General features: G+C 34.1%; 12 protein-coding genes across 12 annotated transcripts; all 12 read left to right on the top strand.

The window, feature by feature from the left end:
- Positions 1 to 2,867: 2,867 nt before the first annotated feature.
- LOC144376740 (olfactory receptor 8K3-like) lies at positions 2,868 to 3,803 on the top strand. The gene has a single exon (XM_078045016.1). It carries the CDS (start codon positions 2,868 to 2,870, stop codon positions 3,801 to 3,803), a length of 936 nt encoding a protein of 311 aa, XP_077901142.1.
- Positions 3,804 to 18,213: 14,410 nt separating this feature from the next.
- LOC144376632 (olfactory receptor 5T7-like) lies at positions 18,214 to 19,254 on the top strand. Its single transcript, XM_078044884.1, has one exon. The coding sequence runs from the start codon at positions 18,304 to 18,306 to the stop codon at positions 19,252 to 19,254; it is 951 nt and encodes a 316-aa protein (XP_077901010.1). The 5' UTR covers positions 18,214 to 18,303.
- A 9,464-nt stretch (positions 19,255 to 28,718) lies between these two features.
- Positions 28,719 to 29,681, top strand: LOC106144647 (olfactory receptor 5T7). The gene has a single exon (XM_013366238.2). It carries the CDS (start codon positions 28,734 to 28,736, stop codon positions 29,679 to 29,681), a length of 948 nt encoding a protein of 315 aa, XP_013221692.2. The 5' UTR covers positions 28,719 to 28,733.
- Positions 29,682 to 38,662: 8,981 nt separating this feature from the next.
- Positions 38,663 to 39,634, top strand: LOC101978570 (olfactory receptor 5T7). Its single transcript, XM_013366239.2, has one exon. It carries the CDS (start codon positions 38,687 to 38,689, stop codon positions 39,632 to 39,634), a length of 948 nt encoding a protein of 315 aa, XP_013221693.2. The 5' UTR covers positions 38,663 to 38,686.
- Positions 39,635 to 48,342: 8,708 nt separating this feature from the next.
- Positions 48,343 to 49,308, top strand: LOC144376631 (olfactory receptor 5T7-like). The gene has a single exon (XM_078044883.1). The coding sequence runs from the start codon at positions 48,358 to 48,360 to the stop codon at positions 49,306 to 49,308; it is 951 nt and encodes a 316-aa protein (XP_077901009.1). The 5' UTR covers positions 48,343 to 48,357.
- Positions 49,309 to 56,982: 7,674 nt separating this feature from the next.
- Positions 56,983 to 57,924, top strand: LOC101976032 (olfactory receptor 8K3). Its single transcript, XM_013366241.2, has one exon. The coding sequence runs from the start codon at positions 56,983 to 56,985 to the stop codon at positions 57,922 to 57,924; it is 942 nt and encodes a 313-aa protein (XP_013221695.2).
- An 8,265-nt stretch (positions 57,925 to 66,189) lies between these two features.
- Positions 66,190 to 67,131, top strand: LOC101976321 (olfactory receptor 8K3). The gene has a single exon (XM_005342387.2). The coding sequence runs from the start codon at positions 66,190 to 66,192 to the stop codon at positions 67,129 to 67,131; it is 942 nt and encodes a 313-aa protein (XP_005342444.2).
- A 10,199-nt stretch (positions 67,132 to 77,330) lies between these two features.
- LOC101954431 (olfactory receptor 8K3) lies at positions 77,331 to 78,272 on the top strand. Its single transcript, XM_013366240.2, has one exon. The coding sequence runs from the start codon at positions 77,331 to 77,333 to the stop codon at positions 78,270 to 78,272; it is 942 nt and encodes a 313-aa protein (XP_013221694.1).
- Positions 78,273 to 89,215: 10,943 nt separating this feature from the next.
- On the top strand, positions 89,216 to 90,145 carry LOC101954715 (olfactory receptor 5T7). The gene has a single exon (XM_013366243.2). The coding sequence runs from the start codon at positions 89,216 to 89,218 to the stop codon at positions 90,143 to 90,145; it is 930 nt and encodes a 309-aa protein (XP_013221697.2).
- An 11,251-nt stretch (positions 90,146 to 101,396) lies between these two features.
- Positions 101,397 to 116,316, top strand: LOC144377030 (glycine N-phenylacetyltransferase-like). Its single transcript, XM_078046005.1, has 6 exons — positions 101,397 to 101,718; positions 103,521 to 103,622; positions 108,050 to 108,157; positions 111,719 to 111,845; positions 112,661 to 112,832; positions 114,442 to 116,316. The coding sequence occupies exons 2-6, from the start codon at positions 103,539 to 103,541 to the stop codon at positions 114,842 to 114,844; spliced, it is 894 nt and encodes a 297-aa protein (XP_077902131.1). The 5' UTR covers positions 101,397 to 101,718; positions 103,521 to 103,538; the 3' UTR covers positions 114,845 to 116,316.
- Positions 116,317 to 119,733: 3,417 nt separating this feature from the next.
- LOC101961075 (olfactory receptor 8K3) lies at positions 119,734 to 124,168 on the top strand. The gene is given in 2 exon segments (XM_078046004.1): positions 119,734 to 121,556; positions 121,558 to 124,168. Coding segments are annotated over 2 exon segments (987 nt in total). The 5' UTR covers positions 119,734 to 121,376; the 3' UTR covers positions 122,365 to 124,168.
- Positions 124,169 to 131,535: 7,367 nt separating this feature from the next.
- LOC101978699 (olfactory receptor 8J3) lies at positions 131,536 to 136,118 on the top strand. The gene is made up of 2 exons (XM_078044881.1): positions 131,536 to 132,443; positions 135,968 to 136,118. The coding sequence occupies exons 1-2, from the start codon at positions 131,536 to 131,538 to the stop codon at positions 136,116 to 136,118; spliced, it is 1,059 nt and encodes a 352-aa protein (XP_077901007.1).
- The last annotated feature ends 1,313 nt before the right edge of the window (positions 136,119 to 137,431 follow it).

The following is a 137,431-nucleotide window of genomic DNA, read 5'->3' as shown; positions in this document are numbered from 1 at the left end:
GCATTTCATTAGGGTTTCAAGTTCTTTAGGGATAATCACAAATTGCATCTCCTAAGAGAGAATCTCTGCACTAAAAAGAAATTAGTAAATTTTCCATAAAAATGCCATATTAAGGAATACACAGGAGAATCTAGAGAGGGGTTTCATTATAGGTACCAAAGGTAGTTTAATGAAGTGTTTATTTCACCTGTCTCCACATAAATGAGTACATTTTTATGATAGCTGTTGCCTTTAATATAAGTGAACGTTTCTGATTTGCTTTCTGCACTTTCTTCTACTCCATAATGTCTTAATAGCCATGGGATCTTTCTCCCTTTTTTTCCATACTAATTATGAAATATGTTCACCCAACTTGAATGGGTAAATGCTCATAAGCATCCTTGAAGCATGCACATTGTGTGTGCCTACATAGCATTGAATTTTGTGGGCATAGATTCTTATGCCCACATGAGATGAAAAAACTGAGAGCAAATGAAGCATATAAAAGGAGACCCATTTTGAAAACAAAACTGGAAATAGCAAGGATTCACTCTTTCATCCTAATGTCCTTCTGAATATGTAGGTATTTAGTGCCTCTAGACTCATTTTGGGATCCTCTTTACATAATTAGCATTTAAAGTTATGTATACAATTGTATGAATGTCCAATATTTTGATAAGGAAGAGTTTCCCTTCACATAGAGATATAAAAAATACTTTCTTTGGCTATCAGGAGACTTTTATGTATCCAATTTGATAGTCATATAAAATGATTTTTTTGCATGGAAATTTGACTAAAGGTTTTTTCAGAGTTTAACTTTAAGTACAAAGTATGAGTATGAACATAGATTAGTAAATTATGAGGAAACAATTGAGTTCTTTCTGTTGAACTCCAAAACAAAGGGGAAGAAACATCTCTGAATTTTTTTTTACATTGCAGCAATATGGATAGTTACTTAACATCTGCACAAATCTTTGTAGTACTTCATGATTTCACACCAAATCACAATAAAACAATAAAAATGAGATTGAAATATTATTATTGCATTTATTGAATGGACTTCTTTAGTGTGATAATCTGATGTGTATTTTGTTATATTTAATGAGAAAGGGTTCTAGAAGGAGTGTGGTAGGATAACAGGAAGCCACAACCATATAAATAATAACTAATGTAATTTAAGACCAAATTGTATGTAAATATAAGCTGGCTTTATATATAATTTTGCAAAATTGTTTGATTTTTTTGTTTGCTTGTAGCTTGCACACAGACAGCTGTCACTACTATTTTTACTCTAGAATGTCATTCATTTTATTTTTTCTTATTTAGAGAATATTAGTTATCAATTTTTTAAAGAAATATTAATTATCTTACCTTAAATATGCTATTCATATGTCACTATACTGTATTTTTAAATCTCTGGACTATCATAGATATTCAGATAAACTTTGTTTTGTTATGCAGATGTTTATTTGGATAATGTGCTGTCGTATTCAAAAAAAGTTCTCATGAAGATATTGCAAATAAGATTATAAAACATAAGGATGGATCCATGTATATGTCATCTTCAGTTTGTTTAAATATGTTTCTGTGGTATTATACACAATAATAAATGTTTGATATTATATATAACTTTTAAGAATACATTTTTAAAATTCTGAGCTTTTTTTTCTCTGAGATATAGTTTCCTTTATCAGAAGAGATTTTTATGACTCTCCTATGTATAGAATGGAAAAATTTGCATGTATTGTATTCTATTTGACTTATTCTCACCTATTCTTCATTTTAGCTTTTGAAAAGAAGTGAAACTCCTGTAGAGAAGACTGTACATAAAAATGTATATAGAAAACCTCTCATAGTTAGGTTACTGTTACCACTTAAAAATAAAAGCAAAATGATATTTGATAAGTATTTTGAAATAGCATGGACATATTAAACCACTTAATCATAGTTCCAAATACACTGCAAGATCATGTTTGTTTTATATGTGATAATAATTTTAGACAGTTTATTGTCCCAAATTAGGCTCTGTATACACTGAGTTAATACATTATGTGAACTATATCTACATACATAGAACTCCTCTTTTGTTTCTTCATGTCAATACATTTTCAGTGTAATCTATTATAGACTTTTTATTCATGCATCTGGCCAATATCTATCAAGGAAGTTATCAGTTCCACCTCTACCTCCTTGAAGTATTAGGATGTATGGGGCTAGGTTTTGAATTAGGAAATCATTTGAAATGTTGGAATTTGTCATTAAAAAGCACATTATTAGAATATGTATTAAGTAATATTTTTGAATGTACTTCAAATATCACCATATAAATATAATGATACAAATGAAAAACAGAAGACTTAATAGTGTAATAATCATCAATTTATCTAACACCAAATATCATAATAACGTTTAAACTTAATTCATTTCTACTTTATAAACAATACCTATTTATCTGAATCTGTATCCCTAACTTTTTATTCCCTAGGTATTCATTTATTAATTTTTCTCAATTTGCAACAAATTTATTAACATGGATATTACTTGGGGCTGGATACTTGATATAGCATATTGAACAGCTTAAACAACCACTAACCATCAGAGGTCAGTAGCAGTTCATCCCCCAGTTGGGACAATCAAAATATGCAACAATTGAAAATGTTCTTTTATTAGTAAATTTATCCTACATGAGAACCACTGCTCCACCTCTGTGTCAATCTCTGTGTATTTATATGTGTAAATATTGATTTGTTTTCAACAATTCTAAATTAGAAAATTCGGATATATCTTATTTACACTAGATTTGCATAATTAGTCTTCATAGGATGATTGTTAAAACATGATGACTCTCCTACTGTGTCTATCAAATGTAGGCTTTCTAACACACCTGGATGGAGAAACACAATCTCACAGTGGTGCATGAGTTCATTCTGAAGGGCATCACAGATCGCCCTGAGCTGCAGGCTCCACTGTTTGGGATGTTCCTCCTTATCTATGTGATCTCCGTGCTGGGCAACTTGGGCATGATCATCCTCACCAAGGTGGACCACCGCCTACAAACACCCATGTATTTTTTTCTGAGACACCTGAGTATTACAGATCTTGGTTATTCTACAGTTGTAGGCCCCAAAATGATGGTAAGTTTTGTGGTGAATCGAAATGTAATCTCATATTATTTATGTGCTACACAACTAGCATTCTTTATTTTCTTCATTACTAGTGAGCTTTTTATTCTGTCTGCGATGGCCTATGATCGTTATGTGGCTATCTACAACCCTCTCCTTTACACAGTCATTATGTCACGGAGGGTATGTTGTATACTGGTAGCATTCCCCTATCTCTACGGCACATTTGTGTCCCTGCTAGTCTCCATAAAGATATTTACATTATCATTCTGTGGCTACAATGTCATCAGTCATTTCTACTGTGATGGTCTTCCTTTATTATCTTTGCTCTGCTCAAACACACATGAAATTAAATTAATAATTTTAATCTTAGCAGCTTTTGATTTTATTTCCTCTCTTCTTATTGTCCTTGTGTCCTACCTGCTTATCCTAATAGCCATTCTCAGGATGAAGTCTGCTGAGGGCAGGCGCAAGGCTTTCTCCACCTGTGGATCCCACCTGACAGTGGTCATGGTGTTCTATGGGACTTTGATATTTATGTATATGCAGCCCAAGTCCAGGCACTCATTCATCTCCATTAAAATGGCTTCCATATTTTACACCCTAGTTATCCCCATGTTAAATCCCTTGATCTATAGCTTGAGAAATAAAGATGTGAAATATGCTCTGCAAGGAATATGGAAAAAGATATGTCACATTTAAAAAATTTTGCATAAAATGTAAATCCTAAGAATGGGTTTGGAATGTGAATGTGCCTTATCTTCTTCCAGAATATATTATAAATACAAAAAGGCCCAACATATATTTAAGAATTGGCCTTCTCAATTCCCGTCAAATTTCTAAAAGCTAAAACATACTAGTAAAAAACGCAGTGAAATCTTTGTTTTCCTTGAAGAGGAAAGATACATTGTAGACACAATAATTGAGTAATTATATAGTAAAGTATAATAGGGTTTAGCATCTGTAGACTATAAGATCAGGTAGCAGATTCTCATCCTGCATGACCCTGAGGAAGAAGAGTGTTTGGGGAATAAAAGTGTGTATAGAAGAGGACTTGAAATGTTTCTTATTGCAATCTCAAATACTATAGTAAACTTTCCCATGTCCATGTGTATGCTTATATATTGTGTGTGTATGTGTGTGTGTGTGTGTGTGTGTGTGTGTGTGTGTGTGTGTGTTTAAGCATAACCTTTCAATTTTAAACTTCATCCACTTCTGAGTGTTTTGTCGGGCTTCATTGTGATATTAGGAGGCTCAGTGTAGTGTGCACTTTGAAGGAACAGTGAGACAAATGTGTTCAGATACCCTTATTCCATGTGGGAATCTTAGACTCTTTATTTTTTTTCTCTCTCTCATCCAGGCCCTTACTTTCATGTATGAGCTTCAAAGAGTTTATTAAAAATTTTGGTCATTTAGTAACCCTTAGCTTCAATGCTACATCGAATTTTGTCTAAATCAGTGCAGGTGTATATATGAGTGAATATACCAATTAAAATGAATTTCCTATGTTCTTTCAAAGAAGTCTCTAGGTTTTTTGTTTTTCCTCTTTTCTTCCTTACTGGAATGATCTTTATTCTTTATCATCTGTTTTTATTTAATGGATAACTATCTTATTATTCTTTCTTACCTCTCCAAACAAAAGTAATAGTACTTTTTAAAAAGTGAAAGTCTATTTATGATTTTATTCTTTCTTCTCAATATGAAGTGGGCTATGATCCTCTTTCTTGGGGCCATCATTCTTCACAGTAGACAAGTGAGCATGCTGTCTTTTGGTTGTATGTGTTCTTTGACTTCATTGATTGTTTAACCCATCTTGGAGGAAGCAAATAGACATAACCCCACAAGGTGGGCTTTCCTATATCTCTGGTCTGAAGCAGAATATGGGTACTGAGCCGAACACTTTTCATGTCTTCTGTACATAGTCATCCACACCCTCTCTGCAGTCCTCCGTGTTTTCATCATTTTTATTGTTTAGCATTCATGACATTATTTACACAATGAAAGGGTTGGTTTTTATTATAAGCTCATGGAATAACATTACGTGTTTATATTTGTTCATATATGAATAAAAATAATTCATTGAATGATAAAAGCATGTATTAATTGTCTGTGTATGGAAAATATTATTGTTTATTAATTGTGACTAAATTATATATATTTAATGGGTAGATGTTTACTTATGAATTTAAATTCATAAGTATTTATAAAGAGAGTATAATTTTCTAGAAAGGAGTGTTGAGTAGAAGTGAAATAAAATGTTCATATTGGTCTTTGTTGGCAGAGGACAATACAAACTTGAATATTAATCTATTTGTAAATTATTTCATATGGTTCACCAAACTGACATTGGAGAAACAGTACCACTTTTATAATAGAGAAAGATATATATTTTTAAGTTCTAAATTAAAAGTGTTCAGGGAAATCCAAGTAACAAATCTCTGGAAATATTAAGAGATTTTACAACCTTTTGTGGATCACTCCTGAGATATCAAAGGCAGTCAAAAACATCGCATATATAAAAATTCTAAATAGAATACTTGCTGGTGACTCCAGCACTATGTTCAAACAGCAATACACCCAGTTAGATTTAAGCAAGAAGTTTAATCTTTGTTTTATCATTCATAATTTTACTTTCCTGTGCCATATGAAGAAATTGAAAATGAAAACGTTTTTAAAGTGTTTAAGTTCCCATATGCATTGATAGGAATAATTATGCTAACATTAAAATAAAAATTTCTTAGATTGGGTATGACCTTTTCTTTATTTTCTCTATCATTCCTATTTATATTTTTTATTGTATTGCAGTAGTAAGTTTATTCTTCCAGAGGAGAAATCATTCTTTAATTCCAAAAGAAAATTTCCCTGAGAACTCTGAATTCAATTGAAGGACGCATTTGTAAATTAAGGTTATTAAATGTAAATAAGACCTCAAAGTTATTCATGTAGAGCAATTCTTCCCATTATATATTCCTATGAGAATGTCTTGCTTTGTTTGTGTTTGTTTTTGAGGGCGCCCTTCACTACTATTCACAGTTTCTTCCTTACTTAAGTCATGGACACATACACTTTATCTATGCATTTACTAGACTCACAGATAAAAATTTCTCTTGTGTGTGTATGTGTTTTGTATTTTTGTGTCTATAGATGTATATGATTCTGCATGGAAAATATCATTAAACACTACTGAAAAATCACAAAAATTGATTTGTGAAATTTTAAAGTTTGCACAAAGAAAATAATAACAAGTATCATAATAGAAACAAGCAACCAATTAGGGAAACAAGATACATGGGTGGAATTGATATGAACTAAGCCAAAATCCATAGAAAATGAACTTAGTGTATAATTAGAGAATATAAATTTTAATTTATTTAATACCATTTGTATTAATAATGTGAAAATATAAATAAAATCTGTATACAAACCACTTAGAAATTCATGAATTTGATAAAACTGCAGTGCTAAGTATTGGTGAGGGGGTAAAGGAAACATTCTAATTCTACTATGGTAAGTATAAAATTTATAACACCTTTGGGAAACAATTTTCAAATTTCTTATATACCCTGCCAAATTAGTGCCAATGTCTGGGCTTGGCACTGAATCACGAGCCACTCACAGCTTTGTAGGTTCAAACAGCAATTCTTTATTCCTGACCTCACACCGGCCTCCACACACGTTCACTGGAAATCCAAAATCTGCCCGCCCCATTCACCTACTCCTGGAGGCTTTTTTCCAAATCCCATTTGAATCTCAGGAGAACTCAAAGGGAACAAGCAGCAGGAACACCCTACTCCCAGCAGCAATAATCTTCAACCTCCAACTTCCCTAAAACCCCTATTGTCTTAAACCGGGAACACCCTAAACTTGTCTTAAACCCAGAATGCCTTAAACTCAAGGAGCGGGAAACTTCCTCAAACCTGATCAGCTCTAAACCCAGATCCGCCCTGGTCCTTGAGCAAGGTCACCTTACATGCAATGTCAACAGCGAAATTCCAAGGCAATCCATTTAACATGGGGTACGCTGGCAAGGAGATTTCGATGCGTCATTCCTACTTGGCAATGGCCCTCAGCAAATCAGGAAACATATTTTCTATAAATTAATTAGCATGAATAGGTCAAAAACCATATCAGAATAAAAAAGTATATTTTCAGGATAAAACCTACAACAACTTCAATATTAATTCAAATGCTTGCACACAATATTAAAGATTGTGATGAGGGCATGAAGATATGTCACCAATGGCCACATCCATATAAATGACAATTGTAAATAGGGTTTGCCTCTAGTAAAATAGATAACTTGTTAGGATCAATGACAGGATTAAACAGAAGACAAAAGAGTACATGAAGTTTTTATTTTATGAAATATACATTTTAATGATTGAAACAAGCCAGACACTTCCTGAAGTGAATATATAAAGTCAATGTTATCCCTGTGTCTTACAGAGAAGATTCATTTGCAGAACCTCAGTGAGACAGCTTCAGAATTCCCTGAGAAGGATTCTTGTGTTCTTCCTTGAGAAAACTCTGGGCAAAGACATGAGACTTAGTGAAAGGATAACAAAGTTTATTAGAAGGGATAGGAAAGGGGGACACTCTTAGGGAGACAGTGGGTCCTCTTTGAGAAGATAAAGAACATGTCTCCTCCCCTCCAGTTTTGTTGCAAGCCCCAGGGATGGTTCCCGAGAGTCCCAACAAGGTCTATCTCTTGATGTTTGTTGGACATCAGGATGGCATTAGATTTTCAAGTACATACTGTGCATGGTAAATATTCAAGGCAACTAAGTCACTTTGGCCCATGCTGACCATGCTTAGTTGAAACTTGCTCTTAAAAATTTTGTGGTTAGGGGAAATTATCCTTATTTCTCTGAGTTCGGGAACTTGGTCTGTATGAGGGTCTCAGAAGTCCCCTCTTCATGATACCTTGTATTCTTCTCTCTTAGCATCATTTTAGACCTACATTTCTCCTTCAGATAAGTTTGTTTGCTGAGAAATGTAGCATGACCTATTGACTTAAACTAGGCAGGGCTGCAGTTGAATTGCTTTTTAGATGAAAGCTTGTGGAGATCAGCACACCAGAACAGTTTACTGATGAATCCCATTAACCTCATGTTCCCACTATTAACATGTTTGTTACCTGTCATTATATAATATTCATGAAATATTGGTAGAATTTAACATATATTGTTAATAATTTCCAGAGCATTTAAGGTTAGTAGAATTCCCTTAGTTAATGAAAATACATAGTAAGAGTTAAGGATGTAGACAAAGATGACAGATGAAGAAGATCTTCCTCTGATTGTTCTCCCACAGTCAAACCATTGTGGCATTTACTGAAGCATCAAATTATTTCACAATAGCTAAGATGTCAAGGGAGAGACCATAGAACCTGGCTTTATTTAGTATAGTAAAAACAACATTGAAGAAAGCAAGAAGGAAATAGCAGCCTGCATCAGCCTTCCCAAATATAACCAGTACAATATAGATATTCATCCTTCTGGGGAGAGAAAGAGAAAATTGAACCAAGGGTATAGACTTGAAACCCAGCATCAAGTCAACCATGTTAAATCTGAGTGCTCACTAGAGGCCAACAACTATAGACTGGAAGCCAATATCTGAGACTGAGCCATTAGAATGGTACAATGCAGGCTGCCAAGAAACTGCTTCTACCACCCCCTTAACCCACACAAGCAGAGCAGGAAGCAGGTCTCTACACCCTCGGAAACAGGGTGTGAAAGACAGCACAGGAGTTGGTGTTAGAGCTCAGTGCTAGGAACACTGCAAAAATGAGAACCAATGTAAGGCTAAAACAAAAGGCCCAGATAGAGCCCACCAATGAGTTCTCTAGGTTAGCCCCAAGATTAGGTGGATATCTACCTCCTCAAGTCTGGTCAGTCTCTAAAAGCCTTAGGGTGGTTATGAAGAACATCCTTTCCATGCAAGACAACCTGTGCTGGGAGAATCAGATGTGATTAAGCTTAGCATCCGACGTGGTGGGCAAGAAACCATCTCCACCACATGTTCTCTAACCTTGGACACCACTGCTAGACTAGTGTTCCATTCATAGAGGGAGGTTTCACACCTGATCCAACACCCAGCAGAGATATGTTTCTCAGTTTCTCATGAGCTGGGACATGAGCCTTTGTATACTCCCGAGACTGTGCAGGTCCTTGTGGCTGTGGGATTCAGGCAGGGACCTTCTTGACATTAGCATCAATGGAGTTGTTAAGTCTTTACAAATACTTTACAAATCTGTATGGACTTCACAAATATTATGCCAACATTGGACAGAATAGCATGGTGCAAGACTGGATTTGCTGTGGGTAGGTTGGGGTAGTCTATGGTGGGCTTTCCCTTGGAACTCTGAACTGGGCTCATGAAACCAAACACGGGACTGATGTTAACAGCCCACATCACTCTTACAGGAGATTTTTATGACCTTAGCTCTTGTGCTTTTGCATGAGAAAATTTCAGGCAAGACAGAAGACATAGTAAAAGTATAGCAAACATTAATAGAAGGGAAAAGAGAAGACTCTTGATAGAGAGAGTAGATTCTTTCTGTGAGCAGAGTGACAATGTGCCCTTTTTTACACAATTTAATTGAGATATCTTAGGGGAAGTTTTAAGGAGGTCTTCTCAGATGCCATCTCTTAATTTCTGTCTGACAGTAGGATTGTTTTAGGTTTTTAAGTCTTTATTTTAATTTGTTTTGTGACCTTTGTTTTTAATTAGCCCATTTCCCTGAGTCCTATTAATCTTTGATCTATATAAAAGTCATAAAAGTCTTCAGAGTAACTTTTTTTTTTCTTTTTATCAGCAGTGAGGCCCTGAAAATACCTCTGCAGATAACAGGTTTTTGAATGAGTTAAGCCAGGGGAAGGGCAGTGTAGCCTGAGGTAAATTGCTTTCTTTGTGGGGAGACATCACAATAATGGGCTGCTTATCATCACAGTATCCACTTGTAGGTTCCTACCACTTATGCCTATTTGCTACTTTTCTCTCCCTGGCCATGTCTATCTGTGGATACTCTGAAACATCCCTGCCAAGACACAGAGCTCCAGATTATTGGACTCCTACTGTTATGGTTTAGATAGTAGGTATCCCCCGAAAGCTCATGTTTGAGACAATGTAAGAAGGTTTAGAGGTGGGATGACTGGGTTATGAGTCTTAACTGAAGCAGTGTGTTAATCTCCGTGATAGAGTTAACTGAGTTGGGACTATAGGGCAATAGATGCTGGAAGAGGTGGGTCATTGGAGCTGGACCATTGGAGGTATGCCATTGGGATATATATTTTGGGAACTTAGTTTAGACTCTGTTTGCCAGTGTCATGTTCTCAGCTGCCTTCTCAGCTGCCACACCCTCCGCCATGATGTTCTGCCTCACCTCGACCTCCAAGGAATGAAGGCTCTCTGTGGACTGAGACCTCTGAAACCATAGCCCCCAAGTAAACTTTTCCTCCTAAAATGTATCTTATCAGGTTTTTGGTCATGGCAGCAAAAACATCTAACTAAAACATCTAACTAAAACATCAACTCAGGCTGACATTACCTGTGACTAATTGAGTTGATCTTAGGAAAGATAAACACCTTCAGCAACAAATACCCCACAGCAGTGTAGGATTGGATCCTCCCAAAATGTTGTTGGTGGTCTTTGAGTTAAGCATGTGACAAAGCTTCGTTTTATAGGTGGGCGCAGGCATAGCAGAAGAGCCTTCTTCCTGTCAAATCTCAAAGGAGATTTGACCCACACCAAGGAAGACCCCTGCAATTCCTGACAATAAGGTACTGACTCTTATGTATGGTTTGGGCCTATCCCAACCATAGGAAGAAGTTTTTCTGTTTGTACTACCCTTTATAGGTATATCCTAGGTTTAAGTTGAAAAACAACCTAAATGTAGAATTAAAAAACAAAACAACAACAAAAAAAACTTAGACTTGTGCCATCTTCTGGTGCTAAAACAATGACAAGATTCCAAAAGCTGACTTTAGGAAATTGACTGAGATTTCCATCTACTGTTAGGGCTTTAGAAGTAACAACGAACTCTGAAAATGAGCAGACTGTTTGGAATTTCTGGAAAGATAAGCACAAATGAATCTAAATTGCAAAGACTAGAATAAGTACTTAGTATCTATAAAAATGACAAGACATGCCAACACACATCAGGACATTTCAGAAAATGATGAACTCACTAAATGGTCAAAATAATGCGTGAGAAGTTGACATGATGGTTATCAATAAAAGATAATTTTCATGTGGATATTTTAAAACAGCTTTTCAAGTTAACTTAATAAGAAAAAAAGAAAGAAAGAATTAAATATTCTAACAAGGAACTTACAGCAGAATGAAAGTAGTTTTAAAAATTCTAGGAGAAATTCTTAATCTGAGAAATACTAAGCAAAACTTAAAATGTGCTTGAAGATATAAAAGACAGGATACATCATATGGAACCCCAAATTTAGGAGCTTGAAGAAAAATACTTGAGAATATACAGTTCAAGGAGAAAAAGGAATGAAGAGGTATAAAAAGACTTGCAGAGAATTTGGGATACCATTAAGAGAGAAAATATGCTATCAATGTTTATATTGAACTTAAAAAGGGTTAGATTACATATTCAAAGTTATCATACAACAAAATCCCCCAAACCTAGAGAAAGAAAGAAATATCAATGTAAGTAATAAATTGAAGATGATCAAAGTTTTCAAGTCAGTGTAAATAGGTAAAAGTCAGTGAAGTCTGAACTAAAAATATAATCCAGCTCTCCAAGTTGAAAGATAATGAAATGATTCTTAATGCAGTATGAAAAAAAAGAAAAAAAGAAAAACTAAGTAACACATACAGATGCCTCACTTTACTTAGTAGATAACATTAGCCAAAAACTTTACAGTCCATGAGTGTGTTATGAGAGATTCACTGTAAGGAAAGAAAACAAACGAATTGATGATAATGACAGCAACAACAAAACTGCCAACCAAGGATGTCGTACCTGGTACCTGGATCAAGAGATCCCAGATGGACAAAAATTGGGAAATATATTTCTGCCATTGTTTTTCACTGGGTGAGGGAAGGGTAGAATAGAAACTGGAGTAAGTTGTATATATTCATCCTGTTTGATCCGACCCTCACTCATTCATCATTTTAGCCCTGACATGGAGGTGAAGTCCTTGTGCACAAATATATATATATTTACACACACACACACACACACACACACACACACATATGTCTATATATATATATATATAGAGAGAGAGAGAGAGAGAGAGAGAACCTCTTTCAGGTAGGTTGCTGTCACCACTGAAAAATGTAGGAATAAAACACATATATATATATATATATATATAATCTATTTCCAAATAGCATGTATACATTGACACTTGATTCATTAAATCATTCTTTATACTTCTTAACAAAACCCAGTTATTTTATTTTTTTGTATATGATAATGGCGAGTTTTCATCAAATTGTTTTCCCAAAGTACCCTATGTTTACACCATAAGTTACCACATAATCTATATTTACATGTGTGCATATTAATATCAGTTTATTTTTTTAATATGAATACAATATTCAACATGATTTATTATAGTTTCTATTCATATCTCTACAGGTCTGTTAACAGATTTGGTAGTAGCATTTGTAAGTATAAGAATTTTATAGGAATATATGTTGAGAATTTTTATGCTTGATTGGAGTTTCTTTGGAAAATTTTATTATGTAATTGGCATATGAACTGTGTTATTTTCTGAAACAATAAATATTATTAGGTGCTCATAAATATTTATATGATAGATAAAAGTAAAATAATTATTCATTTATATAACACCCAATATTTTTACAATTTTAAAACTTATCATTTTTGCTATATATAACATTATACTTACATCTGTAAATTATATGCATGTTTAATAAGTTATTATTATCAGGGTTTGTTTACCAAATATAATACAGTTATTGATATGCTTATTATTTTGCACTAAATATTAGGTATAGGAGTATGTTTGTTATCTAATTGACCTCTAACCATCAGGTACTCATGGCAGTCCACCTCCCAATAGTTACATGACAATGTCTATATATTTTCAAAAATATTCTCTGCATTCATATATATATATATATATATATATATATATATATATATGAATATGTGCATGTATATATGTATATATATGTATATGTATATATTTGTAAAACTGTGTTTATTTTTAAAATTTATAAATTTTGAAAATATCTTCTTTACACTGGATTGACATAATTAACCTCCATGTGGCATTTTTTGAAATATACCAATTTTACTATGGGTCTATCAAGCAGAGGTTTTCCAATCAAACTGATAAAGAGCAGACCATAAATATATGAAACTGAGAATAAAACAAATGCAAATGATCAATAAAATGAAGATCTGTTGCTTCAAAGAGATCAGAAAAAAAATGACCCACATATAGAATAAAACAAGGGAGAACAGACTAGATTACATTAATAAAATGGATGAACATGGAGTGGGGATATAGCTCAGTGATTAAACACTAGCCTAACATGCACAAAGCCCTAGGTTCAGACCCTAGCACTGAAGAATAAATTTTCTTAAAATGCCCATGTTCTCCCAAATGATCCACACATTTAAGGACATCCCTATGAAAATATCAAAAAGCTAATACACAGAAGTAGAGAAAAAAAAATCTCTAAAATCTATATGGAAACACACACACACACACACACCCCAAGTGGCAAAGGCATCTTGACCAATAAGAACACAGTGGGAGTCAGTACACTGCCATATTGCAAAATATCCTACAAAGCTACAGTAATCAGATGGACTGTATTTGGCCTAAAAACAGACCCTTAGATCAATGAGAGAGGATAGATAGACTAGAAATGAGCCCAAAGCCAGCTGAGGTTCAAGAGAATTGCTAAGAACACACATCAGCGGAAAAGACAGTATTTTAAAAAATAGTGCTTGGACAATTGGATATCTGTGTTTAGAAGAGCAACACTAGACCCCTATCTCTGACTAGTTACTAAAATCAACTCGAAATAGATTAAAGACATAAATGAAAAATCTGAAAACTGGAAACTACTGGAAGATTATGTAGGGGAATTACTTCAGAACATTGAAATGGGAAGGATTTCATAGGGATACCTCAAAAGCACAAAAGAAATTTATAAGCAGTCAAATAGAATTACATCAAATTATAAAACTTTTAAGCAGTAAAAAAAAAAACCACTTAAATCAGAGTGAAGAGGCCACCTACAGAATGGCAGAATATGTGTTCAGACTATGTAAACAATCTAAAAAATCATTAGCTAATTAATCAAATAACCCAAATTAGAAATGCACAAAGATCTAAATAGATATTTGTGGAAAGATGACATATAAATATAGAACAGAATAACAACAACAACAACAACAAAAGTTCAGCATCACCAATCACCTGGGAGATTCAAATCAAAAACATAATGAAATGTCATCTCAAAAGAGTAAAAGTGACTATTACCCAAAACAACACAACAATTAAAATAATAATAAAAAACAGAATTTTAACAAATTCAGGTAAAGATATAAATGAAAGATATGAATAAAAAGGGAAAACTTTTACACTATGGTAGGAATATAAGTCAGAATATGCAGTATGGTAACTATATGGAGGATCACAGAAAATGAAAAATATATCTGCAATGTTATTTAGTCATACCCTGCTGAACACATATGCAAAGAAATGGAATCAGCATGTTGAAGAGATGTCTACACTCACTGTTCTTTGCACAACTCTTCACAATAGCCACAAGCTAGAAGCACCCCAAGTGCTCACCAACTGATACAGGTATACAGAAACCTCATGCACATAGATAATGGAATATTATCTTACCCCATAAAGGAAGGGAATCCTGTTACTTGAAACTACATGGATGGAACAGGAGATCATTGTATTATTGAAAATAAACATATAAATGATGGTAAGTACCACATTTTCTCACTTAAATGTAGCAAATTAAACTAGTTAATCTCAAGAAGATGAAAGGAGAATATTGTTTACCAGGGGGCAGGGCAGTAGGATGAGGGGAGGATGAAGACATGTTGCTCAATGTGTCATTATAGAAAGACAAAAAATAGTAGATTCTGTAGTGCTATAGCATAGTTGGTTATAGTCAATACCAAAGACAGCCAAAAACTATAAGTATTTTGTATGTTTCACTTTAAAGAAATGATAAGTGAGGAGATCAATATTTTTTACTGATACAAGTATTATACTAGGACTCATAAAACATTAAATGGTACCCCATTAATATGTCTAATTTTGTTTTATGTTCTAAGAATTTATGAACACAACCAAAAGAAGTTTTTAAAATAAGACACTACCATGAAAAACAAATTTTGAGCAAGGAACACAATTGTCTACTAGAAACAAAACCACACTTGTTATTTCCACTGATGCTCAACAATGATGTGAGGTCTACATATGAGGAAAGAACAGTGTCACTATCAAAAGGTTTGGATAAAACTAAATAGGCACATGCTAAAGAATGCAATCAGATCTTCCAACTACATCGTGTAGTTGTATCAATTTAATCTGGACAGAAGTTTAAACATAAGTCCTAAAAGAACAATGCATAAGATAAAAGCTGCAGGATCATGGGGCTGGCCATAATTTTGGGGGGACCACACCAAATCCAAGTATCAAAATCAAAATTAGGCAAGCGAGCCTACATCCAACTAAAAATCTTCAGCCAAGCAAAGAAGCAATCAGCAGAAAAAAGACAAGTGATAAAAAGGGATGAAATATTTGCAAGTCAAAATCTGATACAAAATGAGTATGAAAAACACAAGGATTTTCTAAAACATAATAACAAACATATTTTATTTCCAAATACTCACAGTTATTGAATGTACTTTATGCAAAGAATAAAATGTCAAAGGTTGTGTGAAAAAGATGTTCAACATCACTAATTATGGAAATGCAAATCTGAAACAATCAAATCACAGGACAGAGAACACTATTCACTCAATAAACAGCCTAAGATTGGTTCTTAGCCAGAATGATTTACTTTTTTTGTTATGAAACAAATTATTAAATTCCTCTGTGGAAACAAGTGATAATTGGGGCATATTCCCTGTGTGGCATAGGCTGTAGGCTTCATCAACAGTGTCTTCATTGGGCATAAATGGTTTAAATATGCCTCAGTCGCATTGCCCTCAAGCTTGTATTTGATGATCCTTTGGTAAGAAAATTTCGGAAATTCTGAAGGGTATTTTGGGAACTAGAACCTAGGATTTCAAGGACATGTCTATTATTCAGTACTAGACATTTTAGTACTAATGATAGCAATAACATTTCAGTTCTTGCATATCGCCTGTGTATATCACTTATACTCATAAAGATATGATTTATTAAGTGTTTTGCCTAGAAATTTAAACCCTAACTTCTAGGGGAAAAAGATGAATTAAAAATATTAAATGTACATTATTACAGAAATGAGTGTGCTTTTTAATGTGTGTGTGCTTTCATGCTGATGATGGATGCAGAGAATTCAAAGTAAGAACAATCAAGACTCTCAACACAGGGTAAGAAGGCACTGGTGTTTACTTCAATTCTGTGGTGCCTTCTGTTTTTTTCCACAGGAAACAAATTTTGTAATAATCTTTGCATGTAATATGGTAGTCTCCACAGATCACTAGTTATTTTATAAAAATATTAAATTAAATTTACTAGTTTTGATGACTTTAAAAAATCCTAAAACTTCAAATTGAGACTTACTTTAATTTCCCAGATCAGGATGTTGTTGCTTGGGGCAGAGTCCAGTGGCACAAAGAAGTCAAGATATTAAAGGAAGCAGAAAAATAGTCTGCCAAGTGCATCCACTCTGGAGGGAGATCTGGCACTGAATCTGATCTCAAGCAATTATTATCTGTCAAAGTCACAAAAGGTGAAATAGCATAAAAACAAAGGAACTTTTCTGCACCAAGAGCTCAGTAAGTGAGTATTATCATTTGTTTCCTCTTTTGCAGATACAGTGTTTGCTCATGAAGCCCAAGCTAATCAATGTTTTCTATGCTTTCTACCTTCAACTGGGATTGGATTTGTAAAAGTGGATTTAGATTAGATTTATACCTTGATCTTATACTTCAAAAATCATAGTTATTCTCTCTTTGATTGCATTGAATATATGCTGATATTGACTTACTTGTAAAGATTATAATATTTCTTTTGTTATTTAGGATAAATGTCAGTCTTTAGAAGATTATAGTTGAAATATAATTTATAAATCAAAAGAAAATAGGATTTGTGGTAATTTTCAAATATATTTTATTTTATCACTCATTTCAAAAAGTGGTTTATTCTCTAAAGAATAATAGAGGAGCCAGGTGCAGAGGGATTCAAATGTAATCTCAGAAACTCAAGAGAATGAGGCAGGAGAATCTTAACTCCACAGACAGCCTCAACAAATTAGTCAAGCCCTAAGCAATTTAGAAATATCCTATATCAAATAAAAAACAAAAAGGGCTGGGATGTGGCTCAGTGGTTAAATAACCCTGTATTCAATCCCTAGTTAAAAACAAAGAATTTAGGAGTATAAAGTGTGGGCACAGAAAAAGTATCAAAATCCTAAGTATGATTTAATAATAATTAGCCGCAGGTAATACTCTCTCAAAACTACCTACTTAAGCACCTCCTCAATAGTTATTCATCCCTAAATATTTCTGCAAACCTTTAAAAGTAATTAGTGTTCTGATAATATAGATGAGGAATTTATATGAAATAATTTTATTCAATTGTTGAAAGGCTATAGAATTCTGATTCTGTACAAGGATTTGTGCTGACATATCTCCAGTATGTAGATATCAAATATATGGGGTTTTTTTAGCTATTCAGTTCTTGCACTAATGTGCTTTAAAAAAAAGGCCTACTGCAACTCAGTTGTATATTAACCAGTTGATATGATTACTTTTTAAAATGACATAATATCCTTCTTGTATGAACACCAATAAATTTCCCATGCTTCTGCAGTGACTGGCATGAACAATTGATTTACATTGTCTTCTACTCTGCTGCTTGGAAATTATACATTGTTCACCCACACACACAAAAAAATTGTACATAATTGATCATGGTTCATGTTCATTCTAGTCACAGTGCTGTTCATTCTTTCCTAGTAATCACCTGTCATTTTTTGGTCATCTTCAAGTGTGTTCCATGAGACTTCAGCATGAAGAATGTCACTGAAGTAGCTGTATTTGTGTTGAAGGGCTTCACTGACAATCCTGAGCTGCAGATCTTCTTCTTCTTCCTGTTTCTAGCAATTTACATTTTTACTCTCATGGGAAATTTAGGACTAATTTTATTGGTCATTGGGGATTCCCGGCTGCACAACCCAATGTACTATTTTCTGAGTGTACTGTCTTCCATAGATGCCTTCTATGCCTCTGTTATCACTCCAAATATGTTGGTAGACTTTTTGTCAAGGGAGAAAACCATTTCATTTGGTGCCTGTGCAGCCCAGATGTTTTTTGCTGTAACCTGTGGAACCACAGAGTGCTTTCTCTTGGCTGCCATGGCTTATGATCGCTATGTGGCCATCTACAACCCACTTCTATATACAGTAAGCATGTCACCCAGGGTCTATGTGCCACTCATTGTGGCTTCATTTGTTAGTGGAATTCTGCATGCTATAACACACACCACAGCCACTTTCAGCCTGTCTTTCTGTGGATCCAACATAATCAACCACATCTTCTGTGACATCCCTCCTCTCCTTGCAATTTCCTGTTCTGACACTCGCCCCAACCAGCTTCTGCTCTTCTATTTTGCTGGCTCTATTGAGATATGTACTATACTAATTGTCCTGATCTCTTATGGTTTCATTCTGTTGGCTATTCTGAGAATACACTCTAATGAAGGAAAGAGGAAAGTCTTTTCTACATGTGGCTCTCACTTAACTGTCGTGTGCATTTTTCATGGCACTGCTGTATTCATTTATGTAAGACCAACATCCAACTATGCTTTGGAGCATGACATGGTAGTTTCAATATTTTACACCACTTTTATTTCCATGTTGAATCCCCTTATCTACAGTTTGAGGAACAAAGATGTAAAAGCAGGAATGCAGAAAGTGTTTGGGAATATTTGGCCTATCAATAAACTCTATTTTTCTCAATAGGCATTCATTAAACAAATTGGGAATGACACGTTTGACAATACCACAGATTTCCTGAAAATATTTGTTTCCTTGTATTGATGTGATTCTACTATGTGTGGACATTTGAAATAGTAATAATGGTCATTTGTGTTTTGTGTTGTTCTAAGTGTAGAATCATCTATTTCCTTTTTGCTATGTTCATACTTAAATTTGTATACACATATGTATATACATCATGCTGATACTAAGTGAAATGTCCAAAACTTCAAAGCAAACTTGAATTTATTTATGTAGTTTTCAATATTCCGTATAATGTTTTCTGCCTAAATTATAAAGTATGGACTATATTGTTTGTGTTGATGAATAATTTTATCATGTCAATCAACTTGGTCAAGAACTATGTTAATCCAAAGGGAAAAAAAAGTCACTATTGCCATAAGCCCAGGCCATCTTCCATGGAATCTTAGGTACCTGGATGCAATCAAAGCAATCTGCTGAATCCTTATTTCTATCCAACAATCTATTCAGCCTTGTGGTTCAAACTCCAAAGATAACATGCTCACATTCTAGAATCACACATCCCTGGCATGATTGATGAAGTGAATTTCTTCTTCTTTTATTGTGTCTTCCTTAATATGGAGATGAAGCCTTTCTTTAATTCCTTTCAGACAATTGAAATAGATGTTAGCAGTTTTCAAGTTTATACTTAAACATGAGAATAACAAAAGAAAAGCACAGTTCAGAGAAAAATGTACAACTGGATGATAGATTGTGTTCTTCCCAGAACTCAGCTCACATCTCTCATGATGATATTCCCTACATACAGCCTTGGCCCCTACTCAGCTTTGGCTCTGTTCTCCTTGATTCTACTATTCTGAGAAGCTCTTGCAGACGGCATGGCTTCTTGTCACCCATCTACAATAATGAAAGTTCTGTGATCTCTAATGTGTTCATCTTTATACCTGCTTCCAATACTCTGAGCACAGTTATGTCTCCATTAAAATTGTTTCAGTGATTTTTTTTCTTTTCTTCCATCTTCTTTTATTACTTTTAAACTATTTTTAACTCCATATCCTCTCTCAAGTGTTTCTTATTTTATTCATTGCAGTAGGACAATACATTCATTATATAGAGTACAACCAAAAGATATTTTTCTGAAATGGGATTGATAAATTTAAATAACACTGTAATGGACAGTACTGAATATCCTACTTATTGCACATAAGTAAGGGTATCTCAATTATAATTATAATCCCCCAGATGAAGGTAAATTATTATTAAATTATACATAAATTTATATCAAGTAATTTACATGAAAATTTCTCTTAAACACCTATGAAAATAGAAAATAAGAAAAGCAAAACAACAGAAAATTGCCCATTTTCCCCCCACTGGATGTGTGAGGGGGAGGACAGAGATTGGGGTAAGTTGCCTTTATTTATCCTGCTTGATCTGATTTCTGCCTATTCATCATTTTAGCTATAACAAGGAGGCAAAGTTACTGTAATAAGTATCAGAAATGTAGATGGATTAAATTTTCCAATTAAAAGATATAGAGTGAATGAAGGCATTACAAAACAAGAATCTACTATATGTTTCTTTCAAGAGGTCAACTTTATATCTAAGTAATTGCTTGGGGTGGTATTTAAGAATAAATGAAGACATCCCTGGCAGTTGTAATCCACAAGAGAAAGAAGTAAGGATATTTGCAACAGATAAAATGTACTTAAAATAAGAAGCAATGAGAATACATAAGTACAATTATTGTAAAATGATAAAAGGGTCATTTCAACTAGTGGCAATAGAATTCTAAATATTTATGTATCCAAAATCAAAGAACCCAAGTAAATATAAATATTTAAGAGAGATTATAGTGTCTTTTTCCTTAAAAATAATAATACTGTCTTTTTCCTTAAAGATAATAATAACATAATCCTAGGAAAATTTAATGCTCCATTTTTCAACAATGGATATACAATTTAGGAATAAAATTAATGGAGAAGCAAAAGTCAAATGCTTCTTGAACAAAGCAGACCCAACATCTACAGATAATTCTATGCAACACTTGAAGACTACACATCCATCTCATCAGCACATTGCATGTTCTGCAGAACACATTACATGATCAACTACAGAAAAGTATGAACAAATGTTGTAATCAAAATCATATTTTTTTCCAATCAAAATACAAAAAATATAGATAGTATTGAAAAGATATACTTTGGACAATATAAAATTACATAAAACTGAAATCACTTTGAATAAACTAATTGATCAAGGGAGAACTCATGAAAAATATTTAAATGTTCTACGAAATAAATTAAGATACAGATGGAACACAGAAAAACAAATCTTGGGATATGGAAAATCAGTGTGAAGTGCTGAGTTTATACCAAGCAATGCTTACATCAAAAATTAGAAAAAACACAAACACCCTATCAGTACATCACAAGGAAGAGGAATAAAAAGAAGAAAAAGAGGATGTTAGAAGGAAAATAAATGATAAAGAGTAGAACCTAAATAAATGGTACTGAGACCAACACGATTGCAAATTATCAACAAAAGAAGAACCATTTCTTCAAAACGATCAGAAATATTGACCCACCCATACTTAGACTAAGAAAAGCGACAAAATATTTAACTAAATAAAATAATGGATAAATAGGGAAAAGGGATATAGCTCAGTGGTTGAACATCAGCCTAGCATGCTCAGGCTCTGGGTTCAAACCATTGTGGGGGAAAAAAAAGTGGGAGGTAATTCCACATGACACCTCAGAAATGCAAAGGGACACCAGAGATTTTATGATCAAATCTACATTTGAAAAAATAGTGAAAATATTTTATCAAAGAAAATCTCAGGAGAAAATATTTACCTTCTGGTTTATAAGAGTTAAAGGATAACTAACACTAACTCTTCTTAATTTGTTCCAAAAAATAAAAGCGGGAGGAATTTTTTTTCTAACACATTCTATGAAATAAGCAATACCCTGACATCAAAACATTACAAGGACTTGACATAAAAAGTTTCGGCTAATATCCTTGATCAAAAAAGATACAATAATGCTCAACAAATTACAAGTCAAAAGCAGCAGCATGTTAAATGGCTTTTTCAGTATTATCATGTGAGATTATTCTCAGGGATTCAAGCATGTGTCAATATATGAAACTCTATGAATGTGCTACACATTAGCACCAGAATGAACATCAAAAACCCTCTGTATGATTATCTCCACATGTACAGAAAATGTGTTTCAAAAAGTAAAAATACTGGTCATGCAGAAATTGAAGAGAATAGACCTCAATATCATGAAGACCATATGCAACTAGCCAGTTGCTAATGTGATACTGAAAGACGAAAAGCTGAATGTCCCTTTCCATGATCTGAAACAAGAGTGCCCACCTCTTCCATTTTTTTTTCACCAGCCAGAATGACCAGGCAAGAAAAAAACACAAAAGACACCTGAATGGGAAAAGAAGAACTCAAACTGCAACTGCTTTTAGCAACACGATCTGATACATAGAAAATGTAAAGGATTGCAGCAAAATACTCTTAGAACTAATAAAAGTGCACCAGTGTTGCAGAATACAAAATCTAGGGGCTTTGCTTGATAACAAAATCATCTGAAATGGAAATGGGAAGAGAAGTGGTATTCACAAAGGCTTCAAATATAAATAAACATTTAGGAAAAATATTAACGAACAAAGTAAAAAACCCTTAAAGTGAACACTATGGAATATTAATGTAATAAATTAAAAGTCACAGTAAAATGGAAAAAAATATCCTATGTTCCTATGCTGGAAGAATACATAACCTTAAAATACCCATGATATCCCAAAAGATTCATAGATTTAAGGCAATTCTTATGAAGATACTCAAGTAGGACAAAATAGATTGGACACCTGAGAAAACTTAAGGAAGCAGGATAATTGACTGCAGGATTCAGAGGTGGCTCTTGCCTAAGGATTCTTCCTCTCAACAAAGCTTTTGGGAATTCTTTGAACTTCATACCGAGTGGGATGGATCCTTGGGGGTTCACATAACAAGTTTTTTCTCTTCCATTCTCTAGATCAGACACAGGTTTTGCAAATTTTTAACAAGAAAACAGAGATAATATCTTTTTTTTGTACAAAAAGCTTGCAGACTCTGTCACACCTTTTGTGTGCAAACCTGGCATTTACAAGAAAGAGGAAACTGCCAACCACAATAAGCTTGGCAGACATCCTGCTGATCTGACAAGAGGAAAAGCTTAATTATGGCATGGATCTTTTGGATGGGAGTGTCTGGCCAGCTACAATACCATTGTACTAATTCACAGGACTAGAAAAAGTTGCCCAAGATTTATATAGAAAGACACACACACACACACACACACACACACACACACACACACACACACAAACATGCACACCCCAATAGCAAAAGCCATCATGACCAATAAGACTAAAGTGAGAGTCATTACACTACCTTATTTTAAAAGATACTGCAAAGCTACAGCAATTAGATGTTCTATATTCAGCCTAAAAACAGAACTTCAGCATACAGGGACAGATTAGAGAGACTAAATAAGCCCATGCATCTCATGCTACCAGAGGTTCAAAAGAAGAGCTAAGAAGACATTGGGGAAAAAGACAGTATTTTCAAGAAAAACTGCTTGTAGAAGAGGGTATGTTCATTCAGAAGAATAAAACTGGACGTGTATCTCTCTTTTTACTAAAATCAACTTGTAATGGATTAAAGACTTAAATGGAAGACCTGGAAAGAAGAAACTACCAGAAGATTATGTAGGGGAGATACTTCAGAACATTGAAATGGGAAAGGATTTCCTAGGAAGACCTCAAAAGATCAAAAGAAAATTATAAGTAGACAGTTTTATTTCAAACCATAATGATTCTGTGAAGTAAAGGAAATGCTCATAAGAGTGAACAGACAATCTGTGGAGTAGATACAAGCAATCTATCTATCTATCTATCTATCTATCTATCTATCTATCTATATCTATCTATCTATCTATACATATATATATGTGTGTGTGTGTATATATCTGACATGGGGTAAAAGTTCAGACTCCATAAACAATGTAAAAATCAATAGCTAAAGGTCCCAAATAATCCATATTAGAAATAAATGATAGATTTATTTTTATATTTCTGAAAAGAGGATATACAAATGGAGAACAGAAAAATGAAAAAAAATGTTCAGCATCACTCATCACCTGGGAGGTTCAAATCTAAGCCATAAAGAAGTGTCATCTCAAAAGAGTAAAAGGGACTAATACCAAATACAGTAACAAACAAATAAAAAAATACAAATGATAACAAACTCATGTAAATACATGAACAATATGGAAGGCTTGTATTCTGTTGATGGAATGTTGTCAGAACACGTTGTCAGAACATGCATTATAGCAAAATAAAATATCATTCTGCAATGATCTCCAGTCATCCCTCTGCTTTGCACATATAAAGGCAATGGAATCAGCATATTAAGAGACTTCTACACTCCAGTGTTATTGGCACCATTGTTCACAATAGCCACAGCTGGAAGCAAGTAAGTGCTCACCAACAGATGCAGGTATATAGAGTATGTTATACACATACACAATGGAATGTGATTTGCACAGAGGAAGCAATGATATGATTTAATTTGGGACAATATGGGTGGACTGGGAGATCATTGTGTTATTCAAAACAACATATAAATATATATCTATAAATGTCTAATCAGCTTTAAATATTACATCATGAATATAGACATAGAAGCATTACATGTTAACCAATTAATATGTATAAGTTTATGTTTTCATGTGTCAGATGAAAATGAATTTATTAACATGTGGGAGGCCGTCCTCACCCATGATTTGAGTTACCTCCCTGGCTGGGTGAGAGGCACTTAGACACAGCTGTGTTAAAGCCTTCCCCACCCTTTCCCAGGTCGGAGGGCTTCTCCGTGCAGAGGCATGCCTGGCCACTGACCTGAAGACCCAATCGTCGCCCCTGACCTTGGGATGCTGCCCCCCTTAATCTTCATTGAATGAGATTTTCCCTGGAATTTTTTGTTCCCCAATAAAAGCTCACTCCCTGACATGTTCTCCCTTTCTCGATAGCCTCTTCAGTAAACCTCGCTACTGCATTAGGTGGCTGGAGGCGGGAGCTAGCAGAAGTTGTCTCCAGCTGGTATTAAAGGTAATGAGAGTCTGTCTCTTTAATTTAAAATTCCCTACTAATTTCTTATGAACCGAACCTTCTTTCATGAAGCCAGCGCTGGTCGCATGGCAGATTAACTAACTAAAAGACGTTTTTAAAATAAAGTACTGCCATGAAAAATAAATTCTGGGCAATGGAACACAATCAGCAAACTAGAAACAAAGCCATGCATATAGGGCCACTGATATTCAACAATGATTTCAAGAATACACATTTGGCAAAAGATAGTATCCTCAACGAACTGTTTTAGTACATCCAAATATCCACATACAAAAGAATGTAGTCAGAATTCCCAGCTATGCCATGTAGGTATATCAACTTAATATGAATTAAATATTTAATCTTAAGACCTAAAAATGATACTCATAACAGATAATGGCCGTAATTTCTTCATGACCATATGAAAGCTAAGCAGGGAGAAAAAATGGTGAGTGAATCTATTGGAACTAAAAATATTCTTCCAAGCAAAGACTCAATTAGCACAGTGAAAAGGCAGGTGATAAATGGGATGAAATATTTACAAAGTGCAATCTAAGATGAAATGAATGTAACAAACATATAAGGAAGTACTGGGATGAGGCTCAGTGGTAGAACACTAGGCCAGAATACATAAGGCCCTGGGTTCCATCCACAGCATCACAAAAGTGAATAAATAAGCAAGTTAATTTATTAATAAGTAATAGTAATCTATAAAATATTACACAATCAGTAATTTAAAAATAATCACAGGAACTGACTATACTTTATGTAAAGAAGAAAATGGCCAAAAGTGTGTGGACAAGATGTTCAACATCACCAATAGTTAGGGAAAAGCAGACATGAAATATTTAAAACACAGGACAAAGAACACTATTCACTCAATGAAGAGCATCAGCTTGGACCTCAACCAGAATTATTTACTTTTTGTTATGAAGCAAATCATTAAACTGCTCTGTGGAAACAGAAGGTAATTTGGGTTTATTCCCTTTGGAATATCTGCTGTGGGCTTCCTCAACAGTTCCTTCAGGGGATATAAGCAGTTTAAATTTTCCACATTTACAGTTCACCCAAGCTTCTATTTGCTGATCCTCTGGTAAGAGAAAATTTCAAATATTTTGAAGGGTATTTTGGCACTAGAATGTAGGCTAGAAAGTATAGGTCTATTATTTGGTACCAATCATTTAAGCTACCAAAGAAGAAGCAAAAAGTAGCTCTTTGTTTTGCATGTGTGGATGCCTTATATTTATTAAGATCTAATTTATTAAGAGTTCTGACTAGGAATTTAAACCCCAACTACCTGGAAAAAAAAGAAAAGTGGAAAATATTAAATCTATGTTTACTACACTACAAGTGAGCTTCTTATTGTGTATGTGATTTCATGCAGATGATGAAGGCAGATAGTTGACAGCAAGACAATCATGAATCTAACAGAGGATAAGAAAACAGGACATTTTCCACTCTGTGGGGTCCTCTATGTTGTTATAGTTGTAAAAGGACAGTATTGGTAAAAGTCACATACCTACTACATAATCTCATAGTCTCTTCAGAACTCTACATATTTTATAGCATTTCTGTTAGGTTTAATGGCTTTAAAAACCCAAAAACATAAAATTGAGACTTGCTTTAATTTCCTGGGGAAGGGTGTTGCTTATGGCATAGTCCAGTGGCACAGTGAAAGTAAGGTATTAAAAGGAGACAGGAAAAGAGTTTTGTGAAGTGCATCCACTCTGGAGGGAAATCTGGCACTGAATGTTGAGTCTAGTGAGAATTTATACCCTATTTGAATCAAATGTACGATATGATATGTCAAGATCATTGTATTGTCTTGAGCAACTAATAAAAAAACATTCATATCTGCTTTCAGAGATACAAATAATAAAACTGATACTATTTCTCTCAAAAAAAAGTCACAAAAGGTAAAAGAGCATAACATGCACACAGGAACATTTCTGTACCAAGAGACAAATGAGTATTATCAATTTTCTCCTCTTTTGCAGACTCAGTATTTGCTGATGAAGCCCAATATAATTGGTGTTTTCTATTATTAATTGAGTTGGATGTGTTGAAGTAGAGTTAGATTAGATTTATAACTTGATTTTGTATCATCTTTAAGAATCACAGTTAGGCTCCCCAAGTAACTGATTCCTTTGAGCATGTGCTAATATTGATGTATCAAATAATATTACTGTCTTAGCATATAGAAGACATGCTTCTTTCAAGAAGAATTTAGCTGAAAACATATAATTTCTTTAGAGTGAAATTAAGCCCCCTGTAACATAGAAAATGGAATAGTAATTTTCACGAGTGTATGAGGGTTTTTTTTTGTTTGTTTGTTTTTTTGTTTTTTATCCTGCACAAATAACACAACGCACGAGGCTTTTTATTCTCTGAAGAAAAATTCAGGGATATAAAGTGTAGGTACAGGAAAAATATGACAGCCTTGTGTAATTGAATGCAATTAATCCCCAGAGAATACTGTGTAAACACACACTTTTTGAAACAAAGTTGTTTGTCCCTTAATATTCCCTGCAATCTTGTAAAATATATGTTAGGGTGCAGATTCTTCCCATGAATGTTTTATGGAAAATCATTGAATGCAATTGTTGAAAGATGTAGAATTCTGATTTTACTCCACGATTTGCCTCTGACATAACATCTCAAGTACATATATATCTATACATACATAGTATATCTATTAAATATATATTTATGAAGTATATACACTTTTCAAATAAGTATTTATGAACACTCAAATATATTTAAAGTACAAACTTAAAAATATATTAATTAAATATATACCAAAAATACAGATGTCTATTTATATTTAGATATGTATTTATCAAGTATATTTCTGTATATTTATATATGTATCAAATATATTCATATATTTATCAAATACATATATTTTATATTTGCATACTTGAGAAGGTATGTCAGAGCAAAACAATGGAAAAAAATTAGAATTCTACATATTGCAACAAACACACACACACACACACATTTTAGCTACGCTCTTCTTGCTTTAGTGTGATTTTATATGGAAAGAGTTAATGAAACTCAATGGTACAATAACCACTGGACCTGATCATTTAAGGAATATGGCACAATGTGTAACTATGTTAAAACCTATAATTCCAAGTCAGTTGATTCACATTTCTTCTGATATGGTGTTTGGAAATTATACACTGTCAAAATACAATCATACACATTTAGAGGCATAGTTCATGTTTCTTACAGTCACAGTGTTGTTCATACTTCCTAGTATCATCAGCTGTCAATTTATGATCATCTTCAAGTGTCTTCCATGAGACCTCATCATGAAGAATGTCACTGAAGTAGCTGTATTTGTGTTGAGGGGCTTCACTGACAATCCTGAACTGCAGATCTTCTTCTTCCTCCTGTTTCTAGCAGTTTACCTTTTTACTCTCATGGGAAATTTAGGACTGATTGTACTGGTCATTGGGGATTCCCGGCTGCACAACCCAATGTACTATTTTCTGAGTGTACTGTCTTCCATAGATGCCTGCTATTCGTCTGTTATCACTCCAAATATGTTGGTAGACTTTTTGTCAAGGGAGAAAACCATTTCATTTGGTGCCTGTGCAGCCCAGATGTTTTTTGCTGTAACCTGTGGAACCACAGAGTGCTTTCTCTTGGCTGCCATGGCTTATGATCGCTATGTGGCCATCTACAACCCACTTCTGTATTCAGTGAGCATGTCACCCAGGGTCTATGTGCCACTCATCTTGGCTTCCTGTGTTGGTGGAATTCTGCATGCTACAACACACACCACAGCCACTTTCAGCCTGTCCTTCTGTGGATCCAACATAATCAACCACATCTTCTGTGACATCCCTCCTCTCCTTGCAATTTCCTGTTCTGACACCCGCCCCAATCAGCTTCTGCTCTTCTACTTTGCTGGCTCTATTCAGTTATGTACTATATTAGTCATCCTGATCTCCTATGGTTTTATTCTGTTGGCTATTCTGAGAATACGCTCTGCTGAAAAAAAACAGAAAGTCTTTTCTACCTGTGGTTCTCACTTAACTATAGTGTCCATTTTTTATGGTACTGCTGTATTCATGTATGTGAGACCAACAAACAATTCTGCTTTGGAGCATGACATGGTAGTTTCAATATTTTACACCACTTTTATTTCCATGCTGAATCCTCTCATCTACAGTTTGAGGAACAAAGATATTAAACAAGCAATGAGGAAAGTGTTTGGGAATAATCAACTTATCAATAAAGTCTGTTTTTCATAGTAGAAATTCATTGAACAAATTGAGAATGATTCATTTGACAGTATCATTGAGTTCCTGAAAATATTTGTCTCCTTGTGTTGATGTAATTCTACTATCTGTGGATATTTGAAATACTAATTATGTGTGTGTTGTAAATGTGGAATCATCCATTTCCTTTTTGCTATGTTCATGCTTATATATGTACACACATATGTATGTACATCAAACTGATACTTAAGGGTATTCTGACAGTGGAAAAATACAGGGAAACATTCCTCTGGTGAGCAAACTCAAGGGGTGGGAGGTCACAGGTACTCTGTTTCCTATACTTAGAATGCTCAGCAGTTTCTCCTTGAAGCTAGTAAGATAACTATAAAGGTGTAGTATATAGTTACTATGATAATATCCTTGGAGAAAAGGGCTTTGTGTCTTAATTAGCCTGGACTTTGATCTCAGTTATCTAGCATGTGGGATTAAAGGAATACTAGACAAAAATGTAGTCATGGTACTAACAACCTAATGTAACTTTTGATATAAATAAAGATGGCTGTTTGGAGGGGCAGCTGCTCATTCTTTCCCTTTCCTGGCTCTGCATCTTGTATTTGTGTCTCCTTTTATTTTTCTCACAGTTACTGAGTGAAATGTCCAAAACTCCAATCAAAAACTTGCATTCACTTATGTGATTTTTAAATATTCTTTTTATTTTTTCTTTCTAAATTATAATGTATGGACTATATTATTTATATTTATGAATAATTTCATCATATCAACTACCTTAATCAAGTACTATGTTAAACCACAGGAAAAAGTCACCATTTCCATAAACCTAGGACATTTTCCATGGGATTATAGATAACTGAATGCAGTTCAACACAGTCTCCTCTATCCTTATTTCTATGCAACAATCTATTCAATCTGTTGTTCAGATACCAAAGATAGCATACTCCCATTCCAGAGTCACATCCTTGGTATGACTGATGAGGGTGAATTTCCTCTTTTATTGTGTCTTCCATAGCATAGACATAAAGCCATTCTTTAATTCCTCACAGACAATTGAAGTAGACAATAGCAGTTTCAAGATTATACTTAACTTATAAGAACAACAAAATAAAAGCACAATTCAGCGAATAAGGTACAACTGGATGATAGATTTTGTCCTTGCAAGAATTGAGCACGCATCTGTCATGATGAAATTCACTACAGCCGTGGCCTGTTCAGCTTTGGCTCTGTTCTCCTTGATTCCACCACTCTGAAAAATCTCTTGCAGATGGCATGGCTCCTTGTTACCCAGGCACAAGAATGAACATTCTGGGATCCCGTACCATGCTCATCTTTAACCTGCTTCCAATACACCCAGTTAAATTTGTTTTAGTAATACTTTTTCTTTTCTTCCTTCATCTGTCTTTATTTTTCTTAAATTATTTTGTAACCATATTTCCTCTCTCAAGGGTTTCCTTTTTCATTAATTGCAGTAGGACAATACACTTATTACGCAGAGTACAACCAAACAATATTTTTCTAAAATGGAATTAAAAAATTTAAATAGACAATATAAAATATCCTACTTATTACACATAAGTAAGTGTATTTCAATTATAATGATGAAGATGAAGATGAGTATTTTACATGAATTTATATTAAAGGAGTTTGCATTAAAATATCCCTTAATCATCTATAAAATAGAGAATAAGGAATATAAAACAAATGAAAATTGGCCCAGTGTTTTACACTGGATGTCTGAGGGGAGGAAAGAGATTGTGGTAAGTTGCCTGTATTCATTCTGCTTGACCTGATCCCTGAGTATCCATCATTTCATTCATGGCATGGATGACAAGACCTGTTCATAATTATCATAGATGTAAATGGATTAAATATTACAATTATAAGTTGTAGAGTGTATAAAGGCATTAAAAAGGCAAGAAACTACTATATGTTCTCTACAAGGGATTGAGTTTATATCTAAGTAAAGTTGGGTGGATATTGAAGAATAAAATCAGATATCCCATGCAGATAGAATCCAAAGCAAAAAGAAATAGCCATATTTACACCAGAAAAAAATGAATTTAAAATAAGAAGCAACAAAATGCAAAAGGATAATTATAAAAGGATAATGGAGTCAAATAAACCAGAGGTAATAAAAATTCGAATTTTTTTTCTATTTTTTGGGGGGATATTTCTTTGGATTTATTTGCAAACAATTGCATCACCTTGGAGTTTTCTTTATTTTATTGATTTTAAAAAATCAATGACAGTTGAATGCATTACAATTCTTATTACACACATACAGCACAATTTTTTATACCTCTGGTTGTATATAAAGTTATGTTGACACCAATTTGTGTCTTCATGCATGTACTGTGGATAATGATGTCTATCACATTCTACCATCCTTGCTAATTCCTTACTCCCTCCTTTTTCTTCCCACCTCTATGCCCTATCTAGAATTCATCTATTCCTCCCATGCTCCCCCTCCCTAACCCACTAATCAGAGTATCCAAATATATAAATAATATAGAAAGATTACAGTGTCTCTTTTTTTCTTTGGATATAATAATGATACAGTAATAAAATAATACTAGGAGAATTTATTTCTCCACTTTCAGCTATGGATATATTAAGCAGACTGAAAATTTGTGAAGAAACAAGAGTTAAAGTGCTCTTTAGACAAAGCAGTCCCAATAGACATCTACTGAAGATTCCATCAAACACTGAGACTGCACAATCATGTCATCATCACATGGAATGCTCTGCAAAATGCATCATATGACCAACTACAGCCAAGTATAACAAATGTTTTAATTTAAATCATATTATCTTTTTCAACCTAAATACAAACAATAACAAAAACAAAAAAAAACCTAGAAATCATAAAAAGAGATACTTTGGACACTGTAAAGTTAATAACCTACCTTGGAAAAACTAAAGGATCAAGGGAGAACTCATGAAGAAAATCTAAATGTTTCATAAAATAAATTCAGATGCAACATACAAAAAACAACAAAAAAAATATGGGATACAGATAACCAGAATGAAGCAGTGAGGTTATACCAAGCAATCCTACATAAAGAAAAAAGAACTCAAGCACTCTATCAGTACATCTCAAGAAACAGCAATAAGAAGGAAAACAAAAGGAACTGGACAAAAGTTTTAAAGGGAAAAATGATAAAGAGTATAATGTAAATAAGTGAAATTGAGACTAACACAAAGCAAACAATAAATAAAATTAAGAGCCTTTTCTTCAAAAAGATAAGAAAAATTGACCCACCTGGATTTAGACTAAAAACAGGCATAAAAAGACTTACCTAAATGAAAAAAATGGATGAATATTAATGGTTGAACATTGCCTAGCATACACAAGATATTGGGTTCAAACCCAGTACTGAAGAAGAAAAAAAATAATTAATGAGAGTTAATCCCACATGACACCTCAAAACTACAAAAAGTCATCAGAGATTTTTTATGAGCAATTCTCTGTCAGCAAGATTGATAATTTAGAAGAAATGGACAAATTCCTGGATGCACATAATTGATCAAGAACCAACAGTGAATCAGGAAGAAATAGAAAATTTGAGTAAACTAGTAAGAGGCAACAAGTTTGAATAAGTAATGAAAATCTCTCATCAATGAAAAGCTCAGGAGAAAACATTTCCCTTTGAGTTCTAAAGAGATAAAAGATAAATAACTCTTCTTAATTTGTTCCTAGAAATAAAAAAGGGAGAAATTCTTTCTAACACATTCTGTGAAGTCAAAAACACCCTGACACTAAAACCACACAAGGACAGTATTGGCTGATATCCATAATCCTCAACAAAACTCCAGCAAATCAAATGCAAAGCATGTTCAATAACTTTTTCAATATTATCATGTGTGATTATTATCAGGGAATCAAGAATGTGTTAATTTATGAACTATAAATTGACACATTCTTGAATCTCTGAGAATAATCACACATGAATATATATATATATATATATATATATATATATATATATAGAGAGAGAGAGAGAGAGAGAGAAGTATATGATTATCTCCATGTATGCATTTCATAAAATAAAAACACTGAACATGTAGGAATGGAAGGGAAAGCACCTCAGTATCTTGAAGACCACCTGGAACTAGCCAGTTGCTGACATTATACTAAAGGATGAAAACAGAAATCTTCCTCTCCATGATGTGGAACAAGGATACACACTTCCTCCATTTTTATTCACCAGTCAGAGCAACCAGGAAAGAATAAGCAAAAAGGACACCTGAACTGGAAAATAAGAAGGGAAACTGTCACTGTTTGTAGATACCATGATATTTTACATAGAAAATCTAACAGGTTTCATCCAAATACTCTTAGAATTAATGACAATGCAGCAATGTTATGGAACACAAAATCAAAATAAAGAACAAGGAGCTTTTCTTTATGACCAAATGAAATCATCTGCAATGCAGATAGAGATAGAAGTATCATGCACAAAACCAACAAATATAAATAAAAAATCTTGAAAAAAAAATTAAAAGCAAATTGAAAAATATCCCTAAAATGAATACTATGAAATATTAATGAAATAAATTGAGGTCACAATAAAATGTTTTAAAAATCCCATATTCCTAGGCTGGAGAATAAATAATCTTAAAATGTCCATGTATTCCAAATGATTCCTAGTTTGAAGGCAATTCCTGTGAAGATACCACCACATTGATTCACAGAACTAGAAAATGTTGCTCAAGATTTATACAGAAACACACACACACACACACACACACATTCACACACAATAGCCAAAGCCAACATGACCAAGAAGAGCAAAGAGGAAGTCAATAGGCTCCTTGATTCAAAATACATTACAAAGCTACAGTAATCAGATGAGCTATATCAGCCTAAAAACAGATCCTCAGTCCAATGGGACAGGACAGGGAGACAAGAGATGAGCTCCTATGTCTCAAGCCACATGAGGTTCAAGAGAAGTGCTAGGGACACACATTAGGGAAAAAGTCTTTTTGACAAAAAATGCTAGGAGAAGTGGATGTCTGCATTCCAAAAGACAATACTGGTCCTCTCTCTCTCTCTCTCCTTAGTTACTAAAATCAACTTGAAATGGATTATTAAAGACTTTTATTGGGAGATTTGAAAATAGGAAACTACCAGAAAAATACGTAGGAGAAATACTTCAGAACATTGAAATGGGAAAAGATTTCATAAGGAGACCTCAGTGGCATAAAAGAAAATTATAAGTAGATAAATAAAATGATTTCAAACCATAGGTTTCTACAGAGTAAAGGAAATGCTCATCAGAGTGAAGAGACAACCTGTTCAGTGGAAGAAAATATATGGAACCTGTGCCTCTGACAGAGGGTGAGTGTTCAGATTCTATAAAAATGTCAAAAATCAATAGCTAAAAGTCCTAAATAACCCATACTAGAAATACATGGTAGATCTACTTTGACATTTCTGGAAAAAGTCATAAAAGGAGAACAGAAAAATTAAAAAGTATTCAAATCACTCATCACCTTGGACAGATATTCAAATCAAAACCATAATCAAATATCATCTCAAAGGACTAAAAGGGACGGTTACCAAAAACAACAACAAACCAAAGAAAAACAAATACAAATGAAAACAAGCTCAGGTAAAGACATAAACAAAAGGGAAGAATTGCACTCTGTTGGTGCAATGTTGTCAGAACATGCATTATGGCAAAATAAAATATAGATCTGTAATGATCTCTAGTCATCCCTCTGCCTTGTACCTACTCAAAGGGGATGGAATCAGAAGAGATTGAAGAGACTTCTACACTCCAGTGTTATTGGCACCACTGTTCACAACAGCCATAGCTGGAAGAAACTTAAGGGCTCACCAACGGGTGCAGGTATACAGAGTATGCTATATACGTACATAATGGAATGTGATTTGCACAGAGGAAGCAATGAAATGCTTTAATTTGGGGCAACATGGGTGGAACAAGAGATCATTGTGTTATTTGAAACAAACATATAAATATATATCTATAAATGTCTAACCAGCTTTAAATATTATATCATGAGCAGTACATACCAATTAATAAGTTTATGTTTTCATGTGTCAGATGAAAATGAATTTATTAACAAAAACAAAGAAGTTTTAAAATAAAGTACTGCCATGAAAAATAGATTTGGGGCAACAGACACCATCAGCATAACTAGAAACAGTCATGCACATATGGCCACTGATATTCAACAATCGTTTCAAGAATACAAGTTTGGCAAAAGATAGTATCCTTAACAAATGGTTTTAGTGTATCTAAATATCCACATGCAAAATAATGTAGTCAGACTTTCTAATGATACCATATAGGTATATCAACTTAAAATGAATTAAATATTTAAACTAAGTCCTAAAAAATACAAAAACAAACAAACAAAAAAACCCCTCAAAAACAAAATGGCCATAATTTCTTGCTGGCCATATCAGAGTCTAGCAAAAAAAAAAATAAAAGTTGAGTGAGACTATATGAAACTAAAAATCTTCTACAAGGCAAAGAAGCAATCAGCGCAGTGAAAAGGCAAGTGACAAAATGGTATGAAATGAAATATTTACAAAGTGCAATCTATTGTGAACAATATTTCAAACATACAAGGAAGGACTGTGATGACACTCAGTGGTAGAACACTAGCCCAGAATACATAAGGCCCTGGGTTAAATCCCCAGCACCACAAAAATAAATACATAAGTAAATAAATAATTAATAAACAAACGTCACACCTCGATTGTTACAAAATCAGTTATTTATAAATTATCAAAGGAACTGACTATACTTCATGCAAAGAAGAAAATGGCCAAAAAGTATGTGGAGAAGATGTTCAACGTTCCCTAATATTTAGGGAAATACAAACATAAAATATTTAAAACACAGGACGGTGACCACTATTCACTGAATAAACAGCATCAGCGTGGCCCTCGGCTAGAATGATTTCCTCTTTGTTATGAGTGAATCATTAAACTTCTCAGTGAAAACAGAAGATAATTTGGGCATATTCCCTTTGGGACATCTGCTGTGGGGTTCCTCAACAGTTCCTTCAGGGGATGTAAACAGTTTAAATTTGCCACATTTACAGATCACCCAAGCTTATGTTTGCTGATATTTTGGTAAGAGAAAATTTCAGAAATTATGAAGGGTATTTTGGGCATTGGAACCTAGGCTACCAAAGGAAAGTCTGTTACCTGGTACGAGACCTTTAAGTTACCAAAGGAGAAGTAATAAGCAGTTCTTTACTATCACATGGAGAGATCTCTTATATTCATTAATGTCTAAAGAAGTAAGAGCTCTTCCAAGAAATTTAAATCCAAACTACTCGGAAAAGAAGAAAAGTGGAAAATATTGAATCTATGTTTACAATAAGTGTGCTCCTTACTGCCTGTGTGCTTTCATGCTGATGATGGAGGAAGATAGTTGAAAATAAAGATAATCATGAATCAACGCAGGGTAAGAAAATAGGACATTTCCCACCCTATGGTGTCTTCTTTGTTTATATAGTTGTAGAGGGACAGTAAAAGTCACATTCCTGCTACACAGTATTGTAGTCTTTTCAGGTGGCTTACTCATTTCATAGCATTTATTTTAGGTTTAATGGCTGAAGAAATCCTAAAACATAAATTTGAGACTTGATTTAATTTCCTGGGGAAGGGTGTTGCTTGGGGTAGAGTCCAATGACACAGTGAAGTTAAAATATTACAGGAAAACAGTGTGGCCAATTGAATCCACTCTGGAGGGAGATCAGGCACTGAATGTTTCTTCTGTTGATCATTATGTGGGAAATTCCAAAAGGTGAAATAACATACACAAAAAAGTTTCTGTACTAAGGGTTTAATGAATGGGTATTATCATTTCTCTCTTCGTTTTCAGATTCAGAATTTGCTGATGAAGCCCAAGATAATTTGCCGTTTCTATCATCAATTGAGTTTGGATTTGTAGAGGTAGATCTGAAATAAATTTATAACTGATTTTATACTATTTTCAAGAATCATAGTTGTTTCCTCTTGGTAACTGATTTCTTTGAACATGTGTTAATGTTGAAATAATATAACATTTTTGTAGCATATAGATGACATCCCTGTCTCAAGAAGAACTTAGCTGAAGACAATTTCCTCAAAGCAAAATCCCCCTGGAACAGAAAATGGAAATGTAATTTTTGATAGTGTATAAATTTTTTTCTTTTTCACAAATAACTAAATTCACCAGGCTTTTTTACTCTAAAGAGTAATTCAGGACTATAAAGTGTTGGTACCGGAAAAAAAATATAATAATCCTGTGTGATTAAATGCATATTATCCCCAAAGAATACTCTGTAAAACAAACTAATTCACCATATTTTAACACAAAGCTGTTTGTTTTTATTTTATTATTGTAAAATAAATACTAGCATACAGATTGTTCACATGAGTATTTTTTTGTCAAATCATTGAATGCAATTGTTGAAAGATGAAGAATTCTGAATCTATTCCAAAATTTGTCTCTGACATACATCTCAAGTATGTAGATATCGAATATATATGTATATAAAATATGTATATTTATCAAATATATTAAATTATCAAATACACACTTATGAATATATGAAATTCAAAATACACTTATCAAATATATATATTTATCAAATATATTTTTTTAATATATATAATATATAATATTGGAAAAGGATCAGAATTCTGCATCTTTCAACAAACATACACATTTTTGCTTTAATGTTATTTTATAGGGAAAGAGCTAAGGGAACTAAGTAGTACAATAACAATGAGTCCTGATCATTTAAAGAAACTGGCAAAAGTTTGTTTACTTTGTTAACACTCATAACTTCCAAATGATTCCTCAGTGATTGAAATGATAAGTTGATTCACATTGTCTTTTGCTGCTGAGAAATTTTACATTGTAAAGAATATATTCATGCACATCTATAGGAACAGTTCTTGTTCCTTCCAGTCATGATGCTGTTCATTCTTTCTTACTAAGGTCTGCTATCACTCTATGATCATCTTCAAGTGTGTTCCATGAGATTTCAGCATGAAGAATGTCACTGAAGTAGCTGTATTTGTGTTGAGGGGCTTCACTGACAATCCTGAACTGCAGATCTTCTTCTTCCTCCTGTTTCTAGCAGTTTACCTTTTTACTCTCATGGGAAATTTAGGACTGATTGTACTGGTCATTGGGGATTCCCGGCTGCACAACCCAATGTACTATTTTCTGAGTGTACTGTCTTCCATAGATGCTTGCTATTCGTCTGTTATCACTCCAAATATGTTGGTAGACTTTTTGTCAAGGGAGAAAACCATTTCATTTGGTGCCTGTGCAACCCAGATGTTTTTTGCTGTAACCTGTGGAACCACAGAGTGCTTTCTCTTGGCTGCCATGGCTTATGATCGCTATGTGGCCATCTACAACCCACTTCTGTATTCAGTGAGCATGTCACCCAGGGTCTATGTGCCACTCATCTTGGCTTCCTGTGTTGGTGGAATTCTGCATGCTATAACACACACCACAGCCACTTTCAGCCTGTCCTTCTGTGGATCCAACATAATCAACCACATCTTCTGTGACATCCCTCCTCTCCTTGCAATTTCCTGTTCTGACACTCGCCCCAACCAGCTTCTGCTCTTTTATTTTGCTGGCTCTATTGAGATATGTACTATACTAACCATCCTGATCTCCTATGGTTTTATTCTGTTGGCTATTCTGAGAATACGCTCTGCTGAAGGAAAGAGGAAAGTCTTTTCCACCTGTGGCTCTCACCTAACTGCAGTGTCCATTTTTTATAGTACTGGTTTATTCATGTATGTGAGACCAACATCCAACTATGCTTTGGAGCATGATATGATAGTATCGATATTTTACACCATTTTTATTTCCATGCTGAATCCCGTCATCTACAGTTTAAGGAACAAAGATATAAAAGCAGCAATGAAGAAAGTGTTTGGGAGTAATAAACTTATCATTAAAGTCTGTTTTGCATAGTAGAAATTAATAGAATAAATTGCGACTTATATATTTGTATCATAAGAGTTCCTCAAAGTGTTTGTTTCCTGGTATTTTTATAATTTTCCTATTTGTGGATGTTTGAAATACAAAACATGGTCATTCTTTTCTTGTGTTGTTGTAAATATGGAATCATTCATTTGATTTTTCCTATATTCATGCTTAAATATGTATACACATAAGTATGTACATCCTACTGATACTAAGTGAAATGTCCAAAATTACAATACAAACTTGAATTTATTTATGTAATTTTTAATATTATTTATATTGTGTTCTGTCTAAATTCTAATGTATCAACTATATTAGATACATTAATAAATAATTTTATCATGTCAACCAACTTGATCAATTACTATGTTAAACCAAAGAAAAAGTGACCATTTCCATAAGCCTAGGACCTTTTCCATGGAATAAGAGGTACCTGAATGCAGTTCAAAGCAATCTCCTCTACCCTTATCTCTATGCAACAATCTATTCAGCCTGTGGTTTACATACCAAAGATAACATGCGCACATTCCAGATGCACACCAATGGAATGATTGGTGAAGGTAAATTTTTTTTCTTTTGGGGGAAGTTGGGACAGTACTGGGGATTGACCTCAGGGACACTTGACCACTGACCCACATCCCAAGCCTTAATTTGTATTTTATTTAGAGACAGATCTCACTGAGTTGCTTAGTGCCTTGCTTTCATTGAGGCTGGATTTGAAGTGGTGATCCTCATGCCTCAGCTTCCAGAGAGCTGCTGAGATTACAAGGGTGAGCTAGGGCACCCTGCTGAATTTCTTATTTTTTTTTTAATGTTTGTCTTCCATAGCATAGACATGAAGCCATTCTTTAATGCCTCACAGACTATTGATGTAGGCATTAGCAGTTTTCAAAATTATACTTGAATAAAAGAATAATAAAAGAAAAGCACAATTCAGAGAGTAAGGTAGAAAGTACGAAATATTTTGTTTGGGGCAGAACTGAGCATACATCTATCAAGAGGATTCCTACAGATCTGGCCCTGTTCAGCTTCAGCTCTTTTCTCCTTGATTCCACTACTCTGAGAAGCTTTTGAAGATGCTGTGCCTCCTTTGTGCCCAGGTACAATAAAGAACATTCTAAGATCTATACTGTGCTCATCTTTAACCCTGCTTCCAACACATCAAGTTTTCATTACACAGATATGTCTCCATTAAATCTGTTTCAGTGATATTTTTTTCCTTTATCTCTTCATCTTCCTTTATGGTTCATAAACTATTTTGTAACCCCATTTCCTCTCTCTAGGCTTCCCTTTTTCATTAAATTCAGTAGGACATTACGCTTATTACAGAGAGTACAACTAAAATATATTTTCTTAAATGGGATTAATACATTTAAATAACACTGTATCAGACAATACGGGATATCTTACTTTTTACACCTAAGTAAGTGTATCTCAATTATAATGATAATCCCCCAGATGAAGATGAACATTTTATATATATTGAATATTTATAAATTTATATCAGAGTAATTTACATGAAAATATATTTAAACACCTATGAAAATAGAAAATAAGAAAACCAAAACAACAGAAAGTTGCCCAATGTTTTTCACTGGATGTATGTATGAAGGGAGGATAGAGACTGGGGTAAGTTGCCTGTGTTCATCCTGCTTGATCTGATTCTTGCCCATCTATTACTTATATGCGACAAGGAGGTGAAGTCCCTATGTTAATTATAATAGATGTAAATGGATTAAATTTTCCAATTAAAAGATGTGGAGTGTATAAGTTCATTTAAAAAAAAAACAAGAAACTACTATGTGTTTCTTTCAAGGGGTTGATTTTATATCTAAGTAAAGTTGCATGGATATTGAAGAATAAAGTAAGATATCCCATGCAGATTAAGTCCACAAGAGAAAAAAAAGTAGCCATATTTATATCAGATAAAATGAAGTTAAAATAAGAAGCAACAAAAACACAAAAGGATAATTATAAAATGATAGATTGGTCAATTTAGCTAAAGGTAATAAAAATTGCAAATATTTGTATGCAAAATCAAAGCACCCAAATACATAAATAAGAAGATTACAGTGTCTCTTTTTTCCTTGGAGATAAAGCAATACTATGAGAATTTATTATTCCACTTTCAGCTATAGATATATTAAACTGAGTGAAAATTAGTGAAGAAACAAGTTTTAAATTTCTCCTTACACAAAACAGACCCAATAGACATCTACAGAAAATTCCATCCAACCCTTAGATACTGCATATCTATGTCTTCAGCACATGGCATACTCTGCAGAAGCATTATGTGACCAACCACAGACAAGTATGAACAAATGTTTTAATTTAAATCATATAATCTTTTTCAGCCTAATACAAGAAAACCAGAAATCACTATGAAGAGATACTTTGGGCACTGTAAAATTACTTGAAAGTGGAATAATCTATCTTGGAAAAACTAATGAGTCAAAACTTTCAATGTTTCATGAAATAAATTCAGAGGCAGACACAACATACAAAATACAAACAATGAGATATGGAAAATCAATGTGAAAGGGTGAGTTTATGCCAAGCAATACCTACAACAACAACAACAACAACAACAACAACAAAATAGAACTCAAAAACCCTACCAGTACATCTCAAGAAATAAGAATAAGAGAGCCAAACCAAACAAAACCAAAACAAACAAACAAAGATTTTACAAGGAAAAAATGACAAAGAAGAGACCATAAATAAGTGGAACTGACACTAACACAAATGTAAACAATCAATAAAATGAAGAGTCATTTATTTAAAAAGATCAGGAAAATTGATTCACTCATATTTAGACATGAAAAATGGAAAAAGACTTACTTAAATAAAAAGTGGTTAACTAGGGAGGAAGGATATTTGAACATTTGCCTAGCAGGTGCAAGGTACTGGGTTCAAACCCAGTACTGAAGAAGAAAACTAATGAGAATTAATCTCACATGATACTTCAGAAATACAAAGGCTCATTGGATATTTTTATGAACAACTCTATATCAGCAAGGTTGGTGATTTAGAAGAAATGGACAAATTCCTGGATGCACATACCTGATCAAGGACCAACAATGAATCAGGAAGAAATAGAAAACTTAAGTAAATGAGTAATAAGCAATAAGTTTGAGTAAGTAATGAAAAACTCTCATCAAAGAGAAAACATTTCCCTTCTGGAATTTAAAGAGATAAAGGACATATAACACTAACTTTTCTTAATTTGTTCCAAGAAATAAAAGAGAAAGGAGTTTTTCCTATTGTTGGCCACATTCTATGAGGCCAACAATACCCTGACACCAAAACCTCAAAAAGACATGGCATAAAAAGTATTGGCCAATATCCTAGATCAAAAAAGGTAAAACAATCCTCGAAAAATTTCAGCCAATCAAATCCAACAGCATGTTATAAAGCTTTTTCAGTATTATCATATGAGATAATTCCCATGGATTCAAACATGTGTCAATATGTGGAACTCCATAACAATTATAAACATTATCACCAGAATGAACATCAAAGACTCTCTCTCTCTCCCTCTCTCTCTCTCAATATATATATATATATATATATATATATATATATATATATATATATATATAATCTCTATGTATGCAGAAAATGTGTTTCAAAAAATAAAATCACTGAACATGTAGGAATGTTAGGGAAGGCACCACAATATCATGAGGACCATATCTAACTAGTCAATTGCTAACATTATACTAAAAGGCAAGAATCTGTAACCTTCCTCTCCATGATCAGGAACAAGGGTGCCTACTTCTTTCATTTTTATTCACCAGACAGAGCAGCCAAGCAAAAAAAAAAAGCAAAAGGGACACCTGAATTGGAAAAAAAAGTCGTGAAATTGTCATTGTAGAAAACATGATCTTATATGTAGATCTAAAAAATTGCAACAAATTACTCTTAGAATTAATAAAAATACAGCAATATTATGGAATACAAAGTCAAAATGAAATAAAAAGCCAGAAGTATTGCTTTTTGACAAAATAAAATCATCTGAAATGGAAATGAAGACAAAAATACCATGCACAAAAGCTACAAATGCAAATGAATATCTAGGAAAAAAAATTAACAAGCAAAGTGAAAAATCCTGAAAATGGACCCTACATAATGTTAAAGAAATAAGTTGAAGTCACAGTAAAACGAAAAAAAAAAAACATGTTTCCAGGTTGGAAAAAATAATAATATTAAAATGTCCATGCTATTCCAAATGATCTACATATTCAAGGTAATCTCTATGAAGATACCATTGCACTAATTCACAGAACTAGAAAAAGTTGTCCAGAATTTATACAGAAACACACACAGACATGCACGCATGCACGCACGCATGCACCAATAGCCAAAGCCATCTTTACCAATAAAAACAATGTGAAAGTCAGACACTGCCTTATTTTAATATATACTAAAAAGCTACAGCAATTAGATCAGTTACAGTTGGCTTGGAAACAGACCTTCAGACCAATGGGAAAGGAGAGAGAGGAACCCATGGATCTCAAGTCAGCTGAGGTTCAAGAAAAGTGCTAAGAACACACATTAGGGGAAAAAGTCAGTCTTTTCAACAAAATGTGCTTGGAAAAGTGGATCTCTGCATTCAGAAGGACAACACTGGTCCTCTATCTCTCATTAGTTACTAAAATCAAGTCTAAATGGATTACAAAAATTTAATGGAAGATCTGAAAACAATGTCAAAAATCAATAGTTAAAACTTCCAAATAACCCATATTAGAAATGCACAATAGATCAACTTTGACATTTTTAGAAAGAAAACATATAAATGGAGAATAGAAAATTTAAAAAAAAAATGTGCAGTATCACTCATCATTTGGGACATTCAAATCAAAACCATAATGAAATATCATCTCAAAAAAGTTAATGGGACTATTACCAAAAAAAAAAAAAAAAAAAAACAACCAAGAAGCAAATAAACAAAAACAAGAATAAATAACAACAAGCTCAGGTAAATACATGAACAAAAGGGAAGACATGTACACTGTTGCTAGAATGCATTATGGTAAAATAAAATGTAGATTCTGCAACATTCTCCAGTCATTCCTCTTCTGAGTATATATTCAAAGGACATGGAATCAGCATGTTGAAGTGTTAGGGTCTGTAAACAAGTCAAGATGGCGCCTGGCATTTTGCCAGAGGGAGTGCTTTGTGAAGTAATGCCAGGGAGCCATTAAGTGTGGAGATTCCTTATTGGTTGACTGCTGTATCTAGTTTATGTTAATTAAGATAAGCTGTGTGGAATGTATATATACCCCTCTTGTCCTACAATAAACGGCTCCCACTCCTGCTGTATTAATGTACACAAGTTGCTCATCACCCTCCCCCCCCGCCCCCCCCCCCCGTTAGTTTGCTGCAGGCGGACTGTGGCATTGAAGGGATGTCTACATTTCAGTGTTCTTTGCACCACTGTTCACAATAGCCACAAGCGAGAAGCAACCCAAGTGCTTACCCACTGATTGAGGTATACAGAGTTCATAGAGAAGTATACAATAAAATGTGATTTGCATAAGAAAGCAATGAAATGCTTTCATTTGGAACCACAAGGGAGGAGCAGGAGATCATTGTGCTATTTGAAACAACATATAAATATATATTTATAAATGTTTAACTAGATTTAAATATGACCTAATGAATACATACATAGAAGCACTGCATGTTACCAACTTAGTATGAATAATTTATGTTTTAATGTATCTGATGAAAATGAATTGATTAACATGACTAAAAGAAGTTCTTAAAATAGGTACTCCCATAAAAAATAAATAAGGGGCAATGGAACACAATCAGCAAACTAGAAACAAAAGCCATGCACATATGGCCACTGTTACTCAACAATGGTTTTAAATATATGAAACTGGAAAAAGATAGTATTTTCAACAAATGATTTTAGTAAACTTAAATATGCACATGCAAAAGAATATAATCAGAATCTCCAACCATATCATGTAGGTGAATCAACTTAAAATGGATTAAGATTTAAATATACGTCCTAAAAGAAAAATTCTTAACATAAAAGCTACAGGACTATGGGATCTATCATAATTTCTTGGCCTCCAGATCAAAGCCAAGCACCATCACTCCCCCACCACCCCCCCGCAAAAAAAAAAGAGAGAGAGAGAGAAAAGTGAGACTATGCAATTAAAAACCTTCTGCCATGAAAAGGAGCTATCAACAGCGTGAATAGGTAACTGTACAAAATTGGATGAAATATTCACAAACCACACTCTAATATAAAGTGAATATTAAAAACACAATGAAAGCCTGGGATGTGGCTCAGTGGTAGAGGGGTTCAATCTCCAGCACCAAAACACATATGAATAAACAGGAATTCCTAAAAAATAACAAAATCAGCTATTTATAAATAATCAAGGAACTGACTATATGTAAAGAAGAAAATGGCAAAAAGGTATGCAGAGAAGATGTTCAACACCACCAATAATTAGGGAAATGCAAATCTGAAATATTAAAAACAGAACAGAGAACACTATTCATTCAATAAATAGCATCATCTTGGGCCTCATCCAAAATGATTTACTTTTTGTTATGAAGCAAATCATTAAACTGCTCTGTGGAAACAGAAGATAATTTGGGCTTATTCCCTTTGAGACATCTGTTGTAGGCTTCATCAACAGTTCTTTCAGTGGATGTAAACAGTTTAAATTAGCCATACTTACATCGCACTCAAAGTTCTATTTGCTGATCCTTTGGTAAGAGAAAATTTCAGATATTTGAAGCATATTTGGGGAACTAGAACCTATGCTATTGACTATAAATCTATTATTTGGTAGTAGATAATTTTAGCTACCAAAGAATAAGTAATAAGTAGTTCTTTCCTTTTGTAGGTGTGGATTACTTATATTAAGATTTGATTTAGTAAGAGGTTTTCTACCTAGATATTTAAATCCAAACTACTGGGAAAAGAAGAAAGGTGGAAAATATTGAATTTATTAATTACTACATTAAAAAGTGTGCTCTTTATTGAATGTGAGCTTTTATGATGATGGTGGAGGAAAATAGTTCAAAGTAAGAACAATCATGAATCTATCAACAGAGGGTAAGAAAATGGGATGTTTTCCACTCTGTGGGGTTTTCTATCTTGGTATAGTTGGAAAAGGACAGTAATTTGGTAAAAGCCACATACCTGCTACACAATTTTGTAGTCTCTTCAGATGGCTTCACATTTTATATCATTTCTTTTAGGTTTGATGGTTTAAAAAATCCTAAAACATAAAATTGAGACTTTAATTTCCTGTGTCAGGGTGTTGCTTGGGACACAGTCCAGTGGCACAATGAAGCCAAGATATTAAAGGAGACAGGAAAACAGCAGCCAAGTGAATCCACCCTGGAGGGAGATCTGACAATGAATCTTGTTTCTGACAGTTTTTATCTGTGAAAGTCACAAAAGGTGAGATAGCATAATATGCATAAAGGAACATTTCTTTATCAAAAATTCAATAAATGCATGTTATCATTTCTCTCTTTTTTGCAGACTTAGTATTAGTTGATGAAGCCTAATATAATTGGTGTTTTCTATCATCAATTGAGATAGGATTTGTCAAAATAGAATAGAGATTAAATTTATAACTTCATCTTATACAATCTTCAAGAATAATAGTTCGTCTTTCAGTAACTGATTCCTTTGAACTTGTGTTAATATTGATATATTGGAATAATATAATTTTTTTTACCAAATTACTGTCTTTTTCAAATTACAAATCCTTTATAAAGAAGAATTTAGCTAAAAACATAAATTTCCTCAAAGCAAAAGTAATCCCCTTTAACATAGAAAATGGACATGTACTTTTCAAGAGTGCATGAGGGTTTTTTCCACAAATAACTCAACTCACAGGGCTTTTTATTCTCTAAGGAATAATTCAGGGATATAAAGTGCAGATACAGGAAAAATGTAACAACCTTATTTGATTAAATGCATTTAATCCCCAGAGAATTCTTGTAAATGCAAACTGATTCACCACATTCTTGAAACAAAATTGTCTGTCCCTGAATATCTACTGCAATCTTGTAAAATAAACATTAGTGTGCAGATTCTTCAAATGAGTGTTTTATGGGAAATAATTGAATGCAATTATTGAAAGATGTAGAATTTTGATTCTATTTCAATGAAAAGTGGCTCTGACATAACAAGTCAAGTATGCAGATATCAAATATATATATAATATATATCATAAAATACATATTTATCAAATATATATTTCAAATATGTACTTATTAAATAAATAATTATCAAAATTTTATTAAATATATTTATTTTATATATGCATACTTGAGATGTTATATCAGAGGAAAACATTGGAATACAATCAGAATTCTACATGTTTCAACACATATACAAACATTGTAGCTACACTCTTTTTGCTTTAAGGTGATTTTATATGAAAGGAGCTAATGGAACTCAGTGGTCCAAAAACCATTTGACCTCATCATTTAAGGGAAATGGCACATGTTGGGTTACTTTGTTAACACTCATAACTTCCTAATGATTCTTCAGTGATTGAAATGTTCAGTTGATTCACATTGTCTTTTGGACTGCTGATTGAAAATTATACACTGTAAAAAATGTTTCATGTTCCTTCTAGTCATGGTGCTGTTCATTCTTTCCTAGTGTCATCACCTATCATTTTATGATCATCTTCAAGTGTGTTCCATGAGATTTCAGCATGAAGAATGTCACTGAAGTAGCTGTATTTGTGCTGAAGGGCTTCACTGACAACCCTGAACTGCAGATCTTCTTCTTCCTCCTGTTTCTAGCAGTTTACCTTTTTACTCTCATGGGAAATTTAGGACTGATTGTACTGGTCATTGGGGATTCCCGGCTGCACAACCCAATGTACTATTTTCTGAGTGTACTGTCTTCAATAGATGCCTGCTATTCGTCTGTTATCACTCCAAATATGTTGGTAGACTTTTTGTCAAGGGAGAAAACCATTTCATTTGGTGCCTGTGCAGCCCAGATGTTTTTTGCTGTAACCTGTGGAACCACAGAGTGCTTTCTCTTGGCTGCCATGGCTTATGATCGCTATGTGGCCATCTACAACCCACTTCTGTATTCAGTGAGCATGTCACCCAGGGTCTATGTGCCACTCATCTTGGCTTCCTGTGTTGGTGGAATTCTGCATGCTATAACACACACCACAGCCACTTTCAGCCTGTCCTTCTGTGGATCCAACATAATCAACCACATCTTCTGTGACATCCCTCCTCTCCTTGCAATTTCCTGTTCTGACACCCGCCCCAACCAGCTTCTGCTCTTCTATTTTGCTGGCTCTATTGAGATATGTACTATACTAATTGTCCTGATCTCTTATGGTTTCATTCTGTTGGCTATTCTGAGGATACATTCTGCTGAAGGGAAGCAAAAAGTCTTTTCTACCTGTGGCTCTCACTTAACTGCAGTGTCCATTTTTCATGGTACTGTTCTATTTATGTATGTGAGACCAACATCCAACTATGCTTTGGAACATGACATGACAGTGTCTATATTTTACTCCATTGTTATTCCCATGCTGAATCCCATTATTTATAGTTTGAGGAACAAAGATGTAAAAGAGGCAATGAAGAGAGTTTTGGGGAATAATTGTTTAATCAATACAATCTATTTTTCACGGTAGACATTCATTGAACAAATTGAGAGTAATGATTGACAGTATTATGAGATTATGCAAAATATATTTGTTCCCTTTTTTAGTGTATTCTCTTGTGATTATATGCTCAGTCCTCTCTTGTGTTGTTTTAACTATAGAAATCCTGCATCATCTATTTACAATAATCTTACTTATATATATATATATATGCATATGCATATATATATATGCATATGCATATACATAATTCTGCTATAAGGGTACAAAATCCAACACAAACTTGCATATACTTACATATTATTTAATATTCTATTTATTTGTGTTGATCTCTCTATATATATTTTAGTTGCAACTATAATTTATATATATATATATATATATATATATATATATATATATATATATATATCATCTCACCAACTTGATCAAGCCCCATGCTAATGCAAAAAGAACACACACAAAATGCCACAGAATGTTTGGAAATTTTCCAGGATGCCATAAGTAACTGAATCCAGTTCAAAGCAATCTACTGTATTCTTATGTCTATGAGCAATCTACCCACCTTGTTGTTTAGACACCACAGATAGCATGCTTGAGTTCCAAGGTCTGATCACTGGCCTAATTCATGAACATGAATTTCTTCCTCTTCTATTCTGACTTCCAATATCATAGGCCTAATCTCATCTTTAAAATCCTCACAGATTTTGATACTAGACTATTGATATTTTCAGCATTTTTCAAGATTAAACTTAGATACAAGTAATACAAAACAAAATTTGGTAAGATTTAATGTACAATTGGATGACAGCTTTTGCTCTTGCCAGAACGGAGCACACAAGGGTCATTATGAGATTGCCTACAGCCCTGGTCCCTACTCAGCTTTGGCTTTGTTCTTGATGGCACCACTCTGTGAAGCTTTTGAAGATGGCATCCCTCCTAATCACCCAGGTTCACGAATGAACATTCCAGCATTCTAATGTTCTTATTTTTATTCCTGTTTCCAATACACCAAATTTTCACTGTACAGATATGTCCTCTTAAATTTCAGTTCAGTGATATGTTTTCCTTTCTTTTTTCATCTTCCTTTATTGTTTTTTGAATTATTTTGTAAACTCATTTTCTCCCTCCAGAGTCCCCTTTGCTCATTAATTGTAGCAAGATATTATGTTTATAACGTAGAATGCAACCTTAATGTGTGTCCCTAAAATGGAATTAGATTTTAAATAACATTGTAAGAGACAAATATAGAGTACCTCCCACCACATTGTAGTCTTCCACAGTACCTTAAAGAGTACCTTCCCTTGGATTTCGCTCTCATGTGACATTACATGATTACTCCTTTCAAGTATTAAAACTAAGTCCTGATGATTGGCATTTAATATCTGTGTATTTCCAGTTGATGTGAAGCAGGACTGACCTTGTAGATGTGTGTGTGTATTTGTGTCTGTGCATGTGTGTGTGTGCTCATGTATTAATTAGCATGCAAGAATTCTTTAAGCACAGTTTAAACCTACCAAGAACTTTATGCCTGTACATTTTCAACTCTGCATCTACCTCATAGTAATCACAACAATAGTGAAAATATGCCACATAGTTTTAAAAATAGCTACAATATACATCTGATGAATTAATAACTGTTAACCCTTAGGACATTGGGATAACACACTCATACCAAAGAAAGTAACAAAGAAAGAAACCTCTTAGGGTTAAAAATGGCTTGAAAAGTTCAAATATAAAGTCATTTTAACCATTCTAAATGCCCTAAATTGACAAAAAATTAAGTTATTTTATATAGGTGTTGAGAAGATGAAGTTAAAAAAAAAAACAAGTCTTACCTTGTGCTGTGAATATAACAGGGGTTGTGGGAAAATATTACATTTCTAATAAATTTTTGTGTTCAGCATAATCACAGGAGAATCTCTAGCAAAATGAAGCAACATAGAATAGTACAAAACAACCATGTGAGGAAGGAAATTTGCAGAATAAGACATTCAGTAATATGTCACAAATATTTACTTAAATCCTCTGTAAATTTATAGCATATCTTCTGAAGAGTAAGTAAATTTCTATTTAACCAATGACAAAGTGTGGACAGTGTTCACATGTGGGAAAGAAGAAAACTGGGTGGGATTTGAACCAGAAGTCACACAAGGAGAAACAGATACACAATGAACTCCAATTTTATAAAATATGATATTTATGTGTAAAATAAGATTAACATTAATATATAAAGGCAATCACACTTTTATTTAATGTCTATTAGGAAAAACAAGTACATTAAATTATAGGAAAAAGTATACTTTTATTTTGCCAGAAGCGGTGGCACATGCCTGTAATTCCTTCGGCTCCAAATGCTGAGGCAGGAGGATCTGGAGTTCAAAGCCAGCTTCAACAATTAGCAAGGCACTTAGGAACTCAGCAAGACCCATAAAAAATGGGCTGGGGATGTGACTCAGTGGTTAAATACATCTAGGTTCAATCCTCTGTTTAAAAAAAAAAAACCCCAAACAAAAAGTGTATACTTTTATCTTTAATACGTAAATAGTTACCAGAACTCTTAAGTATAATCCCTCTAGTATAATCTCTTTAGTTTATTAATTTTAAAAAATATTAATTTGAAACACAAATTAATGTAAGCCCACCACGTGGGAAACCTTTATAAACCCACGACTATCATGACTAATGAAAATGCAATTATTTATTGCATGTAAAAATATATAATTTATTATCCAGAATGCATGTATATTACATAGACAAATTATAAAAGTAGGCACTACTCATACAGGATGAAAATTATATCTAAACTCATTTAAAGATACTTTATTGAAATGAAATTAACATGTCATGAGGTGAATTATTTTAAATTAAAAGGAATGATTGTCAATTATATTTGTAATGCTTTATAACCAATAAACTTTAGAGCTGTCATTTCCTCCAGTGAAAGTTAATTTCTCCTCATCCTCACTTGGTTCAGCCCTTCTAATGTGTTATCCTTTACTTTTCCTTTCTGTATAATTCAAAAAGATAGAGGTGATAGAAGTGATCTTTGTTCCTTAACTGCTTTGAATTAGTATATTTTATAGATTCAGATCTGTTATCATTTGTATTGGTACTTCATTATTCTTTTTAAATATTAATTGCATAATATTAAACATGAGAGCTGCAGTTTTAATAATTTCAAATGTATAAAGCTGAACTGTTAACTGTAACTCAATGTTTCACAGCAGATCTCCAGAACACATTTTGTTTCAGTAATTGAGTCTTCACATCTATTAGCAACTCCTCATTTTCCCAATGCCCAACTCTTGGAAACTACACTCTACATTCTGATTTCATAATAAGCAAAAATTATGAATTATTTGTCTGTGACTATTTTATTCAGCATAATGTTCTCCCAGTTTTCTGTGATATCACATATTAGAGGACATATTTTTAATACCTTTATTTTGTTTATTTATCTTTTTTTTTTTTTCAAATGTGGTGCTGAGGATTGAACCCAGGGCTGTATACAAGCCAGGCAAGTGCTTTACTACTGAGGCACAATGCCAACCCTTTGTTTCTTTTTGGGGGGTTACTGGGGATTGAACTCAGAGGTTCTTTACTTATCAGCTACATTCCCCAAACTTTTTTTTCTTTTTTTCTTTTTTTAATAGAGTCTTGTTAAGTTGCTGGAGCTGGCTTTGAACTTTCAATCCTCTGGCCCAAGCCTTCTGTGTCACTGGGATTACACACATGCACCATCACACTCAGTAGAGTATATCATTATTAATTCTTATTAATATTCCATGTTACCTGAACAGACACTTCTCAGAGGAGGGCATACAATCAATCAACAAGTACATGAAAAAATGCTCACCATCTCTAGCAGTCAGAGAAATGCAAATCAAAACCACCCTAAGATACCATCTCACTCCAGTAAGATTGGCAGCCATTATGAAGTCAAACAACAACAAGTTCTGGCAAGAATGTGGGGAAAAGGAAAGCAGTATGGGGATTTCTTGGAAACCTGGGATTGGAACTACCATTTGACCCAGCTATTCCCCTTTTCGGTCTATTCCCTAAAGACCTAAAAAGAGCATACTACAGGGACACTGCTACATCGATGTTCATAGCAGCACAATTCACAATAACTAGACTGTGGAACCAACCTAGAAGCCCTTCAATAGATGAATGGATTAAAAAATGTGGCATTTATACATAATGGAGTATTACTCTGCACTAAAAAATGACAAAATCATGGAATTTTCAGGGAAATGGATGGCATTAGAGCAGATTATGCTAAGTGAAGCTAGCCAATCCTTAAAAAACAAATGCCAAATGTCTTCTTTGATATAAGGAGAGCAACTAAGAACAGAGTAGGGAGGAAGAGCATGAGAAGAAAATTAGCATTAAACAGGGACGAGTCGTGGGAGGACAAGGGAGAGAGAAGGGAAATTGCATGGAAATGGAAGGAGACCCTCAGGGTTATACAAAATTACATACAAGAGGAAGTGAGGGGAAAGGGAAAAATAATACAATTAGAAGAAATGAATTACAGTAGAGGGGGTAGAGAGAGAAGATGGAAGGGAAGGGGAGGGGATGGGGGATAGTAGAGGATAGGAAAGGCAGCAGAATACAACAGACACTAGTATGGCAATATGTAAAACAGTGGGTGTGTAACCGATGTGATTCTGCAATCTGTATACGGGGTAAAAATGGGAGTTCATAACCCACTTGAATCAAAGTGTGAAATATGATATGTCAAGAACTATGTAATGTTTTGAACAACCAACAATAAAAATTAAAAATAAATAAATAAATAAATAAAAAATATTCCATGTTGTATATATACATTTTATTCATCCATTCAACCATGAACAGATATTTATGTTGCTCCCCCTTTGGCTATTTCTAATTATGCTTTAAAGAAAATGAGGACACTATTATCTCTTTGAGTCCTAACTCCAGTTATTTTGAACACAATCAGTAAATTGGTTGGCTGGCTCATATTGTACTATCAGTAAGTTAAATGAATCCACAGTTGGACAGAAATTGTCCCTGATAATTAGTGGATGAATTCCAGGCCTTTGTTTAAACTCTCAGATACTTTAGGGATAATCTATTACTTGCTTGACTTCTCCTCGGGGAGAATCTCAATATGTGAAAAAAAAATCTATAAAACGTCCTCCCAAATGCCATGTTAAGAAAACATGGAGGAATCAAGAAAACCGTTTCATTACAGGTAACAAAGACTGCAGATTTCATGTAGTGTCATAAGTGAATAGTATCTACAGAAATGGCCACAATATCCCCTGGCTTTGCAATCTAATCACAGTGGTTATCCATTCATTGCAATGCCTTAAATGCAATGAGATCTCATTTTTTTCCTTCATATTATTTTTTTAATATTTAATATTTTTAAATAGTTGGAGTATCTTTGAAACAGATGATGTGAGGTTGAAAAATACTTGAAACTAAATATATACACATATATAATAACATATTATATATACACATATACATACATTGATGTGTGTATGTGTGTGTGTGTATGTGTGTGTTTGTGTGTGTATGACAGAAGTTCAAAGAAGAAAGGGGAGATGAGGAGATGTGAATCACAAAATAACTTTTTTTTTTTTTGTAAAAGGTAGAATTTGAATTTCTTGGTGCTGGTAATTGAATCTGAGACCCTATTTATACTGGGTAAGTACTGTACCACTGAGTGACAATTCCAACACAAAAGGCTGAATTTGAAACTGCCAACATTGAGGCTTTCATTTTGAAATTTTTCCAGATACTTATGTAGTCACTCTAGGCTTTTATTGCCACCCTTTCAAAAGTAATTTAAAATTTAATGATTATGTAAATTATTTATAAATCTGATTCATTTCTGATCTCTTAATAAGGAAATGGGAGTTTCCACTTTATACTGAGAGATGAAAAGCCTGTCTTGAAGATTGAGGAGACTTTTAAGTCCCCAGTTCTACACTGATGGTAAAATATTCTTTATTTTGGAGTGATATCTGATTCAGTTTTTCATGGTGTATAGGGTTAAAAATGAAATTCTAGGATTCAGTAAAGAAAGCACACTATGAAAAAGCAGATTGCTTTGTAGACCTGTAATCCCAGCAGCTCAGGCTTGCAGGAGTATAGCAACAACCTCGTGAGGCTGTATACAACCTAGTGAGACTCTGTCACAAAATGAAATATAAAGACAGAATGCACCGGTTTGTTCTAATTTGATCAGACTACCTCATACGCACCCCACGTTTTTGCATGTATTGTATATCAGATTTGTTGCAAATAAGCAAGTATATCTCAATAATACTGACTGTGTACCCAGGGGAAGATTAATATTTTAAGTGATTTTGAATCATTATACCTTAAATTAAAATGTTATTAAAAATTTAAAAAAATATAGATAGTAGGTCATCCAAAACCATAGCTTAGTTGATCCAATTTAAGTCGTCAAGTTTGGGGCATTTGCAGAAATCAGGACAAATTACAAGGATACATCCTACCTTGACCTGTTCCTTACCTATTCATATTCTTAGTCTGTCAAGTAAAGTTCTGAGCAGTGTCTATTATACATCTGCAAGGAAAACTTTTTCAGGTAGGTTGCTGTTGCCACTTAAGAAACAAAACAGTAATATCACGAACATGAATCTGAGAGCTACTAATGGGAAGTATGTGCACATTGAACAATTTAATTACCTTCTGAACAAATTTGGAAGGATAAACTGGTTTTGTATCTGAGAATAAAGGGTTTAGATTAAATTATTGTCATGGAATTATACAAGAGAATTTAACATGCAAATGACAATATCAACACATGTGCACTTTCTTCTGGCTTGTTTCTTCAAATAAGAGCAATTACCATGATAGTTTATAGTTTTCTATTCATAACTTCCAAGTGTGCTAATACTTTCAGCTATACCTGTGAAAATTTGGATTTCAGAGGACTATGTATTAACTATGCCTTAGTACCCCATTCCACTTAGGGTTCTTAGGATCTTTCTCTTTTCTTAACAGTAGTGTTAGTTGTATATTAGCCCAAGAGATTTGTATGCAATTTAAAATAGGTTATTAGAAATTTTATTTGGTTATTAGAAATTTATATATAATTTACATAAATACAATGTCAGTTTATTAAATATAATTAGTAAATATCAATATGTCATTGCAATTATATATAATATCAAAGAATAATACAATTATATATTTATTCAACAAAAATAATTTTTAGAATGTTTAAACTTTGGTTATTTTTGCCTCATGATTCTTTATAAATTCTTCAATATCTCTGTTTTTTCATTTATTTACACATCTGTCATTATCTATTTATCTGTCTAGATTTCTCAACTTTGGTACAATTTGTTGGTGTGAATATTGTTTGGGGCAAGATATTCTGGATCATATATGATCTTTACCATTAAATGCAAGTAGCAGTTCTTCTCCTAGTTGTGAAAATCAAAATATCTCCAGACATTGCACAAAGTTCATTGGTGAGCCAAATCATCCTAGATCAGAACAAATTTATATAAGTCTCAATTTTTTATATTTTTATTTGTAACGATGTTTGTTTTTCAATATTACAACATCAAAACTAAGGATTTATATTATCTGTAGTAGATTTGAAGTATTAAACTCTATATGATAATATTTTTAATCTACTAACATTGCTACTCTGTGTTTCCAATATAGATTTTCTAATAAAACTGAATGGAAAAACCCAACCTCACAGCTGTGCATGAATTCATTCTGAAGGGCATCACCTCACGCCCTGATCTGCAGGCTCCACTGTTTGGGCTGTTCCTCATCATCTACATGAGCACACTGGTGGGCAACTTGGGCATGATCATCCTCACCAAGGTGGACTACAGCCTGCAAACACCCATGTACTTTTTCCTGAGGCACCTGTCTATTACAGATCTTGGTTATTCTACAGTTGTGGGCCCCAAAATGTTAGTAAATTTTGTTGTGGACCAAAATACAATTTCCTATCACTTTTGTGCTACACAATTAGCTTTCTTTCTTGTGTTTATTATTACTGAACTTTTTATTCTGTCTGCCATGTCCTATGATCGCTATGTGGCCATCTGTAAACCTCTCTTCTACACTGTCATCATGTCACAGAGGGTATGTCATATATTAGTGGCAATCCCATATCTCTACTGCACATTTGTGTCTCTTCTAGTCACCATAAAGATTTTTACATTGTCCTTCTGTGGCTACAATGTCATCAGTCATTTCTACTGTGACAGTCTCCCTTTAATAGCTTTGCTCTGCTCAAATACATATGAAATTGAAGTGATAATTCTGATCTTAGCAGCTTTTAATTTGATTTCCTCTCTTCTGGTCATCATTGTGTCCTATGTGCTCATCCTCAAAGCCATTCTCAAGATGAAATCTGCTGAGGGCAGGCGTAAGGCTTTCTCCACCTGTGGATCCCACCTGACATCAGTCACAGTGTTCTATGGGACTTTGATATTCATGTATGTGCAGCCCAAGTCCAGTCACTCTTTTGATACTGATAAAGTGGCTTCCATATTTTACACTATGGTCATCCCTATGTTGAATCCTTTGATCTACAGCCTGAGGAACAAAGATGTAAAGTCTGCCCTAAAGAGGACCTGGAATAAGATACGCAACATATTTTCTTGAATGTTATATAGTCTATGAACCATAAATCAGGTTTGGTTGTGAACCTGTTCTGTTTCCCTCTAAAACACTAAGCAGAACTGGGCTTGACATATCTTCAAAGATTGGCCTACCCATTGCTGAATACTGTAAATATTTAATTGAACAAAATGCTGAATGATTTTGCCTTCCTTGAAGGGGAGAGATGAATTATAGTATAAAAATTAAGGAAATTCTGAATAAAAGGGCTGAGGGTCTACAGACTTTAAGGTGTATAAAGTAGGAGAATGAGAATAATATGCATAGAAAAGGAGTTGTTGTGGCTCTGTAATCTTAACTATGCATCATATTTTCCATCCACATGCTTGTTTTTGTATGTGTTGTTCTTTGATTTAAAAGTAATTGCTCTGCTTTAAGCATATGTCTTTGGCTTATGCATCACAATGATTTGAAGGAATCAGTCATAAGAAAATGCCTTAGTACCCCATTCCACTTAGGGTTCTTAGGTTCTTTCTCTTTTCTTAACAGTAGTGTTAGTTGTATATTAGCCTAAGACATCCTATTAACATATTTGGCTATTTAGTCCTACAGATTCAGTGCTGTATATAATCTTATCTGTATATTGGAGTGATTGCACCAATTAAAGCAGAACTCTTAAGTTCTGTCCTTCCTTGAAAATTCTGGGTTTTGCTCCTACTTTCCCTTCCCTGGCTCCATCTTGATTCATTAGTGCTTGTGTCTAATGGATATTTATTCTATTCAACTTAATGTAAGAATAATTCTGTTTGAAAATCATCATCTATTTATTATTGTATTCTTACCTAAGGGACCTTTCTCTTATGGAATAGGCTTATTGTTCTCTCTCTCTCTCTCTCTCTCTCTCTCTCTCTCTCTCTCTCTCTCTCTCTCTCTCTCTCTCTCTCTCCTCTTGCCCTCCCCATTTCTGATGACTTTCCTTAGGTTTGGTACATGACAGTGTACTATCTTTTGGCTAACCTACATTCTTTCATAATCCCAGTTGGTGGAAGCAAAGAAAGACAGTTCCACAATTTGAACCATATTATAGAGAACCATATTATTATGAACCATAATAGAAAGTAACATGTTTTATATCTCTCCCTATATATAATTGTCATCTCTTCTGGACACACTTTGTCTGTAACCCTCACTAACATTATCCACCTTTTTTATTATATTTTTATTATTTCACATTTGTAGCATTTAGTCTGTTTCCTTAGAACATCATAATATGATAAAGTCATCTTTTAGCCTATCAAATATAAATAAAAAATATTTCATTGGAATACTAAGAACAGATGTATATTTTCATGTGTGGGTATGCATTTCTAGAAGAGTTTATACAGTTTATTATATAATAAAATTTCAGCAACTGGTTTATATATGCAAGAATTATATATATATATAAACATACATATATATTTGATATTGGAGATTGAATTCAGTGATGCTTAAAAACTGAGCCATATCCCCCAGTACTTTTTTTCCATTTTATTTTGACACAGGATCTTGCTAAATTGCTGAAGCTGGCTTTGAACTTGCAATCCTCCTTCTTCAGCCTCCTGAGCTGCTAGGATTATAGGCCTGCACTACCTTGCCTGGCTAAGAAAATGTTTTATTTCCAAAAAAAAAAAAAAAACATATGTTCAACAGAAATAAGTGAAATGTTTTCATTTAGTAGTTTCTGAGTACAAATTCTGGAAATGTCTAAATTAATATAATTTTAAATTGTTCTATGTTCCCCCAAATTAATACCAGTGAATGATTATAACATTTTAAGAATAAAAGTAATTTTGCCTGGTGTGGCACATGCCTGTAATTCTAGCAGCTCAGGAGGCTAAGACAGAAAGATTGAGAGTTCAAAGTCAGTCTCAGTAATTTAGCAAAACCCTGAGCAACTCAACAAGACCCTGTCTCTTAAGAAAAGTGCTGGCATGTGGCTCAGTGGTTAAATGTTCCTAGGTTCAATCCTCAGTACCAAAAAAGAGAAACAAAAGTAATTCGAATGTTTAAATTTCAAACACCAAACTGTGAATAAATGTTGCCTAATATGTTACTTCTGAAACAAACATTGGTTAGACTTTTGATGATTCCTCAAATTATCAAGTGAATGGTATGCTGAAGTTGAACATTTTAAAACATTTCACTCATTAAAAAAGTTGGTGTTTATTTTATTATTATGTAGAATTACAAATTCTTTCAGACAACTTGGATTTTTTTGTGGAATGTAATGTTCTAAAAACCAAGACTGGCATATGATCAAAATACTTGATAGGAAAATTTGAGTCAATACAATTGAATAATATATAAAATAATTATTCCGAAGGTCTATCCAATTTAGAATAAGATATTTTGAAAATTAAGAATCCTCTGAGTTTCTAAACAAACAAATCTGCAGTTAAGATTAGAATCATAAGCCATGAGGTATTAAATTGAATAATTTCAGAGACACTAAACAACACACTAGGAAAAAAAAAGTGTGGATGAAGAGGATCTTAAAATGGAAATGTATTAAAACTAACTTTCCACCCCATTCCCAAACCAGGTCCAGGTTATTCAATCTGAAATTCTTCAAAATGAATAGGGGAAATAAAAAGAGCAATCAGTTTTCAGAAACACTTAAAGAAAACTAAGGAGGAGGTATATTTTTCAACTTATGGATGAGTACTCTCTGGATATCAAAGACAAATGAAGGCATCAAGTCCTTCTAAAATCTTATCAAAATGTTAGAATGTGAATCTTGCAGAAAATAAAACAATAATACACCATGCTAGGTTTAAGGCAGAAATTAATGTTTCATCAATCATTTGAAAATCAAAATGTCGTTATCTATATTGAGAAATTAAGAAATAAAATGTATGTGACATGTTAATGAATACAGAATAATGACAAGTTCCAATATGTATTAATGACAAAAATTTTGACCAAATTATAAAATGGAATCTTTTTGTATTTGCAGCATGGATGTTTCTTGCTAAACCATTCAGAGCCACAGAAGGCTTTCTCATGGCTGCAAAGGCTTATTAAGCTATGCAGCTATCTACTACCCACTTCTGAGTTCAGTAAGCTTCTCAGACAGAGGCTACTTGACACTTATCATTGCTTTCTATGTTGGAGGAATTCCACATGCTAGTATGCACACAGTGGCCACTTTCAGACTGTCTTTGTGTGGATCAATGAGATCAGACACATTTTCTGTGATATTCCTCATCTCCTTGCTATTTCTTATTTTATTTTATTTTCTACCAGGAAGTGGACCCAGAAGCGCATAATCACTAAGCAACATCTCCAGTCCTTTTTGCATTTATTTAGAGAAGGGGTCTCACTGAGTTGCTTAGGCCCTTGCTAAGTTGCTGAGGTTGACTTTCAACTTGTTATCCTCCTGCTTCAACCTCCTGAGCCATAGGGATTAGAGGCATGTGTCACCATGCCTGCCCATTGGACTTAACATGAATTCTTCATTCTTAATATTGTTAACTATAGGCACAATGTTTTGCAGCACATCTCTGGAATTTGCTTATCTTGCAAAATTGAGCCTTTATGCCTATTTATTACCTGGTATCTTCCAACTCTCATTCCTTTGCAACCATCGTTTCACTTTCTGAATATTTGAGGTTTGGGGGTATATCATGTAAAGGGTCATGAAGTATTGATCATTCTATGGTTGATTTATTGAGAAAAATGTTCTCCAGGTTCACCCACGTTATCATACAAAGCAGTGATACCACCAATTATCAGTGACGAGTTATGCACCCTCACGTGTTGAGGTATAATGTTAGAGAAACACACTAAGGCAAGCATATAAAGCAGGTTTTATTTAAAATGGGATAACATAGACTACTCCTAGGAGGGAGAAGGAGGCCATAGCTGGTATCCTGGTATCCCCAAAAAAGCTAGGTGTTCTGCCTTTTTCTGTCTTAGTCTTCCTTCATTCATTTGCCTTCTCCCCCTTATCTTTCTGCTTCCTGCCTAGTGACTAGGCCCAGGAATGTTCCATGGGATGGCCAAAAGGTGGGAAACTGGTGGGCTGAAAGTGCAAGGGCAGGATGGAGCAGCCCAGGACACAGTCATTAACAACTTTATATACCTCCCTGTAGGGAGGGGTAATTCCTGGGACTGGTTACCTTAGCAACAGGTAGAGCAGGGACAGCTTCTTTTTTTTTAAATTTTTTATTTTTTTTATTGGTTGTTCACAACATTACAAAGCTCTTGACATATCATATTTCATACATTATATAGAATGGAGGAAGGGCTCTGAAGGAATTTCAATCACTGAGGGGCAAGTCTCCAACTTTCCAGTTTCACTCAAATTCGCCTCCTTGATCCCACCTGACTTGATTTATCTATACTGACTGCCTGTCTAATTTTGGCTTCCTTAGTATAGAAATCTTTAAGGTTGTTAGATATCCCATTGTTTGTATATACCGCATTTTATCTATTCATCTATCAGTGAATACTTACGTTGTTTACACACCTTTGCTGTTTCAAATAATGCTGCATTGAACATGAGAGAACTAATGCTCAGATACTTAGGCATAAAATTGAAAGTCAAATTTGCAGAATTTTATACTGAGGAGAGAAAGAGACAGAGAGAGAAAGAAAGTAAGTCAAAGGTAAATAACTTTGCTTCTGACAATTAGTGGACAATCTCCAGGCATTTCATTAAGCATTCAAATGTTATAGTGATAATAAATAAATTGCTTGGCATTTCCTCAGGGAGCCTCTCTAAAGTTGAAACAATGCATAAATTATTCTTGAAAATGCCAAGTTATGGAATACATGGGAGAATCACAAAAGAGGCTACATTATAGGTAACAGGTAGGTTTTATGAGTTCACAGTATGATAACAGTCTAAATTATCTCACTTGCTATGGCTATTAAACGCAATCCATATCTGATTAGCTTCTATGTTGCTACTACTCCATAATGCCTGAAGAGCATCAGGAGTAGGAACTCTTTTCTCTGCATACTAATTGTTATTATTTTCACCCAAGTTGAATTGGTAAATACTCATAAACATCTGTGAAATGCTTACGTTTTGTGCAATGAGAAAATACTAAATTTTGAACACATTCAATTTTTTATCAAATGAATGAAAAAAGTGACAGTAGATAAAACATAATAATTATTATTCTTTTTTTGGTAGAGGGAGAAGTTGTAACAGCAAGAATTACTGAGAAGTAATTTTTGTGTTCTTCCATACTTAGTGGCTCTCAGCATTTTTGGAACCCTCTAAAAATTCAGTTTGATTTTAATTATGTAATTGAATGTGTGAATGAGATTTACCTGTGATCTCTTTAGAAGGAAAATAAAATTTTGACCTCATGTTTAGATGTAAAAAGCATTTTGTTAGTATCATGAGACTCTAAGTGCTCAATTTTATAAGAATGATAATAGTAAAATGCATTCAGATGTGACCACATATTTTTGAGTCTAACTTTAAAAAATAAACTTGAAAATTCAATAAGGATTATTAAACAATGAAAAAGCTTTCTGGTTCTTACCATTAAACTCCAAAACTGGTTAAATGAAACATGTATCTTTCTTTACTTTAAAGGGATATTTATACTTATTTATTATGTGCAAGTTATTTAGAGCTATGTCATGGTTATGAATCAAACCTAAACAATAAAAAGACATAATTTGTTTATTATTGCATCTATTGAAGGTAATTATTTAAGGCTGTAGCTGACTTTTTTTTTTTAGTTTTTAATATGAGGAAGCTATCTGGAAAAAGCAAGGTAGGAAAGCAGGTACCCACAATCATATAAGGAATATTTTAAGTGTGTTCAGTGCAAAGTACATGTAATCAGCTTTATATATATGTTGCAAAATTGCATGATTTTATGTGCTTTAGCCCATGTACACATGGATGTCACTAGTTTTATGGAAATTCTGTCAATTCTAATTCTTTTTTTATCTAGGAAACAGTGGTACTTATGTTCTCATAAGTGATAATAATAAAATGATAATAAATAATAATCATATTATCTTAAAATGTCATTTCTATGCTACTATACAAAATTCTTGAATAGCTGGGCTGTTAGAGTTAATCAAATATATTATATTTGGTCATATAGTTGTTTATCAGCATAATATGTTCTGTCATATTTGAAAGAAATCCTTGTGGCTTTCTTTCAAATATGACAGAATACATATGTATCTCAACTCTAGTTTATTTATTCAGTCTTTATGGTATTGTGTGCCATAAAAAATTAAAATCTTATAAAATATATAATTTTATAAAAGTTATATAAACATTTTAACCTTTAAAACTAGTGGTACAGTATGGTTAATAAATATTGTCACATATTTGTATATACACATAACATAATTTGGTCAAGGGTAGGTACTTAAACTTCTTTTCTTTAAAATGCATTATTTCTACTGGGTGTGGTGGTACAGCCTGTAATCAGAGAGACTCTGAAGCCTGAGATAGAAGGATGACAAGTTTGAAGCCAATCTGGGCAATTTAGCAATACCTTGTCTCAAAACAAACATTAAAAATGGTTGAGATGATACGGGGATAAGAAGGATAGTAGAATGAAACAAACATTATTATCCTATGTTTATATATGACTGCATAACTGCATTGATTCTACAACATGTACAATCAGAAAAATAATAAGTTATAATTCATTAATGCATGATATATAAAGTACATAAATGCATTGTACTCTCATGTATAATTAATTGAAACAAAAATTTTAAAAAATGATTGGGATGTAACTCAGTTGGTAGAGTGCATTGGGTTCAACTCTCAATACTTAAGAAAAGAAATATGTGTATATGTTTACTCAAAGTAAATTTTTTATGAGATTTCATTGTATAAAACTAATGAAATGATATCTCTTTTTGTTGTTGTTGTTCAGAATTTCTTAGTTTCTTGTTTTGTTTTTGGGGGTCTGAAAAAGTGGTCTGATATATTACATATATGCATATTTTCATTATAATGAATATTCTCACTGAGGGAAATAATATTTAAGTAAACTTATATCAAGGTAACATGTATTGAAATGTCCTTAAATTAATTTGGAAAATAGAATACAATTAATCCAAAATAATAGCACATTGATTGTTTAACTGTTGTCATGGAATAGGGAGGTATAGTATTAAAGGAGAATGGATGAATTTGCATGAATTATGTAATAATTAACCTGTTTCTCATTTTATCCCAAACAAATAAGTGCTATCCCTGTGCTGAAGAATGTGCATATTTATATGTAAATGAGACTTCTTTCATGTAGGCAACTAGAAGCACTTTTAAAATAAATATAAAAAACAAAAATATATACGTTCATGATCTTTGAGTCTATTTTAGGTGCCAAGTACACATAGAAGCACTTGAACATTTTTCAACCTTCCAAACTACACTGTGAGGACAGACCTGGTTTGTTTATGATGTTAGAGTTGCAGGTAAATTATTTAAGTAAAATTATATTTGTAATAAATAAGTTAATGTATAATATAGTCTATATCTATGTACATATATCTCTCCTTGATTCTTGTAAATAAAATTCCAATGAGATTCTTTACTATTTTATTTATGCATACACCCAGCCCAAATCTATCAAATGCACTAAAAGTTTATGCTGCATCATCTTGAAGTCTAAGAATTTATAGAACTATACTTTGAAATAGGTAGTTTTGTAAATTTTGGAGGAGTATCAAAAAGATTACTATTATCATTTGCATATGTTTCATGTAACATTTTTTAATGTAGCTATTCAATTTCACTGGGTGAATGTAATTTATAAGTAAAAAGTAGAAAACTTGTACAATAATCATCCATTTATCAAACAGTTTTTTTTTTCATTTTTGTTTCATACATCTATATATCGGCATCTAACTCTCTTTCTATCTTTCGTAGTTTCTTATCTTGGACCATTTAAGTATCTTGTATGTGAATATTAGTTTGCATTGGATACTGGATATAATAAAATTATATACTGGATAAAATAAAATTTGCAGCTTAACTATTTTATCTAAATATTAAATGCCAATAGCAGTTCTTCCTCCAGTCAAAACAACCAAAATATTCTTAGATATTGATTAATATTGTGTGAGTAAAAAAGTAGAGCACCTCACATCTACCAATATCTATGCATATTTGTAAGTGCAAATAAATGTGTGTTTTTGAATATTCTAAATTGAAAAATATATTTATCTTATTTATACAAACTTTGCATAATACAATCCCAGATGATGATATCTGAATTTTTTTAACTGTTCTGATATCTCTACCCAGATTATACTTTATACAAAACCTGGATGGAGAATCACAATCTCTCACTGGTGCATGAGTTCATTCTGATGGGCATCACCTCACGCCCTGATCTGCAGGCTCCACTGTTTGGGCTCTTCCTTATCATCTACCTGGTCACAGTGCTGGGCAACTTGGGCATGATCATCCTCACCAAGGTGGACCACAGTCTACAAACACCCATGTACTTCTTTCTCAGAAACCTTGCTCTAACTGATCTTGGTTACTCTACAGCTGTGGGCCCCAAAATGTTGGTGAATTTTGTTTCAGATAAAAATACAATTTCCTATTACTTTTGTGCGACCCAGCTAACCTTCTTTCTTTTTTTCATTGGAAGTGAACTTTTTATTCTTTCTGCAATGGCCTATGACCGTTATGTGGCCATCTGTAACCCTCTCCTCTACACTGTCATCATGTCACAAAAGGTTTGTCATGCCCTGGTGACAATCCCCTATCTCTACTGCTCATTTGTGTCTCTTCTAGTCACCTTAAAGATTTTTACCTTACCATTCTGTGGCTACAATATCATCAATCATTTCTACTGTGATTGTGTTCCCTTGATATCTTTGCTATGCTCAGATACTCTTGATGTTGAGCTAATAATCATGATCTTTGCAGCTTTTGATTTGATTTCCTCTCTTCTGTTTGTCCTTGTGTCCTACCTGCTCATCCTTCTAGCCATTCTCAGGATGAAGTCTGCTGAAGGCAGGCGCAAGGCTTTCTCCACCTGTGGATCACACCTGACAGCGGTTACAGTGTTCTATGGGACTTTGATATTCATGTATGTGCAGCCCAAGTCCAGTCATTCCTTTGACACTGATAAAATGACTTCAATATTTTACACTCTGATTATCCCCATGCTGAATCCCTTGATCTACAGCTTGAGGAATAAAGATGTAAAACACGCCTTACAAAGCACATGGAAAAAGATCAGATATGTTATTTCTTAAAAGTTAAAGATAAAAGGAGTCCTACACATGAGGGCTAGAAATGACCTGGCTCTGTTTTCCTGGAGAAACAAGAGAAAGCACCAATGAGATCAGCATGGAATATAAACTTCTAAAAGCTGAAAACACTTTAGTGAACAACAAAAATTAAGTCAAGTCTTTGCTTTCCTGGAGGGAGAAAGATGAATCGTAATCAAAATAATGGAGTAAGTTCTAGAGTGAAGTAGAATAAGTTTCAAGCATCCATGGAGTAGCAGAGTCGCATGCTGTAGGAGAGTAAGAAAGATTTGTATTTACAGAAGAGGATTTGAAATAGTTCTATTCTATTCTAAATGAGTATGATAAACTTTCCTGCATCAATGTGTGTTTGTGTGAATTTCTCTTTTTGTGTGAGCACAATCTTTCCATTTTAGGTTGTGCACTTCCACAAGTATCAGCTAACTCACTGGATAATCTGAAGCATTTAGTGACATGAATGTATTCAGATGCTCCTTTTCCACGTGGGAATCTTGGACTCTTTTGTTTTCCTTAGTTCCTTTTTTCACAGACATGAGCTTAGGAGAGTCTATTAAATGTACATTTTTTTTGAACACCCAATTTGTTAAGTACTGCATCAAATTCTATTTCATCCAGACTATATGTGTATTTGAGTGAAGATACCAACTAAGATATATTTCTTAAGTTTTCCACAGAAGTTTCTAGGGGTTGGACAGATGTTCCTCCTTAAAGGCAGCTTTATCTTTATTCTCCATCGCTTGTTTTTGCTAAAATATGGTCACATTGCCTTATTCTCTAAATGAAAAGAGTACCTCTAGTTTAAAAAGTATACCCTGTTGCTTAATTCCTGTATAATTTGAACACTTAATGATGAAATGGGTTTGTTTCTCCTTTTCGTTATATCCCACTTCCCTTATGTTTGTTCCATATGATATTGTCACATTTTTTGGTAGTATCTGTTCTTTGGTTGCATGCATTTAATGATAAGAATTGTGAGAAATAATCACAGATACTACCATACTGTAATTTCAGTGAGAGTATACTATGATATCTTTTAATCAATGGATTTTTTTTTTCTCTCTGGACACACTTCATCCTCAACAATATGTAAAGCCTTCTATATTTCTTTCATTATTTATATTGCTTGGTGCGCATTGCATTTTATTTTCATCATATAAAAATTATTTGGTTGTTTTTGTTACACCAACATGTAATAAAATTATTTATAGAGCTAATCAAATAGGAGTAAAGTAATTAAGTAGCATTGTAAAAGCATATGTATACTCTAATGTGGGAATAAACACTCCTAAGTATTTTATTGCTGATTTTTTTTGATTATTGTGACAATACTATACACCTTATGGTAAACTATTTTTTATTCATAGACACAAACATATAAGAAAATATTGTAATTTTCTAGGAAGTGTATGTTGGACAGATGTAAAGTGTTTATATTGTTTTTATGTGGATGCAAGATTATCTAAATGTTGAAACAATAAATTTTAAAATTACTTATGTGTTATACCAAATTAATTCCTTTGAAAATCATAACTATTATGATAGAAAAAAAGGTAACTTATTTTAAATTACATACATAAATGTCTGAATAACCATAACCCAGTAAATTATATCTAAAATAAATCTAGGTGGGACTTTCATTGTGTCTCAAATGATAAACAAAAAACATAGAGCAATATGCTAACATTTAACAATTTATAATGTATCTCTTTCATTTTAAAAGTTAGTCTATTTTTCACTATGACATGGAATTTATAAGTTACTTTAGAAGGATTTGGACTCTCTTCTGCACAGCATAAAACATTTAAAAACCAGGATCTATCATATAATTTTATTAACTACTAAAATAATTTGAATCAGCAGATTTTCATACTTTATAACAGAGATTCAGAAACTGCATTGCAATTTAGTATAAGAAAAATAGAAAAAAAAACTGTATGTAATACTTGATTGTCTGTGAAAAACAATTCTGTGGTTTGCATTAGTTTGATAAGCAGTGATGTATTTTAGTTTCCATTTAGTGTCTCAGAGATAATCACAGGAAAAAATTTATGTGGAAGATGGGCTCAAAATTGAAGTTTGTGTTAAAAATAAATTTCCACTTTGTTAGGATGGCCTTAGGACTGAGCCTACGCAACTCCATTTTAAAAACTCCAAACCTACAGTTTCAACAGGCACACCCACAGAGCCCTCCCGAATGGCCTCAAACAAGTTATCTCCCCTCACCCTGATAAATAGAGTGAAGCCCCTGGCAGGCTGTCACTGCCTGATTAGAGGAAACCTCAAGAAGATCAGGGTGAAGACCACCAGACCAGGTGTTTCTGACCCCACAGTAAATGATGTCACTGAGAAATCTGGTGGTAACCGATAAGGATTGAAAGGAGGGTCGAAAGCTCCAAAATTAAGTATAAATAATAGAGCAAATGAACAGGGATTCAGTTTAAATAATACCCCGGTATTAAATATTTTTTATTAAAGTATATTTTTATGATAAAAATAAATCAAAGATTAACTGAAGTAAATATGTAAAAATATTTTCCTATGTAATATTCATTAGAAAACCCAGCAGGGTTTAATATAGAAAAAAAAAATTGCAATTCTACTAGTACCAATTGCCAGAGCACTTTAGGTCAGTAGAATCCCCTTATTGTTTAAATCGTATCTTAAATGTTGGGGAGGTGGAGCAAGATAGTCAATGAGAAATACTATCCAGTTCTGCACTTCAGAGTCACACCAACTGTAATTAATATTGAAGCAACAAACTACCATCACCAGATCTAAGGAAGCCACAGGAGGGAATATGGAGCTTGGTTTTAGTATAGTGAAAGGAAGTTAAAGAAGACAGCAAAGAAAGAGTAGCCTTCTCCCAATTTCCCCCATAGTGCAGTGAGGAAAGAGCTACCTTTCACTTGGGAGAGGAAAAAGGAATAAAATCCAGACCTTAGACTTCACCCCCAGTATCAAGCCTGCCATGTTGAATCCTAGTCCTCGGTAGAGCACTTTGATCTATACCTACTGGAACAGCATTATCCAATCTGCAAAGAGACTTCCATCATCCTCCACTAACCTTAGGCATCAATGTAGGAAACAAGTTTCTACTCACTTAGGATATGAGAATAAACGGAACCAAAAGACTTTGTTGTAGAGCTTAGGACCATGCTCACTGCAATGACAACCAGCATGAGCCAGAAACAAAAGGCCCTGTATCTAAGCCAGAGCTCTTAGATCTAAGAACAGCCTTGGCATCAGGTGGAGACCTACACGCTTAGGAGTCACACTCAAGTTTTGCCTGATCCTTGCCAGACTTAGAATAGGTCAGGCACATAGCCATAAAGGCTGTCTGGACTGTGAGGATCACTTGTGTCCCAGCTTAGCACCAGTCTTGCTGGACAATGGACTCCATAGCTCTGGGCCCACGGTGAGACAGAACATCATGGTGGAAGGGCATGGTAAAGGAAAGCAGCGCTGGACAAGGTAAGCCAGAAACAGAGAGCTTTGTTCACCAGGGACAAAATATAAACCCCAAATTCACACCCCCAGTTACCTATCTCCTCCATATCTTTTCTGCATACAGTTACCACCCAGTTAATCCATATCAGTAGATTAATCCACTGATAGGTTACACTATTGGGGGAAACTATCCATGAAATACATGAGGATCTTCTCTGCATGGAAACCAAGGAGAGATAGGCCTGGGTTCTCCCACAGCAAGAGATTGCCCAATGCATGTGACCTATTCTCTCCCCTCTGCTAGGAAGATTCCTCATAGTAGCTCTGGAGACAGGCATTACCCTTTAGGAACTGAATTGCCCTCTTTTAACCTTTCTTAGAAAAAGAAAATTTTACAGAATCTCTTTGATGTTTCCTGATATAAATAAAGCAGGTGCGTTCCCTGCCAGAAACTCAATCCACCTGATCAGCTTGCCTGTTCTACCCTTGCTTTTGAAACTACTTTCTGTGGTTTTCATAATTTTATTTCTCTTAGCTTTCATATCTCAGCCTGCCCATTCCACCAAGGGGAACCCCATTTCCACTGCTTGCATAGGATGTGGGCGGGCCACTATCATAATCTACTCACTTCACTTCTGAATATTCTTGTATTGTCTTACCCATGAGATTTTAGGGGACACCACATATCCAAACCATAATGGACATGCACTGGAGAAGACTTTTCAATAAACAATGCTTAGAACATGAACAATCACATTCTAAACAATGAAACTAGCCCTCTATCAATAGCTACAAAAAACAACTCAAAATGGATTAAAGACATACATCAAAAACCTCAAAACATGAAACTTCCAGAAGAAAACTGAAAAAAAAAATTCTTCAAAATATTGAAATGGACAAGAATTTTCTGGAGACTTGAAAAGCACAAATTGAAAGCATAATATAGTCAAATTGATTACACTGAACTAAAAGCTCCTGCTTTCAGGGGAAAATATCATCAAAGTAAAGACTCAACAGAAAGAATGGAAGAAAATATTTGCCATGTATATATTAAACAAAAGTTAATATCCAGAATGCATAAAAAGCTCCAAATAATACTTAAAACAAAAATAACCCAAATAATAAAATAGACGATAGATCTGAATCAACATTTCTTAAAAGAAGGTACACAATTAAAGAACAGATGACAGAAAAAAATGGTAAACATCACTATCCAACAGGGAAATTGAAGTCTAAACCATAAGGAGATGTCACATTATCACAGTAAGGATGACTGTTATCCAGGGACCAAAGGTAGCAAGTGCAGGCAAGCATGTGGGGGAAAGGGAACCTTGAACTGTGCTTTTGGGAATGTCAATTAGTACAACCTTTATGCAAAACTAGGGAGGTTCCTCAAAAAATTAATGATAGCTCTACCACATGTTCTAGCAATCACACGGCTAGATTCATATTCAAAGAAATGAAATTAGTATATTGGCAACAATACATCTGCACTCCTGTGTTCACAGCAACATTATTTCCAACAGTCACCAATGGGAGGTAGCCTGAGCATCCCTCTACTGGTGAATGTGCAGAGAAATGTGTATATACACAATGGATGATGAGTAACCTCAAAAGGAATGAAATCCTGGCATCTGTGATAACATGGATGAAACTGGTGACTGAAATAAGCCAGGCACATAAAGTTGAGCGTTACATTTTCTCACACATGTGTGCCATGTAAAAAGTTTAATCTTAGGGGCTAGAGTGGTAGCTCAGTGGTAGAGTGCTTGCCTAGCTCATATGAGGCTCTGGGTTCAATCCCCAGCACCACAGAAAGATAAATAAATAAAGATATTTTATCCATCTACAACTACAAAAAAATTTTTAAAAGGCTAATCTTATAAAAGTTTATAGTAGACTGGTGGTTACCAGAGGTCAGAAGAAAGGGTGGGTTGGGACACTGAGGAAATGTTGATCAATGTGCAATAAATTACCATTAGCCACGCCTAAGATTTTCTATTGTGCTATTTTACAGTAGGATGGTGTAGGTAAGTAGTAGTTTGCTACATGTTTCAAAAATCCAGAAGAAATTATTTTGAACACTTTGCCATAAAGAAATGATGTGTTGAAGAGGATAAACTTGTTTCAACTGATTTAAACATTACCCAATGCATACACATATAGAAATATCATGTAGAACCTCATTATTTTGTATTATTTTATGTATGAATTAAGATGAATTCTACTTTAATAATAAACTGTTTAAAAACTTGTGGAACTGGCAAAAAAGAGACATTTTGAGTACTAGAGCCCAATACACATACCAAAAGCAATTTCACACATTGATTGCCAAAGTGATTTTCAAGAATAAAGCTACAGGAATCAAACTCCCAGATTGCAAACAAGTTACAGAGCTACATTAACTGCAAACTATGGAAATGGCTTGAAGACAGACAAGTAAACCAATGGAATGAAACAGAGAAGCAATCCCATATTATATCAACTGATTTATAAATGGGTGCCAAAAATACAAATGGAGAAAGATGGTCAATTAAATATATCATGCTAGGAAAACTGAATGCATGCGTGAGAACAAATGAAAGTAGACCCCAGCTTTGCACCATATGCAAAAACCAACTCAGATCGATTAAATATTATAAATTACCTAAAAGTTAATCCCAACATCATATTGTGAAGGGAAAGCATCATGACAGCTTTGGCAAAGCTGTAAAAGGATATAACTCCAAAGCCAAGTGAAAGAAATAAAATCACACAAATATCATTACATGTAACTAAAAATCCTCTGCAAATCAAAGAAAAATGATCAGCAAAGTGAAAGGCAAACTACAAAACAGGAGAAAACATTTAAAAACATACATTTAAAATGCAATTAATATTGAAGTTTTATAAGTAACTACATAACTACATAAACTCAAAGGTAATGAACAATTTAATTTATAAATAGAATGAGGACTTTATTATTAAAAGAAGAAAAAAGCAAAAGTTCATTCTTGCAGCACATGCTCAATAGAGGATTGCTATAATTTCTCTCACCTTTTTGAAATTAGTACTTCATTCAAAAAAAAAGCCCAAGATATTTAGTTTTCCAAATGCTATTGAGATTGCATTCATAGAAGTAGATTTACACTAATTGTAGAAGTTGATCCTGTAATATTCAACCTCTAACACTCATATAGATTTATTCTTTATAATTATGAAATTATACTAATTGATGCACTTATCACTGTGTAGTACTCATTTAGTTACCTCTCCTCATTTTTCACTTCTTCAGGTCCTCCTGAACTGTTTTCCATTTCTACACATTTTTCTATTCTGCATATATTTTAGAAAATATTTTTGGTAAAGGTAATCTTTGTTTTCTGTCTCCTTTGAATTAATGTTTTCTAGATTCATACCTGCCATGGTATGTGTTGAAACTACATTTCCATTAAAAAAAATGTGCTGTGCTTAACATCAGATCTAAACTCTTAACAATTTCAAAGTAGAAAACAGTACTGTTCTTAAAACAGTTGTCTTTACTTTTTTATTTAGTATAATTAAGATTCCGTGTCTATTTATGAGCCTCTCCTCATTTCTCTAAATTCTCAGCGTTTGGTTATCACCATGCCAATACCTGATTCCATAAGTTTGATTATTTTCCATACTCCATGTAAGGGAGAGCATGGGTACTTGTCTTTTTACATCCTTAAGGCTAATTCATATTTCACACGTGTTTATACCACATTTTACAAATCCATTAATGTACAAATAGGTATTAGATTTTTTCCACATCTTGTCTAGTTCAAATTATGTTAAAAAGAACAAGAGGGTACAGGCATTTCTTTAAAATACTAATTTCAAATATTCTGCACAAAATTCAGAAGTGGATTTGCTGAATCCTATCATAAATAAATAAATATTGAATGTGAATTTCCCCTGGCAATTAATGGACAAACTCCAGGCCTTTCATTAAGTTCTCAAATGCTTTAGGGATACTCTACTAGTTCCTTGGCATCTCCTGAGGGAGAGTGTCAAATGATGAAAAAAAATCCATAAATTCTCTTCTATAATGCAATGTTTGGAAACACACCAGAGAATCAAAGAGAGAGAGAGGCTTCAGTGGAGGTAACAAAGACAGAAGTTTTCATATATGTTAGCAGTACCTACTGAAGTAGATAAACTTTGTTATGGCATTGCCCTCTTTTTTAAGTGACCATTTCTGATTCAGTTTCTGTGTTTTCAAGAGCTCCGTAATACCTCAGAGCAATACAATCTCTCTCTGTTTTCCCTCATCTTAACTTTAGAATATTGGCGCATGAGAGGTTAAAAGCTCATATGTATCTTAAAACCCACAAGCTGTGTGTTTATAAAATAATTAAATTGTCCATGTTTTTAATTTAATAATTAAATTGTCCATGTAAAAGCAAAAGTGACAGGAGATAAAATATAAATTCAAAGATATTGTAATGGAATAAATTGAAAAAACAGAGATCAATACCCACATTTTTTTCCTTCCAAATATTTAGGCATTTAATATCTCTGTGCTTTCTTTGTGACCATTTGTAATATAAATTAACATTTAAAATTATGTAATTAAATACATACATGTGATTCATTCCATATCTCTTTCTTTGAGATAGGAGTTACTGTTTCACAATGAGATAGAAAAAGCATTTTTTTAATATACCAGGATACCTGGTTTTACAGAAAAAGCAAAATTTTCCATATTTTGCTGTGAGTTTTTACTAAATTTTTCTCAGAGTATAAGCTTAAAAGTAAAATTGATTATTCAGTAAAAATGAGAAAACTATGAGAAAGTAGTTTGGTTCTTTTCATAGAACCACAAAACTGATGAACACAAAACATTCTTATTTTTTCAGTTTTTATTGTTAATAGTTATATACATGTGTGGATATAAAATGGCACTATGACTCTTTAATATAAGGTGAAATGATTCAACCAAGCTAATTAACATAATTTTATCTTACAGGAATATTAATTAAAACTGATCATGTTATATTGTAGTATTTCATGATTGCTAAACAAAACAAAATAAAATAGTTCAATTTATTTCCTATTCCTTTATTAAAGGTATTTCTCTAACAAACTGATGCAGTTTATTAAATTAATTTAGGGTAGGATATCAGCAGCCACAACAATGTAAGAAATATTTTGTTTGAGATAAGTGCAAATTACTTAACTTTAGAATATTGGCGCCTGAGAGGTTAAAAGCTCATATGTATCTTCAAACCCACAAGCTGTGTGTTTATAAAATAATTAAATTGTCCGTGTTTTTAATTTAATAATTAAATTATTATGTAGAAAGCTATATCTGAGCATTGGAAAATTGCTAACTCATATCTCATGTACAAGTGCCTGTCATTAAAATTTTCACTACAAAGTTGGTCATTTCTCTTTCCTTTTTTTATGAAAGAAAAATGTTCCTTTACTGTTTTTACTTCAAAATAAAGATGTACCTGCCATATACCTGCTGCTATAGCACATCTTCAAATTTTCTGGGTTATTGGGGATGTTCAGATACATTGTATTTTGTTATGCACACATACATCTGCAAACTGTGCTGCATTACATTTGGAAGAAATTATTGCTGTTTTATATACAGAGTGCTATAAAACATACCCAAATATCTATGTTTAACTCATCCTTATTATAGCTTATTTTGTCTAAATGGTGCTATATAATAAAAAATGTGCAATGTAGAACATTTTTAAGTTTGTTATAAAAGTATTTGAACTTTTTACTTTAAAGCATAGCATCATCATATCCAAAGAAGATTATGTAAGACTTCATTGTACAGCATCAATGAAATAAACTCTTTTCAAATTTGTTCATATTTTCTTCATATTCTCCCATGTTGTGACATAATAAAGTGAATCTAATTTGTTATACACAAGTAAGTATATTTCATTTATAATGAAAATATCACAGGAGAAGAATAATATGTTACATTAATTTCTATTGTGATAGCATTATATATTATTTTTATAATAGTTTTGAATATAAGAAATATAAATAATCTAAAATAATAGTTCATTGTCATATTCATATTCTAACATCAGCCACAGAGTTAATAGGATGACCTCTACCACCTTTTCTTTCAAGAAAATTATTTAGTACCTTATAATATAGGGAGTTGTATAAAATCTTAGATTTTTTGTGTTTCGAAATCCTTATTTTGTAATTATACTGTGCATTATCTGATATTATTGAATGCAATTATTAAATGTGACTGTGAGTGTAATTAAGTATATGAAAATAGAAAAGTTAAAAATAATAATTGTACATTTATCTTATACAAAAAATAGCAAAATTTAGATTATTTTCCTATTTTGCTTTACATATCTATCTGTATATATGTACATCTCTCTATGCATCAGGGTTTATCATCCTTGGAAGAAAGTAACTGATTTGAATATCGTTTTACCTGGACATTGGACAGAGTTGAATGTTTAGCAGCTTAACTGGCCTCTAATCATTTCAGTTATACTGAAATATAACTACAATTAATAGATTTCTTTTGTGAGTAGAATCACCCTAGAGTAGTACTATTGATCATTCATTTCTTTGTATGTGCTCATGTAAATATGTATATAAATTCAAATTTACTGTTAGGAAAGTTTGAATATATCTTATTTACACCAGCCTTCCATAATGAATATTTGTCAAGTAATAATATTTGAAATCCATTAATTGCACTGATGCTTTATCTGATACAGGTTTTTTAATGAAATTGGATGGAGAAACACAATCTCACTGTAGTGAATGAGTTCATTCTGATGGGCATCACAAATCGCCCTGAGTTGCAAGCTCCATTATTTGGGCTATTTCTCATCATCTATGTGGTCTCAGTGCTGGGCAACTTGGGCATGATCATCCTCACCAAGGTGGACTCCAGACTTCAAACACCCATGTACTTTTTTCTTAGAAACCTGGCTCTCACTGATTTTGGATACTCTACAGCCGTGGGCCCAAAAATGTTATTAAATTTTGTTGTGGCTCAAAATACAATTTCCTATTATTTTTGTGCTACACAGCTAGCTTTCTTTCTCTTCTTCATTGGAAGTGAGTTATTTATTCTGTCTGCAATGGCCTATGATCGCTATGTGGCCATCTGTAACCCTCTCCTCTACACTGTCATCATGTCAAACAGGTTATGTCAGTTGCTGGTGGCAATCCCCTATCTCTATTGTATATTTATGTCACTTACAGTCACTATAAAGATTTTTACCTTATCCTTCTGTGGCTACAATGTCATTAATCATTTCTACTGTGACTGTATGCCTTTGATATCTTTGCTGTGTTCAGACACTCATGATGCCGAATTGACAATTATGATCTTTGCAGCTTTTGATTTGATTTCCTCTCTTCTGATCGTCCTAGTGTCCTACCTGCTCATCCTCCTAGCCATTCTCAGGATGAAGTCTGCTGAGGGCAGGCGCAAGGCATTCTCCACCTGTGGATCCCACCTGACAGTGGTCATAGTGTTCTATGGGACTTTGATATTTATGTATGTCCAGCCCAAGTCCAGTCATTCCTTGGACACTGATAAAGTGGCTTCCATATTTTACACATTGGTTATCCCCATGTTGAATCCCTTGATCTACAGCTTGAGGAACAAAGATGTCAAGTTTGCTCTACAAGGCACATGGAAAAAGATATGCAACATCTTTTCTTAAAGATTACATAGAATATGAGTTCTATGAATGTGGTTTGCTTATGAAGCCAGTCAGTTTTCCCCCAGCATGTTTAGCAAACAACACATATTCAAATAATTAATTTTACTGTAGTAATAGTAAAATTTCTAAATGCTTAAAATATATTAGTGAACAAAACAACAAGATCTTCTTTTCTGAATGGGGAAAGATGAATTTTTAAAAATTGAATAAATTGTATAATAAAGTAGAATGGGAATTTAAGACCTATAGACTCCACAAGCAAGTGTCAGAGTCTGATGCTGCATTGGAATGAGAAAGAATGGTAAATATGAAAAATGAGTTAATTTTTTTTAGTCACAACTATAGTAATAAACTTCTGATGACTGTGAATGTGCTTGTGTGTTTCTCTGGTTGTGCAAGCATAATCCCTGTGTTTTAAGTTTCATACACATCCATGGGTTGTGTTAAAATCCAACAGCATGTGTCATCAGGAGCTCAGTGTATTACAGTGATTGAAATGACTGAGTCAGATCAGGTGCTCTGAGCCCCTCTTTCACCTGGGGCTCCTGGGCTTCTGGTTTTCCTCATTGGTGGCCTTTGTTTTGTGTATTAGCTCAAAAGAGACTATTTACTTAACGCATGATCCTATTCAGAAAATCACAGTTCTGCTAAAAATATTTCATGTAATCTAGTCCTTTATAGAGACTGGTGAATATACCAAATAAGAGACCATATGAAGTTTTACTATAGAAGCTTCTTTCTCTTTTACATTTTAACTCCCTATATTTGTCTAATAAATGGTTTCTTGTCCTCACCTCTCCAAAGGAACACAATGATTCTTGTTTAAAACAGCCTGTATTTTATTTTATTCTTGACAAGCTTCATGCTGTGTGATTAAGCAGGTCTCTTGCTCCTCTTTCAGTGACTGCTTTCCCTTATATTTGGTCCCAAAGAAGGTATCAGATCTTTTTATTAGTATACATTTTTTGCATAAATTTGATAATATGGCTTGAAAGAACTGAAAAGAAAAAAAAAACGCATGACTTGAGTTGTGCTAATTTGCAGGGAGAATGTAATGTGTTTTGCGTAGACACAAACACTTTTTTTGGTGCCTTGGCACATTTCATGTACAACCCTCCCTAAATTACTTCATGTTTTCTTTATTTTATTTTTATTTAACGTTCATGGAATTTTATTTGTGTCATAAAATGATTGATGTGTTTTTAATTTACATGCACATTTGAGAAAAAATTATCTATGTATCTAAACATATGTTTAAAAATAATTAATTGGAGAACTAAAAGCATACAAATATTATCATGTGGAAATAAACATTACTGCAGAGTTTACATATTTCATTTTTTTCTTTTTTTTGACAACAGAATATACCTAGTTGTTAGCTTTTTATTTACTCATATATGTATATATAAAGTGTTGGAATTGCCTAGAAATTATAAGTTGAACAGAGGTTAGATTAAATGCTAGTATAGTTTGTTAGTGGACACAAGATTGTGATAACTTTAGAATTAATGTGTATTATCAATTTTATTAGTTATTTTATGTTACATCAAATTAAATTCACAGAAAATTTCAACTTTTATAATAGATGAAGGTAAGAGTTTCGAATATCTAAATTTTTAAAAAGTCAATAACCATAACTGAATATAGCACTTCTAAAATAATTTTCATAGGGATATCCTCAAATGATAAACAAAAACATAAAAGTAATAAGCTAATACTTAATGTTTTAATGAATGAATGTATGTTCTCATTTTCAATGTTAGTATCTTTTTCATTATTACATATATTTTTAAAAGTTATTTCAGAAAGTTTTTCATGGAACATAAAAATTATTTAAAAAAGAATCTGGCTTATGATTTTATTATTTGCTAAAATAATTTTTGTCAATATAGTTTTATATTTTATGGAAAAACTTCAAAACAAATTTAGAAAAATAAAAAATTCAAAGAACTCTTGTTGATGTTCAGAATGTCTATTAAAGAGCTTTCTATGGTTGCCAGAGATATAAGTATTGAGATTTTTCACTTACGGAGGCATGAGGAAAAAGTCATGTTGAGATGGACCTCAAATATGAAAACTGTGTTAAAAATAACTCAACTTTTCTTCCCCAAGTCATTCCTTAACTGTCGAATTCTAATACATATTTAGAGAGAAAAAAGAGTAAACATAATCTCAAAATTCTTCCAGAAATATAAAGAGAAGCTGTATTTTCTAACATTTTTGTAAGCACTCCCTGATATTAAAGGAGTCAAATGTGTAAAATTCTAAACTGAATGTTAAATGTTGAATATAGCCCTATGCACAATAAGCTTCTTATCATGTTAGGCATAACCTGATATAAAATATTATATAAAAGCTCCTATGATACAGGAGTTTAAATGTTTCAACATTTAAAAATACAATGTCATTTGCCATATCCAGCAACTAAAAAAAGAAAGCATGTAATTACATCTAAATATATATAAAAAGTATTTAGGCTCCAGGATTCATTAATGGCAACAACTTTGACAAACTAATGTTATAAATGAGATATCATGACATTAGTAGTATTTTCATTTTGCTCTAATCTCTTCAGAAAACAGAATTCCATCAAATGATATTTTCCTAAATTGAGATTTTTAATAAGTTTATATAATACCTAAAATTTATATAAGAAGAACATCTTTTCCTATCACATATTCCTACCACAATTTCTCTATTTTTATTTCACAGGCTCTCTTAACTGCTATTCACGTGCTTACTTATTCAAATGTCAAAATTAAGTCAGAGTGATATTTTTAGATTATCTGGGCAGTTTTTTAGGTTTGCAAACAATGACTGTCCTCTGTGCAGGTGTGTGCTTGTGTTTATATGTATGTCTGTGCAAAAGTGTGTGTGACTCAGCATGGAAATGACTCTTAAAAACAAGTAAAAAAAATCACAAAGATATTTGGTTACTAATGTTTCTAATGTCTACATAATGAAAATATTTACAAATAAAATAATTCAGACTATAGAAAATAGATGCAATTGTGCATATACAATTAATTAATTGATAGGTCTAAAATCCATAGAAAAAAGTATAAATTTCTATTAAACTTCTAAATTAAATTATGTATTAAATTCTATTACCCAAGCTCTTTACTGACAAAAGCTTAAAAGTACATGATTTCCAAATAATGGAAATGAGATGGAGTTAAAAATATTCCCACTCTCAATGAGAGCCTATAAAATCATAGTCTCTTTGGTAAACAACTTACAAAAGTCTAATAAGTATATTTATCCTGCAAAATCAAAGAACAATTCTTGTTTATGGAGGAGTTAACAAAATAAAACATACCTGAGTAAAAAATAATTGAAGAATAAGACTTTCACCATTTAAAATATTAATTTAATATATTTGCAAAATTATAATGCATATTGTCAACGAGAACATGCATAAATGTTACTAATGGCTACATCCACAGGAAAGAAAAACTATATATAAGGCTTGCTTCTGGTAAAGGAGGTAAGTTCTCAGTATCAGGACAAGGATTAAAAAGAAAAAGAAAATAATGCACAAAGTTCTCAGTATCAGGACAAGGATTAAAAAGAAAAAGAAAATAATGCACAAAGATTCAATTATAAAAAGACATTTTTTTACATTTTATTAGTGAGTTATATTTAGGCATAGTAGTGTGGGATCACATATTCCTAAATACATATAAAATTTGCTTCATATCAAGCTTTATTACTTCTCCTCTCCCTCTTTTCCTCTTTTCTCCTAATCCCCTTTCTCTACTCTGCTGGTCTTCCTTTCATGTATTTATTTTTAAATTAAAGCATTATACTTGTACATACACGTGGGATTCATTGTGATATATTTACAGTGTATACAGCATAATTTGGTAAATTTTATTCCATGGTTTGTTCATTTTTCCTTCCCCTCAATTCTATTCCTCTATACTACTGACCTTCCTTATATTTATTTATTGATTTTCTTTAATTGAAGCTCTATAGTAACATAAAAGTGAAAATTTTTGTGATATATTAATTCACACACATAACATAACTTGATCAATTTTATTCTTCAATTCCTCCACTTTCTCACCCCTTTCCTCTCTTTCTTTATTTAATTCACTATTCTCCTTTCTATCATCATGAGATTTCCCCTAGTCTTTTAATTCTTTATTTTTCTCTAGCTTTTGCATCTAATAGAAAACATGTGAAGCTAGAATTTATTTAACTTATCATGAAAAATGTTTATGTTTCAAATAAACTTAAATTAACTAATTGAATTAATAAAGTCAATATTTTTGTTATATAATATTTATTATAAAACAATATGATTCAATACAAGAAAATATGAGGCAATATTAATAATTCATAGAAGAATTTAAGAATATAAATCAGTAAATTATATTTTAAAAATTAAGGAGGTAGCAAAAGAAGGAAGATGAGAAAAATCTTCCAGTCATCCTCTGCCCAAAATTACATCAATTATAATTGCTATTCGAGCATCAAATTCCCTAAATAGCAGGTAAGGAAGCCGGGGGACTGACCATTGAGTTTGATTTTGCTAAAATATATTAAAAAAAAAATTTTAAAGGAGAAAAAGAAAGAGTGCTACTAAACTTAGGCAGCACAGCTATCTCAAGACTAGTGTTCAAACATGAAGCCAATAAATGTGCCCAGCACCAGGCAGAGTCCACTGCCTCAGTGGAATACATAAATGTTTTAGCCAACTTCAAAGCCAGGTGAGTACTGAGATTGTGCAGGTTCTTGTAGCTGTGGGACTCAGGCAAGACCCAACATAGAATCAGTCATGATGGTCAAGAGACTACCTTCACCAACACTACCCCAATCTGAAGCATCATAACATGGAGCAAGACTCCATTTGCTGAGAGTAGGACATTGTACTTAGCACAAATTTAGCCTTGGAATTTCTTACTCAGCTGATGAAATTGAATGCTGATCAGAACTTAACATCTTCTCAACTCAGACCTGTTTGAAGAAGGAGCCTCTAAAACAATCCTATTGCCAGTTAGAGAAATATAGCCCCAAATCATTAAATTCATGATTGCCCTAATATAGCTGATTGCAGTAAACTTGGGCCATAAGGATACCTCAACAATAGGCAGTGCAGAGCATTGTAAGACTTGTTTTCCCTCAGTGCTGTGATGATTTTGTGAGCTCTAGGCTAAGAGTGCAATGTGACTTTGTGTAGTTACTGGGCAGCAGCAGGGCTCATGAGTTTGGCTGGCCCATTCATGGAAATTCAGCCTACAATCTAAGTAGTAAAATTCTACACTATTCAACCATGATCTAGTGACCGTGAGTGAGGGATATAGGCTAACCCAAGTAACAAGGAGCCATTTGAGGGATGGACTATCCTCTTAGAAACTCCCTTAGTTCTTGTTGAATGACACTCCAACAGTGGATTGGGTCATAGCTAAGCTTGGGTCAATCTCTAGTGCTGAAATAATTACAAATCAGCAATAGCTGACTCACGGAAACCAGGGTTATGTTGTCAATCTGGTTGTGAGAAACAGGAAGGAAATATAGCCTCAACGACAATTGGCACACTGCTTATAATTTCTAGAAAGACAAGCTAGGTCACCTAATTTCTGCCCTGATATAACATATGTTAACAAGACCAAGAGCATTCCAGAAATAATGACTTCACTTAATGGTCAAAATAAGGTGTCGGGCTGGGGATGTGGCTCAAGTAGTAACACGCTTGCCTGGTGTGCGTGCTGCCCAGGTTCCATCCTGAGCACCACATACAAAGATGTTGTGTTCACCAAAAACTAAAAAATAAATATTAAAATTCTCTCTGTCACTGTAAAAAAATATAAGGTGTCATAAAATGACCAAATAGTCATCACTATGTTAGAAATCCTATAAATAGCCTTTAGCATCAAGGAAACACAGATTAATGATTACATTTTAACACAGACTTTTAGAAGATAAAATGAAGCAATCAAAAAAATTTAGCTGAAATCCTTGATCTGAAAACTACATCAAGTAAAATTAGACGTGTGATAGAAGGTATCAACAATAAGAGAGTGAGCTTGAAGACAAGACTTTTGAGAATACATAACTGAAGGAGAAAAAGGAATGATTAGTAGTGAGGAAAGTTTGGATATCAACATGAAGAATAATGAAACTGGACTCATCTCTCATTAGTAACAAAAATCAACTCAAAATGAATTAAAGATTTAAATGGAAGACCTGAAAACATGAAACCACCAGAAAGAAACATAGGAGAAATGCCTCACAATATTGAAATTGACAAGGACTTTTGGGGAAGACATTTTAAAAAACAAAAAAACAAAAGCATCAATTGGCCAACAAGATAATGCCAAACTAAAATGTTTCTGTTCCATAAAGGAAACAATCATCAGATTGAAGATCCAGTGTATAGAATGAAAGAATATATTTGTATCCAATAAGGGGCTACTGTCCAGAATATGTAAAGACCTCTAAAAAATCTAAACAACAAATAACCCAATTAAAAATTGGCAATCAATCTGAATAGAGATTCTCAAAAGAAGATTTACAAATGAAGAAAGGATGTATAAAAATGATTAAATATGATAATAATCAGGGAAATTCACAGAAAGTCAATGAAAGATATCACCTTACCTCAGTAAGGATGATTATTATTAAAAAATATAACCAGTACAGGCAAGCATGAGGAAAAAAAATGAAACTTGCATATTATTGGTGGGAGTTTAAATTATTAAATTAAATTAGTGAAATCATTATGAAAAAACTATATAGAAGTTCCTCGAAAAATTAAAGATAGCTCTACCATATGATCCAGCAACCCTACTACCGGTTCCACATCCAAAGAAAAGAAGTCAGTGTGTAGAAGACATACACACTCCCATGTTCACTGTAGCATGGTTCACAAAAGCCGTCAACTGGAAGCAAACCAAGTGTCCATGAAATGTTGTGTATACATTTTCTCTATTGGAACACTATTATGGAACACTATTTAACTACAAAAAGGAATGAAATCCTGCCACTATTGACTACATAGATACAATTTCATTATTTTTTAAAATAAACCAGGTACATTATATAAGTTATCTCATTTTTTGATTTATAGTTGGTATATAAAATAGTTGTATTCAGAAACTTTGAGAGTGGAATGGTGGCTATCAGGGACAAGCAACAATATGAGTAAAGAGGACAGGAAAGAAATGTTGATCAGTGAGTACTAAATCACATTTATATAGGAATAAAAAATACTATTCTGATATTGCACAGAAGGGTGATTATAGCAGCAACAATTACTGCATATTTCAAAAACTAGAAGGGTTTTGAATGACTTATAATAAAGAAATAACAGGTTTTTGAGGAAAACACATTTAACATGATGAAATACTATACAATGCATACATGCATAAAACACTGCATGCTGCCCACATTAATATCATTGATATAGATAATTTGGGGACTTACATATCAGTTAATATGAAGTTATAATGCAAAGAATAAAAACAAAAGGAATGGGCATTTTAGGCAATGAAGCACAATTGAGAGCAAACCAAGTGTCCATGAACTGAGAGATGAATAGAGAAAATGTTGTATATACACATAATGGAACACTATTTAGTTATGAAAAGGATAGCTAACCAAATAGTTGTCACTATGATATATATATAATTTTTTTTCTCACTGGTAAACCATAGATAAACCATAAGGAAAGCAGAGTTTCTTCAACAAATGTTGAGAAATAAAACATTCAAATGCAGAAAAAAAAACATGAAATGAGACACTCCTTATATAACATATAGAAATATCAGCTTAAAATGGGTCAAAGTTGCTGGGCATGGTGGCACATTCTAGCAAACCCAACTCTTTGGAAGGCTGAGGCAGGAGAAATCCAAGTTTGAGGTCAGCATCTTCAATTTAAGGAGACTTAGGGCAACATTAAGAATTGAAAAAAGGTTGGTAATGTTTGTAATGGTGGTAAAGCACCCCAGAATTCAATCCTCAGTCCTTGAAAAACAAAGAAATAAATATATAAAACAATTAATTTTGGTTGGAATAATAAGCAGCTCAGTGGTAGAGTGCTGTGGGATTGAATCCCCAGGACTACAGGGGGAAAAGTTAAAAAAATAAAATAAACATAAAAGAAAAAAAATGCATTCAAGTTTTATACTAAAGACCTGGAAGTAAAATGCCCAGAACAAATCATCAGGGAAAATCTTTAAGATTGTGTGTTCAGGACTGTGGGGTTGGCAATAATTTCTTGAAATGGCACCATAAAAAACAATAGTGACACAAAATTTAGACAATTAGGTCTAGATCTATATCCATCCAAAAACATTTCTGCAAAGAAAATAATGACCATAATGGAAAAGAAAACAATAAAACAGGATAAAATATTTGCAAACTATATTTTTAATATTAAACTCAATATTGAAAAAAAATAAGAAACTTTTAAGGAAAAAAAAGTATATCTGATTTATTTATTTATTTATTTATTTTTAAAGAGAGAGTGAGAGAGAGAGGGGGACAGAGAGAGAGAGAGAGAGAGAATTTTAACATTTATTTATTTTTTCTTAGTTCTTGGCGGACACAACATCTTTGTTGGTATGTGGTGCTGCTGAGGATCGAACCCGGGCCGCACGCATGCTAGGCGAGCGCGCTACCGCTTGAGCCACATCCCCAGCCCCCAATATATCTGATTTATAAGTAGGCAAAGGTCTTGATGATATCTTTCCTCAGTGAAAACAATGGCTTACAAACATATAGAAAAACATTCCATATTGCATGACAGTAATCATGAGGGAAATGCAAATCTGAAACTTTTAACAACAGTCAAAGCAGAACACTCACTATTTGCTTAATTAACAGCAGCAGAAACATTTACTTTTTGGTTATGAAATAAATCTTTGTATTACTATATTAAAGCAGAAGACTACTGGGGCATATTCCCCTCGGGGCACCTCCTGTGGGCTTCATCAAGTTCCATAAGTGGATTTAAGCAATCTAAATTAGCCATATTCACAGTGTACCTGAAACTGTGTTTCTGCTTCTTGGGTAAGAGAATATTTCAGATAATTTGACAGGTATTTTGGAGCTAGCACATAAACTTGCAAGTACAAACTATGTTACTTTGTATTAAACAATATAATTGCTAAACTTTAAGTACTAAGTACCTGGTTCTTACAATATACATCACATGTATTCATCAAAATTCATTTATTACATTAAACCAACTTCATGGTAAGGAGTAAAAAAAAAAAAAAAGGAAAATACTGAATTTGTGTTTGTATAGGCAAATAAGTGTGCTCCTTAGCAGGTGTATTTTTATTTTTTTATGACAGATTGATATATTTCAAAGTAAGGATGGTCATAAATTGATCACCAGATTGTGAGAAAATGTTTCATGTATCGAACCACTGTGGGTTTTATATTTTGATATAATAGTTAAGAAGCAATGACTTAGAAAAACTTAAATCCTAGCTGTGGGATCTAGTTATCTTTCATAGTGTGACTTTCTCTTAACATATCTTTATTTTTAATAGTCTAAGAATGGTCAGATCCATCATGAATCAGGTTCTGCCTTAATTCCCTGAGAAGCAGGAGTGCATTTACACAAGGGAGCCACAGTGTTACAGGATTCAGTTGAACATGCGGGAAAAAGCATGCACTCCTGAACCGGAGGTGGGATGGCATTTTAGCTCTGAAAATCATCACCTACAAAATTTGCTATTACGTGAAATAATGCAATGTGCATGAAAGTCCATGCATCAAATAGTCATTATGATTTTTGTCCTTTATTGAAAATATAGTGTTTCCTCATGAAGCCCAATATATGTGATATTCTCTAACTTCTACTTAAATCGGATTTATGTACCCTAATTTTATAACTTTATCATAGTTATTTTCTCTTTATCTCTCTGAAGTCTTTGAATACCGTGTCACTATGACTTATTCGTACAGTATAACTTTCTTTTAACAACTAATTGGAATTCCTGTCCCATGAGGAATTTATCTGAAATATCTTATTTATTCAAAGCAATAATAAGCCACTGTAATGTATAAAATAGAACTGTGATAGTTTGCATGTGTATTGTTTTCCACACAAATTGTTATTCTTTAAAGAGTAATTCAGAAATATACAATGTATTCATGGGAAAATTCATATTTCTAAATGTGTTTAATTGAATTTATTCCTGATAGATTACTCTATAAATGAACCTAAGTCAGCACATTCTATAATTCAAGCCATTCAACAGATTTAGATTTCACAAAATTTGTCCATGAATATTAACTACAATCTTGTAAATAAATATTGAATTTTGCATTGCATAATTGAGTCAATTATAAAAAATCATTCTAAACAGTTGATAATTGATATAAAATTCTGATCCTGTTCCAAAGCTATTTCCTTGACATAATAACTCATGTTTTCTTAAATATTCTTAATTGTACTTGGATACAATACCTTTATTTTATTTATTTATGTTTTTATGTGGTGTTGAGGATTGAACCCAGTGTCTCACACCTGCTAGGCCAGCACCCTACCACTGAGACACAACCCCAGACAATAGCTCATGTTTTTAGATGTCAGAAGGAATTTTTCAACCATACCTTGTGTTTTAACATGAATAAATATGAAAAGAGCTAATAGAATTCAGTGGTAAATTACTCAGTTGACCTGATGATTTAAGAAATGACATGGGTATAGTGACTGTGAAAACACCCTTGTGATTCACATGATCCTCCAGGGAATGCTGTGAGTGCTGCATTCAACAACATGACTGTCTTCTGATCTACTGCTTGGAAATCAGGCAGAAAAATAAGTGTGCACATGCATGCGCACACGCGCATGCACACACAAACACACACAATCTATAGGCATGGTTCATGTTTCCTAAATTCACTGTTGTTAATTCTTTTATAGTACCATCAGCTGTCATTTCACCATCATCTTCAAGTGTGTTCCATGAGATTTCAGCATGAAGAATGTCACTGAAGTAGCTGTATTTGTGTTGAAGGGCTTCACTGACAATACTGAACTGCAGATCTTTTTCTTCCTCCTGTTTCTAGCAATTTACCTTTTCACCCTAATGGGAAATTTAGGACTGATTGTACTGGTCATTGGGAGTTCCCGGCTGCACAACCCAATGTACTATTTTCTGAGTGTACTGTCTTCCATAGATGCCTGCTATTCGTCTGTTATCACTCCAAATATGTTGGTAGACTTTTTGTCAAGGGAGAAAACCATTTCATTTGGTGCCTGTGCAGCCCAGATGTTTTTTGCTGTAACCTGTGGAACCACAGAGTGCTTTCTCTTGGCTGCCATGGCTTATGATCGCTATATGGCCATCTACAACCCACTTCTGTATTCAGTGAGCATGTCACCCAGGGTCTATGTGCCACTCATCTTGGCTTCCTGTGTTGGTGGAATTCTGCATGCTATAACACACACCACAGCCACTTTCAGCCTGTCCTTCTGTGGATCCAACATAATCAACCACATCTTCTGTGACATCCCTCCTCTCCTTGCAATTTCCTGTTCTGACACTCGCCCCAATCAGCTTCTGCTCTTCTATTTTGCTGGCTCTATTGTGATATGTACTATCCTAACCATCCTGATCTCCTATGGTTTCATTCTGTTGGCTATTCTGAGGATACACTCTGCTGAAGGGAAGCAGAAAGTCTTTTCTACGTGTAGCTCTCACCTAACTGCAGTGTCCATTTCTTATGGCACTGCAGTATTCATGTATGTGAGACCAACATCCAACTATGCTTTGGAGCATGACATGGTAGTGTCTATATTTTACTCCATTGTTATTCCCATGCTGAATCCTCTCATCTACAGTTTGAGAAACAAGGATGTAAAAGAAGCAATGTGGAGTGTTTGGAAAAAAAATGTTTATCATTAAAGCATACTTTTCATATTAAAATTATATTGACAAAATTTGTGTGATAGGTATACAGTGTCAAGGGGATTAAATGAAAGTGTTTATGTGAATGTACTAGTGTATTTTCTTGTTTGCAGACATTTTAAAATAAATTTCATGGATAATCTCTAGTAAGTTATTTTACATGCAGAAAACGTTTAACATCCATTTCATTTTTACGATGTTCATACCAGTAAAAGAATATGCATACATAAATGTGAGCATTGATGCTGATACTAAGTGAAATGCTAAAAAATCCACACATGCTGGCATATATATTACATATGATTTGCTTTAAAATGCTGTGTGTGTTTGTTTAACCTCTATCTAGATCATATAATACTGCATTCATAATTCTATGGCATTTTCTGTAGAGTAATTTGTACCTGATTCTAGCTCAAAGAAATCTGCTATATCCTTATGTCCATGCAGCAAACTACTCAGCCTGTGGTTCAGACACCAGAAATAACTTGATCAGATTCCAGGGTGTCATCACCGGGATAAGTTTTGAGGGTGAATTTCTTTCTCTTGTATCATACCTTCCACAACACTGATCTAAGATTATTCTCTAACTCCTCACAGACTGCAGTAACTATACATCAGCATTTTTAAAAATTATATTAAAATATACGAATCACTAAAGGAAAACAATTCAGAGAGTTGTGTGCTACTGGCTGGCCAATTTTGCTTTATCCAGGTCTAAGCCCATATCAGCCATTGTGAGACTCCCCTCGGGTCTGACCACTGCTCACTTTTGACTATTTTTTTTTCTCTTGACCACTAATAATCTGTGAGGCTGTTGCAACGCTACTGTTTCTTACTATCATTTTTCCTGGAAGAAAATAACAGAAAAGGATCTCTGGTACACTCATATTTAATCCTGCTTCCAATACATCTAATTTTCCTTGAAAATACATGCCTCAATTTTCAGTTTATATGATATTGGTTGTTTTTCTTTATCTTCATTACTTTTAATTAGTTTGTGAATTAATTTCTCCTTCAATACTACATTTATTCATTAATGATAGCAGAAAAAAATCTTCATTATATACAATACAATGAATATTTTCATCATATGGAACTACTAAATGTCAATGGTAAAACCACAGAGCTTCTCATATAGAATGTATTCCTACATAATGCCTTTAAATTTGTTTTCCTCTCTTGGAGGGTTCACCATGGAGTCTTTGTACCATGCAACTCATTCCTTCAAATGTCAAATCCAAATGAAGGACATTGATATCTGTTATCTGCACATATCTAAACAATGTAAATTTGTATTGAACCTACATATGTATGTTTTAAAATTATGAAAAAGTTCATTAAATACAACTCAAAATTTAAAGGGTGAATTTTTTGCTTTAAAAATTTCATCTGAGTGGCAGGCACCATGGTTGTGGGCACAGAGGTATCAAGTCTCTGACCTCTTCAGCTGTGCGGGCATAGGAAGTCTTAAATCGTCTAAATGCTGTTTGCTCAAGATCACTGGGCATTGCTGAGCTAAACGTGGATCTGGGGCGAATAGCCTGCTCCTCTCAGAACACACAGGAAGCCCATAGAGGCCGAACTCAGGCTCCCTTTCGCCTGTGTCTCACATACAAACTGATCTGGCTTAGTGCTTAACAAACCCTCGGAAACTGCTTGTGGGTACCAGTCTCGCAGAACCTTGTGGAGGTAAATACTAACCGAGCCTTCATAGGCAGTGGCAACAGGGATTGAGACCGGGTTTGGGAGGGCTGGTCAGGACCCACCCGTTGCTTCGGTCACCCGGCAAAGGGAACAAAATGCTGCCATTTGCATTGGATACCAACATTGCAGAGAACTGACATTACCAGAATGCGGTGGAAAAGATAACTTCTTTGAAACCAGCGGCAGCAGGTGTGTATCCCCCTATCCCCCCCTTCACACAGTGGGGAAACCTAAAGGGCCCCTCCCAGCATGATAGTCAGAAGGAGGGATTCGGGAGTGACGCGGGACCCGCAGCACGGGACCCCGGCTACTGCTCCCACCAGCGCAGACAACTGAGGTCTCTTGTACCAGATCCTGGGGGCATGCCTACCGGAGGGCAAGCAAAATACGCTAAGGGCTCTCAGTCCCAAGCTCCATAACCGTAGGAGCTGAGGGATTGGCAAGCAGGGAGAGTGTGCCCAGTTGTTTAAGAAAATAGAGCTCCTGGGAGCAGCAGACCTGGCGTGTAACCAGTATTGTGGTGAGCGTCACCTGTGAACAGCGCCAGTAACGAGGTAGCTAGACACAAGAAAAGGCCAGAGGCACTCATGAGTGGAGACCCGCCCAGTCGGGGAGGAGGAGCTGCTGCACATTGAATGGTTCCCGTGCATTGAGAGGAGTAGCTTGGCCTGGTGGGCACAGCTCCACCTACTGGAAGAGAAGTTAATCAAACTCTAAGACTGCATTTTTTAATATTTTTAATTTTAATTTTTTTCTTTTTTTAATTTTTAAAAATATTTTTGTATTATATTTTATTTTCACTTTTTTGATTTTTTTTAATTTTTTATTTTTTTATTTTCTATTTTTTCTTTTGTCTTTTCATTTCTATTCAATTTCCTTATTCCTCTTTCCTTGAATTCTATCTGTTTACTCTCATTCTCTTTAGTGACTTCTTCCCTTCCCTTCTAATACCTTTCCTCCCAAGCAATACGACTCTGTTTATGTGTAATTTACTAAATATGTATAGGTCAATGTTCCGAGATGTTATATAGTGCTATCGAGACCCTAACATCCCCCAAATACTCCAAACCATTCTCCTGTTAATAACCTTCCAAGGTTGCCAAGAGATACCAACCTCAATACCATCACATCATTTAAGCTAAATATAAGTCCCAAGACCAAACTGCAGACCACTATATGCCATCAGAATTTGTACACTGTTTAGGAAATGAATGAATTTACACTAAAGTGCAACAAAACTCATCATCTCTAGTCATAGCCTCCCATCACAAAAGAGAGACCTCAGAGACACACAAATCCAAATAAATTTATAGGAGTAAACAGTAACTCAGCAGTCAAACAGAGCAAGAAATAACATAAGCAGCATGAAAAAGCAAGGAAGAAAAGGAATACAAACAATGCAGGACAGCCTAAATATACAAGAGGATCTAGAGGCATCAGAAAAATGGCCAAATAAAGAACTCAAGGAATACCTTAGACAGATGGAATGGAATCTTAAAGAGATTGTGAGACAGCAAATTCAAACAATGAAAGAACTCATTGAAAATAAAATACACAAGCAAATAAAAGAAGCAAACAATCATCTTTATCAGGAGATAGAGATTATTAAAAAAATCAAACAATAATTTTAGAAATGAAGGAAACTATAAACCAAATGATAGTATCACTAACAGGGTGGAGCAAGTAGAAGCCAGAACATCAGATAATGAAGACAAATATATTATCTTGAAAAGAGTCTAGCCAACTAAGAAAGGCTGGTAAAAAATCAAGAGAAAAACATCCAAGAGATATGGGATAACATTAAAAAACAAAACATAAGAGTCATCGGATAGAGGAAGGTATAGAGGTTCAAACCAAGGGAATGAGCAACCTACTGAATGAATAATTATAGAAAACTTTCCAGATATAAAAAAGGAAATGGATGTACAAATTGTAGATGCATACAGAACACTGAGCATACAAAATCACAGTAGACCAATGTCAAGACACATTGTTATGAAGATATCCAATATACAGAACAAAGAGAAAATATTAAAAGCTACAAGAGAAAGGAGGCAGATTACATTCAGGGGTAAACCAATAAGAATTTATATCACAAACGCTGAAAGCGAGAAGATCCTGGAACAACATATTTCAAACTTGGAAAGACAATGGATGCGAACCAAGAATTTTGTATCCAGCAAAATTAAGCTTCAGGTATGACAACAAAATAAAAATCTTTCATCATAAACAAAAGTTAAAAAAAATTTTCAGCCAGAAAACCAGCAATGCAAAGCATCTTGAGCAAAACACTACACGAGGAAGAAATGAAAAACAATAACCAAAACCAACAATGGGAAGTACCTCAGTAAAGCCAGAGAGCAGGGGCAAAGCTAATCATGGAGAAACAAACCAAATTAAAAAAAAAGAGAGAAATAATCAAACATGGCTACAAGTACAAATCATATATCAATAGTAACTCTAAACATAAATGGCTTAAACTCACCAATAAAGTGACATAGGCTGGTAACATGGATTAAAAAAACAAATCCAACAATATGCTGCCTCCACGAGACACATTTGATTGGAAAAGACATACACAGGCTGAAGGTGAAAGGTTGGGAAAAAATATACCACGCATACAGTCCTCGTAAGCAAGCAGGGGTGGCCATCCACATGTTTAATAAAATCGACTTCAAGACTAAGTTAATCAAAAGGGATAAGGAAGGACATTATATACTGTTAAAAGGAACCATTCACCAACAAGACATAACAATTATCAATATTTATGCACCAAATAATGGTGCTGTAATGTTCATAAAACAAACTCTCCTCAAGTTCAAGAATCAAGTAGACCACAACACAATAATTATGGGTGACTTCAACACTCCTCTCTCACCATTGGATAGATCCTCCAAACAAAAGTTGAATAAAGAAACTATAGAACTCAATAACATAATCAATAACCTAGACTTAACTGACATATATAGAATATATTAACCTTCAGCAATTGGATACACTTTTTTCTCAGTAGCACATGGATCCTTCTCAAAAATAGACCATATATTATGCCATAGGGCAACCCTCAGTAAATATAAAGGGGTGGAGATAATACCATGCATTTTATCTGATCATAATGGAATGAAACTGGAAATCAACAATAAAATAAACAAGGAAAAATCATACATCTCATGAAAAATGAACAATATGTTACTGAATGATCAATGGGTTACAGAAGACATAAAGGAGGAAATCAAAAAATTCTTAGAGACAAATGAAAATACAGACACAACATATCGGAATCTATGGGACACAATGAAAGCAGTTTTAAGAGGGAAATTCATTGTCTGGAGGTCATTCCTCAAAAAAAGAAAAAAACAACAAATAAATGAGCTCACACTTCAACTCAAAGCCCTAGAAAAGGAAGAACAAAACAACAGCAAATATAGCAGAAGGCAAGAAATAATTAAAATCAGAGCAGAAATCAATGAAATTGAAACAAACTATTGATAAAATTGACAAAACTAAAAGTTGGTTCTTCGAAAAAATAAATAAGATTGACAGATCCCTAGCCATGCTAACGAAGAGAAGAAGAGAGAGAACTCAAATTAGTAAAATATGGGATGAAAAAAGAAATATCACAACAGACACCACAGAAATACAGAAGATAATCAGAAATTATTTTGAAGCCTTATATTCCAATAAAATAGAGGATAGTGAAGACATCGATAAATTTCTTAAGTCATATGATTTACCCAGATTGAGTCAAGAGGATACACACAATTTGAACAGACCAATATCAATGAATGAAATAGAAGAAGCAATCAAAGGACTACCAACCAAGAAAAGCCCAGGACTGGATGGGTATACAGCAGAGTTTTACAAAACCTTTAAAGAAGAACTAATACCAATACTTTTCAAGTTATTTCAGGAAATAGAAACACAGGGAGCTCTTCTGAATTCATTCTACAAGGCCAACATCACCCTGATTCCAAAATCAGTCAAAGACACTTCAAAGAAAGAAAACTTTAGACCAATATCTCTAATGAACATAGATGCAAAAATCCTCAATAAAATTCTGGCAAATCAGACACAAAAACATGTCAAAAAGATTGTGCACCATGATCAAGTAGGATTCATCCCTGGGATGCAAGGCTGGTTCAATATATGGAAATCAATAAATGTAATTCACCACATCAATAGACTTAAAGATAAGAACCATATGATCATCTCCATAGATGCAGAGAAAGCATTCGACAAAGTACAGCATCCCTTTATGTTCAAAAACTAGAAAAATTAGGGAAAACAGAAACTTACCTCAACATTGTAAAAGCTATCTATGCTAAGCCTCAGGCAAACATCATTCAAAATGGAGAAAAACTGAAGGCATTCCCTCTAAAATCTGGAACAAGACAGGGATGCCCTCTCTCACCACTTCTATTCAACATAGTTCTCAAAACACTTGCTAGAGAAATTAGAGAGACAAAAGAAATTAAAGGCATAAAGATAGGAAAAGAGGAACTTAAATTAGCACTGTTTGCAGATGACATCATCCTATACCTAGAAGACTCAAAAGGTTCTACCCAGAAACTACTAGAGCTAACAAATGAATTCAGCAAAATGGCAGGATATAAAATCAACACGCATAAATCAAAGGCATTCCTGTATATCAGCAACAAATCCACTGAAATGGAAATTAGGACAACCACCCCATTCACAATATCCTCAAAAATATGAAATACTTAGGAATCAACCTAACAAAAGAGGTGAAGGACCTATACAATGAAAACTACAGAATCCTAAAGAGAGAGATAGAAGAAGACCTTAGAAGATGGAAAGATATACCTAGTTCATGGATAGGCAGAACTAACATCATTAAAATGGCGATATTACCAAAAGTATTCTACAGGTTTAATAAAATGCCAATCAAAATCCCAACGGTATTTCTCACAGAAATAGAAACAGCAATCATGAAATTCATCTGGAAAAATAGGAGACCCAGAATAGCAAAAGCAATCCTAAGCAGGAAAAGTGAAACAGGCGGTATAGCAATACCAGATTTTAAACTATACTATAGAGCAATAGTAACAAAAGCAGTATGGTACTGGTACCAAAACAGGTGGGTAGACCAATGTTACAGAATAGAGGACACAGAAACCAATCCACAAAATTACAACTACCTTATATTAGACAAAGGTGATAAAAGCATGCAATGGAGAAAAGGATAGCATTTTCAAGAAATGGTGCTGGGAGAACTGGAAAGCGATAAGCAACAAAACAAAATTGAATCCCTGTCTCTCACCATGCACAAAAGTTAACTCAAAATGGATTAAGAAGCTAGGAATCAAACCAGAAACTCTGCATCTAATAGAAGAAAAAGTTGGCCCTAATCTCCACCTCATGGGGTCGAGCTCCAAATTCCTTAATAGGACACCCATAGCACAAGAATTAAAATCAAGAATCACCAAATGGGACTTACTCAAACTAAAAAGATTTTTTTTCAGCAAGAGAAACAATAAGAGAGGTAAATAGGGAGCAAATTCTGGGAACAAATTTTTACCCCTCATACTTCAGATAGAGCCCTAATCTCCAGAGTATACAAAGAACTCAAAAAATTAAACTATAAGAAAACAAATAACCCAATCAACAAATGGGCCAAGGATCTGAACAGAAACTTCTCAGAGGAGGATATACAATCTGTCAACAAATACAGGAAAAAATGCTCACCATCTCTAGCAATCAGAGAAATGCAAACTAAAACCCCTCTAAGGTACCATCTCAACCCAGTAAGAAAGGCAGCAAGTATGAAGTCAAACAACAAGTGCTGGCGAGGATGTGGGGAAAAGGGTATACTCATACACTGCTGGTGGAACTGCAAACTGGTGCAACCAATTTGAAAAGCAGTATGGAAATTCCTGGGAAAGCTGGGCATGGAACCACCATTTGACCCAGCTATTCCCCTTCTCAGACTATTCCCAAAAGACCTAAAAAGAGCATACTACAGGGATACAGTGTCATCAATGTTCATAGCAGCACAATTCACAATAGCTATACTGTGGAACCAACCTAGATGCCCTTCAATAGATGAATGGATTAAAAACATGTGGCATTTATACACAATGGAGTATTACTCAGCACTAAAAAACAACAAAATCATGGCATTTGCAGGGAAATGGATGGCATTAGTGCAGATTATGCTAAGTGAAGTCAGCCAATCCCTTAAAAACAAATGCTGAATGTCTTCTTTGATATTGGGGGTGGGGGCGACTTAAAACAGAGCAGGGAGGAAGAGCATGAGAAGAAGATTACCATCAAAAAGGGACAAGAGGTGGGAGGGAATGGGAGAGAGAGGGGGAATTGCACAGAAGAGGGAAGGAGACCCACATTGTTATACAAAAATACATATAAGAGGATGTGAGGCAAAGGGGAGGAAAAAAAAATAAGAGAAAGTGAGAGAAATGAGTTATGGTAGATGGGGTAGAGGGAGGGGAGGGGAGGGGAGGGGAGGCAAAGGGAGGGGAGAGGTATAGGAAGGGGATACAAAGGGGAGCAGAATACAACAGACACTAGTTTGGCAGTATGTATAAACGTGGCTGTATGATCAACGTGATTCTGCAATCTGTACACGGGGGAATAATAAGAATTCATACCCCATTTGAAACAAATGTATGATATATGATATGCCAAGATCAATCTAATGTTTTGAGCAACTAATACATTTCTGATGTTTAAAAAAGTTATTTGTTTTAGTTAGTTATACATAACAGCAGAATGCACTTACATACTTTGATATACGTAGATGGGATATAATTTCTCATTTTTCTGGGTATACATACTGTAGAATCACATTGGTCAGAGAGTCACATAGGTACATACACACAGTAAATATATTCCTGGTTTACAGATGAAGAAACCAAGGCACACAAAGGAAAGAAACCTGCTTAAAGTTGCCCAACTAGAAAGTGGCAGACTTGGCATGCATACCCATGTAGCTTGGCTCCCAAACCTATGCCCTTAACTCCATTCTCTAGAGCAGCTGCTCCAGATCGCCCTCCTTCACCCCAACTCCCTCCTCATTTGCAGATAACCTTCTGCAGAAAGTCAGGGAGGGAGGAAAAGAATTATGAGTCTACTGTTTTCTCACCCTCAACACCCTACACCCATGTCCTTGGCCTTCTGCTGCTCCCTCACCTTCAGGGATTCAGGGATGCTCCCAGCCAAGGATTTGCAGAGGGGCAGCAGCTCCTGGGAACACTGAAGCAGCAACATTTCATGGGGTGCTTCGGTCCTTGTGCCCTTCAAAAAGAAACTCTGAAAAGATAAGTCAAGGGAGAGTTTTAAGGGAGCAAAGGAACTTAAAATGCATTTTATACACATATATTTAAGCAGTACTCCTGAGGCAGACACTGTTAGAATCATCCTCATTGTGAAGACACCAAAGCTCAGAGAGACTAAGAAACTTCTTCAGATTGTACTAGAAATGAGGACCACCATGGTGTCTTGTTACTATAATTCTATAGCATAATTTGAAAATGGGGACTGTGATGCCTTCAGCCTTATTCTTACTGTTCAGAATTGCTGTGCTGTTCTGGATCTTTAATTCTTCCTTGTGATTTTTTTTTAATTCTGTCATAAATGCCATTGATATTTTGATGAGGATCCCATTAAATCGGTAGATCATTTTTGGAAAAATGGCCATTTTGACAATATTATTTTCTATCCAACACAGGAGGTCTTTCCATCTTCTAATGTCCTCTTCAATTTCTTTCTTCAGTTTTTTTTTTTTTTTAACTTTTCATTGTAGAGGTCTTTCATAGTTTGGTTATATTTATTACTAGGTTTTTTATTTTTTTAATTTATTTATTTTTCCTTTTTATTGTGACATTACAATTGTAACTATAGGTAATTAATTTTTTAAAAAATGACTCATTCCCTTGAATTTTCATTGCTGAATTATTTTTTATGTTAGGTATTATAAGCAAATAGGTACTCACACAATATAATTAGGCCCATTGTTTGAGGGATGGTGTTTTTGGCAAATATTAATCTGCTTATTCTTTGACCTTTATTCTTATTTTTTCCTTTTTGTCTACCAGTACAAAATATTAGTTTTGATTATGTGTTTGTTAGTGTGATGTGCCTGATTGTCTTGTGCCTGGTGGCAGGAGAATTCCTCAGGGAAACTGAGAACCAATACATCTGTCATCGGGTCTGAGGACTCGCAATTATAATCCAGTTAAATTAGTAACCAACCCTTGAAGAGGCCATGGGCCAAACTTTGCCTTAACCACCTCATTAAAATTTCCCTAAGGTTGTTTCCCATCTTACAAAATTATGAAAAGAATGGTGAATTTGCTAACTCTACATTCTGGGGCACAGAATTGTGAGATCACTGACTCTATGGCCCAACAATGTGGGGAATACATCGTTCAAATATCTAGCTTGTGTAATACTCAGATTACGCCCTTTTAAATTCAATAAAATTATTATTATGGTTGGGTTTTAGCAAATGATTTCCCGGTTTTCCATTTGTTCTCTGTTCCTTTTTTCCTGTCACCTTTTGGAGCAGTTAGTGCTTTATATCACTTTTAGAGTCTTGAAGGTTATTTCTCTTATCTGTTTTTAATAGTCAGTCTAATAATCACAATATCCAAGGTTACCCTTACCTCACTTTACCTTGAATTAATGTTAAGTCATATAAAAATAATTTCATTTCCCCTCTTGTGCTATTCTTAAACAAGTTTCCTTTACAGATGCCAGAACTCTAAAGAATACAGTTATTATGCTTGAATTAAACAATCAATTTTTAAAAGAACTTTAAGAAACAAAAGGAAAACATTTAAACACATATTTCAATGCTCTCCCTTCCCAGATGTAGTTTTAAGATTCCATCAAGTGACATTTCTCTTTGGCCTGCAGTTTTTCTTCCTTGCAAGACAGACTGCTTCATTTATCTGAAAATGTTTATGTTTTTGCCTCCAAAATATAAACAGATATTTTCTTTAGGTTAAGCATTATATTCTTCAGTGTTTAAAAAAATCGTTCTATTGTCTTCGGGACCTTATTGTATATCTGCTGAATGTTAGTCATTATGTGTACAATTAGTCCACTGTGTAATGACTCATTTATTTTTAAAATTTTCTCTTTATATTCAGTTTTCAGTAGTTTAATTATATGTCTGGGGTTTTTTCTTTGCATTTATCCTGCCTGGAATTCATTGAACCTATTAAATAAGTAAAGAATCTTTACCCCCTTGTCTCTCTAAAATAGGTAATTTTCTTATACTTAATATACAGCCAGAGATATGAAAAATTGTGCTCTATATGTATAATAAGAATTGTAATGCATTCCATTGTCATATATAAAAAATAATTAAAAATAAATAAAATAGATAATTTTCTTTACTGATGGTTGGCAAAAGAATTGTAATTCTAAACATTAGCTATAAATAGTATCCAGCTTTTGCTTCTGCTGCAGGTGTCTGTGAGAGGTGCAAACGGAGACCCACCCAGCTCCCAGCTCTTGGTCAGATGGTTTAATTGCTGAGTTGCTAAGTAATGGCTGGAACTTTCGGGAGCAGGACACAGTTCAATTCCTGGAATAGAGTTTTCAGAATGCACAATGCTAACCAGCCAAGTACAGAACCACCTCCCTGAGCCTGGGACCTGGAGGGATGGGCTTGACCTCACGCTCAGATCTCAGATGTGTGCACAGCTTGGTGCCTGTTTCTATCAGGAACCTCAGCACTGCATTTCTGGAGAAAAAGACCGAAGTACCTTTCAAAACTGGCATCTTTGGAGGATATATTTCGTGATCTAGAACAGTTTCCTGACTCTTGTCTTTCCCTACAGACCTTTGCAGAGCCTGAATGAGAAGACAGCTTTCAGGTGAGAACAAAGGAGAATTGATGATCTGAGACCCCTCATCTCCTTTTATCTCCTTATTGAGGCAGGATGAACAAAATACTCCTGTTGGATGTGGATAAGAATTTCTGGGCTAATTTGGGTTGAGGATTTTTCCAGGGGTAAAAGAAATTCTTTATTGGAACATACACTTTCAGATAACTGCTATTTAAAGAGTAGTATGTTAGATCAGAAATTCTTGACTGGATAAAGCCAGGTCTGAGTCTGTATTAATGAATAAATATGAAGAGATTTGGGAGCTTGCTATCAGTGGTTGGGAGCCGGAGACTATAATGGCACCTGAAAGGAGCATGCTGGTTCAGGTGACATTTATTTGCCACAAAGTGTATACATGCCATGCAAACATTATCTTATATAATCCTCTGTAGCATTCTAAGGCAGTTGGCTTTAACTAGGGTGGTTATTGATGTATAGGGAATTTAAGTGCCCTGTTTAGTCATAAAGAGACTAGGTGGATTCTCACATGGGGACTGGAATACAGAGGAGATGAGTTGTTAATTTAAAACCATAAAAAATAAATGTAATTTAAAAAACCTTTCACCTACAGTGTTATTTAATTTTTCCTTCTAAGCTCTTATCTTTGTATATGTTATGTCTAAATGTACACAAAAGTGACATTTGTATCTTCATACAGTTTTCCCCAAAGTATTTTTGCTCATTGGCATTGTTTTCTTTGGATGAGTTCCAAGCAGTGGAGTGACCGAGTCGGTTCCAATTACCTCCGATAGGACTTTGCTCATTGCTGCTCTGGCAACCCACCAGAGGGCAGCTCCACTGGGTCCCCTGTATAGGGTCTCAGAGGAGAAGCCTTTTGTCTTTCTTTTATTTTTGTTTCTAATATCAAAAAAGACATGCTTTATTTAGGGAATAATGCTAGTATTAATTAAAATAACTGATACATATTGAGTCACCCTCAACCAGTCACTTTACTCTACACTAAGACATCATCCCATTTACTATGTGCCATAGTAAATACTATAGATTAAATACTATGGATTTAATCTCATTCCATCCTTTCTGATTTGATTCAAATCTGCAGCAAGTAGTTATACAGAAGAAATGTTACTCTGTAGAGTGTATTTGGATGCACTGTGGATTGACTGTGGCTTCTGCTGAAGACAGATGGAGATGTTCACCCCCTGATTTGATGGTTATACACCATACTTGCATATCAGCTGTGTACACTGTACCACATTGATTCATGAAATTCAAATAATAATTAATAAAAAGTGTATTAATAATTGTAATTATTGAACATCTATTGTGTTCCAGATGTAATTCCAAGCTCCTTATGTATATTGAATTATTTAATTGTCTCACCTGCTCTGTGAAATAAATTCTATAGTCATGACCATTTGTTTATAGATGCATAAATCAAGAAGCCAGTGAAGAGTAAAGCAACTTTCAGTATCATATGTTTCTAAATGGCAGAGTCAGGCTTATCACTGGTGGATGGTAAATCTCAAAGGATGCTCAAGTATGCTTAGAGAATAGATCTGTTAATCTCAGTGCATTCTTAATTGTTGGAATTGAGGTGGTATAAAAATGAAAACAAATGTTCTTAAATACTTTTAAAAGCTTAGAAGGTCATAGTAATTCTGAAAGTGGCATCTATACTTTCTACCAGCCCTATTCTTTCTTGGAGTTAGTGAATAGGCATCGTCGGAACAGCAGGAATGTAGCTCACGACATTAACTAGAACGACCTGCTGTGTCCGAGTCTTCCAGCTCCTCTCATTCCTTAATGTTTCTCAATCTTTTCTTTAGCTTAAAGTTCCTGCCAAGATGTTTCCTTTGCAAAGTCCACAGATGCTGCAGATGCTAGAGAAGTCCTTAAGGAAGAGCCTCCCTGAGTCCTTAAAGATGAGGGTGGAACATTGTCTGGGTGTGGGGGAATGTAAGACCATCTACAGCCTAAGAATGAGGTGGGGAAAAAAGGGGCCTTCACTGAGCACCTGTGATGTGCCAGCCACTTGCTCTGTGGCTACTGATTTAGTTCCCATCACCCTGAAGCAAGGCAGGTCTATTAAATACATGGAGCTGAAGAGGAAATGAGACTCAGGTATATGTCTTGATGGAGACCACACCAATAGTGAGTGGCGATGCTATGACGTGAATCTCGTATGATCTTTGCTATATGATGACTCAAAGTCATTCCTGTGTACTCTTGCAAGAATTGTGTTATATAACACTGGAAGTTTTCCAGAGTTGCAAAGTTGACTGAAATGAACACATTAATGTTTAATTTGTTTTCCTAAAAAAATCATGTGTGTGGTAAGACATCAACCCCATGATTCTTCTTTAATGTTAATAAGAAATCAATTCCTGTTTTGTCAAATCTCTGATGATTATATGCAGTGAGCAAGAAAAACAATCAGTGATCTTGCACATAGAGGTTTTTCTGCAGTAACATATATTGCCAAGGGACTGGAATATTACCAGGGTTAAAGAGTGCCTTTATATTATGATAAGGATGTTAATTCACCACAAAGACAGGAAAATGAGTGAAATCTATAGACCTACTAACAGAAACTCTAGATGCATGAGATAATCACTGATAGACATATAGAAAAAAATAGATAAACCTACCACTCTTCTCTCAGTAAATACAAAACAGGTGAAAAACCGTAAGTATATTGAAGACATGAGTAATACTGAGCTAATTGACACTGAAAGAATATTTTCTTCAACAACAGCAGGATACATATTCTGGAAAGTGCTCATGGAATATTTACCAAGATAGATCACATTTTTTAAATAATTAAAATCACATGAAGTATCTCCTGATATAATAATGGAATAATTACAATAATAAAATTTAAAAAGTGAATATTTCCTCAATTCTTTAATTTTCTTCAAATGACTCAAACACACCTCTAACAAAACCATGCTTCAAAGTCACAAAGAAAATTAGAGTGTAATAACTGAATGAAAATGAAAATGCAAGATATAACAATTTGTGAGATGCAACTAAAGCATGGACAAGTGGGAAATATGCAGCATTACCTACTTAAATAAAAATTAATCCTTTCATCCCCATGGTTCAAGTTTCCACCTTAGAAATTTGAAACAACTAGGTGGAAATTAACCCCTTAGAAATCAGAATGAAGGAAATTGAAAAAATTCAAAAATTAACGATTGTGAATGGAGGGGAAAAAATTAGTACATCCAAAATCTTGTGCTTAGGAAAGTTCCATATAGTTGATAATATTAAGATCAAACTGACCAAGAAATAGAGAAGACATATTTATCAATGTCAGGAAGGAAACAGGGGACATTGAATAGGGGACCACAAATCGAATAGTTATAATCATGATAAAGACATACTATTATGAAAATTGTACTCAGATATTTTGCAATTTATTCTGTAAAAAGCATCAATCACCAACCAAAATTGCTCCATATCTATAAATGAGAACATTATAACAACGAAATTTCCTCATCAAGATGACTTCACTGGCAAACTCTACCACATACACAAGGAGAAGAAATAATGCCAATTCTACACAAATCCCTTCAGGATAAAGCAGAGTAGGGAGAACACCTCCAGTTTCATTTTATGAGTCAAGTTACCCTGATAACAAAAGTGGAAATAAGTATTATAAGAAAATCACAGACTACATCCATCATTAACACAGATGCAGAAATTCTCAACAAGATACTACTAAGTCAAATACAGCAGTGTTAAAAAAGTAACGTTGTAACCCAAAGGAATTTATCTTAAAAAATTCAAGACTGGTTCAACGTTCAAAGATCAATCAATGAAGTCAGGTGTGTTCACGCATGCCTGTTATACAGGTGGCTCAGGAGGCTGAGGTGGGCAGAGGGCAAGTTGGAAACCCCCTTGCCAACTTAATAAGCTTATCTCAAAAAAGGACTGGGGATTTAATTCAGTGGTAAAGCATCCCTAGCTTTCATCCACAGTACCATAAAAAAAAATCAATCCATCAATCAATGTAGGCTACTATATCAACATATCAATAGACTAAAGAAGAAAAAAAATATGATCTTTTTTTAAAGATACAAAAAAGGTGTTTGATAATATGTAATATTTCTGATAAACACAGAATTCTCAGTGAACTAAGAATAAAAGGGAATTCCTTCAGCCTGATAAAAAGCATTTGGGCAAAAGTCACCACTGATATCCTACTAAGTAGTCAAGACTGAGTATTTCCCTTAAGGTGTTAGCAAGGCACAAATGTCCACCCTCATTCTTCTATTCAGTGTGACACTATTGTCCTTGCCAATAAAATAGTCTATCCACAGAGGTCATGATTGGTAATGTGTAAAATATCAAGAAATATGCAAAACAATCTTCTAGCTATAAGTCAGTTCAGCAGTTTAACAAAATTCAAGGTCAACAAAACAACAGATAGCAGTTATATATTCTAGCAATGAAAAATTGGAATTAAAAATAATTACAATTTATAATAGCATATACACTAATATATATATCACATATATATATGTGTGTGTGTGTGATATCACACACACACACACACACACACACACACACACACACACACACACACACACCAAACCCCTAAGAACTAAGAACTGAGTATAGACCCTTGTTAGCTACATTTTATTTTGTTAATGACTCACATATCTGGAATCTTCTGGGTAAAATAAGGATGATGTGTTTAGTTAGTTACATACTGATCTTCCTGGTGGGAAACCTGGTAGGAACAATATAATGTTCTTTGTTACCTTTTCCTGGTGCTCTGATACCCTGTATAGGCGTCACTTATGGACTATGCCACAGGAGCTTCGGGTAACCCCAAGTTACTGATCTGAGGGAGGTACTATAGAGCAGCTGACAAGAGGGCAAGGTCCAGAGTCAGACTCCTTTGATCCAGCAAATTCACTATTTGCTGGGCAACACTGCAAAAGTTAAACCGCTCTGAGTCTCTGCGTTCTTGCATGTAAAATAATTAAAACCAGAAAATCAATATTTTTGGTAGATATTCCCACTACACATCCACTAAGTCCTCTGGTAAAAGGAAGACTAATATTGTGGCCTATTTCCTAAATGGTGGATACTGAATAGGTTTATCTAACTTGCCAACTCTAAGTTATTCAATTTGGGGGTTGCTATAGGGAAAGAAAGGAGAAGTAATTGCCCTTATATCTGTAATTTGTAGTGTATATGAACATCAGTCATTCCAAATTCCAATGTTAAAAAAAGAGAACCGCTTTATTTTCCCCCAAACTATATCTAAATTTATATTGAGCTTCTACCGTTGACAGGGAATTTCATAATCTGGTATGAACTGAGAACATATAAACATTTTAAGGGAAGGTTAGGGAATCTCAGGATTAGGTTTGGTCCTTGGATATTGAAAGGTTCATCATTCCATGGTCTTTCATCTTGGTGACTTTCCATCTCACCTTCTGAGGTACCATGTCCCAGCTGTACTTAAGTCCTGAGGACCTCTCTGCTGTAACTGCCCCCACAGCCATGAACTTCTTCCAGTTTGGGGATGTCTTTCTCAATTTCTTTTATTGAGGGCACTGATGCTTGAATAGATGATTCTAAAAAAGGTTAAACCGATTGTCCAATGTGTGATGTTCCTGGACATTATTAGTCACCAAAGCTCATGATTTGAGCACCATGCTCTCACAGGATTAAATAGATAGAAGCCCAGTTAACCTCTCTTAAATCTTTAAGTGGCATGTGACCTTTGACATAGAAATTTCCTCATCTGAAATTTGTAACAATAGGCATATTTTCAAAGATTTAAGCAAAAATCTTCCTCGAAGAACTAACCTAAATTGTCAGAGAAAACTGAAATGACCAGCAATAAGAGGTAGGAATATTGAATTATGGTCCTTCCGTGTAATAAACATGTACTCATGAAACATGATCATGGAGATTTCTGCATATTGACATGGAAATACATACACTATACATAGTGTATGTGGGGAAAATAAATGTTAAATTAATATATTTTAAGTGATTTCATCACATAAAATTATAAACATATTTAAATGTATGGATGAAAATAGAAAGAATGTAAGAATAAATTCTGTAATGTATGAGTGATTGTTAATTTATTTTATCTGTATATTTGGCTATATGTACATATATACATAAATTGAAGTATAATATTCTCAGCATTTCATACAAAAACATATTTGGTTCTTATTGGAAATAAAACACAGCCTGAAGACTGAAGTCCATGTTCTGTTAGTTACAAACACTGATTCCTAGGAATAAGGCTTGTTGTGGTTAAACAAGGCACTTGGCTGTTCCTTTGTAATGTGCTGACTCTCGCTTTATTGAAACGTTGTAGGTCTATGGAACTGTCTTCCACATAAACCAGGGTAACCCATTCAAGCTAAAGGCCTTGGTGGACAAATGGCCAGATTTTAACACAGTAGTTGTGCGCCCTCAGGAGCAGGTAAGTTGTCTGGAGTGGAAAGAAAATGACTCTGTGTTTGTATTTGCTGTGTGTGTGACATGAACCTGGAAGGAAGTATGGTGGACCCCAGGAAACAGTCTTATCCTCAAGGAGGTCACAGCCTGGAGAAAACAGAAAAGCAGAAGAATTGCAACATGGTGTGAAAATGTGCAAGAGCACGCAAGAGCACTTATGTTGTAGGGAGTTGTTTTTGTGTTAAAATTATACTTTAGATAACAGAAGTAGCACTGAGTGAAATTTGATTAAAACCAGTGATTTCAGAGGTAGTAAGGAGAGGGTCAAAAAGACTTCCAGGAAGTCTGGGGTTTGACTCATAGCACTTGCTTAGTATGTGCAAGGTCCTGGGTTTAATCCTCAGTCCTGGGAGGTGGGGAGGCTTCCAGGTAGCTATTTTACCAAAACTGGATTTTGATGTTTAATAGGTTTTAAGAAGCTGACAAGAGCTGGTGGGGAGCACATTCTAATCTGATGAAAATATGTAAGGTTAAATATGAAGAATGATATGGGAATATAAGTTTATAATATCTATACATGGGTATTAAATCATCAATACCAGATCTTTCAAAATCACCCCAATGATGAACATACTTCAAATGCAAATATATTTTAAACACATTAAGTAGGATTAGGTTTTACTACACTAAGATTTCATCTTACACCAGTGATAATGGCAGTCATCAGGAATGCAATAAAAACAATAAAAATGTTGGAGATGATGTGGAGAAAAAGGAATGTTTTATACTGTTGGTGAAACTGAAAGTTAGTACAACCACTATGGAAATCAGTATGGAAGCTCCTCAAAAGACTAGGCATTGAACCATCATATGACCAGCTATACCACTCCTTGGCATTTACCCTGAAGAATTAAAGTCATGTTACTGCAGTAATACATGCAGACTCATGTTTATAGAAGCACAATTAACAGCCAAACTATGAAATCAACCTAGATGTCCATCAATTACTGAACGGATAAAGAAAATGTGCTGTATACACATAATGGAGCTTTATTCATCTATAAAGAGAAATGAAATTATGGCATTTGCAGGAAAATGGATGGAACTAGAGGTCATTGTGTTAAGTAAAACAAGTCAAACACAGAAGGTAAGGGTCCTGTGTTTCTCTCATATGTGGAAGATAGAGAGGAAAAAGAAAAACAAAGGTGAGGGTGGATCTTCTAAAAACTAAAGGGAGATCAGTAGAGGAAAGGGACCCAGGAGTGGAAAACAGGGAGGGAGCGGGAAGGACTGGGGAGTGATACTGACTGACTTATATTGCTATTTTTTGTGCATGTATGAATATGTAACAACAAATCCCATCCATATGTACAATTATGATGCACCAACAAAAATATGTAAAAAATAAAAAAAGAAAGATTGGGATTTAAGTATCTCTAAAAAAACCCTACATTCAAAAATGTAAAGGTTAATCATATAGTATTATTTTTATATAAATTATAACATATATAATGTAAATTGTAGTAGTTTTTAAGCACACATGAGTAGAAAATAACTACTAAAAAAGAGCACATAGGGAAACATAAAACTCACTATTAAAGATAAATACAGAGTGAAAACATCAATATTCTGATACTGAAATACTGAATCTTACTGATCTCTAATATGAAGGTTAAAAAGTCAAAACAATAAAATGTAACTAAAACTGCAACAAATTGTTCAGGAGAATACATAGATGAAGCTGCCATCACTTTGATACCTAAGCTGGAAAAATACATCCCAAGAAAATGACAGGCCATTTTCCCTGCTGAACACTGATGCAAAAATTCTCAGTGAAATATTAACAAATTTTGAAATTCAACGATATATCCAAGAGATCATACACTGTGACAAAGTCAGATTGATCCCTGGTATGCAAGGCCACTTTAATACATACAAACAATATGATATACCATAATAACAAGATGAAAAGTTAAATACCATGTGACTATTGCAATTGATGAGGAAAAAAATTGACAAATTCCAGCATCTTTTTTTTTGACAAAAACTCTCAACAACTCAGGCATACAAGAAAAGCACCTCAATATAAAAATTTAACCCAGCAATCCTTCTTCTGGGCATGTATTCCAAGAAAAATAATCACTACCTTGTAAATATGTCTGCACTTTCATATTTATTGCAGAAACATTCGAAATAGACAAGACATGGAAGAACCAGGAATCTGTGGAAAGCTATATGCCACACACACACACACACACACACACACACACACACACATTTCTATTATAAGAAATTTTCTGTTATGTATATAGTCTCATTGTTAAAATAGTAATATTTGTAACAAAATGTTAGATCTCTTAAAAAGAGATCCTTGCATTTTCTATAATGTGGGTGGCTCTGGGGGACATTATGCTAAGAGAAACATACCAATTACACAAATAATAAAAATGAATAATCTCCTTATATGTGAATCTTTTAAAAAATTCAGACCCAGAGAAGACAACAGTGGTTAACCAGGTCCTAAGTGGTGGTGGTCAGGGGGTGGGTGGGAGGAGACAGGCCAAAAGATTCAATGTAGCTGGCATGTAGAATGTCAGCACTAGATAACCTCATGTGCAACTAGAAGAATGAAGGCAATAAAATTTACTGTACTTTTCGCTAACTTAGTAAATTTGAGCTGCTATTTCCACAGAAACAAAGAAAAATGGTAATTCTGAGAGATGATGGATCTGCTAACTTGTTTCAGTATAATAAGCATTTTGCTAATTACATCATACCATCAAATCATGTTGTAAACCTTAGAAACACAGAATTTTTATAAAAACACCACCAAAGGACACAGAAAACAAACAAAAAACCCCAAGAAATTTAAATTATTAATATCTAACATTGGAATAATATTTGCTTTTTAAATGTTATGTTAGAAACAATGAATGTCAATAGTTTTATTATCAAACAGCAAATCGCTTCTGTTTAAAGTTTTCTACCTGCTCTGCATGTGCCAGGGATTTGTTCTCTGCTCCTTCTTTCACCTTCAGATAATCCCAATTCTCATTTGCTAACTTTGCTTTTTGCTAACTTTATCTTTTTGGATAAATGTTGTGTTTTCATCTTGTTAGGAAGGCAAACTGTTTATAACAATGGTGCTTTGTGATTTATATTTTGAGAACAATGCGTGTGTCAATTTAAATACTATCGAATTCAAAATGTTTATTCTGAGGCTGTTTAGAATAGAGTAAGATTTACTCTTGTAACTGAAACTTGCCTTTGACAATAATCACTTTTGTCTTTCTCCTCGAAGAATGCAAAATTATAGGAAAAAAATGTTTCTTGAACTAGGGCAGCTTTGGTTGGTTGAAATTGTAATGGAACACTTTTGGCTTAGCAGAAATTTTTAAACATGAATTTGAACAGAATCCTTGACTTGGTATCGTAATGTACATGATTGAGAAAAGTAGTGATTATATGTGCAAAAAAATGTTTGTATTAAATTTATAATATAACAATAGAGGGGAATTTTAGACACAAATATTGAGTTCTCTTGGTATAAGCAATCTGGTTTATTCCCTGTTGCCCAACCAAACAGGACATGACAGATGACCTTGATCACTACACCAACACCTACCAAATCTATTCTAAGGAGCTCAAGAGCTGTCAAGAATCGCTTGTCTCATCAGATGTCATTAACTGGAAACACCATTTACAAATCCAAAGTAAGGGGGCTGGAGTGTGTGCTGGCTGCTAGACTCCCGTGTCTACCTCTGGGCCACTTTCCACCCTGAGAACATTCCCATATAGCCCGCCCTTCCTTCCCCCATGCCTCGTGTCCGCTGCTTGTATTGACTGTCACCACCTCTGCAGGGGAGCAGAATTCACATATTGTGCACTATGTGGTTGTTACTAGTAACTCTGAGTAAGGTAATTTCTTGTAAGCTGAAGATTCAAGATACATTTTGCAACATATTCAGCAGCCCTCAGGAGTTGGGTGTGAGAGCACAGGTTGCCCACTGGTCTTCCATTCCTGGAATAAGAATGAAGCTCCTAGTACCATAGAGAAGCTCCCAGGTCACCAAAGAGGACACTGGCTGTGGTTATGAACATACCCTTTAGAGTCAGACTCCAAAGGGTGCATCCTTGCTCTGCTTCCTGCTTTGTGATCTTTAAAGTAATATAATGTACCTATTGCTCAGTTTCCTCATAAGTGAAAATGAGGAACCTAAAACACAGGGTCGGTGTAAGGGCTAAATGAACTAGAAGACCAATTCCTCGGCATATAGCAAATGCACAGTCTAAATAGGCTACTATGAATTATGTACCCCTTCTCCTTTGATTTCAGAGTGACAGCCAGTATTTCTGGTGCTATTTTTGTATAAGAGAAAACCTGCTCCAGGGAGTGACTTGGTCACATCACACTGTTAGTGGCATTACCAGAAGCAAGAGTGACTCACTCTAAATCCTGCATGGTTCCTCTGGGCCCCTTCTTGTACCTTGCACACAGTTACTTCTCTCCTTCCTTCCTCCCTCCTAGGTTCACAGTCCAGCTTGGATGAGGTGATACAAAGTCTTGCTGCTTCTAACTCGGTCCAGGTCAAGAGAACACAGTGCATTATGTACATGGTACCTCAGACAGCAAGGAAACTGGTGCCTTTTCTGGTGGATACGAAGAACTTACGTCCTGAATCTGGGGAACCCAAGGCCATGTGAGTGTGGTTAAAGATGCTCTCTCTGCACTGCTCTCTTGTCACTAGAGTATCTTCCAACCTCCTTCCCTGCGTTCCCTCTCACCTCCCAGAGTCCCTCTCTTGGATGATCACCTGCTTAAAAGCCACCATTTATCACCTCATCTTGAACAAAATGCAAACACTTTATAGACCCCATAAGACCTGTACCCTTACCCCCTAGATGTGACCTTGACCCTGCTGCTCACTCAGCAGTCCTGGCCTTCCTTCTGCCACTTGACCTCATGCTCTTGCTCCTGCCTCTGCATCACTGAACTTGCTCTTTGCTTGCCTCAAACATCCTTCCTTCAGATCTCCATGCTTTTTTAAAATTTTTGCTTCTCAAACTCTCAAATTTTATTTCCTTTGACAGTTTCTTATGAGCACCTCATATAAAACTCTTGCCCCATGGTAATTCTTTAGGATAAAACCCAATGTTCATTTTCATTATTGGACTTGCTATTACCTGAAAGCAGCTTACTGGTGTATCTAGCTCCCTGTTTGTTGCCTCCTCATGGTATTTAGAACAGGGATCTTCTCTATATTGTTCACTGATGGATTCTCAATAGCCAGAATATCATATGGCACATACTGGATTCTTATTAAATATTTATTTAATGAATCCACTTTCAAGCAGAAAGTGTTTCCAGATAACGAGAAACTAAACACATTACATATGTTCTTCCATCCGTTGCAAAGGTAACTGATGATGAGAATTTAATCTGCATATCACCCATCCCATGGCTCTGTGTGTGTCTATATGCCTGGAAGAGCCTTATTCATATGGTAAAGTGTAGAAACTAGCACTGCGTTGGGTCCTTCTGTCTACCTCGCAACGTAGTAAGAGTAGGAGATGTTATTCCTACTTCCTGAGAGAGCGGACTCCGATGTTTAAGTGGCTTGCTCACCACATGTTTGGGTGTAACTGAAGCTTGGATCTTCTAGATCTTCTAGCCTCACCAGGCTGTTTCCAGGATGTCTCCTGAAGCCTCTTTAAACCATTGTAGGAGTCTTCAGACTTCAGTATTCCCCAACAGGATCTATCTGGACCTCATATTTTTGCCCCTCTCTGGACGTCAATTTTCCCATGCATTCAACATGGTGGCCAAGGACCCTGATGGCTAAGATTTCATGGCTCTGTCTTTACTTTTGCTAGCAGGTGCTTTGGGGCTCTCATTTATTTTATTTTATCCACTTTTCTGATCTGTAAAATAGGGATGATATTATCCACTTCATCTTATGTGGAGAGTCACAGCAATGTTGAGAAGAATAATAGTAAATTTTTGTGGAATTTTTATTGTGTGTGGCCCTATCCTAGGTACTTGCCATCCAATAGCTCTTGTAATGTGTATTTTGCATTTTGACAGCATGTTATTAATATCTTCATTTTATGTTAGAAGAAATGAAGGCAGAGAGACATTGTTCCCTGCATGAGATTGCACAGCTAGTCAGATTACTAACCCAGTCTGGCTGCTGAGAGTGTGCCTTCACTCTGTTCCTATATGCCTCTCAATATAATTTTTGGGAAACAAATTTAATGCCTCACGGTGTGCAATACTATGGACTGTTCTCTTCCCCCTTTTCTCAACAGTAACCAAGAGATGTTTAAACTCTCATCATTGGATGTGACCCACGCTGCCGTGGTGAATAAATTCTGGCCTTTTGGTGGCAATGAAAGAAGCCAGAGATTCATTGAGCGCTGTATCCGAACCTTTCCCAGCACCTGTCTTTTGGGACCTGAAGGGACGCCTGTGTCGTGGGGCCTGATGGACCAGACGGGGGAGATGCGAATGGGAGGCACTGTGCCTGAGTACCGGGGCCAAGGCCTTATCTCCTACGTCACTCACGTTCAAGTCCAAGCTCAGGAGAAGATTGGCTTCCCTGTGTATAGCCATACAGACAGAGCCAACAAAATCATGCAGAAAATGAGTCACAATCTGCATCATGTCCCCATGCCCTGTGACTGGAACCAGTGGCACTGTGTGCCTCTGTGAAGCTGGCCCTGAACGCAAGTTAGCATTGGATGGGCTGTGACGTGGCTGGAGGCGTGGATGAGTAGACAGGAGAGAATAAATCATAACCAGCGCTACAGGAATGGGCATTGTTGGGCTCTGGGGAAGCAGTGTGAATGGTTAATGAGACCACCGTGGTCCCTGCACTCAAATTACCCTACGGATCCAGCAGACCTGGCATGGCCAGACCTCTATGTAGTGGTCACTGGCCTCGTTCAATTTCCTACCCTTCTGGATTCCAGTGACACTTTTTCTGTTTACCTGTGTGATTCCCTACTGCTTCTCCTGGAACTCTGGCCTCACACACTGATTATTACCAATAGCAGATACCAATAGTTATGCCAAGATGTGGCTTTACCTTGTAGATGGTATTTTTCCCTCTCTTTTCCTAGGACCTCTCTATTTAGTGGTCAATTATGTTCTGTCTTTGACGTACATAGTTTTTAGTGACCTTTTCACTGATGCTGTCATGTCTTTTTAATAACCGTGTTGCCATCCTCCCTGTGCAAATATATGGCGGTAAGTGGCTACTATACCTGAGAGACTTATTATTTAAAATAAATTTAATTATTTGTATTTAACCTACACAACTTGATTTTGTGGAATATATGTAAACATATATATGTATATGTATTATAGCAAGGAAAGAACAGATCCGTCGTGTTACAAAGCTGACCACTCTTTTGTTCTATGGCAAAAACAGTTAAAATCTACTCATTGAGCATGATTCCATATCCAGTACAATTTTATTACTCATGTTTAAAAAACATGTAGTCCTCATCTCTAGACTGTTACATCTCTAGACTGTTCATACTACATATGTACTACTTTCTATCCTTTGATTTATTTCTCCTATTTCCCACCTCAGTTTTGTTCTCTATCTTTGCATATTTATCATCTTAAAGATCCACATGAGTGAGATCATACAACATCTTTGTCTGTGTCTTATTTTACTCAGCATCACGTCTTCTAGTTTCAACCACATGTGGCAGGATCTTGCTCTTTTTTAGGGTTTGCTATTATTCAGTTGCATATGTGTACATATATGGGTACTCAAATCTGTAGATAGATCTCTCTCTGCAGGGAGTGACGTCTATCTATCATTTATCATCTCTCTATCTGTATCACTTACTCCATTTGTTCATCAGTGGTCACTTAAGTTGTTTATATCTTGACCATTGCTTCAATGAATATGGGAATGCAGATGTCTTCATGAAGTGCCAACTTTAGAGAAAAGAATGAGGCAGAAACCATCAAAAAGAAATTCATTCATCCAGAGGACACCTGCACTGAATTTGTCTTGGTATGTGTGCTGCAAAAATCATAGCAGGTCCAAAGGATAGCAACCAATGTGTGTAGAAGCACCAAGATACCCCTACCTAACTAGCATGGGAAATGTTAAAGGTGATGTCAAATAAAACTGAAATAAGAAAGATGGATAGAAAAATGGAAAATCAGGAATAATCTCCAAGTGGGAATACCAAGAGCTCTCAGACACATGAGCAACTCTCTGGACTTCTCTATCCTCTTCCTTAAAATGAACAAGTCATCTGAATGACCTCCAATGCCAATATCAGCTCTAGAACTCTTAAGACTGTCACTGTGCCGGGTGTGGTGGCTCATACCTGTAATCCCAGTGGCTTGGGAGGCTGAGGAAGGAGGATCACTAGTTCAAAGCTAGCCTCAGCAACAGTAAAGCGCTAAGCAACTCAGTGAGACCCTGTCTCTAAATAAAATACAAAATAGAATTGGGGGTGTGGCTCTGTGGTTGAGTCCCCCTGAGTTCAATCCCTAGTACCAAAAAAAAAAAAAAAAAAAAAAAAATCTGTCATTGTGGCCTGGCTCTTTCCTCCCTTAGTTGTACTGAGCTCCTGTGGTTCAAATTATCACTTCTTAATTTCTGAGTAAAAAAAAAAATTTTTTTTGATAACTTTCCCAGGATAAAACTTTTGTGAATTAAAAAAAAATTTCATCTGAGTTACAGTAATCAATCACAAATGTACTAAAAGAATAAACTGCAATCTGAGAAAATAGATACATGTGCTGATTTAATATATAATTGACTAATGAAATAATGAACAAATATCCATGTAAACAAATCACAAAAGAAGACACTTTTTGTGCACAGTGAATGAATTTTAATAATTATTTGGAATCTGTTAATATACAATTAAATTAGATAATCTTACATGTGCTTAAAATTGACAGTAATTAAAAAGATGGAAACTGCAATTACGAAAAACTTGACTAAAGGAACATTTCCCCTCTCCTTATGGGACTGTAAGAGAAACAGTCATTTTGAAAACAGTTTGTAAATATCTAGTATTTATATATTCAGGAATGGCAGAGAATATGATCTAGCTAAAAGAATTAAATGGGTAAATTGAAAATCAAACAACTAAGTTTAGAAAAATAAACATGTATAGAAGAAGACTCTTGTTAGCATAGCATATCATATATCCTCACTTAAAATATCTGAAAGGTTAAAGTATATATTATAGACAAATATGTGAATTTATGGCTCACCAATGATAAATGTATGAGAATGAGAAATGGTAGACAGTGCTTACCTCAGGCCACAGAAAGAAAATGACAGGTTAAAAATCATGATTAATAGGAATAAGAAATGTGTCCAAATAGTTTCAATTTTGAAAACTAAGATTATTATGGGAAAAATTTAAACTGACTAAGATGAGCCAGGCATGGTGGCCCATGTCTATTACCAAGCATTACAGAAGGTTGATGCAGAAACAAGCTTAAGCTCGGTCTCTGCACACTTAGGTAGACCCTGTGCCCAAATAAACAAAATCAAATAAAAATAGGCCATGGATATAGCTCAGTGGTATAGCACACCTCAGTTTAATCATATACACTGGTGAAAGAAGAAAGAAGAAAGAAAGAGAGAGAGAGAGAGAGAGAGAGAGAGAGAGAGAGAGAGTAAAACAAAAAATGTTTAACATGAATATATAAAATAAGTTTTACTCTGATGTAATACTCATTAAGAAGCATATTTTAATTTAAGAAAATTCATTATAATATTGTTAATATTTGCCAAAAATTTAAGTTTACTATGATCCTGATAGTTAATCATATATATTATATATAATTTATATGTATATAGTTATATTTATATGAGTTATTTTATATATATATATATATATATATATATATATATATATATATATATTTTTTGTGTGTGTGTGGTTCTAGGGACTGGACCCATGACCTTCAGCATGCAAGAAAAGCACTCTATCAATTGAGCTATATCTCAGCCCAATTGCAGATATTTTTAAGTTATGTAATTTGCAAATACGAAATATTTCAGTACTCCAAATTCAAAAATTCATTAAATTAAAATACATGGCAAATTGAAGAGACATTTATTTTATTGCATAAAATAGACACAATTTATTATTAACCATGCTTACAAATTATATGGGCAAAATATAAAATGAGGCACTTTACTAAATAAGATACAAACAACAAAAGTGAAAATTTACATGCAATTAAACAAAATATCTGATCATGATACATTTTACAAGCCAGAAAACTAGCTATTTTCAAACATCCCCTTTAGTGGCAATTCTTATATTAACAGTGCTATGCAACCACCACCTTTATCTAGTCCACTAAGGTTTCCATTACTACAACATTCTCACTAAGCATTTTCTCTTAGACTCACTTCCTTCTACCCCATTAATATTTTTCCATCTATCTGTGCTATACATTTCATATAAAGGATTCATAGTAAAGAAGACCTTTGTTGCCTATTTAGTTTGAATTAGTATATGATCATCAAGATTCTTATCTTTAGTAGAATGTAATGGCACTTCATAACTTTTGTAAAAAATATTTTGTTGTGCTCAACATGAGTGACACCTTCTCAATATTTTTAAATATACAATACAGTACTTTCAATTATAACGATGTTTTACATCAATTCTCTAGAATGCTTCTATTTTATATAATTGAAACTTCAATATCTACTTATTAGAAATTGTTGATTTTTTCCAACCCTCTCAGTCCTTTGCAACCAACATTCAATTTTCTGATTCAATAAGGTTGAATATTTTAGATATATAATGTAAGCAGGATAATGTAGTGTTTCTGCATCTGACTTATTTTATTTACATAATGTTCTCCAGGTTTATCTAAATTGTCATGGGTTACAGGGTGTAATTCTTAAGGTTGAATAATATAACCTCTTTTCTATATACCATATCCAATTTATTCAAAGAATGGATGATTAGGTTGCTTGCACATATTGGCTATTTATAAAGATGCTGAAATAAAAATGAGAATCTAAAATTGCTTTGAGGTTTTATTACCAACACATTTGATAAAACCTATAAGTGGGATTAAGTATAAAATAAATGTATAAGTAAATAATTATATGAATACATAAATGAAGCCATAGTTAATTATAAATTGTTTCTGACAATTAGTGGATAACCTCCAGGCATTTCATTAAGCTCTCAAATGTTTTAAATATAATCAGCAAATTACTTGAAATCTCCTCAGGGACTCTTAGAAATTAAAAAAAAATTTAAAAAGCATAAATTGCTTTCAAAACCTCATGTTCAGAAACACATTGAAAAATAAAGAGAGAGGTTTGATTACAGGTAATATCACAGAAGGTTTAGGTGGCACTATGTCTTACCAGAACCTACAGAAATTGTCATATTTTACTATGGATTTTCCATGTAATATAAGTGGTCATTCATGATTGTATGCTTTCTACAACTACTTAACAGCTGCAGAAATAGGACCTGTTGTTTTTTCCTTTATATTCATTTCTAAATATTTTACCTATGCTGTTATAAACAGTTCTGAAACACAAGTGTGTGTTTTCTCAAAAAATGAATTATATATATATAATTATCCTTACATCTAATGGAGATCAAAACTTATAGGAGAAACAAATTAAAAAATGGAATATAACCTCTTTATTTGCAAAAATTGAAAACCAGTGGTGTCTTTGTATATAGTAACTCTAAATTCTTTTGATGACACCATGGAAAGTCATTGAATATTCAGTGATTTTGCAGATAAATGTATAGATGTGATCCATTCCAGATGTCCTGATGAGGAAATGAAGTTCCCATGTCACATTGAGGTATGTGTGCAAAGCATTATTTGATTGTCAGGATACTGTATGTATCTGCTGTTAACATGTATCTGATGATAAAATGTTATTCATTTTACAGTGATATCTGACTAATTTTTTCTCAAAACTATAGTGTCAAAAATGAAAATTCAACTGTACAGCAAAGATAGTAAACTAGAATGAAGCAATTTGTTACATTTTTTAAATTCCCAAGCTATTCAGACGAAATATTGTTATCTTTCCACAATTATGAAATTTGATAATTGCCATATCCTAAGTACTTTATTTTAAATTTTCCACTGAAAAATTAATCCTCCTTTATTCTTTCCCAAGCCTCTGAAAGGACACGTGGGTTTATATATGTGAATGAATAGTTTTAGATAAATTATTTACCAAAAACTACTTTGGTATACACTAAGTTCAAGTATAACTGAGACTGTAAGTACATACATGTATTCTGCTTTATTTCTTGGCATAAAAATATTTGCAATGTGATCCACTATATTTTTCTTAGTCATACATCTGTGTAGTATCTACCAAGTGTTTAATTATATTCTGCTCTAATACCTATAGGCATAAGGATTAAAAGAACAGCATTTGAATTAGAGAGTTCTTTGCATATTTATAATTAAAAATTCTTATTATACAATTGGTATATGCATTATACCATGTTACTGAACATGATTACTGAATGTTTCTATTTGATTAAAATTACATGAATGACAAATGAAGCACTTAAATATAATAATTTGATTTATCTGTTATTCAAAGTTACTATTGTGTTTAAACTTTTGTATTATTTGCCTGTTCTATCTATCTGCCTCTCTTTCTATTTATCATCTCTAGTTATTCTCTGTCTCTGTCTCTTTCCCTCTTCCTCTCCCTCACCCTCTCTGTCTCCCTTTTCCTCTCTCTCCCTCTCCCTCTTTTTCTCCCTCTCCCTCTCCTTCACCCTCTCTGTCTCGCTTTTCCTCTCTCTCTCCCTCTCCATCTCCCTCTCCCTCTCCCTCTTCCTCTCCCTCTGCTTCTCTCTGGAAACTTTACATTTCGAGCTGTTGATACTTGGGACTGGATATTGAATATTTCAGAATATTTAGCAACTAAACTAGCCTCTGATTAGATGCAAATAGCAGATCACCTCCCAACTAGTGCAAAGTATCTCCAGCATAAACGAAATACCTGTGAGTAAAAAGCCTAAATAGCACCACAAATCCACCTCTGTCTCTAACACTATTTATACATATTTTTTAAGGGAATTTATTTCAAAAATTTTAAGTGAAAAATTTTCCATGTATCTTATTTATACCAACCTTGCTTAATAATGTGATATTATTTGAAAGTTCCCAGGTGATAATATTTGAAATCTATCAATATCTCTATCCAGAACAGATTTTATGATAAACATGAATGGAGAATCAAAACCTCTCAGTGGTGCATGAGTTCATTCTGATGGGCATCACATCGCGCCCTGAGCTGCAGGCTCCATTATTTGGGCTGTTCCTCATCATCTACCTGGTGTCAGTGTTGGGCAACTTGGGCATGACCATCCTCACCAAAGTGGACCAAAATCTGCAAACACCCATGTACTTTTTTTCTCAGGCACCTGGCTATTACAGATCTTGGTTATTCTACAGCTGTGGGCCCCAAAATGTTGGCAAATTTTGTTGTGGATCAAAATACCATCTCTTTTTATTTTTGTGCTACACAGCTAGCTTTCTTTCTTGTGTTCATTGCTTGTGAGCTATTTATTCTGTCTGCAATGTCCTATGATCGTTATGTGGCCATCTGTAACCCTCTCCTCTACACTGTCATCATGTCACAGAGGTTATGTTGGATTCTAGTAGCAGTCTCATATGTCTACTGCACATTTGTGTCACTTCTAATCACCATAAAAATCTTTACTTTACCCTTCTGTGGCTACAATGTCATCAGTCATTTCTACTGTGACAGCGTCCCCTTGTTATCTTTGCTCTGTTCCAATACACATGAAATTCAAGTGATGAATCAGATTTTAGCAGCTTTTAATTTGATTTCCTCTCTTCTTGTTGTCCTTGTGTCCTACCTGCTCATCCTCCTAGCCATTCTCAGGATGAAGTCTGCTGAGGGTAGGCGCAAGGCTTTCTCCACCTGTGGATCCCACCTGACAGTGGTCACAGTGTTCTATGGGACTTTGATATTTATGTATGTGCAGCCCAAGTCCAGTCATTCCTTAGACACTGATAAAGTGGCTTCCATATTTTACACTTTGGTTATCCCTATGCTGAATCCCTTGATCTACAGTTTGAGAAATAAAGATGTAAAGTATGCCCTACAGAGAACATGGAAAAAATTACATAATATTTTTATTAAAGTTTATGTACCATGTGACCCATACAAATTAGATTTGCATTGTTAACATGTTTTGTTTCCTCTAGAATCAGTAGCGGGACCAAACGGGCTCAGCATATTTCAAAAGATTGACTGTCTTAGAAATAGTTAAACATCAGAATGCTCTAAAATTTAGTGAAATAAAATATTTAAAAAGGTTAAGTCTTTGGGAAGAAAAGCTGAACTTTGAATATGAGGCTTGAACAAATGTTATAGTACCATAGTATGATCTTAAGTGTTTGAAGATGAAAAGAATTTACAGAGATGCAGAATGGGAGTGAGGAAGAAGAGTAGGCATGGGGAGTCCATGGTTTGGGTAACTTTCTCAACTATTACAATAAACATTTTGCAGTGTCTCCATTTGTATTTAGCATTTATTTATTTGTTGGTAAGAACATTCTCTGTGTTTCCTACTTTATACATTTCTCTGGATTATGTTAAAAATAGGGTTGATTGCAGAATTGGGTGGCTCTGTATAACATGATTATTTGGTGAAATCAGCCATCTGAATATGGTCAAATGTCTGTAAATCACAGGGGCATCTCAGGGTCTTCCTCTCTTCTCACTAGATTCTTTACTTTCATCTAAAATAATACAGCCTTTTTAAGGCTACTATTTGGATATCAACAGCTCACATTTGTGTCATTTATAATCACCATAAAAATTTTTACAGCATATGACTTCAGTGCAGCGTCTAAATTTGTCATTTTCAGTGCACCTGTATATGTGAGAGAATATACACTTTAAGAGAGATTTCTTGAGTTCTGAAAAATAAGTTTCCAGAGTTTTGCCCTTTTATTGTCCTTATTGAGTTGATATTGATTTATTATTGCATATAATTTATAATGCATACTCTTTTTCCTTTCTCTAAAAAATATTAATTCTTGATGAAAAGTTACACTTTATTTGTATTTCTTCTTTCATTATGTGCTTACTCTAATGATGAAGCTGTTGCTCTATGCTAAGGTTGATGTTCCTCACATTTTATCTACATGTCAGTTATGATTCATTCCTTGAGTTGATCTGATTTTCTGCCTGGGAAGAATCAAACAGATAATCCTACAATTTGCACCATTCTTTAAAAAAAATTAAAATCTGTTCTAATTAGATACACATGACAGTAGAATGCATTTTGATACATCATACATAAATGGAGTATACTACATCTGGTAGTACATGATGTAGAATGACACAGGTCATGTAGTCATATATATACATAGGGTAATTATGTCCAATTTGTTCTATCGTTTCTACCCAATATCCCCTCTCCTCCCTTCACTACCCTCTGACTAATCCAAAATACTTCTATTTTTTGCTAGTCCCCTGACCCGTTATTTCTAATGAGAGTGTAGTATGCTCTGTATTGACAGTAGTACTTCTCATTTTCAGGACATAGTTCATTCTAAACCTCTCTAAAATCTTTCACTCTTATTGTTATTTTCATTGATTTCTTTTCATAGCACTTTATTCAGGTTGTGTTGGGACTGATTTGTTTCCTTGGTAGCCCATCATGTACTAAAATTATCTTTTAACCAGATATGAACAAAAATTGTTCATTACAACAATAAAAGTTTATGTATACTGTCAAATGGGACTAATTATTACTAAGGAATTATATGATTGATTTTGTTATAATCACATTTTATGACTTTTGACTATCTTTATATGTATAGATTCATATGAAAACGTAATCTTCTAAACAGTATATGTTGGACAGAGACAAAGTAAAATGTTAATTTTTGCTGGCCAAAAGATTAAGAAAATGTTTCAATTGTATTTTTAAATTATTTTCTGTTTCCTCAAATTTATGTTTACTGCATTTTAAATTATTTCATGTTTCCCAAATGATTTCAGTGAATAAAAAATTTATAAGAGAAAGATAAATATCCCTAATATCTGTGTTAAATAAACACTGCAAATTAGTTTAAAACAATATTTCACTTTTATTATAAACCTGTATATGACTTTGTGTGACTTTTTTTTTTTTTTGACTACTGAGGGTGAAACCCAGGTAGGTTCTCATAAATGTTAGGCAAGCACTCTACTACTGAGTCAAATATTCAGATGTTAGTGTGACTTTTCATAAACCTTCAAATGATAAATCAATAGCAGAACAAAATGTGTTGAGGTGTAAATTTTGATAAAATATTTTATTCATTATGAAAGTTGTTAAATAGATTTATAAGGTATATAAGACACTTACATATTTTCCATAAAATATAGTTTTAAAATCCAGGAATTGGAATCTGTTAAAACCCTTACAAAGGAAGTTTGTGTCAACAATGTTCAATAGTTTGTATGACATTGATTCAGTAAGCTCACTATATTTTGGAATAAAAAATATACAAAAAAATTTTGGGATACTCAGAATGTCTCTATAAGAGCAATCTGTACTTGAATTTAGTGTAATAAAAAGCAGTGTGTTGTATTTTTCATTTATATGGATACCAAGATATAAATGAAAAACATTTATAAACAGTATAGAAATACCAAGGAATGACGAGGAGATGGATTAAGGAAGCATTACCACTCTTCTACTGGAGTATAATATTGTTAGACATTTTGGAATACAATTTTCAGATGCTTAATATGTTTCTAGTTTCAGCAAAATCAGGAAAAATGAATATCCAAACATAATAACATGAATAAGTCCAAAACTACATATCTAAATTAACAAATAAAGTTTTAATATTAAACATTACAAATTTAAAATAAAATTAACTTAAAAATTAACTTGTTTTTTTTAATTTAATTTTTTTTTTGCTGGGAATTGAACAGAGGGGCACTCTACTTGCTATTTTTTATTTTGAGATAGGGAGTCCCACTAAGTTCCTGAGATTTTCATTAAGATTTTTGCTGAGACTGCCCTAGAATGTGTGATCCTCCTGCCTTACTCTCAGAGTCGCACCACTCTTTTATTGGTGTGCACTGCTATGTCTGGCCATACTATGTATTTATGAGTATGTAGATGTAGAGTTAGTCAATGATAACTTCCACATGAATGACACATAGTAGATGGAGCTTACCTCTGGTAATGCTAATAACTTGTAAGGATCAGGACTAGTATTAAAAGGAAGAGGAAATAGTGTGTAAGTTTCAATTTCATAAAAGTTTATTTTAATGATTAAAGTAAATCAAGCACTAATGTGAATATGTACTCAATTTTATTTCTATGTAAAATTTATTGTGTAAAACAAATATGTTTAATTTAGGAAAACATTTAGCTATAATATTAACATTTCCTAGAGCATTTAAGGTTAGTAGAATCCTCTTAAGTTTATTAAATCATTTAAAATTTTGAGTTAAAAATGCAGCTAATGTTTCTACATGAAATTCAATAATTCCACAAACCAAAAGTCATCATAAATTGAAAATCTAATTTATTACAGAGAACAATAAAATTTATTTTAGACATGTTTGCAACTCTGAGTTTCCAAGCCAACCTCAGCAAAAGTGAGGCACTAAGTTCAATCATGAACATCATTTTAAAAGCAAATAACAAATTGTTCAGTAACCTGAAATTACTGAACTTTTCTAACTTGATTTTTACAAAAATTATTGAGATAATATTCACTTAATATATTGTTAACTATCCTAAAGAAAACAATTTATTAGCGAATATTATATCCATAGTTTGTTCAATCAACACTTCGTTATAGTTTTACAAGATTATCATCACTCCTAGATATCCACTAACTAATGTTTCCTGTTATTTTCCTCCCTTACATACCCTGGATACTATAAGATTTGTTCCATCGTTGTGGATTTATATCCTTCAAGTATTTCATAAAAATGAAATCATACTAAACTTGTGCTTATTTTACACAGTCTTTCACTTTGGATCAAAGTTTAAACATTCATACTTACTTCATTACTTTTCTAAAATTTTTATTTTATTGTAGTGACAAAATTTTCACACAATATATCCTCTTAAACTTTGAAGTGTACACTAGACTAATAATTTTATTCAAAAGGCTGTACACTAGATCTGCACAACTTATTAATCTTCTGCAAGTAAAACTTTGTATATAGCTGGGAAGGGTAGCGTAGGCCTTTAATCCCAGCAGCTTAAAAGACTGAAGCAAGAGGATCCTGAGTTTCCAAGCCAGCCTCAGCAAAAGTGAGGCACTAAGCAATTCAGTGAGACCCTGTCTCTAAAGAAAATACAAAAATGGGGTTGGGGATGTGGCTCAGTGGCTAAGTGCCTCTGAGTTTAATCCCCAGTACTCCTCCAACAAAACAACTTTCTACTTTTTGATATGTATCTCCTTTCCTCAGCCCCTAGACAAGCACAGTTTTAGTTGCTAATTCTGTGAGATTGACTATTTCAGATATTCATAAAAGTTGAATGGTGTGATTTTGTCCTTCTGTGACTAGCTTATTACATTAAGCTCATGTCCTCATGGTTCCTCCACATTGTTAAATATTGCAAGATATCTTAATTTTTTAAGGTTAAGTAATATTCCATTTCTGAATATTCCACATATTCTGCATCCAATCATGCATCTGTGAAATTTATATTTTATCTACACCTTGGATGTTATAAACAGTGAGGCAGTACACATGAGTGTGAATGATTCTCTGAGATTCTGAGTTTGATTCTTTTGGATTATCTCAGAAGTGGGATTGTTGGCCTCTATGGTAGTTCATATAAATTATATGTATGATATAATATATATATATACTTATAAATACATAATATTATAAGCATAAATTTATATATAAAATATGTAATATATATATATAAAATAAGATATATATTATTACAAGAAATACCAAGATGGAGACAGACCATAGTAAATAGTCTAGATAATGACATGAAAATGAATACTGTTTATCAAACTAAAGACAACACAAAGTTACAATTTGATTATACTATGTGGAATAAAATACACATATTTGAGCAGAATTTTAGAATAGATATTTTATTCATGTCTTTACTCCTTCATTATGTATTACATCAGTTAGTCAACAAAAATATTTTGAACATATCTTTTCTGGGTATTATTTTAGAGAATGATAATAAAAAGGTGAACTGACATGCCTTTTTCACTTATTTTGCTTATAGAATAAAAAATTTCATACAATAAGTAACATGAAATTGTTGTAAGGATTTAAATTACAGCTTTTATCATGCTTTGAGGGGAGATTTCTGATCTGAATGAGAAAATATTTTTCCATCATAATTATTTCATTAAAAACTAGAAATAAGTCCAGTTATATGAAGGGTATCTTTAAAAAATTAATACAAGTGGCATTGGATATATTTAAAATAATTAACATTTGAATTTATGTGTGTATCTGGTTTTAAAGGTTTATCTTCACAGGGGAGTTGCTCTTGAAATCAAAATGGTGGATTATATTCAGTTCTAATTCTTATATTCACAGATGATCATTAGTACCACAGTCCTGTGCTTTCTCACTGTTGAATTTCCTTCATCCCAGGACCATCCACAGGACCTCCCAGCTAACCCAGGGTACAGGGCACAGTTCAAGAAAAGGAGACAAAAACCGATGTAATTACTGTGCCTTGTGTTACTCAGTTAAGTTGCCAAAGGGAAGCCATGATCTTTACCTTTCATTTCTGCCTTATTAATGAGCATTCTGTTTGTGTGGTTTTTTTTTTCCCTCTGGAATCAAGCCTTTATTTGACAAACTTGTTTCTTATGTTCAGAGACTTGAGACCCAGGAGCAAACATAGTTCAGGGTTAAAGTCTTCAGGGACACCAGACACATATAAAATCTTCAGCATGCTCCAAAGCAACCTTGGTGGGGGGGCTTCTGCAGATCTCTCCACACAGGTAGGTTCCATCAAATATAAGTGGTGTATTTTCCTTTCCAGGTGACTCAACTATCTTCCTACACATTGCTCAGTGATAACTGTGGTGATAGAACTTAAACAATTATCTCTAACCTTTCTATTGGTAGATGAAATTGCTTGAGTATGCAAACAAACGAATAAACTTCCCTCTTTGGGGTTTCTGCATTGTTCGTGATAGGAAACTACGATGAAAATATTTCTGGGTTTCAGTAATCAGTCTCTGTGTCCAAAGCAGGCACTAGGAGACATGTGGTCATTCAACATTTATCTGAAACATAATACATGTCTAAAAAGTATATGAAAAATTCCATGGGCTTGGGATATGGCTCAGTGGTAGAGCACTTACATAGCCTGCCTGAGGCCCTGAGTTGTATCCTCAGTGCAAAAAATTAATAAATAAAATTAATCCCATGGTAAAAAGCAATGGAATATAATTTATAAATTATCTCAGAAGTTAATTAATAATTAATTTATAGTATAATTTCTTATTCAAATTTTGTCACAGTTGGAAATGAAATGGGATATTAAAATGATTAACATTAGTTATTATATATATTTTTAAACATTTAGTTACTACCAATTTTATTCTATTACTAGACCTATAAAATAGTTTTACTAATGACTAATTTGAAAAAATGTAGAAAATTAAATTAGCTCAAGCACAAATGCTAAGTCAATAAGACTGTGAGGGGGAAAAAAAAAACAGGAGAAATCTGGTGCTATTCTAAGAACTATTTCAGTAGAGTGTACTCACTGCTACTGAAAAGCAACCCTGGATTTGCCATCAGTCATATTTCAGTAGAGGAAAGAGTTAGCAATAGGTAAGGACATTAAATGTGTGCAGACACTGTCTGTTCACAAAGCTAACTGCATAGGTTTATAGAACAGTCAGAAATAGGTGTTTATGATGTTTTTGATTGCTAAGTTAAGGATGCATTTACAGAATGCATCCCATGTGAGGGCAAACAATGCACAGTCACTTATGAGTAGAGAGACAGGAGGTAGGTTGGTCCATGTCCTGCTGTCACAGTGCTTTCTGCCTTAAGCCCACTCTGTATTCTTCAAGAACATGCAGTTTTGAGACACAGCAGTAGGAGATATGGGAGAACTGGTACAATTCAAATTACAGCTTCTCAGATTCACCATGTGTTGAATGAAGTGTCTATATCAAAACAAACACGCTGCAGATTTAAGAGAGAATATGTTTGCAGGACAGCATGTTTCATTAATGTTAAATTTGTAGCTAGATATGACTCTGAGTCTTGATCTTCATTTTCAATTTAACTGACATACAATGTCTACATATATTTATGGGGTACAATGTCAAAATTATAAGCACATATACAATAAATAATGATTGAATGGTAATTATTGTTTCAGTCTTCTCAAACACTAAACATTTTTAAAAATAATTTCACATGTTTTGGTGCATTACGGGTGTGAATATTGATGGGATTCATTATTACATATTCATACACACATACAAGACAACAGTATTATTTAACCAATATCACTCCCCAGCACATTCCTCCTCCCTTCTCCTCTCTCAGACATTGGTCCATTTCCTCTAAGGACCTCTCTTTGATTTTCATGGGATCAAACCCACCTTTCTTTTCCTAACATTTAACATTTTTTTGTGTTTGTAAATCTTCTAGATGTTTTCCTCTTTTAGCTGTTTTGAAATCCACTCAATTTTTTAAAAATATACAAAATTATAATTCACTTGCTCTACTTATTTTAATTGTGAAAGCCCTCAGTAAGAGATAATACATTACTATTGTTAAAACAAAGAACCACATTAAAATTATCTAAAGCATGTTAATAATAATGACTGTAGTTACCATTGATTTTGTATACATGCCAATAGATATCCCTTGTCATGTTTAATTTGCAAATTATAAGAGCACAACTACTTGGTAATTAGTTATACTAGTAATTGTATAAAACCCAGCTAACTAGGACTGGGGTTGTAACTCAGTGGTAGAGCACTTGTCTCACTGGGTTTGATCCTCAGCACCACATAAAAATAAATAAACAAAATAAAGATATTGTGTCCAACTACAACAAAAAAATTAATAAAATTTAAAAAACTCAGCTAGCTAAACAAATACATAAACAAAACCACACTAAACATACTAAAAAAGTTATAAAACCATAAAGTTTAAACAGTATCTTCATCTAATATTGTATAAATATTTGTTAAGTGATTTTACATCATTGAGTTTCAATTTTATCATCAGATATGAAAACAATTGTACACGTGTTCTTGAGCACTCCTGCATAAAAATGAGGTATTGACTTCAAAATTCTTAGCATAATTCTGGCCACAGATGATCTGCTTTATAAATCTCAGCCCTCTCCCTTCATTATTTTATACAAGCAAATCAGAGGAATCAGACTTTAGCAAATAAAACTATAAAAAATTAAAAATTTAAGATAGACTTTAAACAATTTATGTGGAACACCTAGCCCTTCTATATATTGAAAAGTGCTTGATATATTTATAGTAGAAGCATGGCTGGGATTGTGGCTCAGTGGTAGAGAACTGGCCTTTCACATGAGGGGCACTGGGTTTGATCCTCAGGGCCACATAAAAATAAGCAAATAAAATAAAGGTATTGTGTCCATCTACAACAACTAAGTAAAAGTAATAGAATAAAAGAGTTTTTAAAACAAAAGTAAATAAAGTATTGAGGTTTAAGCCTTTTGCAGACAGTTGTAAAATAATGATGTAAAAAAAAATGATGTTGCAGCAATTAATAAGGAGAAAAGGAAATGTTGAAATTCTCCAGGTCGATTGATGACAAGCGTAGCTTGACTAAGACAACTGTGCAAGCCAAAGAAAGGTAACTGGCGGTCATTTTGGTTCAGTGACATCTTAAAGGGCACTCAGGAAAAACATGTAGGTGTGGATATACATATACACATACATGTATATTCATCAAGTTTGATGCTTATATCACTAATATTTGCATTATAATAATCTCACTGACTCAAGAGACTGAAGCAGGGGAATTGAAATTTCAAAGCCACCACTGTGTTCTGTGGGACACTCCTTTTCATGTATTTGTGTGTGTGTGTGTGTGTGTATGTGTAAATAATGTGTATGTGTAAATAATGTGTATGGGTGTGCATGTGTAAATAATGAGCAAATAAATTGTTTATCTATACAGATTTAAGAGACTCAATTGTGTCTGGTGGGTTTGTGTTTCTGAGATTTGGAAAAGACTGGATGAAAAGCAATTAAGTATTGAAACATTTAAAGGTTTGCCAATCAAAATAAAGAATTAAATTATACACTTAAAATTCTAGCATGAAACAGAGAAGGTGACTTTTATCTTTCCATTTTTCCCATTAAAGACAAACACAACAAAATAAATGGCTTCTGGAAATCTCACCCAAGTGACTGAATTCATTCTGATGGGAGTCTCAGACTGCCCAGAGCTGCAGATTCCCCTCTTCCTGCTCTTCTTGGTCATCTACGGGCTCACTGTGACAGGGAATCTGGGCATCATCACCCTCACCAGTGTTGATTCTCGGCTTCAGACCCCTATGTACTTCTTCCTCCGACATCTGGCTGTCATCAATCTTGGCAACTCTACTGTCATTGCCCCTAAAATGCTGGTCAACTTTTTAGTAAGTAAGAAAACCACTTCATACTATGAATGTGCCACCCAACTGGGAGGATTTCTGGTTTTCATTGTAGCAGAGATTTTCATGCTGGCAGTGATGGCCTACGACCGCTATGTGGCCATTTGCAACCCCCTGCTCTACATGGTGGTGGTATCTCGGCGCATCTGCCTTCTGCTGGTGTCCCTCACCTACTTCTATGGCTTTTGTACAGCTATTGTGGTGACACCTTGTGTGTTTTCTGTGTCTTACTGCTCATCCAACATAATCAACCATTTTTACTGTGATAATGTCCCTTTGTTAGCACTGTCCTGCTCTGACACCTACATTCCAGAAACAGTGGTGTTTATCTTTTCAGGGACAAATCTGTTTTTCTCCATGATCATAGTTCTGATATCCTACTTCAACATTGTCCTTGCCATTTTGAGAATACGTTCCTCTGAGGGTCGACAAAAAGCCTTTTCCACCTGTGCTTCCCACATGGTGGCTGTCACTGTGTTCTATGGGACGCTCCTTTTCATGTATTTGCAACCAAGGACCAACCACTCATTGAACACTGACAAAATGGCTTCAGTTTTCTACACGCTCGTGATTCCAATGTTAAACCCTGTAATTTATAGTCTAAGGAACAAAGATGTAAAAGATGTTTTGAAGGGATTCCTACATGGTCCATGCAAATAGTTCAAACCAATGTAAATTTAGAATTACGACTAACTTACTTGTTTCCTCCAAAAAAACACTGCTCTTTAAACAACTTGCAGTAAATGATTAGAAACTCCATTTATCTCAGTAAAAAAATTTTAAATTGTCCTCATCCCATCTTTAATAACCCAAACAGGAAAAAAAAAGTATGCATGTAATAAATATTAATTATAAATGAAGGGAATTTTAAATTAAATGTGAAATACTAAAAAGGTCTTATAATTTCTAAATAAGTCAGAGATAGGCTGACTGTAGGGGGTAGAGGTTGGTGACAATAATTTCTTGGAAAAGAGACAAATCTGAGATTACCCTCTTTACAAGAGAAACCTTTACAAAACTACTAAAGATAATATTTTATATTTGCAGAATTTTCTTCATCAAGTTCTCAATTTTTTAGGAACCATTTTATCTTGTTTTTAATAATAAATGTAGATCACAGAAAAACTACATTATTAACAAAGATATCGACTAACCAAAAAGTATTTAGTACACATGGAAAAGAACATGTGAAAAAATAGACTAAAATAAGTCAGCATAAGCATTTTCTTCTTTTACCCCTCTGACTTGGAATGTGTACAAAAAAACAAAACTCCGTCATTCATCCAAAAAATGTATGACTAATTTTTCTACCTCATGTAAAAGTTATTATATTAATTATCTTTTTTATGAAGCCATAACATTTAATATTATTTATTTTAGTATTTTCATTTAATGTAATATGGAGTGAAATAAAACTGTCATCCCTCATAAAAGACATTGTTATATATTTCTGCAAGTGTCACATATTCCCAAGAGCCTTCCTGATCCAAAAACAACAACAAAAAAATTAATAGTTGACAGGTGGCAAATCTTTGTACATGTAAAATGCTATCAATATATAATAAGTGAAGGAGAAAGATCTAGAAACATTAGGTAAATGCATTAACTGGAAAGAAATTGCATTCATGATATTTTTATGAAAATCAGAAATAAACCAAATCTAGGAACTCTGGGATTCTAATCAATGAATTATCATCTGAATCTAATCTTAAAGTTGCAGAGAAATGAAAAAAAAATATTCACACACTAATAGCTATTTCTAGTCTCAAGTGACACCATTAGAATTAGCTAGATCTTTTTAGCTGTAAACACTTTTATTTATTTTTTGTGTTTTTGGGAGACAGAAGTCTGCTCCTTCAGAAAGCTCAAGGGGATTGTTTACAAGGTTTTTCATCTTCTTGAGGTTTCCCTTTGGTCTGTGCTCCACTTCCAGCCAGCAATTACATTGCTGTTTCTATGGCCATGTGTCCTCTGATCCTCATGGTCTTTCTCTTGTGATTATGCTTGAGCCAAAAGGGTGATCCATGAGACCCTGCCAATTTCCCAATCTTTAGTGCAATCACATCATCAAATTTCTTTTAATATTCAAGGTAACATGTTCACAGGTTCTGGGAATCAGGACATGGAATTTTTTGATGGGAGTATTATTCTCTACACAATGTCTCATTTGCCATATTTTATGAAACCAGACAACCTAAAATTTGGTAGTAATCTCATCAACTAATGTTCAGTATTGTACCTCACAAGTGTTAAATACCATCTACACTTTCTATATTGTTTGTTTGTTTGTTTATTTATTTATTTATTTATTTTGCCCAAAATCATTACACGGAGCCTTGCTTAAATAACAGATAAACAAAAAATAATTTAATTCAAAGGTTTTGCATGAATGCAAAATCTTAGGCTCATGCTCACATATTTTTCATACTCTCATTCAGTTGTGATGAATCCAATTCCATCAACCCAAGCAGATATACCTGCCAATCACAAATATTTAATGAAGCAAGATACAAAAGTAGTTGGTCACCTCTGATCTCCTATAGATCAAGGGGAGATGATACCATTAATTCACCTGATCTTTTAGGTTATGCCTGCTGCCCAAGAGGTTCCATCGCATATCCTGTGTGAGTACTAACAGTAAACATTGTTTTGAGGGGTCTAGAGAGGACAGGAGATTTAAGATATAGTCATGAAGTGAAGCAATGTCTGCATACTCAGGAAAGTTAGGGAGTACTTGAAAAGGAATTCATAGAGGTCCTTCACACTATATCTGTAGTCAATCAATAGCTCTGACCCAGCACCATAATATAGGAATGCCCTGTACAAGAAAACATTACAAGTGTATCAATCACAGGTGGGCCAAACATCAAAGTCCCTCAGGAACTTAATTATAACACAAGCCATCGAGTGTCTACAAATTCAGAAAGTTAGTGAATTCCCTTTTACAAATTTAAACCCAAATATTGACTAGAGGACCACATTATGTTTTAAGGAATCCATTTGTTTTGAAGGACTATGAACATATATCTCAATACTTTGCTTTAAGTCCAAGACTTTCTAGGTTTAATGTATTTTCCACTATATTAAATGCTGAGAGCCATAGCCTAGTAGGAAAAGTGACCCTGCTCAGGGATTAGGGTAGATCCTGCTGGGAACAGGGTGGCTCCAGGATTAGGGCCCATCCTGCTGCCTCAGGCGCCCCTCCTTTAGAGTTCCCATTGAGTTCTCCCAGGGTTCTGAGAGTATTGGAACACAGAGCCCAGTGGAGGGAGTGTATTTTTTCCCAGAACATGTGTGTAGAGTGCTTGTGAGAGTTTGGGAATAAAGAGTTGCTGTTTGTATCTACAAGGCTTTTGTGGTAGCTGGGTTATTTTGTGCCCAGCCAGACTTCGGCAACTAAAAACCCCCAAAATGTGATTTTAATTGACCTTTTTTCTTACAGTTCAAAAAAGTTGAGGAATTTTAATGTCTCCAGTGAAGATTTTTTTTTGCCTTTTAAGTTTGATTTGAAAAACTGATGCTCTTTCCCTGGAAATCTTTATGCTTTCCCTCATGTAGTCTACAATGAGGTAAGCCATACCAGTCCTGAAATAATTCATAGAGAGGTATTTCTGGGCAATGTAATAGGTAAAGGTGTTTTGGATCTGAACCTAAATGCACAGATAATAAAACTAAATCTGACAAATGGGACTACATCAAACTAAAAAGCTCTGTAGAACAAAGGAAGCAATAAACAGAGCAATAAAACAACCTATAGGATAGGAGAAATGTTTTCAAGGTATTTCTCTGCAAGGGTTAATGTTCTGGAAATATAAGAAACTCAACCAATAAAGAGCAGAAACATGAATAACCCAATGAAAAAAAAAAAGTTGGCCAAAGATCTGCTTAGATAATTCTCAGCAGAAGACATACAAATGGCTAATAGATATATAGAAAGATGTTCAATGTCATTAATTATTAGAAAAATCAAAGTAAAAATCACAATGAGATATAACCTCATCTTAGTGAGAATGGTTATTATCAAAAGGACAAACATAATTATTAACTGCTAGTGGGCCTGTGGAAAAAGACCATTCCCATATACTGTTGATGGTAATGCAAATTAGTTGAGCCTTTGTGGAGGACAGTGTGGAGATTCCTCACAAAATTAAAAAGAAACTCTCATGGAATCCAGAAATCCTACTACCTGTTATATACACAGGAGAAGAGAAACCCACATATTGAAAAGACTCCTGTACCCCCCTGTTTACTGGAGCAGCAATCACAATAATCAGGATATGGAATCTACTGAAATGCCCATCAGCAATTGAAGTGATAGAGAAAATGCAGTTACAATGAGTAAATTCTATTCAGCCATAACAAAGCTTGGCATCCTATGACTGGTGGCAATATAGTCAGTCCTGGGACATTATGTTAAATGAAAGAAGTAAAGCACCAAAATTAAACACTGCATGCTATCACTCATAAGAGAAATCTAAAAATTTTGATTTCACAGAGGTTGCCTGTTAGGAGTGGTGACTGAATCATGATCCTTGAGCTGTTTGGCTACAGAAACGATGTGCTTCTGGAAACTTTCAGTGCCATGGTACCAATAAGACTGCCCAGTTGCTAAGGTGATGCCCTGCTCAACATGAGGTTCCCTGCCTTCCATGGAATTATAAGTTCTTGACCTTAAGTTCAGATGCCAGAAAATTATGGGTGCAGGCTGATAATTATAATTGGGCTGCACAGAAATTTGTCCTTTACTCCAAGCGCTTTGTAGAAACTTTCCCACAATAAGTCATTTTAATGAGAAACCTTTATAATAAACATGCTGAGCTGGCTTTTGTTCACTATTGCCTGCCAGGGTTTGTGAGCCAGCTTTTTTTCTCTTTGTGGTTCTGTTTATCTTTTCTTCATCCCATTGAAGCCAGATTTAAAGTTAGGTAGTCAGTGTAGTTAGATCCGGGTCTAATATTGAGTGAAATCTAAAATGGAGACCATGCTGAGAATGACTCAGGGAAAACACAGGAGGACTCATGGAATGTTAATGTAGTCCTGAAAAGGCCCTAGGCCAAAGTCCACCTCAAAGAAGTGTTAATGAACAGCCCCCAGCAGATTTGAAGATAGCCATCACAAAGAAGTGTTAATGAAGTCCTTCCTGCTCAGACTACTTCTTTGGCCCACCTGTGTCCCACCCCTCGGGCCTTCCCACCTACATTCCATCACCAAAACTATAAAAAGGGGAGACAACCGCACTTCCACGGATTCCACCTCTTGGGTCCCCTTCTTCCTCCGGGAGAAGTCTTTTCTGCTGTCCTTTAATAAACTTCTAATTTCTACTCTGACCTTGCCTCGGAAAGCAAGGACTTGTCACGGGTCAATAGCGGTAACACCATCATTGCCCCTCATCCGGTTACCTGAATTAACAGCCATTCAAGTTGTGGGAGTTGTTTCCCCAACAGGGACTGGACACAGGGGAACTTCTTCAAGTTGTCAGATGGGTGGGATGCTCCTGAGGATGTGCATCGGGTAAAAAAGGTGAGGAGCAAGTTTATAGCTTGGTGTAAAACATGGGAAAGCTTGGATCCAAAGAAAGGGATGTTTCTATGTTGTTTTGCTTAAGACTATGTTTAAATCAAAA

This window comes from Ictidomys tridecemlineatus, chromosome 4 (genome assembly GCF_052094955.1).
Source record: "Ictidomys tridecemlineatus isolate mIctTri1 chromosome 4, mIctTri1.hap1, whole genome shotgun sequence".
Taxonomy (NCBI): domain Eukaryota; kingdom Metazoa; phylum Chordata; class Mammalia; order Rodentia; family Sciuridae; genus Ictidomys; species Ictidomys tridecemlineatus.
The sequence above is the reverse complement of the archived record's forward strand: the minus strand, read 5'-3'. Positions and strand labels throughout refer to the sequence as shown.

Bases quoted from the DNA above. Each gene is read 5' to 3' on its own strand.
- LOC144376740 (XM_078045016.1), top strand. From the start codon at position 2,868: ATGGAGAAACACAATCTCACAGTGGTGCATGAGTTCATTCTGAAGGGC.
- LOC144376632 (XM_078044884.1), top strand. From the start codon at position 18,304: ATGAAGAATGTCACTGAAGTAGCTGTATTTGTGTTGAAGGGCTTCACT.
- LOC106144647 (XM_013366238.2), top strand. From the start codon at position 28,734: ATGAAGAATGTCACTGAAGTAGCTGTATTTGTGTTGAGGGGCTTCACT.
- LOC101978570 (XM_013366239.2), top strand. From the start codon at position 38,687: ATGAAGAATGTCACTGAAGTAGCTGTATTTGTGTTGAGGGGCTTCACT.
- LOC144376631 (XM_078044883.1), top strand. From the start codon at position 48,358: ATGAAGAATGTCACTGAAGTAGCTGTATTTGTGCTGAAGGGCTTCACT.
- LOC101976032 (XM_013366241.2), top strand. From the start codon at position 56,983: ATGGAAAAACCCAACCTCACAGCTGTGCATGAATTCATTCTGAAGGGC.
- LOC101976321 (XM_005342387.2), top strand. From the start codon at position 66,190: ATGGAGAATCACAATCTCTCACTGGTGCATGAGTTCATTCTGATGGGC.
- LOC101954431 (XM_013366240.2), top strand. From the start codon at position 77,331: ATGGAGAAACACAATCTCACTGTAGTGAATGAGTTCATTCTGATGGGC.
- LOC101954715 (XM_013366243.2), top strand. From the start codon at position 89,216: ATGAAGAATGTCACTGAAGTAGCTGTATTTGTGTTGAAGGGCTTCACT.
- LOC144377030 (XM_078046005.1), top strand. From the start codon at position 103,539: ATGTTTCCTTTGCAAAGTCCACAGATGCTGCAGATGCTAGAGAAGTCC. The intron at 108,158-111,718 runs GTAAGTTGTCTG...CCAACCAAACAG, and splicing joins TTGTGCGCCCTCAGGAGCAG to GACATGACAGATGACCTTGA. The intron at 112,833-114,441 runs GTGAGTGTGGTT...TTTTCTCAACAG, and splicing joins TCTGGGGAACCCAAGGCCAT to TAACCAAGAGATGTTTAAAC.
- LOC101978699 (XM_078044881.1), top strand. From the start codon at position 131,536: ATGGCTTCTGGAAATCTCACCCAAGTGACTGAATTCATTCTGATGGGA. The intron at 132,444-135,967 runs ATTCCTACATGG...TTAAAAAGAAAC, and splicing joins GTAAAAGATGTTTTGAAGGG to TCTCATGGAATCCAGAAATC.